Source organism: Microcaecilia unicolor, chromosome 3 (assembly GCF_901765095.1).
Source record: "Microcaecilia unicolor chromosome 3, aMicUni1.1, whole genome shotgun sequence".
NCBI classification, from domain to species: Eukaryota; Metazoa; Chordata; class Amphibia; order Gymnophiona; family Siphonopidae; genus Microcaecilia; species Microcaecilia unicolor.
The window spans coordinates 40,512,529-40,656,707 of NC_044033.1; positions in this window are offsets into that span (position 1 = coordinate 40,512,529).

Sequence of the window (144,179 nt, forward strand, 5' to 3'; positions counted from 1 at the left end):
AAAAATTAAGGACACAATCAAAGTTGACCTGTCTGTAGTTTCATCCACTGATTGCTCTAATATAGCTGAGATGTTTTCAAGATCTAGGTTAGCGTGTTGCACATCTTGTTTTTTCCCAATTTCTCCTTTAGAAGTTGAAATATAATATAATTTATTAACAGGCGGCATTGCTTGCAGAGGCATTTTCAAAACTTCATTTAAATATCTTTTGAATAGATCATGTGGGTTAATCCCTGGGAGTTTGGGAAAGTTCAATAGACGTAAATTCAATCTTCTGTTAAAAATTTTCGATTTGTTCCACTCTCCTTCGAATATCAACATTATCTTTCATCACGCTACTCTTAAATTCTTGAAAGGAATCTACTTTCTTCTGAGGAACAGTTACTTTTTCAGCTATCTCCCCCTTTATCAGGTCTACCTTTGAATTCAATTCTTGAAATTTTGTATCAAAAGTACTAACTTCTCCTGAAGTTTGTTGTAAAGTCACATCCATTTTATTCAACATAGTCCATATCATTGCTAGATTTACCTCCTTCCATTTTTCTGAGGAGCCAGCCTCTGCTCTCGGCGTCTTCTCTAATGCTTCCCGACCCTCACTGGGAGTCTCACCCACTACACCTTCGGTAGGGCGCCACTCCTTTTCAGGATTCGTCATTGACGCCGGGCACGGAGGAATCGTAATTGATGGTGGAGAAAGAGATATTTCCTCTCCCAGCGGGGCCTCCGCTTCCCCAGAGAGCCCCGCTAGGGGATCCGTATCTCGAATTGTATGGGAAGCCAGCGCAAAGACCCGCTTGGATCGACGAGGGAGTCGAGGTAGGTGGGGGAACTATCCGCATCACCCCCTTTCTTTTGGTATGAGGCATTCTTTCATAAGAAAATTCTTTTTCCAAATCGGGTTTCAGAGTTGCCTTCCGTGCAACCTGTTACGCCGCCATCTTGAATCGCCCCCCCCATCTACATGCATAATTATAAAATAATCATGCTCCATGCGTAAATGTAGGTACAGCCATTTACACCATGTTTTCATTGGTGTAAATGGTCATGCCTAAATTTCCACCTGACTTTCTGCTTAAGTGTGAATTCTATAAAGCACGCTGAATTTTAGGCACGGCTTATAGAATACCGCTTAAGTGGTAGTGGTGGTGGTGGTGGTGGGGGGGGGGGTTTGGCACCTATTTTTCTAGTCACCATTTATAAAATTTACCCTAAAATGTGTTTCCTAAGACTTCCTCTGAGCTTTTATTATCCAGTTTTTATCAAGTAAACATTTGTCATTTGTTAATGGAAAATTTTACCTTCTTCTTCTTAATTGCATGATATTTCATTTTTTTCTGTCATAACTCCCTTTCTACATTGATTACATCATTTTGAATAAAACCAAAAGATTATTCCCCCCCCCCCCCCCACCCTTACATGAGATTCCGGTTTGGCAGACAAGTAGTGTCAACGATCTTAGCCATAGGTTGTTAGCAAATATTATGTAGAGAAAGTGTTAACCCTTACTGACACTCCTTTAATGCACCATTTCACCAGAAAAATAACTGCTTTGTCCTTTAGAAAGCAGAACTTTAAAGCCTTTATCTGCAAATGTTTGAGCTGTGTAAATGGCAGAATGCCTGGCAATGTTCAGCTTGCAGTATGTGTCTTCAGGCTGAAAAGATGACATTCAGGTTGACTTGGGAGGTATTTAGCTCTGTTTTACAGAGATGTTTCATACTTCTAAATTCTGTAGGAGCTTAGAGAGCAAATAATACAGTCACACACAGAAAAATGCCCTCTCTCCTTGATGTGGACTACAGTAACTATTGTATCCTTTGCTTATTGCTTGTAATATTACATACGTTTCTTTAATTGTACTTTGACAATTGAGTAATAAAGTGCAAAAGAAAAACGCACTGCCATACTTAAAGTAAAATATAATATTGATAGAATTAAAATTGCATAGATACAATGGCCTTTTTAAAATGTATTTCTGTTTATGTTTATTAAAATGTGTGAATATACCAAAGACCAAAGTGGTTTATAATAAATAAAAACAACAAAAATCCATATTAGAAAGGGAACAAGATAGTAAAAGTATATCCAGTCACCCAAGAATTTGCTTTCACGTAAAAGTAAAAACATTATCCAAGGTGCAGTATATCAAAATATTAGCCTGCAATCATATCAGGTCAAATCAAAACACCTCAATGTGACAGATTAAAAACCATTTCACAAAATATGATTTTAATTGTCTTTTAAATGGTTTAAAGCTCCCACATCTCCAGGTATTCTACCATTTCCACACTTTCATAATTTCTATACAAATGTTCTAAGGGGTACATTTACTAAGGTGTGCTAATAGATTTAGCGCATGCTTAGGGGTCCTTTTACTAAGGCATGCTAAAAGGTGGCCTGTGCTACCTTTAGTGCATGGCTTTTACCACGTGCTGCAGCCATCTTTAGCACGCCAGTAAAATGGCCTGTTTTAATTTTTTTCTAATGGCCATGCACTAATTTCTCCATTAGCACATGACCATTACCATGGGAGCCTTTACCGCCACCTATTTAGGAGGTGGTAAGGGCTCCCACTCCACTCCTGCGCTAATCAGGTAGCACGCGGTAATGTGCCTGCCCTACCTGATTAGCACAGGCTTGTCTACTCTCTGTCCATGGGCATGCCTCCCATGCTGGAAAACAAAACTTTTTTCCAGCTTGGGATTAGCATGCTTTGAACGGGAAACTACCGCGGGATGCCTCAGTACGTCCCACTGTAGTGCCCTTTTACAGCACGTTAGACCCAAGTTAAGGCTACCTCACCTTAGTTATAGGGCTCCTAAATGATAAGACGCCCATTATGTTCCTAATGGCATCTTAGAATTTAGCGTGCACTAATCGTTAGAGCTCAGTGCCAAAATTTGAGTGCCATTTACTGAATCAAGTCCTTAATGTCTGTTGCAAGTAAATAAAATGGGACATGTGATAAATGTGTTAGTGCATGGTAATATTGTGGCACCTTCTAGTAAATCTAGCCCTTAACAATATATAAGTACACTCACGCAGATAGACAACTCATAACTTTTGGTATATATTCAATAGCTGAAGACCACCTTATTAAGCCTCATAGTCTAATCATCATACTCACTAAGAAGATAATACTTTGTGTTCCACATTAATATAAGCACTATCTCCAATGCAAAATTTGTTACTTTTGGCAGTACTGTCTCCAGGGGAATTAATGTAGGCATTGCCTATAGAGTGATTCATGGATTTTGCCATCGTCAATTTCCCTGGAAACAGTGCTTGTGAGTCAATAATTGTTTTTCCACTGAAGATTCAGTCTGTGAATGTTTCATAATCTTACATGTTAAGTATTTGTTTATATTTTAACTTTTTGTCCTGACTCATAGAGGTAAAAGCAGCTGAAATGTTTGACGGTTTAAAAGAATGCTGAAGATGTTACACAAATACCCAGGGAGTGTGATAATTAGACATTATAAATAGGGCTTCTATTCTTAGGCATTTAAAAGTTTAAAATGTACCTTCCAATAAGCACACAAAATACAGCGACGATGACTTAAAGAAATATAAAATGACGATATAGCAGTAATCCACAGCTTTATTAATTAACATCCGAGACTCAATATGAGTCATGTTTTGGACAACCTGGCCTGCCTCAGAAGTCTATAAATTCAAACATGTAAAATGACACATAAATTAGTAAATACAGTCAAAGCAGTAAACACTTTTGAATAAATTAAATTAAAAACTCATTTGAAAACAATGATTCAAAAACATGTCAGTTATGACTATGCTATATAGAGGGTCAAATAGAAAGAACTCATCCCACATAATATAAAATCAATAAGTAAAACTCAACAGATGTACAGAGAAAAAAATAGCTACATTGATATTCAGTTGTAAAAAATATGCAGCCATTGACTGTCAGTGCATTTTAAACACTGGCCTCTGGGGGCTTTTTACACCTGGATATCCGGGTGCTAGTATGGACACAGCCTGGTGCTGAAAATTAGGGTGTAGGTAGGTGATTGCTACTTATCCAGGCACCAGCCATATTCAGACCGACAACTGGATTGGTAATTGGATAAAGTTAGGATAGCCTTTTCTCTGGCCTAACTTTGACCAGACTGTTACCCAGTTAGGAAACTGAATATCTCCACTAATACCCTGAAACTAAAAACGCTGACTAAAGGTCTATGTGCAAGTCAGCACGTGCAGCCAATTTGTGCACAGCAGGGGTGTAGCTACTATGGGGCCACGGGGGCCTGGGCCCCCGTAGATTTGGCCCTGGACCCCCCTGCTGACGACCCTCTCAACCCCCCCTCCCGCCATCAACCTGCTGTCGCTGTCTGCTACCTTTGCTGGCGGGGAACCCCAACCCCACCAGCCAAAGTCTTCTTCCCTTCGTTTTGTTTCTGAGTCTGACGTCCTGCACGTACAACGTGCAGGATGTCAGACTCAGAAACAGAACGAAGAAAGAAGAGGACCTTGGCTGGCGGGGGTTGGGGTCCCCCGCCAGCAAAGGTAGGCGATGGCAGGGGGGGAGTTGAAAGGTTCGTCGGCAGGGGTGGATCAAAGTTGTTGGTGGTGCTGCTGGTGGCGGCGGGGGGTGTCGGCAATGGCGGGGGGGGGGAATGTTGGCAATGGCAGCAGGGGGGGGGGGTCGGCGGTGCCGGGGGGGGACTAAAATGTGCCCCCTCACCTCGGGCTCTGGACCCCCCTCCCGCTGAAGTATGGCTACGCCCCTGGCACAGAACTTAATTGTTTAACAAGCCAATCAACGCCGATAATTGGATGTTAGTAAGCAATTATCGGTACTAATTGGCACTAATTAGGATTTACATCCACGTGTGTAAATCGGACCATGTGGATCTCAAAATGGGGTGTGCCAATGGTAAGGGCATGGGCAGGCCATGGGCATTCTGAAAACTTATGCGCACTGTTACAGAATATGCCTGATCCATGACTAAATAAAACATTTGTATTTACTCTAGATTTTAGTTGATGTAAATGCCTGCACCTACATTTTAATCATGGGATGGCTTCTATGCACAGTCTAAAAACCACACCTAATGTTAGGCAAAGTTTATAGAATGGTGCTAAGCATTTCTTTTTTAGGCACCATCCCCCGGATTCTATGTAGCGCAACCAAACTTGCGCATGCAGATCCACTCATATTCTGAATTTGCACACACTAATTTAACAAGCCAATCAGTGGCAATAATTGCCACTTAACAAGCAATTATTAACACTAATTGGCATTAATTAGAATTTACACGCACAACTTGCTAAGCATATTCTATAAAGTGGTGCACGTAAATTCTAATGTGCGCTAACAAAAAGGGGACGTAGCCATGGGTATGGAATGAGTGGGTCACGGGCATTTCAAAAATGTACATGCAGGATTATACAATACACCTGTTCTGTGCCTAATTTAGGTGTCGGTATTTACACCAAGTTTTACTTGGTGCAAATGGACGCGTCTAGAGTTAGTCGTGGGCAAGGCCACAAGGTGCATTCTATAAACCGCACCTAAATCTAGGTCCGGTTTATGGAATACACCTATGCAGAATTTTTTTGATGCTGATTTTTCAGGCGCCATATATAGAATCTAGTCCCATATATAGAATCTAGCCCTAACTGAGTAATTCCTGGCTGTAACCAAGCTCCACCACTGAACTACCCCTCCACTACCTGGATACTGTCAGGGAAATCTGAATAAATATTAGTGGCATTATTCAGGTAATGCTGCTGCAGTGGGACTTAACCATGTAGGAGCCAGTACTATGTTGTCACACAGCCTTACTAAGGGGTCATTTTACTAAGGTGCGTTGAGAAATGGCCTGTGGTATTGTAGGCACAGGCTTTGGCTGCGCGCAGGATCATTTTTTAGCGCATCTGTAAAAAAATGTCATTTTGGGGGGGGGGGGGGGGGTCCAAAAATGTATGTGCTGCAAAATGAAAATTGGTACACGTTCATTTTGGGTCTGAGACATTACGGCCAACCATTGACAGTGGTAAAGTCTCACACATTAACCGGGAGGTAACGGTCAATGCGCGTCAAAATGCAGATTACCACCCACGCGCTAGAAAATAAAAATATTTTCTGATGCACCTATCGGATGCGTGTCAAAAATGAAATTACCACCAGGGTCACGCGGTAGCCAGGCAGTATCTCAGAATTGACGTGTGTTGGGCGTGTAAGTGCTTATGTGGCTTAGTAAAAGGACCCCCAAATGAAAATTATTTGCCCATAATAGTGCGCACTCTGAAAACACTGGACTAGATTCTATATATGGTGCCTGAAAATTCTGCACAGAAAAAAATATGCCTAGGCGTATTTTGTAAAGTATGCCTAAATTATATAGATGAGACTTAATTTTCCACGCAACATATAGAATAACGCCGAACACCTTTCCACGAGACCAAATGTAGACATGGCCATTTATGCCATGTTTTACTTGGCATAAATCCCAATGCCTAAATTAGGCACAGAGGGAGGATTCTATATATTGCGCCTAAAAATCAGCGCGGAAAACATTTCTGCCTAAGCATATTCTATAAGCGGCACCTAGATTTAGGTGTGGTATTTTCAATATGCTTAATTGATACCTCAGTGCCTAAAACTACATGCATCCATTTATATCAACGAAAACATGGCATAAATCTTGGTGAGTCCATTTTGAAACACCCACGAAGTGCCTATTTCTCTGCCCATAACCATGCCCCTTTTTATCTGCGCACATTAGAAGTTAGGTGCACTGTATTACAGAATATACTTAGCGAGTTGTGTGTGTAAATTCTAATTATTTCCAATTACTTCTCGTCAGCACTGCGTACGTCTAGTAGCGCTATAGAAATGATAAGTAGTAGTTATGGATTGTTAAGTGCTGTTATCAGCGCTAATTAGTTTGATAAACCAATTAAGTTACGCACATTGCTTATGAGCAAACTACTGCACATGGTTTGTGCATGGATGCATGGTCTATTGGGAAAACAGTGTGCCCTCTTTCTGAATTAGTTCACACTCTTCCTACATAGCAACCATTATTATCAGAAACTGACAAGACAATACAAATGGCAGAAAAACCTGAACAAAATGAAAATTCCCACAAATGATAAGGGAAAAAATTAGAAAACAAACATTTTGGCTGCTTATCCCATAGAAGAGGCAGAAAAGCTGACTGTAGAACACAAGACAAGATGCTTATATAGGTTCTGGCTAAATATTGGCCGGGACCCGCATAAATGCATCTGACATTTTTCCCCTCCCTATGACAATTCAGATCCCCCAAACCGCCCCGAGACCCCCTCCCCAGAACAGACCCTCCTGAGACTGCCCCCCTTGGCCTACTCCAATCCCTGGTGGTCCAGTGGAGGTGTACTGGGCAGGTATCCAGTTTACAGTGGGTGTTGGCGAACCTGTGGCTTGCTTGTGTAACTGATTCAGTGGTGCGGGGGATAAATGTTATCCAGGTTCGGTCAGCTGGGCATCCATCAGAGGTTTGGTCCAGATCATTAATGACGTTTTCAATGTCGGTGTTGTGCTGAGGAAGTGAACGACGTAATTTTGTTATTTTTTCATTAAAGTAATTAGCAAGTTTGTCTGCGGGTGGGATGTCTGAGTTGGTTTTGGTGATTGGATTGGTGTCTAATAGCTTCTTTACGAGTTGAAATAGTTTCTTCGTGTCTTTGTAATCCAGTCCTATTTTAGTTTTGTAGTAATACCTTTTGGTTTGTCTTATTGCATAATTGTATTTTCTATGTATTTGTTCCCATGCGTTGAGTATATGTTCATCTTTCCTCAAAGTAGACAGCTTTTAAATTACCCTCTTGGCTCCTTTTCCCCCTCATATATTTCTATGGTGTTGAACTGTGTGTTTTATTTTTAGGTTTCAAAGATTTTGTTGTATATACCAGATTAAACAGGTAAAGCATACCAATCAAATGTCCAGTGTGAAGGAGACACTAAAATATGTGAGCAGAACAGAACTCTACGTTTTCATACTCTGAGAGCACCTGCAGGGGAGTTTGGATGTTGATTGATTGAATGGTGATGTGAGTAGTGTAGAAAACCAGGCCCAGAAACAGAAATGGAGGTTAGGAGAGAGACAGAAAGGTCTCAGGGGTATTGGAAGTTGGAAGATTGAGAGCTGCATCTCTCAGGAAGAGAATCAAGATAAAAGGAAAGCTTTCTGAGAGATTGAATGGAAATGGGAATATATATCCCTATCTATCTATTGAGATTTTTAACTAGATATACTTAGACATATTGTGACAAGCCATTGTCAGAACCCATTTTATTGCAACTGATGCTAGAAAAAAGATGAGTTTCTCTTTAAGACGGGGGAACAACAAGTTCCATAAAGCAATAGGTTGTGAGGACAGCAAAGCTCATTGATCCTGTAGCTAGCACCTGTATTATTATTTAAAAAATTGTGTTATTGAAAAAGAAAAGAAGAAAATAATATGCACAAAACAAAGCACAAAACACATGTGAACAGTAACCCCACATAACACACCCACCCCTCCCCCAAAGGCCCCAAAGCATCTAACTATAAAGAATAACACAACAGCTTGAGGTCTGGAATCTTATGACCTCAACCCACATTAGGCTAGTCTACCTGCCCCTCCCCATACACTCCCAACCTAACCTAGCCCAGAATCCCCTCCCCCTATTCATCATGGCTATGCAGGTAACCTAGTCCTATCTCGAAATCTATTGAGAACCTAGCTACGAGCAGTGGACAAAATTGAAGCTAAGTAAGGGTCCCAAATAAGCAGAAATGTGCTTTAGATGAGTATCAGCCCCATAGGACTCTCAAATCATCAAGGCATAGAATTTATTCCTCCAACACCAAATCATTAGAGGAGAGTCCTGCAGCCAATAATTTAATATGCATTTCTTACCTAAAATGTATGTGTTTCCTAAAAGTGTTAATTCACTTCTGGTCCAAGACCTGAAAAAAGAGGTTTTAAGAAAGAAAATGTCCTCCAGTGATAAAACTAAAGAGAATCGCAAAAGATGTTGCAGATAGGTATGAAGGGCTATCCAGAAGGCCTTGACCTTCCTATAGGCCCAGAGACCTTGAAAGCATGTATTATCCTGCTCCCTACATTTTATACAACAAGGGGTGTCCACACAACCCATGCAAAAGCCACGATATTGAGAAAGGTAAGCGCGATGCAGCACTTTTTATTGACATTCCTGCAATTCGGCATGATGAACCAATTCTGGAATTTGTGTAAACAAAGCACCCAAAACATGCACCTCAACAGGCAACATATCTCCCTATGTCAAGCATCCTGTACAGCTATGTAAGTGGGAGCACATTGCTGCTTGCGTAACAGTTTATAAAACCAAGAGATGGAAACTTGACCCAATGCATCACCTTTGAAAAATTCTCGCAAATGCGCACCAAAAGAAAGGAGCATACGTCCAGCTGGCTGAGCCTGAAAATAACTAGTAAATTGCAAACAGGCAAAAATAATTTGCTTGCAGGAAACAAAATCTATGTTTCAAATCAGCAAAAGACCATTATGAGTCGTCTTCATGTAACAAATGTTTGACTTCCAGACTTTACAGCCGCCAGCGCTAAAAAACTACATGACTTGACCAGGCTGAAAATCCACATTCCCTATCAAGGATAAAAAAAACCATACTGTGGGGATCTTGATCCCACACCGAAAGCAAGTCTCTCCACAAGTGCCAAAGTGGCTGAAGTGCAAGACAACATTTAAGCCATGGGGGAAGCTTAGCTAGCACCTACATTAAGTAGTAAAGCTCTGACTTGCCGCAGTAATTAGATGCTATGTGACTGTCAGAAAGAAGTTTGAAAGAAACATTCTCTTAAGGTAAGGAGAGAACGAGAACTGAAAAGGGGGGTCCTCAAGAAGCTAGGACTTCCACACTCCTGCTAGCAATAGGAGAGGGATCAGAGCAGCCTAAGGGCAAGACAGAACCTCACATATTGCAAGGTGTACAGATTCATGTAGTAGAGAAGGGAAGCTTGGAGAGGTGTTAGGACCAAAGGTAATTGGAAGCTGGACCAAGGTGAGCTACAGAGTAGTGGGTCTACAGCATATACTCGGTTGAGTGCAGGAGGAGCCATGGTTACAGGTGGAAGAGGTTAATGGGGATCTCTGGTCTGAAATGTGCTTAGGACAAACGAGGAGCCAAGTTTGGCACAGGTGGTACTAAGAACCAAGTAAAGTTACTGAAGGCCAATTAGCAAGGCTGGTCTGGAATATGGTTTAGGGCAGATCAGTACCTTAGTATGGCTGGTAAAGTAAAAGCTACTAGGACAAGAGAATTAAAGAAAGTCTAAAACAGAGAAGACTAGCTGGGAAACATGGTCGGGGGGATTGTTTAAAGCAGGCCAGAACCTCAGTCATACCTGGTTAATAAAAGCTACTGGAGCAGGAAGGCAAGGAAAGCCTAATTGCAAAAGGATGAAAGGAACTTAGTTTATTATTGAGTTGGACATGAGGGAAGCCACTACTTGCATAGAATGTTGCTACTAATTGGGTTTCTGCCAGGTACGTGTGACCTCGATTGGCCACTGTTGGAAACAGGATTCTGGGTTAGCTGGGCTATTCTTATGTTCTTATAAACTTTTGAGATAGTGTTTAAGGATTAATGGAAGAAACCCAAACTGTATAAAGAGGGGAGGTCCTTTTGTTATACTCCTTAAAAGGCTTTGAAACTAAAATTGGCTAAAGAGAGGGCAAAATTTGGTAGAAATCTCTTTGTACATAAATGTGTGCATGTGATCTGGACATAATGTCTAAGTCTCTGGGGTCTTGGCTAAGACTCTTGAAAAGAGGTGAAGTAAGGAGTCTTGGAAAAAACAGTGCCCAATTGCCAGTGAGAAGTGCTCCAAGGTTGTGGCGATATCACAATATATAAATAGATATAGATGTGCTGTTCTAGGCTAGTTGAGGTGAAAAAGCTTCATCAGCAAGCAAAAACATTCCTAAGTAAAAATGTTGCCAGTATACTCTCAATTATTAATCTAACTCTTTCTTAACGTAGCAATCGTAGCAAACCAAAAAATCAACTTACAGTTCCAATTGCTTGAACAGAATGGCTGCTCTCTGCACATAGAGTCCATATCTAGCCACCTCCGAGGCAAGGAGATAGCCAGAACCTCAGCCCAGCTCTACCCTCTTCTCCCCACCATGGCTTGACTCTGAGGCTGGAGTTCCTGTAGAAGCAGGCCTACTCTTGTCAGGATTTAAGGCGCTGACATACTGGCCACTATTGCACTCCATACATTTGATGGCTACTTTACAATCTTTGGCCATGTGCTTGAATGAAGAGCAACATTTGCAACAGATTCTGTACTTTTTCAACAAATCTTTACATTCTCTTAAGGGCTTCTCCCTAAACCCTCCACATTTTTTGAGAGGATGAGGTTTCTTATGTATAGGACATTGTCTGGATCCTCTACTTTCTCTGTAGTAGGAGGACAATCAGTTAGTGATGTTGCTGTGGGCAACACATCTGTCATATGTACAGCTGTAGGTTCCATGGTATTGCTGTACTTCTTGACTGGCTTTTCTTTTAGGAAATAGCCTGTCTTGTCCTCTTCAAGCACATCAAACATGAAGCTGGGATCATTTCTCCTCTTTGCCAAATCTCGGATAAAGTTCACAAACACTAGGAAGGGAGGAAACCTTTCTCGGTTGTTTTCTTTATATTTGGGGCCTACTGCCAATCATTTTTCTCTTATGTCATACGGCAGCTTTGATATAATTTCATTCATGCCCCAAGCTGTATCCAGGTAGTACAGGCCGGGAAGGTGTGTGTTTCCAGTTCCTGGAGGAGATCTCCTAATTCTTGTAACTTGTCATTATCTCTATTTGTCACCTTTGGGTAACTCAGAGATTTTCAACCTTTTTTGTCTCATAGCATACTTACTCAGCACTAAAATTGTCAAGGCACACCCCCACACATGGTACCAGCATTTCACCTTCTCCCCCCCCCCTACACACACACATATGGTCCAGCATTTTGCCTTCTTCCCCCCTCATCCCCACACCTACACATGATCCAGCATTTTGCCTTCTTCCCCTACCGCACCCGAACCCCCTCACATATTCCAGCATTTTACCTTCTCTTCCCCCCTATCCTCACAAAGGGTCCAACATTTACCTTCCCTCTCCCCCACCACAAATAGTCCAGCATTTACCTTCTCTTTCCCCTGCACCCATAAAAATAGTCCAACATCTCTCCCTCCTCCCTCCTGTCCCCTGTCTAGCCAGTGACCAGGCATCTCCCCTTGTCTCTCTGTACCTTTTAAAATATTTCTTGCCTCTAGTGGTCAGCAGAAGCGATTCATACAGCCTGCTCACTCCAACTCTGGAGCCTTCTCTCTGATGCTTCCCACCTATGTGGAAGCAGGAAGTTACATCAGAAAGAAGGCTTCAAGTTTCGTTATTTACTTGTTATACCACCCATCAGAACTGTCTGAGCAGTTCACATAATGAAAAAAAAAATAAATCTACATAATAAATATTGAAGAGAATTCCATAGGAAAGATGAGCAAAAAGTAGAAAACATTCCACATAGAGACATTCAGGTTATTCAGGCCATTCTGCAATGCTGACAGTACCAACCCATTCCCTTCCTAGCTAAAAAGGAAAAGGTCAAGAGAAGGCAGCTTCAAACAAAACAAGCTCTTCCATTTGGCCAGGGAATCCTGTTGACAAATAAATTAAAGGGAGATTATTCCAAAGACTGGAGGCCATCACAGAAAAAAATATTTTCCGAATGACATCATATCGAATGTATTTAACTCAGGGGTGTAGTCAGACTTTGGGGGATCCAGAGCCCGAGGTGAGGGGGCAACCCCCCGCCACTTTTAAACCCCCCCCCCCGGCGCCACTGCCACCACCTTTGACCCTCCCCCCGGAGCTGCTGCCCTTCCCCTTTTGACCACCCTTCCTGCCACCAACCCTCCCCTGCCACCGCCGTCAGGTACCTGTGCTGGCGGGGGTCCCAATCCCCACCAGCCGAAGTCCTCTTTAGCGCCAGTCACCAGGCCGGCACATTGCTGCAGCTGATCTGGAAGGATTCGAAAGGGTCGGCGGCGGGGGGGGGGGGCAGGGTCAAATCTGGGGGGGACCCATGCCCCCGTGGCCCCACGTAGCTATGCCCCCGATTTAACTGTAGGTACAGTTAGAAGATGCTGATATTGGGACCAGAGAAAGGGAGTTAACCTCACAGCAGATAAGAAAGTAACTGTTGTCCTGCCCCCGGATAGTCCCGTTCTGGCAGGAAGCTATGAAAGCATTAGTAATTATGTTGGGAACATCTTTACTGTGTAGTCCCTCAGTTTGCCTCTTGGGTTTACATAATGAGAGGGACTCTTAGGAAAAGAGTAAACTGATGGGTTAGGGGTTGGCAGCGGCTAAGTGTCTTATATTGCTGCACTGGAAGAAAATGGATCCCCCGATTCTGGGAGATTGGAAGTGCAAGCTGGGACAGTTGATACAGATGCAACACCTTACAGCATATCGCAGGGAAGGGCTCTGAGGACACAAAAGGGAGTGGGATAGATTTCAACAATGTTTAGCATGTATCTGATAAGGGGGGAAAAGTAAAGAAGTGAGACATAAGCTCTGTTGGGGTGAGAGGGGGAGGGGGAGACTGTCTTGAAGAAACCACGGGGCATTCTCATGACGCAGTGGAGCATGAAGTGGATGGGGTGGGGGGTGGAGGGGGATAATAAATAACATAAAAGTTTGTTTGGTTGTACGTGAATAAGTTTTGAGGAACAAGGATAGCAGGATTAAGGCTGGGGCGAATGTACAGGTGGTAAGTATTTCATGGTTTTGTAACTCAGATAACATTTGTCCCTGCGACTGTAGCAGTGGGAAATTTGTGTTTATTTTGTGTATGCTGGAAGTTAAAAGTACAATAAAAATTTAAAGAGAGAAAAAAAAAAATAAAGCAACTTTTGTGAGTGTTTCCCACATTTTCAAAGTGAAGCTCCATGAACTTTGATGCAGGTAAACAGTATACAGATTAACAAATGCACAGGTATTTCAAAGTAAATTCCTAGCACATGCTTCCTCTCATTCAGCCTAACCCCATTCATTTTCCTCTGTAAGTAAAAGTATGTGTGCTATGCATGAGTGCATGTACATTTATTTTCACTAACGCAATTTTCCATGGCTAAACACAACTTTACCCGTACAAAACCTTTGAAAGTTGCTCTTTCTCAGGAGTGGAGTAGCCTAATGGTTAGTAAGATCAGCTGAGACCAGGGGAAGAGGGTTTGATTGCTACTTCAGCTCCTCATGACTCTGGGCAAATCACTTAACCCTCCACTGCCCTGATATAAAACAAGTACCTGCATATAATATGTAAACAGCTTGGATTGTAATCACAGAAAGGTGGTATATCAAATCTCATCCCTTTTCCATGGTTGTTTTAAATTGTCTTCTAATAAAACAGTTCCCTGATGCTATCTGGATGGGCTACATTTGTAAAAAGAAGGTACAGTACAGTTGAAATTATGTTTTGTCACTTTTGTACGGGCACCACAGCAGCTGCTCCGTGTGGATAAATTGTGGAGCAATTACTCAAACAATTTAGTGCCTGCAATTGACCACACCATTAATCACTGTACTCATGGCCACAAGGCATTTTATCTTATAGTATTTCAGAGGGATTGACATTTTTATGCATTTTTTTCTATAAATTCTTTACTCGCAGTCAGACACCCTTGATCATGGAACTGTTCGCTCATTCTTTCCTGGATCCTCATTTTCTGTAAAGCACAGAAGGAGACCATTAACCTTGTACTCAGGTTATGAAACAGTACCACAGCTTCTTAAAATTCAGAATGATGTGGATTAAAGGAAGCTGTTGAACATCTCTGTTTCAAATAAAGACACACTAAGTACAGCTGGCGCACAGGAAGCATGTTGAATTACAATTAAAGGTTAAAGGTGACAAAAAACCAGGAACTAGGAAAACAGTGAACAGTGAGATATAGCAATGTGCCACTAGGTGACACTGGTATAAATTAACATCTGTCACATCTTATGGACAGATGTTAATTTGTCCTATAGTTCAAGTCCCTGAGGTAACTTTGAGCATTGGTCACTGCATATGCAGTTGCTGATCTCTGTCTGGTATTGGTGGACTGTTATCCAACTTGGTGCCATGCTTCTGACAGGTGTGCCCACTGACTCTGGATTTTCATTGCTGTTGTCTGCAGCTCCTTTACTCTCCTTGCTTGGAGATGTACTGGAACAGGAGGGAAATGCTTAGACCTTTGGTTCTTCTGAAGCTGACTGCTCAGCCACTCACGATTGCAGTGATAAGAGAATTCTATAACACTGGGTCTAAATATTTGGAATGAATCTAATCCACCCATGACGCTCCCATGTCCACACCCCCTTTTGGGTTGCACATGAGACTCTTGGGGTGTGCAGTATTATAGAATAGCTTGCTTAGGGGCCCTTTCACTAAGCCGCGTAGGCACCTATGCGTACCCAATGCACGCCAATTCGGAAGTACTGCCTGGCTATCGCGTGGCCTAGGCGGTAATTTCATGTTTTAAGTGTGTCCACTATGCACGCTGGAAAATATATTTTATTTTCCAGTGTGCGACGCTAACCGGGAAGTAATCGACATTGTACACGCATAGACAATTACCACTCGGTTAACACGTGAGACCTCACTGCTAAGTCAATGGGCGGTGGTAAGGTCTCAGGCCCAAAATGGATGCGTGCCAATTTTTATTTTGCAACACATCCATTTTAGGCCCCCCCCCCCCCCCCCAAAAGACCTATTTTGCAGGTGCACTGAAAAATGGACCTGTGCGCGGCCAATACACACATATACAACAGCGCAGGTCATTTTTTAGTGCACCTTATTAAAAGAACCCCTTACTACATAAATTGCTACATGGGGATAATTCTAAATGACTAGTTCATTATCTTGAATTTTGATCTCATTATGTACAGCTCAGAAAAAACACCATTTAACAATCCATCGGTTAAAAAGATAGAGAAAAAAATCCTACAAGGAATCCTCTTTTTTTGTACCAGGGTGTAAGAGTCTGGAATAGCTTACCTTTAAGGATTGAAAAAAATTCAGACATATTTATTATTCCAGAAATCCTTAAAAACCTTAGTTATTTTTAGATAAGATGTTAATGGGTCAAAGAATATTGATTTAATTTCTCCTGAAATGCAGGATCTCTTTCCCTGTAATCTATTTAGAATCTCAACAGAACTTAGTGGACTATAAAAAAAGTAATAGAATAGCATAGCATAGCACATAAATTCAAATTAGTGACAATTAAGAAGCAATTAACATCAATAATGGTTGTTATCATTCAATCGACTAATTAGTTTCCAATTGCATTTGGCCTTCGTGTGCAAATTTGGGCAACCTATATGAAAGGAGCTCTCTCCAACGGTTGGGTACCACAGTGTGGGGTGTCCCAGATCTCCCTGCTCTTGCCCATTTTGTTTAATGTTTATATGATATAATTGGATTATGGTTTTGCTGCCTTAGACATAAAATATCTGTGCGGTAAACATTTCAGCCTAAGTATATTCTATAAGTGGTGCCTAGATTTAGGCACGGTATATATAATTTGCTTAGTTGATATCCTAATGCCTAAAACTACAGTCATCCATTTACACCAACAAGAGCGTGGCATAAATCCTGGTATGTAGATTTATGCACACTGGGAAATATTCTATAACTATCCACAAATTTTAGAACACCCACAAAATGCCCATTTTCCCACCCATAACCATGCCCCTTTTTGCCTGCATGATTTAGAAGTTAGGTGCACTTAGAGGGGCATAATTGAAAGGGGCCGCCCATCTCTAAGGGCAGCCATCTCCGTGGACGGATCCGAGAAGGGGCGGTCCCGACCGTATTATCGAAAAAGATGGGCAGCCATCTTTTGTTTCGATAATACGGTTGGGCCCGGCCAAATGTCAGAGATGGGCGGGTTTGAGATGGTCGGCATCGTTTTTCAGCGATAATGGAAACCGAAGATGGCCATCTCAAAAAACGAACAATTCCAAGGCATTTGGTCGTGGGAGGGGCCAGGATTCGTAGTGCATGGTCCCCCTCACATGCCAGGACACCAACCGGGCACCCTAGGGGGCACTTTTAAAAATTAAAAAAAAACCCATTAAAATACCTCACAGGTCCATAGCTCCCTTACCTTGGGTGCTGAGCCCCCCAAATCCCCCCAAAACCCACTCCCCACAACTCTACACAATTACCATAGCCCTTATGGGTGAAGGGGGACACCTACATATGGGTGCAGTGGGTTTTGGGGGGGTTTGGAGGGCTCACATTTACCACCACAAGTGTAACAGGTAGGGGGGGATGGGCCTGGGTCCACCTGCCTGAAGTGCACTGCACCCACTAAAAACTGCTCCAGGGACCTGCATACTGCTGTCATGGAGCTGGGTATGACATTTGAGGCTGGCTTAAAGGCTGGAAAAAAAGTTTTTAAAGTACTTTTTTTTTGGTGGGAGTGGGTTAGTGACCACTGGGGAGAGTCAGGGGAGGTCATCCCTTATTCCATCCGGTGGTCATCTGAGCAGTTCGGGCAACTTTTTGGGACTTGGACTTTTAAAAAAAGGTCCAAAAAAAGCGGCCTAAATTCTCGCCACGGCCGCCCTTCCTTTTTCCATTATGGCCTGAAGTCGGGCATCTGTTAACCGCTCCCATGCCCGCCCCTGTCCCACCTTCACTACTGTACCAACACACCCCCATGAACTTTGTTTATCTCCGCGATGGAGTGCAGTTGAAAGCACCCAAAATCGGCTTTTGATTATACCAATTTGGGCGCCCTCGGCCCTCTGACAGTCTACGCTTCTTTTCTGACAGCACTAGCGATCATCTCATTTTGTGAGAACCTTTTTGGAGGAATATCCATTTGTCAATTTGAAGACCCCTGAAGAAGGCCTTTTTGGCCGAAACACGGACCATGTAGGGTCCCAATAAATCTATTTGGTGTTTTTAACATCTATGACTTCAGTCTGGTCTTTCTGGATACCTTCCGCTCATTTTGTTGCTTTCTTATGTTTTTTTGCGGGAGTTTTGGACTCTCCTTGTTTTTCTATGTCATTGTTAAAACAGGTCTAGCTCAAAATGTCTTAGTTTTAGTTCTGGATATTTTTGTTTTGTTCCATTATGGCTGAAAAATGTCCAAGTCTTAGGAATGCTCAAATCCTACCTTTAACACGCCCCTGACATGCCCTCTTGAGATTTGGATGCTCTGCATATGAACAGCATAGAAAAACACCTGGAAAATGGGCTTCAAAAATTTTTGTGAGAAAAACGTCCAAATGTTGGTTTATGCCACTTTTTTATAGCTTTTCTCTTTAGAAAATGAGTCCAATAGTCTACTAAATTAAATTGCATTTAAAATAGTTAATCTTGAGGTAGCTAGGGTCTTGCCTTTTTGAGTTTTAAGTTAGAGAGGTAGTGTATTCCTAGCATACGGTTCAGTAGAGAGGACAACACATCGCTGGACTTGCTGCACATGCTGTAGGGCCCCAATTGTTCAAGCAAAGGTAAAAGTTCAGCCAAGAAAGAAGAAGTTGCCACTGCAGAGCTAAGTAAACACAGGGACTCTTGCTTGGACACTAAAAAGGGTGGGGGAAAGTACAATAAATTTTGGAATTAAACACTTAACCTGAGTATCCAGAAGTTCTCTAGAATCTGGGTACCTACAAAACAAGAATTATACAAAGAATCAATTCTTTGGGACGGGCAGAGTAAGGAAAGAAACATGGATGTTGGTGGTTGGGAGACGAGGATAGTGGAGGGCAGACTTATACCGTCTGTGCCAGAGCCGGTGATGGGAGGCGGGACTGGTGGTTGGGAGGCGGGAAGTACTGCTGGGCAGACTTGTACGGTCTGTGCCCTGAATAAGGCAGGTACAAATCAAGGTAAGGTTTACACATATGTTTGTCTTGCTGGGCAGACTGGATGGACCGTGCAGGTCTTTTTCTGCCGTCATCTACTATGTTACTATAAGAAAGAAACAAAGGATATACAAGTACTTATCTAATTTTGTTTCCTTGGTTATGGTTGTTGAAACTAATTTCCTGTGGTTTTGTTGAATGGTTGATGCTGTTAATCTGAAGGTTAAACACATATTTGATTGAAATTGGAAATAATTCAGCTGAATTACTTTAGAAATTGCGACAAAATTTGGGGAAACCACTGCTGTTCAGAATCAAAACGTGTTGTGCACAATCACATCCGAATTTCCAAATAAAATTGTTGTTATTCTTACATGTGACTTGGTCCTTCAACAAAAAATCCTGAAATTTAGCTTTATTTCCTCCACTTAATCCAGGATTCTGTGGACAGGTTTAGTGATTTGTACTGCTCTGCTCAGGGTCAGAGTTAGGCTACTGAGATGGCCACGACTACAACCACCTTTTTCCTCAAGGTCTGCACCCTACGCCTGGAATAAACTTCCTGAGCCCCTACGTCTTGCCCCATCCTTGGCCACCTTTAAATCTAGACTGAAAGCCCACCTCTTTAACATTGCTTTTGACTCGTAACCACTTGTAACCACTCGCCTCCACCTACCCTCCTCTCTTCCTTCCCGTTCACATTAATTGATTTGATTTGCTTACTTTATTTTTTGTCTATTAGATTGTAAGCTCTTTGAGCAGGGACTGTCTTTCTTCTATGTTTGTGCAGCGCTGCGTATGCCTTGTAGCGCTATAGAAATGTTAATAGTAGTAGTAGTAGTAGTAATGGTCTAAATTCACCTGACCCAGAGTAGGCTACAATCACCTAGTGGTTAGGGTGGTGGAGTTTGGTCCTGGGGAACTGAGTTCAATTCCCACTTCAGGCACAGGCAGCTCCTTGTGACTCCGGGCAAATCACTTAACCCTCCATTGCCCCATGTAAGCTGCATTGAACCCGCCATGAGTGGGAAAGCATGGGGTACAAATGTAACAAAAAAAAAATTACCCCAGCTCTGTAGTCGGTGTATGTGCTCATAACTAAATTATATATATGCATTTTACCTGTTACACTAATATTCTATAAAATAAATTAGGTGCCTATGTTCCTGTATTGAAGAGGCTCCATATAGACAGGCTCTGGACACCTAAATATAGATGCCCCTTTATAGAATAACTCTCTTTATTTACATTCCACATTAATGAGCTGCTGTATTACACATGCATATGATGCAGATCATTAATGTAAAATTTTGCAAAAACTGGAGCTCAAGGTTTTCACACAATGCAGCATCATTTTAAAGGAGCTGCTGGTCTTACGTGAGAGGCCCCCCTCTAAGAGAGACTGCAATCCCTTGGTGGATCAGTGCCCCCCCCCCTCCTGTTCCATTTGAAAGAGCTACTCTCCCAGGGAGAGGGAATCAAATACCTAGTGGCCTAGAAGTTATAGCACCCCATCCCCAATGGTTTAGGATCCAGTGATGAAAAATCTTGACCTGGTCACCAAGCCCTACCAGTTTGGTGGGTTCCAGCTCTCAGGCCCATTCCCCCCAAGCCATGACTCATCCAAAATAGGCAGATTTAGGAGTGATCCCCATACAATCCAGCCCTATGCTCAGTGGCGTTCCTAGGGGGGGAACAGTGGGGCGGTCCGCCCCTGGTGCACGCCGCTGGGGGGGGGGGTGCCGCGCGCGCCTGTCTGTCGTTCATGTGATGCTCCCTCTGCCCCGGAACAGGTTACTTCCTGTTCTGGGGCAGAAGGAGCATGGAACGAACGATGGACAGGCACGCGCGCCCCCCCCCCCCGGGCAGGGGTTCCTTCATGGGGGGGGTGTCCTTTCGCCGGGGGGGGGGTCGTGCTGCATCCGGGGGGGTGCTGTACCCGGGGGGCGGGGCACATCGGTGATCTGCCCCGGGTGTCAGCCCCCCTAGGAAAGCCACTGCCTATGCTCCCATTTTTACCAAAAGACAGTGCCTTCCATTTAGAGGTTCATCTGACTGTACTGCAGATTAAAGTAGTGTTTTCACAGTCATGTTACATTTTTATGATGTGGATATAAATCCCTTTTATTGGCATAGTTAGAACAATGCTAAATGCTGAGTTGATTGGAGTAAGAATGAGTCCTCTTGCCTGCTTGACTGGAGGAATCCTTAGGGTTAATGTGGGGTATTAGATGGGGATATAGGTGGACTCGGAATGTGTTATGGATGGGAACTGTAGAAATAGGGGTGGAAGGAGGAGGGATTGTTACTGTCATGGAGGTTCTGCAGTTAATTTTTTTTTTTTTTTTTAATTTATGCTATGCTGGGAGAAAGAAATTGTGCTGATAATTGTCTATGATTGGGGTTAAAAAAAGAACGGCCCTTCCTGTTCCCCTTTGTTTTATTCCATGAATACTTACTGAAACTATTGAGATGAACATTAGCATTCATATCAACCTGTAGAGAATTTCAGAGAATACATGATTTATTAAAATTAAATGCAAGGACACTGCCAAAATAATCCTCCGGTACAAGTCAATGTTTAAAATTAGTAATTCATACCTTAAGTGGCGTGGGTTGCAAACACAGTACATATGGAATGGAACAGCTACTAAAAGCTAGCTCTTATGACCTTCTAAAAGATAAAAATGAAACTTAACTTAGGATATTCTTGAAGATGCCAATTGCTTCATATGTGGTACTGTATATTAATGGGAAAAAAACTGAAATCCATTCATTGCAACATGTACACTAATAGGTTGATTCAAAAACAGTTGATGTCAGATACATGCATGTTTTTCTTTTTCTTTTCTTTTACAAATTTTCTAGCTCTCTGTACTAGAGGTATAGCTGCAGTTTGACCCGGGTAGGCAGTGAGCCATACACGTTTGAATCAGCCCCCTGCCATCAAGGGCAGAAGCACAGGCCAATGAATAAAGAGCTATAGGTGTTATCAACATCTACACTGCTTGTGCCCATTCATCTTAGCTTTGGGTCCTACCCAAACATCAGCCCTTATTAAGCCACTGGACTGCACATTAAAATATTAAATATAAAAGTTTCTATACAACCATAATTTAAACTTCAGGTAATAAAGGGGTCAGGGCATACTTGGAACAAAAGAAAATAAAATACAGAGTGGTCCTTTTACAAAGGCGTACTGAAAAATGGCTTGTGGTAGTTTAGACGCGGGTTTAGGATGTGCACCGATCCATTTTTTAGCGTACCTGTAAAAAGCCTCTTTTTTATTTTTACGAAAATGGATGTGCGGCAAAATCAAAATTGCCACATGTCCATTTTGGGTCTGAGACCTTACCACCAGCCATAGACCTAGCAGTAAAGAATCTGGGTTGATAAACCAGTACCAAGAGGTGGTGGGTTCAGTTCTCATAGAAGGGGGAGGGGGTTGGTGACTACTGGGAGAGTAAGGGGAGGTCATCCCCGATTCCCTTTGGTGGTCAGTTGGGGTGCCTTTTTGAAGCTTGGTCGTGAAAAAAAGGGACCAAGTAAAGCCGGCGAAATGCTCGCCAAGCCTGGCTTTTTTTTTCCATTATCGGGCAAAGCCGGCCATCTCGTGAGTAGGCCCCGTCCCGCCCCCCGTCCTGCCTTCACTACCCTATCGACACGTTCCCTTGATGTTTCGCCGGCTCTGCGATGGAAAGCAGTTGACGCCGACCAAAATCGGCTTTCGATTATACCGATTTGGCTGGGTTCAGGAGATCGCCGGCCATCTCCTGATTTGTGTCGGAAGATGGCCGGTGATCACTTTCGAAAATGAGCTGGATTGTAAATGATGGCAGATAAAGATCTACATGGTCCATCCCAATAAGATAAACTCATAGCATGTGTTGCAATAGAACATATAAGTTCTTGATCTTGATCTGTCCTTGCCATTTTTAGGGCACTCAACACAGAAGTCTGCCCAGTATTCCCCAACTACTGGAGTTGCCATTGAGGCCCCATTCCCAGGACACAGACCATAGAAGTTATGACCTGTACTGGCCTTATTTACCAATTACTGGAGTTACGTCTAAGCACTGCTAAGTTCTGTTTTGCTTTCATTCTCTTTTTACATAGGAATCCTTTGTGTTTACCCCATGCATTTTTTTTAAAATTCTGTTACTGTTTTCATCTCCAATGAGTTCCACAACTTGGAACCACGAAAGGTCTTTGCCAAGTGCTATGCAAATTAATATAGGCAGGAATAACAATCAATACTTGATGAGAAGACGGAAGCAGCCTAGAGGGCATGAACTTGTAAAAGATTTTCCAAAAACTTGGCTTATTGATTGCATTGCTCAAAAAACCCTGCACACCACTTTAAAGGTCATTTGCTTCTTAACCAATAACCAGTGAAGTGATCTCAATAGAGGACAGATATGATCACAAAAATGATTGCTTGTAAGCAATCCATCAGCAGTGCTTTGTATCAGTTGAAGACACTTCATAGTTGATACTCAATGAGAGATAACTGGTTAAGAGAGTCTCTTGTCTAGTTAACTCATGCTGACTGGGTCCCAGGTAAATATTCAATGACACTTACCTGGATAGAGCTGCCGAATATCCCTTCTAAGCACAAATTCCAAAACAGGCTATTGTGTGGGTGATTCGGGGTGGAGTCAGGGTGAAGTTGGCATTTAGCTGGATAAATGTCGATATTCAGTCCTATAACAGTTAAGTTAACCTGCCAAATAGAACCACATAAATAGCAGTCTTAACTTTGCCCAGTTTAACATATCTGGTTGAGGGCTGAACAGGGGGCAGCCCAAGGGAATCTGCTGCCCGAGGAAGGGATGAGATGCCGCTCCTGCCCCTGCCACCGCCCACGTCTCCGCCCCTCCCGGTCTGGCATCCCCCCTTCCCTCCTCAACTTTCTTCCCCACATTTACTTTATTTTATTCTTTTCTAAAAGGTGGCAGTGGCAGCGATTCCCATAGGCTCCCCTGCTGTGGTGCCGCTGACACCAGCTCTACTGCATCCTGCCTCTGAGAAAACAGGAAGTTACATCAAGAGGTGGGCCCAGTAGGGAGAAGAGGCTGGTGTCAGTGGCACAGCAGTCTATGGGAATTGCTGCTGCTGCCACCACCGCCATTTGGAAAAGAAGAAAATAAGGTAAACATGAGGAAGAGGGTTGAGGAGGGAAGAGGAGAATGACGTTCTCTGGAGATTGCAGCCTGAGGACCCCGCCTCAGTTGGCCTAATGATAGGGCCACCACGGGGGCTGAATATTGCATTTATCCTGTTAAATGTCGACTGGTCACATATACCCTTACATTTAATACCAGTACCTGGACATGGGCCAGCATTGAATATCCAGGCACAATTTCAGTGGTGAAAAAAACCACTAACTACTGCCAGCTCAATATTACACCTTTCATTTTCTTCTTTGGAAGTTCTTCATACAAGCTATTATAATAGCTCAATTGAGATGTAAGAGCAACCGAATCAAAGAAGCTAAATCATTTTGCTAAAAATAAATAAATAAATAATTAAAAAAAAAGCCTAAGGGATCCTTCTACTAAGCTCCGGTAAGCATTAACGTGTGCTTACCACAGCTTAAAATGCCTTATCATGGGGCATGTAGGGCGCTTTGGAAATGGGCATTAGGAACTGCAATGCTACTCAAAATAGCCTTTTGGAGCTCACACATGATGCGCATTGACCTGTAACAAATGATGTAAACACTTCTTTCACCTAAATTCAGGTGTAAAATGGTAAAGTTTGAATCCTTCTGATCATGTTCTATTTGTTCATTACTAATCTCTTATAATTTTTATTGGTCTAAAGTGGGACATTTTCATATGCATTTACCAGATAAAAAGATATTTAGCTATGTAGAAAGGTCTGATGAAAACTGCATATCTCTAATCGGACTTGTTCAAATTTTTTATTAAGTTTCATATATGCAGAAAGAAACATACAACAATAAATAACAAATAAACAAGGTTAATTCTGGTACATGTAACTTGAAGAAAACAACATTCAGAAACTTCACGAATAAAGATAGACTTCAACATGACCATAAAAAGATTACCATTGAAGAGGTCTTTGGTAACTAATACCACAACTGAATGGCATAAATAAATGCTACAAATATCAACTCTTCTTCAATAGGTCAACAAAAGGCTGCCATGTTCTCTCCATGGACTACAAGTGGTTGAGCCTGCAATCCACAGTTCTTTTAAACCAATAAATCAATTGTATATTATTCCACCAAACAATTGTTATTGTTACCCTCAGAATTCTTCCATTTAGTCATAAGTTTCACTAATGGCACAGAAATTGGTATGTCCAACAGCTGCCCCTCTCAAGGCAAAAATTGTAGGGACCTATATGAAGAGCTAAAAAGAATAACTGCAGGAAAGGAGAGACAAGAGATGGGGGAAAGCTTCTTAACTGCCACCCACATAGTCTGTCTGAAGGGACAGATTTTCAGACAGTTATATAACATATGAATCTTTGATCCTCTTGCTGATCCACAATGCCAGCAGTCAGCTGTTGTCAGTCTGAAACTTACTTAAATTATATCCGGGTTCCATAACAAGTGTAATTTAAGCAAAAGGAAGAAAGGACATTCCTATTGGTATGTAGCTTGGGGAGCCAGTATGCATATATTCAGTTAAAAAAAATGTTACTCACCTTGTCTATGAGCAAAGTATGGGCAGTTATCCAGAGCATGTATACTTTTACCTGTAGAGGTTAGAAGGCATTCCTAAGGTAGGGTTAGGTTGGGAAAGGGAGGCAGTTACATAGTTTTGAATTATCAAAACTACACACTTACCCCTATATATAGAAGCTGAGCATCTAAATTTGGGCACAGATGCCAGATGTGCATGTGAATTAGATGTGCATGTAAATTACAATCTACAGCAAACCCCTGCTTGATCACCTGAACTGTATCTTGTTTTACAGACCACCAGGTAATTGGAACGAAAGACAGCCAACCTTCATGGACTTCATTTCAAACACCTGTGCAACCAACTCAAACATACAGATACTGGAGATATCAACCTTCACTTAGAAGACCCAAAATCTGCAAACGCACGAGAATGCAAGGAATTCCTCCAACTATGGGATCTTAAATGACCACATATGCAAGCAACCCACATCAAAGGACACACACTCGACCTCATCTCACATAAATTGTCCACAGACCAAAACTTATTGATAACTGATATTAAATGGACAGAAACACCATGGACTGACCACTACAAGCTAAATATATCCATAAACTGGCAGAAGAAAGGCTCACTCCACATACAAGAACACACAACCTACAGCACAAGAGGCCAAATAGACCCGAAAACATTCTGGCAACAAATATACAACAGTGAATGGTCAACACAAACGGACTCTATACACTACCTCTCCAACTGGGACAAAAGATGCAGAAGCATATTAGACGAAATAGCACCCTTACAAACAAGAACATCACGGAGACATATCTCGATACCATGGTTCAATGACAAACTGAAAAAACTAAAAACACAATCCAGGAAACTTGAAAGAGTTTGGAAAAAACTAAAAGACGAACACACGCTCAACGCTTGGAAACAACTACAAAGAAAATACAAATACGCAACAAGACAGGCCAAAAGGTCATATTAGCGAACCAAAATAGGACCAGACTACAAAGACACTAAGAAACTATACTAACTCATAAACAAACTACTAGACACCACCCTGGTCACCACAACCAATACAGACATCCCATCTGCAGACTAACTCGCTGAATACTTCAACGAAAAAATTGTAAATCTACGCAACACACTCCCTCTCGACAATACTGATATCGAAAATTTCAGTTACGGTCTGGACCCAAGCCCCAGAGAATACCCAGCGGACCGAATCTGGACAAACTTCGCTCTCTTCACCACCGAAAGTTACCCAAGCGATCCATAAGTTCTCCAACACTCACTGCAAACTGGATACGTGCCCCAACTACCTATTAAAATCCACCCCCGACCGCTTCATAGCAGACCTTACATCCCAACTAAACTACTTACTCAGACAAGGTCTCTTCCCTAAGGAAAATGGCAACATCCCACTCACCCCTATTCCCAAAGACACAAAGAAAAAGACAAGTGAACACACCAACTACTGCCCAGTAGCATCTATCCCACTAGCAGTCAAACTGTTCACTTTGTATTTGTTTCATCACCGGAGTTGGCTAACATTGAGCCTGCAAATAGGTGGGAAAATGTGGAATACAAATGTAACAAATAAATAAAGCATGGTAACCAAACAACTCAGTGATTACATAAACAAATTCTCAATCTTACATGAATCACAATCAGGTTTTCGCCCACTCCATAGCACTGAAACAGTACTCATTACACTCCTGGCCAAATTCAAGCAGGAAATAGCAACAGGCAAAAAACATACTCCTCCTTCAATTCGACATGTCTAGCACATTCGACATGGTAAATCATAATATACTACTAAGGCTCCTAGATTACTTCGGTATTGGTGGAAACATACTTAGTTGGATCAAGGGCTTCCTAACCACTAGGACATACCAAGTGAAATCAAATTCAAATATATCATCACCGTGGAAAGCCGACTGCGGAGTACCTCAAGGGTCACCACTATCACCGACCCTCTTCAACCTCATGATGACACCACTAGCCAAGTCCCTATCCAAACAAGGCCTTAACCCATTCATCTATGCAGATGACATCACAATATACATACCTTACAAACATGACCTGACAGAAATCCCCAAAGAAATCAAACTCAGCTTAAACATCATGAACTCATGGGCAAATGCGTTCCGACTAAAACTCAATACAGATAAAACACACAGTCTCATCCTCTCATCCCAATACAATATGAACAAACCCACTAGTATAAACACCCCAAATTATACCCTCCCTATCTCAGACAGCCTGAAAATCCTTGGCGTTACTATCGACCGTAACCTTACACTTGAGATTCAAGTTAACTCTACAACTAAGAAAATGTTCCACGCAATGTGGAAACTCAAATGAGTGAAACCATTCTTCAATTTTGATTTTACTGCACATCCATTTTCATCAAAAATTTTAAAAAAGGCCTTTTTTACAGGCGCACTGAAAAATTGTTTGGCACATGCCCAAAACCCATGCCTACACTACCGCAAGCCATTTTTCTGTGCACCTTGGTGAAAGGACCACTTGGTTTTGCTTTATCTTTAGAAAGAGCACAGGAAAAACCTACTACAGGGGTCCCAGTTATCAATGGTGGTTTGCTTATTTACACCATAGTTTACAATTATACAAGCTATTTAAGTATCATCCCAACTGCTGGAACAAGGGCCAAGCATTCCAACAGCTGGAACAAGGTTTATTCTCTGGGAACTACAGCTTTGAAACTATTTTTATGACCATATCTTAAACAGTTTAAAGGTAACTTGGAGTGGAGGAGTAGCCTGGTGGTTAGTGCAGTGGGCTTTGATCCTAGGGAACTGAGTTCAATTCCCACTGCAGCTCCTTGTGACTTTGGGCAAGTCACTTAACCCTCCATTGCCCCTGGTACAAAATAAGTACCTGAATATATGTAAACTGCTTTGAATGTAGTTGCAAAAACCTAAGAAAGGCAGTATATCAAGTCCCATTTCCCTTTCCCCTTTCCCGAGGGAAACATTCTGCAGCTTGATACAATCAATGGTATTAACTGCAACGGAATCTACGTGGGATGCAAAGAACAACTCATAAAGAAACTTCAGACTGTTTAAAACACAGCAGCCAGGCTTATATTTGGAAAAACGCGATTCGAAAGTGCCAAACACCTGCAAGAAAAACTGCACTAGCTACCAATCAAAGAACGTATTGCTTTCAAAAAATCTGCACCATGGTCCATAAAATTATTTACGGCGAAGCCCCGGCATACATGACAGACCTCATAGACCTACCAACAAGAAACACAATCGGATCATCATGAACATACCCTGAATCTCCACTACCCAAGCTGCAAAGGACTCAAATACATATCAACCTATGCATCCAGTTTCTCCTACATAAACACAGCTGTGGAACGCACTACCAAAAGCCATGAAAACAATGTACGACCACCTAAACTTCCAGAAATCACTAAAAACCAACCTGTTCAAAAAGGCATACCCCATCAACCCAATGATACCAAAGCTTGTAATAGACTATATATAACTTTTCATCTCTATGATTCCCAATGTGTCTTTAACACATGATCCTTATCTGGATCATTAACTCCATGTATTTGTTTCTCTACTGGAGATGGCGAATGCATCTTCGGTACAATGTAAGCCACATTGAGGCCCAGATGCATTAAAGACATTGGTAATTCCCGTTCCCTACCGATTCCATAGCGAATCGGTAGGGAACGGGAATGCATCAACGATAGGGAATGCAAATGAGCTACTCGTTGTAGCTCACTTGCATTCTCTAGTCCTTCGGTACCTGAGTCGGAGAATTGGGACGTCCCTTTAGATTAGGCTCCTCTTCCTGGTCTCTTCAGCCAATCAAAGCAGGCTTAGCTGGCTATTGTCAGCGAAACGCGCTCTGATTGGCTGAAGAGACCAGGAAGAGGAGCCTAATCTAAAGGGACGTCCCGATTCTCCGGCAACCAGGAAAACATAAAAGTTTTGCTGTGGAGGGGCGGCAAAGACAAAATAGAAGGGGGGAAAAAACACCAGCGCTGGCAGAGCAAAAAAAAAAATGCGAAAAAAAGACGTCTCTCAGAAGCGCAGGGAGAGTACGTCCTTAAAGGACGCCCCTCACATGCGCTCCCTGCTTTTTTTTTTCTTTTTTACCTTTTTTGGGGGCCCTTTTCCTTTCCGATTCCCTCACAGGAGCCCTTACAAGAGGTCAGACATCTCGTTAGGGTTCCTACGGTAAGGGAATCGGAAAAACGGTAGTGCATCTCATTATAATGGGCTGCAACGGTAGTGCAGCTCATTATAATAGCTTTTCAATCATTTGCATTCCGTTTTCGTTGCCTGCTACCGTGGCAGGGAAAATGCCCTTAGTGCATGCCCAGGGTGAACTACTTGCGTTTTAAACTGGCTGGAACCAGTTTAAACGCAAGTTGTGGGCTCATTAGGTTTTGTGCATCTGGGCCAGAGCCTGCAAATAGGTGGGAAAATGTGGGATACAAATGAAACAATTGAATAAATAAATCAATTAGGTGCTAGCAACCAATTATTGGAATCAATGTAAGTTGATTGGCACTTAATTGGCAGTAATTAGCAGTTATGTATTGTGAAGAGTAAGAGGCTGTCCTGTCCTGGGTAGGCCACTAGGTGGTGTTGTTCCCATATAAATGGGGGAAAATGTCCAGTATGAGTCACTAGAGGGAGCCAGTAGGGAAAGGTCCAGGTGGAGGTTGCTAGGACCAAGGAGAGTCCTGGGCTGGAAACAGGTGTAGGTGGCTTTGGGCTGGGTCCTGCCTGGAATTAGGGGGAAGAGACTAAAGGGGTAGAGAAGCTAATTAACCACGGTTCGATCATAGGGCTGAAAAACTTCATTTCTTATAGTGAGCTTTTAAATATCTAGCTTCATACTATATAAATTTAAGAAAATATTTTTTCAAAATACAATCTTTTTCTTTTTTTCACGCTATGAATGATCGTTTGAATAATTGATCATTTAGCTTTTTTTAAACAGTTAAATCACTTAGCTTTGGATTTTGTTTCAAATTCAGAGCGCTTTCATTATGATGATCACAGCCTTGAGCTTAATGAATGTTGTACTCTCCAGTGTCCGTTCTACGGGAACCCGTTTCGCCTAGAAACGTGGCTTCATCAGGAACATGATACTTGGAGATGTTCAAAAGAACACAATCGTGATTCAAAAATGGCGCCATTTGAAACAATTATTCAAACGATCATTCATAGCGTGAAAAAAAGAAAAAGATTGTATTTTGAAAAAATTTTTCTTAAATTTATATAGTATGAAGCTAGATATTTAAAAGCTCACTATAAGAAATGAAGTTTTTCAGCCCTATGATCGAACCGTGATACGTGTCATTCATATTTATATGACCGTACACAAAACCTAGGGTATTTTACCCGCGGTTTCTGAGGGCTTTTCTTCATTCATTAAATAAGCACAATATTTGTTACTGGAATTTCGTTCGAGTATTAGGTTACCATTTTTTTCCAGTATTATTGCTACGTTCTATTCTTTAGTTTCACAAGCTAATTAACCACCCTATACCTGCCTGTGTGGTGAAAGAGAGAGGAGAAGCTGGAGACCTGACAGCTGGAGGAAGAAGATCCCCTTGAAGGTACTGGCTGAACTCTGTGGACTTTTGAAGCTCTCTGCTGAAAAGGTGACAGCTGCACTACTCTCTGAGAAAGAAGAGTAAATGCCTTTTGCTTGGCTGTTTGAACTGTGAAAGTTTGAGGAACTGCTTTAAATGTTTGAATTGAAGAATGTTTAAGTTAAAGAAGGAATAAACCATGAAGATTAGGTTAAATGGCAACTAATAAAACCTTTAGTTATAAGAAGCCTGGTGTTGGTGAACATTTGTGGAATGTGAAGAGGAGGCAGAGAACTCCCCTGTGTTTGAGGCAGAGTCCTGGTGAACTACTGATAAGTATAGAGCCCAACCGTGACTGTGTGTGAAGGAAGCTAAGCAGGGTCAGCCCTGGCCAGAGCCTGGAACAGTGATCAGCTCACAGTATGCATCTGCCCTATACCCTATTCTTTAACATGTTCACCTAAATTTCATAGTGTGTATCTCAAGAGGAGGTGTAGCCAGGGGAGGGGCATTCTCAGAAATTAGGAGTGATGTTATAGAATGCTTGGATTTATGCACCAGTTGGAAGCAAGGATTTATACAACGTTTTCAACAGGCATAAGTCCTCATGCCTAAAGAGTAAGGGAATCCATGCATCACACTATTCTATAAAGGTTGCCTAGCGTTAAGAAATCTTTATAGAATTGGTGCTTAGTGCGGATCTTAATGGTGTTCAACTTTGGGTGCCATTTTCTGAATCTGGTCTACTGTTGTCTTGTAAGAGTCTCTGTATGAAAAGTAGGTACAGATTTATGTGAATTCTCTTTTGGCTTAGCGACCCTTTTACTAAGCCGCGTAAGCGTCTACACATGCCCAACATGCACCAAAATGGAATTACCACTCGGTTACCAAGTGGCTCTTGAAGTAATTGCATTTTTGGCGCATGTCCGATACGCGCGGTCAAAAAATAATTTTTATTTTCAGATGCGCGTATTGGACGCACACTAAGTGACATTTGACTTATGTAGGTCATTACCGCCCGGTTACTGCATGAGACTTTACCGCTAGGTCAATGGCTAGTAGTAAGGTCGCAGACCCAAAATGAATGTGCAGCAATTTTGATTTTACCGCACATCCATTTTTATCAAAAATTTTTAAAAAGGCCTTTTTTACAGGTGCACTAAAAAATGGATTGGAGCATACCCAAAACCCATGCCTACAGTACCGCAAGCCATTTTTCTGTGCACCTTGGTGAAAGGACCCTTTGGTTTTACTTTGATTATCTTGAGAAAGAGCACAGGTAAAACCTACCACAGGGGTCCCAGTTATCAATGGTGGTTTGCTTATTTACACCATAGTTTACAATTATACAAGCTATTTAAGTATCATCCCAACTGCTGGAACAAGGTTTATTCTCTGGGAACTACAGCTTTGAAACTATTTTTATGACCATATCTTAAACAGTTTAAAGATAACTTGGTCTTGCTTGTATATAGTGAACTAATAAATCTGACTGAGGAAACTCATAGAAATTAGCTGGAAAGAATATTTATTGTTCAACCGACCCTCTGTGGAAATTTTAATTAGATGTATTTGTCAAGATCATTTGACGTGCTGATCCCTCTATTAAACAGGACACCAATACAGAGAATAAAGATCTGTCTTTATAAAACATGCTGATCTGAACTGTGAAGGTTAATTGCTATGCAAAGCTTCTATGCAGAATGCATTGATTTATCCATAGATATGAACCTCTAAAGCAGGCTTATCCAAGTTCAGTCCTTGAGGGCTGCAAGGAGACTAATTAATATGCAGGCGAGAAATCTGTATACAATGGTAGAGGGTATGCAAATCTCTCTCATATATATTCATTAGGGAAATCCTGAAAATCATGTCTTTTTGTGGCCCTCAAGGGCTAAATTTGTAGAAGCCAACTTTTGAAGTATAACATTAATCAATGCAGAAAAAAATGACCTAGATAACATATAAAAAAAGGGGTAATAAACAGTGATATAGGTAAAACAATGTATATTTCTTAACTGAATTTGAATGTATGTTAAAGATCATTCTGATTAAGAAGTCAATATTCAAAGGCATTTATGACCATCTCTGGGAAAAGGTGATTAACTCCCCTGTTGACAAAGCTGGGCTGTGTTGGCATTTGGGATTCTGCTGGACAGTAAACTATCTTTAGAGCCTCAGATTAATAACTTAACTCAAAGAGCATTTATCCTGTTGCAGAATTTGTGATGAGTTTGTAAATATGTTATTAGTGCACGGCAGCCGCTAGCATGGCTTTGTAAACAGGGAGGTAAAAAAGCAGATCCAAAATTTTGAGAACGTCTGATTTTTCATGTCATGGGTCCGTAAGCAGTCTGCAAAAAGTTGAGCTTCTGTAACTTTTTAAATTTTTTTCTCAAAAAAGAATGGGGGTTTGGACTATTGTGTTACAAACTGTTTGCTCTAATAGAATTTGTCATCAAAACCTCATTTTTTTATTTTTTTATTATTTTTTTATTACTGGTGCCTTTAGTCACATTTTCCAGAGATGATCACATTTATCTGATTAAATTGTATTGGGGGGGGGGGGGGGTTATCAACATGAACTACCATTAAGATGGGTTATTTTACAACTAACTAGTGCTATTTTAGCACAGGTCCCATTTTATGAATTGAGTCTTAGTTGCTAATAACCTTTATTAACAGTAAAATAGCCCATCTGAACAGTAGCCCATGTTGATAACTACCCGAGGGCCCCTTTTACTGCTCTCTAAGTATAAAGTACCACCGAGCTGCTGCAGCAGCCAGTGGTACTTCCCACCCCTAGAACAGTGTCATATCTGAGTGTATCTGTCAGTAATCGGGCAGTGCTGCTCGCTGGCAGGTTAGCACCAGGTTAGCATAGGAGCCCTTACAGCCAGCTCAGTGGTTGGCAGTAAGGGATCCCCCCTGAAGTAGCCGCACGGCAAGTGCTTTACTTGCTGCACAGCCATTTCCTGAGGGAAAGAGAGACTTCCCTTTTACCCGCTGTGGTAAAAGGGGGCCTCAGCGCATGTGAAAAACACACACCGATGCCAGTGCAGGCCCTCTTTTGCCACAGCTTAGTAAAAAGCGCCCCTAGTGTCTTAATTTTAAACCTCCTCTTCTCTGCTGCCAAAAAAAAAAAAAGAAAGGAATATAGTGGGAAGGCCTTGGGACTCTCATCTTCTCTCTTGCCCCCAAACAGAAGACTTGCCAGTGTCTAATTCCCCAGCCCTCTAGCTAGTCAGTTGAATTCTGTTGAATATTATCCTAAATTAACTATTATATAAATATGCCCGATTGCAGATCGACTTACTATTAAACAGAACAAAACAATAAGATCTGCTGTCAAAAAAAATGACTACTTATAGCCAAATATTACAACACAGTGGCGGAAAAAGCCTCAAAAAGCTTCTGGGTCTTGAATTGACCTAAAGAAGCTATGTCGGGTCAAAAGACCTTACTTTCATCACAGGCATAAAAAAAAACGCTACTGTAATTTTACTTAATTTTATATAAAATATAGATGATTATAAGTTGAGGTGTTTATATAAAATATAGATGATCATAAGTTGAGTACAATAAATAAAATTAAGTAAAATTACAGTAGCGGTTTTTTATGCCTGTGATGAAAGTAAGGTCTTTTGACCCGACATAGCTTCTTTAGGTCAATTCAAGACCCAGAAGCTTTTTGAGGCTTTTTCCGCCACTGTGTTGTAATATTTGGCTATAAGTAGTTATTTTTTTTGACAGCAGATCTTATTGTTTTGTTCTGTTTATTATCCTAAATTATACTTGTCAAAATGAGCCAATTACCTTATTCTTTCAGATGGGTCTTTGGATATTGACCTCCAAGTTAAAAATGTTTTGTAAGGTAAAACGTTCCTGTGAGTAGCCATCCTTCTATTTATGACAGGAGGACTGTAGAAAACGTCCTTTCTTCCTGAACTCTAGATCTGTAAAGAAATTATCAGAAAATCTTTACTGAGCCTTTTCCTCTCTTATTAATTCCTTCAGAAGGCGGTTGCATTACTGCACTGGGAGTACATAAAGGATCATAATCAGCATGACTGAAGGCAACCCTCACCCTCTGCATATTCATGTAAAAGAATAGAATCCATCATGCTATATGATTAATATTGTCGCCCACATTGATTATCATTTAGTTAACAATTTATCTAATTTACAATATATTGTATTCATTGCAAAACGGTAACTCATTTTTTAATGCTATGTAGCAAGTACTAAAAGCTAACAGTAAAATATAAAATGCCATGTCTCGGTGAAAGCGCTGATGAAAAGTTATGAATTGTATTAAAGTGAAAATCAATGCTGATTTAGGGTAAATGCATAAGATGAATGAAATGAAAATATAACTAGAGAAAAGAGAATTTATGACAGGCTTGGCACCATGTGACTGTTTACTGTATGTGCACATCTAAAGTAGGTTAATGATTAACTACAAAGGATTTGTACTTTGCATAATGGTGTGTGATAGCGCCAAACTGAATACACTTGCTTACTTCTTTAAAAGAAATTCATGTAGCTATTAAATTGATATTTTTAAAAGCAAAATTTCCATAAATACCTTATTTGGTAATATACATAATGTAAAACATGTTGATTGGATGTAACACTTCAGCTTTCCTGTACTGGTTGAACAGATGGTGGCCTAGCACTGCTGCGAGCCTGATTACATCATTGACTTTTGATAATTTAATATGATGTACAGCACAGTGAAAGTAAGTTACGGTTCCAGCAGGAGAATGTATTTGGTGTTTAAAGGTAAACTGAGCAGAGAACACAATAGCAATGAAAATACATTTTGTTACTTTCTTTTTGGGTTTTTTTCCCCTGATGATGTTTATTGAGATTTTGTAATAACAATCAAAACTTTATTGAAATTAGAGAACATTGCATACAAAAATATATGTTAACAATTGGAATGAACAAATCAAAGGAATGCAGCTGAATACATGAGCGATGTGAAAAATTAACATTATTCATTGAGGGGTCCTTTTACAAAGCTGCAGTAAAAAGTGACCTGCGGTAGTGTGGGAGCATCTTGTAGGCGTGCACTGGACCGTTTTTTACCACCTCTGGGAAAAAAGTAAATTTTTAATGGGCCGGGAAATAGGCCTGCATTAATATTAAAACTAGTGCATGCCTATTTATGGCCTAAGCCTTTATCGCTACCCATTGACCTATGTGGTAATCATGCAGCATGCACCAACATGGACACGTTGCCGGTTACTGCCGGGAATGGTCCCCGTGCTAGAAAATAAAAAATATATTTTCGACCTCGGGATTCAGCGTGTGCCAAGATCGGAATTACCACCAGGCGCACATGCTACACCAGCAGTAGTGCCGATTGGGCATATGCTATCCATACATTAGCCCTCCTACACCTTTGAAAAAGAGCCCCTTGGTAACAAAGTAAATGACGGCAGATAAAGACCTGAACAGTCCATCCAGTCTGCCAACAGTCACACTCATTATCAAAGTTATGATTAAACCAACAATGAATGTAATATAAAATACTTGATCATTGTCTCTCTTTGGCAATTCTGGGACATAGATAGCCCATTCCAACCTACTCAAATCTGTCATTTGTGAGACACAGTCCGTACAAGCTTGCCCAGCACCGGCCTTAGTTCTTCACAGTCGGAGTAGCCATCTAAGCACCACTTGACATGCAAACACACATGCAACCATTTAAGGGGCCCTTTTACAAAGGTGTGTTAAGCGCTATATGCGTGTAGCACATGCCAAAATGAGACTACGCCAGGCTACTACGCCCCCTGGTGGTAATATCAGATTTGGCACTCCTATACCGCCTGGATGATTTATTCATTTCCTCCCACATGTGCAGTTTCCGGCAGTAATCAGCACTTGGCACACGCTGACCAGTCACCACACATGTAGCACGTGAGCCCTTACTGCTCGATCAATGGGTGGCATTAAGAGATCAGGCCATTTTGGGGGGCACGCTGGTTTCAGTTTTACTGCAGACCCTTTTCCCGTCCCATTTTTAAAAAGCCCTTTTTTGTAGATGGCAGTAAAAACTGGCCTGGCGTGTGCCCAATACACACGCCTACACTACCACAGGCCACTTTTTACCATGGCTTAGTAAAAGGACCCCTAAGGGTTTTTTTATACCATTCATTTTCTAATTAGAGGTCATCTGTGTTCATCCCACACCTTTTTGAAATCCATCACCTCTTTTTTTCTTCACCACCTCCATCGGTGAAGTTCAATAACTGGATTGAATCTTGATGTTAAGTAAAAGGTTTTAGATACATTGAAGGATGGGACAGTAAGTGGAAAAATAGAAGGCTGTACTGTAACGATGGACTACATCTTTCTGTGACAGGAAAAAGGATCCCTGGGGAGAAATTCAGACAGTATGTTTCTAGACATTTCAACTAGAGGGAGGGGGTGACAAATGGAAGCAAAGGAATTCAGAAAGTCACCCCAAGGATTAACATGGCGGCAGTGGTGAAGGTAGTGTTAATATAGAAAACCATCTAAACTCACTTAATAACACATGGACTTGCAAGACTGAATGGTGTTGATAATAGCTATGTGGAGCGTGATGATGATAAAGCAAATGTGCTAAAAAAATACTTCTCTTCAGTGTTCACAGAAGAACATTCTGGAGAAGGACCATGGTCAGCTGCCGAGGATTATCTGGGAATGGAGTGGATATACCTACACCCTGCAACACAGCAAAAACAAAGCTCGTAATGGACACTATAACCTTTCCTCTCCTCGATCCCCATTGTACCTGAAACACATGTATCATTATTCAACCACTATATCACCTTGTATTTGTTTCTCTACCGGTCTTGGCAAATGCCTACAGTACTATGCAAGCCATATTGAGCCTGCAAATAGGTGGGAAAATGTGGGATACAAATGTAACAAATAAATACACAAATAAATATTGCACCATTCACAGAAGACACCAATTATAAACAACTTGAAAATCTGAAAGTGGGCAAAGCTATGGGGCTGGATGGGATACATCCCAGGATACTGAGAGAGCTCATAGAAATCCCTGTGGGACCTCTTAAGGATTTATTTAATAGATCTTTAGAGATTAGAGAGGTTCTGTAGGATTGGAAACGAGCAGATGTGATCCCTTTTCACAAAAGCAGGAACATAGAAGAAGTTGAAAATTACAGGCTGGTAAGCCTCACGTCAGTGGTAGGAAAAATAATGGAGTCACTGCTGAAGGAAAAGAGAGTTAACTTTCTGGAATCCAACAGGTTGCAGGATCTATGGGAAGTAACCTGTTCCGGGGCAGAGGGAGCATGGAAACGAACGAAGCTGACCGGCACGCGGCACCTCCCCCCAGCGGCGTGCACCCAAGGGGGGGGGGTTTCTTTCACCGGGGGGGGGGGGGTCGTTCTGCACCGGGGGGGCGGGGGTTGCTGCACCCGGGGGGCGGGGCACATCGGCGATCCGCCCCTGGTGTCAGCCCCCCTAGGAACGCCACTGCCAAGGATAGATCTTAAGGACTATGAATTAATACCAATAGTATTAGGCATTGCAATATTTGATGTGGCTGATTACCAATGTATGAATCAATTAATAAGGTCCTTCAAAATAAGCAATGGTCTAATTCATCAAATCTTCCAAATAGCCAAAAATGAATTCTTTATCACTGCTTTAATTTGCCTATTAACATACAATTGGGAAACCAGGCAAATGGAAGCACATATGGCCTATTTTTAGCAAGAACTCTATTTGTATTTTTTATTATTCATTTGTTTTTAATTTTCACCAAGCATTGTACACTGAAACCTGTCCCTTACATGGTAAAATTCTTTTTTTGGTCAGACCAAGCAACAGTCTATAAAGAAACAGCCAAAATAGTACTTGATAACAGAGCAACAGAAATTATATCCAAATACGGTGTTGTGTATAACCTTTCAAGACCACATGTTCTACTCACAAAAAATCCACTTTTCAATGAGTAATTTTCTAACATGCTATCTAACTTGTGAAGTCTGTATGCATATAAATTACAGCTATTTTTGAAGGAACAGTATGCACATATGGTCCCTTCGAAAATTATCCCACAGAAAGTGCCAGTAACACATTTACACCTGCTATTTGGTATGCAAAAAATGTTCTCTAAAATAAATGCCCATGAAAATCCAGAAAAAAAGATATGCAGATCCAAACCTGGCCCCAAGTCTATCCCTGAAATGCTTCTGCTTGTCCTGGTACAAAGTATGTGCAGAAAGGCATGTACCCAAATATAATCCACATAATTTGTGTTAAAAATCTGTTTCACGCTTATCAAATTATCCCATATATCTATTAGAGCTTGTCTTTATGATGCCATAGCACATTTTGATGCTGACTTAAAATTTCACTTTGCTTATGCTGCAGATTTTACTCCCATAATTTATTACCTTTGCCCTGGCAAACTTCCCAAGGGGAGTCAAATATTAATTAAAGCAGTGGGCCATGAGTGTTGACATTTCAAGGTCTGTATGGCTGGTTGTCATAGACTGAGCACTTTGTTAAGATGGGTCATATTATTTATTGCAAAACATACAACAATTAAACATAAAGCTGAGTCTAAACTGTTATGATGAGACTATCAGGCTTGTTTTCAAAAGAGAAGGGCACCCATCTTTCGACACACATCGGGAGATGAACGTCCTTCTCACAGGGTCGCCCACATTGGCATAATCGAAAGCCGATTTTGGGCGTCCTCAACTGCTTCACGTCGCGGGGATGACCAAAGTTCTCGGGGCATGTCGGAGGCGTAGCGAAGGTGGGGCTGGGGCGTGCCTAACAGATGGGTGTCCTTGAGCGATAATGTAAAAAAGAAGGGCGTCCCTGATGACCACTTGGTCAACTTTACTTGGTCCATTTTTTTTCTTACGACCAAGCCTCAAAGAGGTGCCTGAACTGACCAGATGACCACTGGAGGGAATCAGGGATGACCTCCCCTGACTCCCCCAGTGGTGACTAACCCCCTCCCACCCTGAAAAAAAGAACTTTAAAAACTTTTTATGCCAGCCTCAAATATCATACTCAGGTCCATCGCAGCAGTATGCAGGTCCCCAGGGGAGGAAGTCTGTGTGTGTCAGCGGAGGCATAGCGAACAGGGGCGTAGCCAGACACCCAATTTTGGGTGGGCCTGGGCTCAAGATGGGTGGGCAGAAGAACTCCGCTCTGTCCCACAAGTGATTTGGTCAGTTCCTCTCTCGCCTGCATGCCATATGGTTTCTCAAAAATCCCTCTCCCCCGCATACCTTTTAAATAGCAGATTTTCACTGTCAGTGAGCAGCAACTAATACACTGCTCATGTTGGCCCCACAGCCTTCCCTCTGATGCAACTTCCTGTTTCTGCAGAGGGAAACATCACAGGGAAGGTGCGAACAGTATATATCAGATGCTACTCGCTGAAGGCGAAGCTCTGCTATTTACAACGTATGCAGGAGGGACAGTTGTTGGGAGTTTTCTGGTGAGGCTTGGGGATCAGTGCCAGTCACATCATAGGTGTGCTGCTATTGGGTGGGTCTGAGCCCAAAGTGGGTGGGCCTGGGCCCACCTGGGCTCACTTGGGCCCACCCTTGGCTACGCCACTGATAGCGAAGGCATGGACGTCCTTCTTTCAAACATTTTGGACGTCCTGAACTGCCCCCCCTCCCCCACAGGGACGTCCAAATTTCAAGGGAGTGGAGTGAGGGAGTGGCCTAGTGGTTAGAGCACTGCTTTTGCAATCCAGAGGTGGCTGGTTCAAATCCCACTGCTACTACTTGTGATCCAAAATCCAAATAAATAAAGAAGGTGTCAGAGGCATAGCAAAGGCATGGACATTCTTCTCACAAAAACATCCACATTTGGACATCCTCAACTGCCCATCACAGGGACGGAGGCATAGCAAAGGCGGCTAACACCCATAAAAAAAAGACATCCATGGCAAGCACTTGGACATTTTCACCTGCACTTGTGCTTTTTTAAGGTTGTAGTCGGCCATTATACACACAGCTCGTCTGCGTGTATGAAGCCATCTTTGGCATGCGCAGAGCAGCCACACATAACATTTGGCTGCTCTGCACTGGTTTCCCCTCCTTAGGAAGTAATTCGTGTGCAAATGAACTAACAGCGAGCAGGTCATTTGCATGTGATTTCCTTCATGCATGCCAATTCCTTTCCGAACCGCTAAGGGATCGGTAAGGGAAGGGCTGTTTCCATTCAGTTAGCGCATCAGTTAGTCCACTGCAGTGCCCCCTAGGGTGCCCGGTTGGTGTCCTGGCATATCAGGGGGACCAGTGCACTACAAATGCTGGCTCCTCCCATGACCAAATGAGTTGGATTTGGTCGTTTTTAAGATGGGCGTCCTCATTTTCCATTATCGCCGAAAACCAGGGATGACCATCTCTAAGGTCGACCATCTCAACATTTAGGTGGACAATAAAAAGGATAAGGGGGGAAGGTGGTAGAGGTAGGGAGCGGGAAGAGGGTGTAAATTGGGATAATATTCGCTTATCTCTTGTCTGTCCTGTTTGTCCTAATTAAATTGTAAGCTCTGTCAAGCAGGGACTGTCTCTTCATGTTCAAGTGTGCAGCGCTGCATACGTCTAGTAGCGCTATAGAAATGATAAGTAGTAGTAGTAATTATGGCACTAGTGAAATCAATAGGAGTGATACACAGACAGACCTGGATGGACAGAGAATCAGGCTCACAGACTCTCAAATCAGCTGTACTCCAGTCAGCACCAATGTAAGAAATCACAGTGTTAATGTGGTGGCATTTATTTGTGCTTTATTAGTACTGTAAGTCTCTCAACATTTTTGTTACTTTCCATGCACATTGGTGTGCCAGTTGGAATTGCTGATACATATCGGGGATGACACATTGTCATTAACCCACCCCCAAAAATGCCCCTAACATGCCTTTTCCAACATTTTTGCCACATAGACGTTTTGTGCCCTCCCGCGGGAAGTGGTGGAAATGAAAACGGTAACAGAATTCAAACACGCGTGGGATAAACATAAAGAAATCCTGTTCAGAAGGAATGGATCCTAAGGAGCTTAGCCGAGATTGGGTGGCAGAGCCGGTGGCAGGAGGTGGGGATAGTGCTGGGCAGACTTATACAGTCTGTGCCAGAGCCGGTGGTGGGAGGCGGGGCTGGTGGTTGGGAGGCGGGGATAGTGCTGGGCAGACTTACACGGTCTGTGCCCTGAAAAGGACAAGTACAAATCAAGGTAAGGTATACACAAAAAGTAGCACATATGAGTTTATCTTGTAGGGCAGACTGGATGGACCATGCAGGTCCTTTTCTGCCGTCATTTACTATGTTACTATGTATGTTACTATGTGTTGAAGAATAGTGGGCTACACGGTTTAGACATTTAGGTGTGGATATATCGTGACATCTACGTCTCAAACACAAGTATTGCTACTAAAGTGACCACCATAATAATTAATACCCCTTGAGTGCAACAATGTTACCAGTGCAATGAAACGGAGCACTGAGGCACCCAAAAGAAATAAATTGCCATGAGAAATTATAGTGTCTTTTGCTTTAACACTATCATGTATTTCACCACCATGTAACCCAAAACCCTCTGTAAAACCAAATGTATATTCTCTTCAATTTCCAGTATCCATGATGAACTGTAAGCCACAATGAGCCTGCAAAAAGGTGGGATAATGTGGGATACAAATGCAATAAATAAAATAAAACTTAGAATTGACACAGACTGTTGTATGTGCATTTATTTCAGATGTTTTAAAAATTTCTCATTATATCAATAGTTTACTAATGTGTATGGCTCAGACAAACATTAATGCAGTAATATTCTCTTTCTTATGCGATGATGAAGTAACAATAGAGAATAATGAAAGTTGTTAAATTGCATTGTTTCTCACAGTATTGTACCCAGTAGTATAGTATCTGGTGCACGCAGAGAACAAAATTGGTCTTTGCATTTGAAATCTTTCTGGCATGACCATGCTTTTTGTATTTTACAAGTTCATTAAGCAAATTACAGTATTTTGTCAATTGTATCTTACCTGATGAAAAATTACCAAGCATGTAAAGGCACTTCACAGTACAGCATGGAGCACATAGATGTAGGTGAAGTAGTCAGTGGCGTTCCTAGGGGCGCTGACACATGGGGCATCCCCCCTGGAACAGCGTGACCCCCCCCCGGGGAAATAACCCCCCGGGTGCAGCACGACCCCCGGTGAAAGACCCCCCCCCCCCCGGGTGCATGCCGCTGGGGGGGGGGGGGGTGCTGCACGCCTGTCGGCTCTTCATTTCCATGCTCCCTCTGCCCCGTAACAGAAAGTAACCTGTTCTGGGGCAGAGGGAGCATGAAAATGAAGAGCCAACAGGTGCGCGGCACCCCCCCAGCAGCTTGCACCTGGGGCGGATCGCCCCCACTGCCCCCCCCTTGGTACGCCACTGGAAGTAGTTACTAAAATGCACTATACCGCATGCTATTTGCCCCCTAGATTCCATATATCACACCTAAAAAAAATCTGCATCAAAATGAAATTCGCCTAAGCATATTCTGTAAAGTACGCCTAAATTAAGGTGTACTTTATAGAATAAGCTTAAATTTCTGTGAGGTGAACAGAATGTGCTGAGTGCCAGTCCGCACAACTAAATGTAGTCATGGGCAGTTATGCCAAGTAACTCTTGGTGTAAATCCCGACGCCTTAATTATGCGTGAGCCGGGTGTATTCTATCACGCACATAGATTTTAGAAATGCCCACAACCCACCCACTCCATGCCCACTTTTCAACTGTACGACATAGAATTTACGTGCAGCATATTACAGAATGTGCTTAGACAGTTCCGTGCGTAAAATCCAATTAATACCAATTAGTGTCAATAATAGCATGTTAATCAGCGCTGACTGGCTTGTTAACTAATTAAGTTGCGAAGGGGAATGTGTGTGTTAAATGGCAATAGTTATGTGTTATATTACCATAACACACATCAGTTTAGGTTATCACATGCAATATAATAATGATATGCAAAGCTTACAAATGCGTATAAAACACCTCATTATTATGTAACTTGAATAATTTTAAGCCCATTGCCTTAACCACAGAGCCACTGGGGTAATTCAAATAATGCCAGTTCAAAATTGTCATTATTCTTCCTGCCCAGAAGCATCAAGTCATTAACCAGCAGCCCAATTGTCCCAGACAGCATCTTAAAAGAGACCGTGCCTGATTCTTGCTTCCCCCTCCTGTTGAAGACACTACCTGTGGATCCCTCCAAACCAACCCTTCCATGTAGAGTCCACTGAAGTCCCCCCCCCCCCACACACACACACTCTCCTGTAATCCCCCAGGCCTACCTCATCCAAATCCCTAGTGATCTAGGAGGTTGCAGGACAGAAGCAGGGTCGCCGAGAGGGGGGAGAACAGGGGGACAAAATTCCCCAGGCCTGGCCCTCCAAGGAGGGCCCGGCGCTGCAGTCCCCGGTCTCACCCGCCCGCCCTCGGCTCTGTCGACAGCCCCCCCTCCATCCGCCATTGGGCCCCCTGCATTCAAATCACAGCGCCTCACCTCAGTGTGAAAGTACAGTGGCAGATTGCCTCCCTTTGGGCCTTCCCTCCCTGTGTCCTTCCCTTGTCTGATGTACCTTCCTGTTTCCGCAAGGGCGGGACAAAGAAAGGGAGGAAAGCCCGAAAGGAGGCAACCTGCCGCTGCACTTTCACACGGAGGTGAGGCACTGTGATTTGAATGCAAGGGGCCTGGTGGCAGACGGAGGGGGGCTGTCGATGTGGCTGGGGGTGGGTGGTTGGAGACTGGGGACTGCGGTGGGGGGAGGGGCGGCGGCCGCGGTAGCAGGTGGGGGGCTCGGCCCAGTCTCTCAGCGGCCCTGGATAAAACCAATTCCAAATTACTCCTATCCTGCTGATGTCAGGTTGAAAAAGGTGCCAAAAACCTTTAGAAGCAGTCTCATAGTACTACTGCTAGAGGATCAATTTACCTTATAAGAACAATATGAGGCTTACAAAGTTGCAGTATTCATATATAGTATTCTGGTACTGAGGTATTGGAGATTAATGGCTCTCGCAGTAAACCAAGGTGTGGTAAAAGGCCATCGTTTGCCAGAATATAATAACTACCCTCCTTAGAAACATTGCCACGGATCAAGCCTTAGAACAAATGAACAATAAACCTGACAAGTGCCATGAATAAATTATTGGAATAACTTCTCTGTAAACAGGCTGTTATTAAATATTCCACTCTAGCTTCTTGAAAATAAGGTGGTGTTTCTTTCTTCAAAGTTGAATACTGTGTACCAATTTTCTAAATAAAATACAATGTTGTGATGTCAATGATTGAAATGAGCAATTAAATGAGCCTGACATTGGTGCCAAGGCAAAATGGTAGCGACTTTTATAAAACAAAGTTACAGAGCATATACATAAGCATGGATTTAGTCAAGGGAAATCTTGCCTCACCAATCTACTACATTTTTTTGAAGGAGTGAATAAACATGTGGATAAAGGTGAGCCGGTCAAGATTGTGTATCTGGAGTTTGAAAAGGCATTAGACAAAGTACCTCATGAAAGACTCCTGAGGAAATCAGAAAGTCATGAGATAGGAGGTAATGTCCTATTGTGGATTAAAAACAGATGAAAAGATAGAAAACAGAGTAGGGTTAAATGGTCAGTATTCTCAATGGAGAAGGGTGGATAGTGGGGTTGCCCAGGGGTCTGTGCTGAGACTGCTGCTTTTTAACATATTTATAAATGATCTGGAGCAGTGGCGTAGCCACAGGTGGGCCTGAGTGGGCCGGGGCCCACCCACTTAGGGCTCAGGCCCACCCAACTGTAGCAGACATTTAGCAGTAGCTGGTGGAGATCCTAAGCTCCGCCAGCTGAAGATTTCCCCCTGATGGTAAGAAAAACGTTACTCTCCACAATTCTGGCACCTGTGCATGCTTAGCTTTCAGCGTATGCCTGCTGCAGACTGCCAAGGTAGAAAGAAGCATTTTCCCGCCAGCTGAGATTTTTTTGGGTTGGGGGGGGTGGAGAACACTTGGTGCCCACCCATTTCTTGCCTAGGCCCACCCAAAATCTGTTGTCTGGCTACACCCCTGATTCTGGAGAAGGAAATAACTAGTGAGATAATCAAATTTGATGATGACACAAAGTTATTCAAAGTTGTAAAATTGCAAGAGATTTAATCCACATATTAACAAAGATGGAAAGAAGGTGTGATTCAGGAAATTACAGACTAATAAGCCTGACTTCAGTGCTGGGGAAAATAGTGGAAACTATTATAAAGAATAAAATTATGGAACATGTAGACAAACATGGTTTATTTAATGGGACAGAGTCAGCATGGTTTCTGCCAAGGGAAGTCTTGCCTCACCAATTTGCTTCATTTCTTTCAAGGCGTAAATAAACATGTCGATACAGGTGAGCTGGTTGATGTACTATATCTAGATTTTAAGAAAGCTTTTGACAAAGTTCCTCAAGAGAGACTCCTGAGAAAATTTAAAATTCATGTGATAGGAGACAATCCAGCTTATAATCGAAAGACAAAAACGCCTATATTGCGACCTAAATCGGGAGATAGGCGTTTATCTCCCAAAAACGAATAACGCGGTATAATCGAAAGCCGAACTTGGACGTTTTCAACTGCACTCCATTGCGGAAGCGTACAAAGTTGATGGGGGCGTGTCGGAGGTGTGGTGAAGGCGGGACTGGGGCGTGGTTATCACCCGAACAGAGATGGGCGCCTTTCGCCGATAATGGAAAAAAGTATGCGTTTGTAGCTAGAATTTAGGGCACTTTTCCTGGACCCTGTTTTTTCACGAATAAGGCCCCAAAATGTGCCCTAAATGACCAGATTACCACCAGAGGGAATTGGGGATGACTTCCCCTGACTCCCCCAGTGGTCACTAACCCCCTCCCACCACAAAACATGATGTTTCACAACTTTTTATTTTCACCCTCAAATGTCATACCCACCTCCCTGGCAACAGTATGCAGGTCCCTGGAGCAGTTGTTAGGGGGTGCAGTGGACTTCAGGCAGGTGGACCCAGGCCCATCCCCCCCTACCTGTTACAATTGTGCTGCTTCATGCTTAGTTGTCCAACCCCCCCAAACCCACTGTACCCACATGTAGGTGCCCCCCTTCACCCCTTAGGGCTATAGTAATGGTGTAGACTTGTGGGCAGTGGGTTTTGAGGGGGATTTGGGGGGGATTTGGGGGGCTCAACACACAAGGGAAGGGTGCTATGCACCTGGGAGCTCTTTTACCTTTTGTTTTGTTTTTGTAAAAGTGCCCCCTAGGGTGCCCGGTTGGTGTCCTGGCATTTGAGGGGGACCAGTGCACTACGAATCCTGGCCCCTCCCACGAACAAATGCCTTGGATTTATTCGTTTTTGAGCTGGGCGCTTTCATTTTCCATTATCACTGAAAAACAAAAACGCCCAGCTCACAAATTGTCGAATAAAACATGGACGTCTATTTTTTTCGACAATACGGTTTGGTCCGCCCCTTCACGGACCCGTTCTCGGAGATAAACGCCCATGGAGATAGACGTTTTCGTTCGATTATGCCCCTCAATGTCCTTCTGTGGATTAGGAATTGGTTAGTGGACACAAAACAGAGGATAGGTTTAAATTGCCATTTTTCTCAATGGAGAAGGGTGAATAGTGGAGTATTGCAGGGACCTGTACTGGGATTGGTGCTATTTAACATATTTATAAATGATCTGGAAAACGGAACGACAAGTGAGGTGATGTGAGTGTTTACAAAGGTGCGCTATAGCCGCGTTAACGTTTTTAACGTGTGTTAATGTTTGACATGTGTTAAACGCTAACATGCCTATAGAAATGTATTGGCGCACTAGCGTTTAATGTGCCTTAACATTAAAGGTGCATTAAAAATGCTAATGCACCTTAGTAAACATACCCCTAATGACACAAAACTATTCATAGTTGTCAAAACACATGTGGTTTGTGAAAGATTTCAGGAATACCTTAGGAAACAGGAAGACTGGGCATCCAAATGGCAGATGAAATTTAATGTGAGCAAATGCAAAGTGATGCACTTTGGGAAGAATAATCCAAACCATAGTTACCTGATGCTAGGGTCCACCTTAGGATTCAGCATTAAAGAAAAAAGATTTAGGTGTCATTGTAGACAATATGCTGAAATCTCCTGCCCACTGTGTGGCAGCAGCCAAAAAAAGCAAACAGGTTACAAGGAATTATTAGGAAAGGGATGCACAATAAGCCCAAGAATATTATAATGCCTCTGTATCCCTCCATTGTGCAATTTCACCTTGAGTATTGCATTCAGTTCTGGAAAGGCTTGGAAAAGAAACACCTGAGGTAGGATATGATTGAGGTCTACCAAATCCTGAGAGGTGTAGAACATGTAGAAGTGATTAAATATTTCACTCTTTTAAAAAGTACAGAGACCAGGGGACACTCAATGAAATTACATGGACATACTTTTAAAACAAATAGGAAGAAATATTTTTTTCATTCAAAAAAATAGTTAAGCTCTAGAACTTGCTGCCGGAGGATGTGGTCATGGCATTTAGAGTATCTGGGTTTTAAAAAGGTTTGGACAAGTTCCTGGAGGAAAAGTCCATAGTCTGTTATTGAGGTAGACATGGGGGAAGCCACTGCTTACCCTGGGAGTGGTAGCATGGAATGTTGCTTCTAATTGGATTTCTGCCAGGTACTTGTGACCTGGATTGGCCACTGTTCGAGGCAGGATACTGGGCTAGATGAACCATTGGTCTGACCTAGTATGGCTATTCTTATGTTAAGAGGATTTTGCATAATTGCTTGAGGACCTTACGAGAGGTAGATGACTTTATGAACAAGTGCAAAGTGGTGTATGTGCAAAGAGGAACCCAAACTATAACCACATGATACAGGTTCCATATTAGGAATCACCACCCAGGAAAGGGATCTAGGTGTCATCGTTGATGATACTTTGAAACCCTCTGCTCAGTGTGCAGCAGTGGCTAAGAAAGCAAATAGAATGTTAGGAATTATTAGGAAATAAATGAAAACAAAAAATGAGAATGTTATAATGCCTTTGTACCTCGAATACTGTGTGCAATTCTGGTCACCACTTCTCAAAAAAAGGTATAGCGGAATTAGAAAAGGTACAGAAAAGGGTGTTCTAAAATGAGGAAAGGTTAAAGAGGCTAGGCCTGTACTGCTCTGAGAAGAGACAGCTGGGGGAGATATGATAGAGGTCTATAAAATACTGAGTGGAGTGGAACGGGTAGAGGTAAATCAATTATTTACTCTATCCAAAAATACTAGGACTAAGAAGCACACAATGAAGCTATTAAGTAGTAAATTTAAAACAAATGGAGAAATTCTTTTCACTCAATGTGTAATTAAACTCTGGAATTCACTGCCAGAGAATATGGTAAAAGCAGTTGATTTAGTAGGGTTTAAAAGTGGTTTAGTAATTTCCTAAAAGAAAAGTCTATAAGCTATTATTAAGATGGACTTGGGAAAATCCACTGCTTATATTTTAGGAAAACAAGATAAATGGCAGAACTTTGTCCGTAGACACTTTGTATAGCTACACAACAATCTTTAGACAAAGTGATTATATTGCAATAGGGCCCTTGTTGACTGCAGAGGTTATCTCATAACTTGCCAAAAGTCCGTATGTGCCAATTGTAGTTGTGGCTCAAGGGACTGAGTATATTTGTAATCATTGATTGCCTCCAGCCAACCAGTAGTACCGAATAGTGCTCACGTATAAAAACAAACTCGGGTGCCTCATTAATTAACATCAATTGAATGCAAACCCAAATATATGGGCACTATAAATCTTTATATGTACTACTGCTCGAATAATTCAAAAATTAAACATTATTGCAATAAAAAAGCAAATAATGCACCAAGACTACTTAGCTTGCGAGCTCCAAACTATATCATGTTTATCTTCTAAAGTTGGAGCTTCTCGGGTTTCACCATACCAATGTGGAACCTTACTGGCAACTCCGATACCGTTGTACGCCCGACAGGACCCTGTTTCGCGGTCTCTTGCTTTGTCAAGGGCATAAATCTCTAAAAAATGGAAACGAAATTGTAAGTATTAAAAACAGCTTAGTTAACATTTATTTTCTGAGCGCACCTGGCTTCTGGACTCACAGTGTCGACAGTTGTAGTCAGAGTATCGCCACTACAAAAATGGCGCTAGCGTTGTTAGTTATAGCCATCGAGGCTCCACCCCTTAAAGCTACGTCATAGGCAGCTGATCGTATGTGTGAATGAAATTAAATGAAATTTTAGGAAAGCAGCATAAAATCTGTTTTAACTCTTCTGGGATATTGCCAGGTACTTGTCACCTGGATTGGCCACTGTTGGAAACAGGATACTGGGCTTGATTGACCTTCAGTCTGTCCCAGGATGGCAACGCTTATGTTCTTATTCATACAACATAAATTTCAATAGTGTATTCCACACACTTACCAGATTATTGTGCCCAAGACATCCACTGTTTCCAAGCCATCCAGGACAAGTCCCTTTATAGTTGGAGAGTCAGTCTTATATCCTTCCTGACATGGCCAGTGTTCTGAAAATAAATCTGCTTTATTTTATGCACATATGAGAAGGGAAAAGTTTTTTTTCAAAGCTTATTTCTGCCCATAAAACGCTGTTTTGTCCATGGAAATTTGTTCTAAACTTACCCCCATTTGTTACAAAGTCAAATGTAATTCAATTACAACTAGGCATGGAGTAAAGAACATAAAAGAAACAATATTATACAGCTGCGGGCATGAGGCAAAGCCTGAATCACCATTGTTTTATTTAAAAAAAAGCTAAAGCTGAAGCAATAATGCCAAACCTTCTTCACTAAAGGGCCCCTTTACAAAGGCAAAGTAGGATTTATGCGCATGCAGCGGGTGATAAAATGAGACTACCGCCAGGCTAGCGCCCCCTCCTGGTAGTAATTTCAGATTTAGTGTGCGCTCATACTGCCAGGCCAAATTATTATTTTTTATTTTCTACCGCGCTCGGCATTTCCGGTGTTAATCAACAGTTGGCGTGTGCCGACCAGTCACCGCTCGTTATCACTAGATCAATGGGTGGCATTAAGGGCTCAGGCTATGAATACGCACACGTTGGTTTCAATTTTACCACAGGCCCTTTTCCCAGCCCATTGGAAAAAAAAGCCCTTTTCCCAGAAACGGTAGAAACTGTCCTAGTGCATGCCAAAAACATGCACCCACACTACCACAGCCCACTTTTACTACTACTACTACTACTACTATTTAGCATTTCTATAGCGCTACAAGGATACGCAGCGCTGCACAAACATAGAAGAAAGACAGTCCCTGCTCAAAGAGCTTACAATCTAATAGACAAAAAATAAATAAAGTAAGCAAATCAAATCAATTAATGTGAACGGGAAGGAAGAGAGGAGGGTAGGTGGAGGCGAGTGGTTACGAGTCAAAAGCAATGTTAAAGAGGTGGGCTTTCAGTCTAGATTTAAAGGTGGCCAAGGATGGGGCAAGACGTAGGGGCTCAGGAAGTTTATTCCAGGCGTAGGGTGCAGCGAGACAGAAGGCGCGAAGTCTGGAGTTGGCAGTAGTGGAGAAGGGAACAGATAAGAAGGATTTATCCATGGAGCGGAGTGCACGGGAAGGGGTGTAGGGAAGGACGAGTGTGGAGAGATACTGGGGAGCAGCAGAGTGAATACATTTATAGGTTAGTAGAAGAAGTTTGAACAGGATGTGAAAACGGATAGGGAGCCAGTGAAGGGTCTTGAGGAGAGAGGTAGTATGAGTAAAGCGACCCTGGCGGAAGATGAGACGGGCAGCAGAGTTTTGAACCGACTGGAGAGGGGAGAGGTGACTAAGTGGGAGGCCAGCAAGAAGCAGATTGCAGTAGTCTAAACGAGAGGTGACAAGGGTGTGGATGAGGGTTTTGGTAGAGTGCTCGGAAAGAAAGGGGCGGATTTTACGGATGTTGTAAAGAAAGAAACGACAGGTTTTGGCGGTCTGCTGGATATGAGCAGAGAAGGAGAGAGAAGAGTCAAAGATGACTCCAAGGTTTCGAGCTGAGGAGACAGGGAGAATGAGAGAGCCATCAACAGAAATAGAAAACGGGGGAGCGGGGAGGTGGGTTTGGGGGGGAAAATGAGAAGCTCGGTTTTGGTCATATTTAATTTCAGGTGGCGTTGAGACATCCAGGCAGCAATGTCAGACAAGCACGCTGAAACTTTGGTTTGGATGCAAGGTGAGATATCAGGGGTAGAAAGGTAGATTTGGGAGTCATCAGCATAGAGATGGTAGGAAAAGCCATGGGATGAGATTAATGAACCAAGGGAAGAAGTGTAGACAGAAAAGAGGAGGGGACCAAGAACAGAACCCTGAGGTACGCCGACAGGCAGAGGGATAGAAGTAGAAGAGGATCCACCAGAGTGAACACTAAAGGTGCGGAGGGAGAGGTAGGAAGAGAACCAGGAAAGGACAGAGCCCTGGAATCCAAGTGAGGACAGGGTATCGAGAAGTATGCTGTGATCGACAGTGTCAAAAGCAGCGGAAAGATCAAGAAGAATGAGGATGGAATATTGATCTCTGCTTAGTAAAAGGACCCCTAAGCTCTTTTCTAGCACTAAACTTACCTAATGAACACCGAAGAAGCAACGACAACAACATTGACCCAGACTACATTGACTACATTGACTACAGACTACATTGACCCAGAATTGCGACCGCACCTTGAGTATTGTGTTCAATTCTGGTCGCCGCATCTCAAGAAAGATATAGTAGAATTGGAAAAGGTGCAGCGAAGGGCAACTAAAATGATAGCGGGGATGGGACGACTTCCCTATGAAGAAAGACTAAGGAGGCTAGGGCTATTCAGCTTGGAGAAGAGACGGCTGAGGGGAGACATGATAGAGGTATATAAAATAATGAGTGGAGTGGAACAGGTGGATGTGAAGCGTCTGTTCACGCTTTCCAAAAATACTAGGACTAGGGGGCATGCGATTAAACTACAGTGTAGTAAATTTAAAACAAATCGGAGAAAATTTTTCTTCACTCAACGTGTAATTAAACTCTGGAATTCATTGCCGGAAAATGTGGTGAAGGCAGTTAGCTTAGCAGAGTTTAAAAGGGGTTGGACAGTTTCCTAAAGGACAAGTCCATAAACCGCTACTAAACGGACTTGGAAAAATCCAAAATCCCAGGAATAACATATATAGAATGTTTGTAAGTTTGGGAAGCTTGCCAGGTGCCTTAGCCCGGATTGGCCGCTGTCGTGGACAAGATGCTGGGCTCGATGGACCCTTGGTCTTTTCCCAGTATGGCATTACTTATGTACCTATCTCCCACATCACCTCCCACGTCACCTATCCCTACCAACCCATCCATTCTTCCACTTATCCATCCAATCACTACCGACCCATCCAAGCTATTTAATTTTCCTACCTAACAAAATTCTGTATAACCTAATACTATGTAAGCCACATTGAACCAGCTTTTAGTGGGAAAGCGCGGGATACAAATGTATTAAATAAATAAATAAATAAACAGTGAAGTCATTGCTGGTATATATTTTCTTCCTATCATTTTAACTGTTCTCCTCCTTCTTTGTTACAATAAGAAAATCCTGCAGCAGGTGTGGGAAACCACGGTCCTTGAGGTCTACAACCCAGTTGGCTTTTCAAGATTTTCACAATGAATTTGTACGAGATCTATGTTCATATGATGGAAGCAGCATGATGTTTAATTAAAAATACATTTTTAAACACCTCAGTAGGGGATCTTGATATAACAGCATCTCTTTAACCATCAAGTGGTATCCTCCCAAATCCTCACCAGTCTGTCTTTTTAGAATTTGATTTTAAATGTGCAGTTCTTGAAAGAAAAAAACTTCAAAGTTTGTGAAAATTATACCATTCTAAATACTTAAAAAAGCTCAATCACTTATCTGATAGTGTTGGTCACGGGGGTCACTTAGTTCAACATGCATGTATAATTGCACTAAGATTGAGCTTTTTAGGGGGTTGTTCCTTGATACAGCTTTCTTGCAAAACATGTATGTCAGACTAAGTGACCCCCAAGGCCGACACTATCAGATAAATGTTTGACCTTTTTTTGAGTATTTAGAATGATGTAAGCTTCACAAACTTTGAAGTTTTTTTCTTTCAAGAATTGCACATTTAAAATTTCTAAAAAGATAGACAGATGAGGATTTGGAAGGATACCACTTGATGCTTAAAGAGAAGCTGTTTCATTAAGTGGCTCCCACTTAAGGAACGTATCACGTTTAAGATATGTACGATTGTTCACAAAATCATCCACGCAGATGCCCCAACCTACATGCTAAACCTCGTGGACCTGCCTCCCAGATACGCTAAAAGATCATCCCGCAAATGTCTCAATCTGCACTTCCCCGGCTGCAAAGGACTAAAATACAAACTGACACATGCCACTACCTTCGCTTACATGAGCACGCAGTTGTGGAATGCATTACCTACTGACTTGAAATCTATTGACGAAGTAACCAACTTTCGTAAATCCCTGAAGACATATCTCTTCAACAAGGCCTACAAAGAAAACCCATAGCCTTACTAAACTACCTCGCCAACCCAACCAGTCAAGTGAATCTACCTGCTATACCTACACACCCAACTCTCTTCTTTTTCCCCTTACTTAATCTTTATATATCACTAATTGTACCTGCTATCCTGGAATGACAATGCCATAACAGAACTCTGTAAGCCACATTGAGCCTGCTAATAGGTGGGAAAATGTGGGACACAAATACAATAAATAAATAAATAAAGATCCCCTGCTGAGTTCCTTAAAAGTGTATTTATAATTAAACATCTTGCTAAGCTTGATATTGTAAAGGGGGAGGGAGTCCGCTTCCTCCTCTTGGGTGGAGCTAGTATGCCTGCGGGGCTCCCAGGGTTCCAGGGCAGAATGCTGCTGATTCTGAGACTCAGGGCCAAAGTATTTTATTATCAAGGCAATTTTGTACCAAAAATCATAATATATTCTTCAAAACAAAAGGTACAGCCCTCTTAATATAGTCTTCAAAAGAAAAGGTACAGTTCTCATAAGATAATCTTCAAAAGGAAAAAAAGGTACAGTGCAGGTCCCAAAATCCCTCAGCCTCAGCTCCTCAAGACCTCAGGTCTTCTATTAGGGCATTAGCTTTCCCTTCCCCCCTCCTTCAGAAGGGTTTAGTAAGAGTTCAGCACACTTCCAATATAGCACAACAGTTCAGAACAAATCTTCAGGGACAGTCTTTGCACATCAAACCAATATCACAAATCACCTGCCTTTTCACAGCACAGAGGGAACCCTGTAAGGAGCAGGGTTGGCAGTTTCTCCCACCTCTCAGCACCACGCCCAGTGTGGCCTCCTCCACTGCCTTTAAATGCTGGGCATGGCAACCTTTGAATTCTCCCACTCCATGGTAGCTGGCTCCTCTCCCTTTGGCAGCTCTAATGGCAGGCTACTTCCTTCCTCTACATACTCCATGGAATCTCTCTCTCAATTCGTCTCCTCTCTGCCCTGGTGACTGAGAGCCTCCAGGAAATCTGCTCTCCCCTTCTCACAGCTGGGGGGGGAATTATATACTGATGGTGAAGCCAGGGAAACTGAGCTTCATCCTTCCCTCGCCCTCTATCGGGGAAGGGAGTAACAGGCTCACCCTGCCTTGAGCCATTGCTTCCCCTGCCATTCCATCCTTTTAGAACTATTCTCCACACTCATCCTTGCAAGGACTTCTGGGACATGTAGTTCTGGGCTCAACTGCTTCACTGGGGAGTCTCTGGGGCTTGCCTTATCACAATATACATCATAGGTTTGAGTGATGCTCATACCAAGCTTCAATTAAAATTTTGCATTTGACTTAAAAAAATAGAATATATCTTTGCTTTTGCCATTGGATTGAACAATTCCTAACCTCCCCCCCCCCCCTTTTTTTTTACAAAGCCGCTCTGGTGGCTGCCGGTGCGCTAATGCTGACACAGCCTGTGGTAGTGTCGCACAATGAGACACTGGGGATTAGTGGTTATTAAAATGATTTTTCATTATTACAATTGCCTTGAGAAAGATTGTCTGCTATCTCTGCTTCCATTCACTTTATCTGATCCTTCTTTAATATAACTTAGTTACTGTGCAATTCTTGACGTAGTATGATCATTTCAGGCCAATATGCATTTTATCTTTCTGTTGGACAGAGTGACTTGGATGAAAATCAACAGATATGGAAATATGGGGCCCTTTTACTAAAATGCAGTAAAAATGAGCAATTACTGTGTGCTAGTTGCAAAAGTTAATATGTGATAACTGCAAAGCCTCTGTGGTAAATGTTGGGAGCATGTCTAGTATCTGCAAAAAAATTGTTGTGCAGATAACACAGCTGCACTTGAGCAGGTGGCATTAAGTTCTGTTATGTTATGTTATGTTGCCAAACATTTATTCAGTTTGAGGCAGACTGTTACTCGCTAAGAATCACTGAAGTTGCTCTCAAGTGTATTATTGAAATTAGAGCCAGTGTTTCTGACCCATCATTGCAATTTTAAATGAGGCATTACCCCTGACACAGGCAATCCCACTCAGCCTCAAATCAGTTAACCAGGAGTGCATAAACTTGCCCCCTCCTAACAGAGACAGATGGGACTCTTCTAACCCAATAACAGAGGAGATCCTTGACAAAATCCTAAGAGACCTTCGACCAACTATCTGCTCCCTCGATCCCTGCCCATCAAAGATGGTGCAGCAGGCAAGTATGGGCCTCATAGAAGGTTCCACTAAAACTGTAAACTTCTCTCTTTCTAATGGGTGACTACCAACAGCATTGAAAAGAGTAGTGGTTCACCCTTTGCTAAAGAAAAACAACCTTGACCAGGACAAACTTGAAAGTTACCGGCCAGTATCCAACATCCCATTTCTAGGGACACTTATGGAACAAACTTATGGAACAAACAATGTGATAATAATGGGTGACTTCAATTATCCAAATATAGACTGGGTAAATGTAACATCGGGACACGCTACAGAAATACAATTCCTTGATGAAATCAAGGACAGTTTTATGAAGCAACTGGTGCAGGAGCCGACGAGAGAAGGAAAATTTCTAGACTTGGTCCTTAGTGGAGCGCATGATCTGGTGAGGGACGTTATGGTACTGGGGCCGCTTGATAACAGTGACCATAATATGATCAGTTTTGATATCGACCTTGAAGTAACTGTACACAGAAAGTCAAATACGTTAGCGTTTAACTTTATAAAAAGGAGACTATGATAAAATGAAAGGACGGTAAAAAAAAACTTAGGTGGGCTACTGAGAGAGTAAAAACTGTACAACAGGCGTGGACGCTGTTCAAAAATACCATCCTGGAGGCCCAGGCCATACATATTCCGCGAATTAGAAAAGAAAGACGGAACTCCAAAAGACAGCCGGCCTGGTTGAAAAGTGAGGTGAAGGAAGCTATTAGGGCTAAAAGAAACACCTTCAGAAAATGGAAGAAGGAACCGTCTGAAAATAACAAGAAGCAGCATAAGAGTGTCAAAGCAAATGCAAGGCGCAGATAAAGAAGGCCAAGAGGGATTATGAAAAAAAGATAGCATTAGAGGCAAAAACACATAGTAAAAATGTTTTTCGGTATATTAAAAGCAGGAAGCCGGCAAAAGAATCGGTTGGGCTGTTGGATGACCGAGGGGTAAAAGGGGCTATCAAGGAAGACAAAGACGTAGCAGAGAGACTGAATGAATTCTTTGCTTCGGTCTTCACCGAGGAAGATTTGGGTGGGATACCAGTATCGGAAATGGTATTTCAAGCGGACGAATCGGAGAAACTTACTGACTTCACGGTAAACCTGGAGGACGTAATGGGGCAGTTCGGCAAACTGAAGAGTAGCAAATCTCCTGGACTGGATGGTATTCATCCTAGCGTACTGATAGAACTGAAAAATGAGTTTGCGGAGCTACTACTAGTGATATGCAACTTATCCTTAAAATCGAACGTGGTACCGGAAGATTGGAGGGTGGCCAATGTAACGCCCATTTTTAAAAAAGGCTCCAGGGGAGATCCGGGAAATTATAGACCGGTGAGTCTGACGTCGGTGCCGGGGAAAATGGTAGAGGCTATTATTAAAAACAAAATTACAGAGCACATCCGAGGACATGGATTACTGAGACCGAGTCAGCACGGCTTTTGTGTGGGGAAATCTTGCCTGACCAATTTACTTCAATTCTTTGAAGGAGTAAACAAACATGTGGACAAAGGGGAGCCGGTTGATATTGTGTATCTGGATTTTCAAAAGGCGTTTGACAAGGTACCTCATGAAAGGCTACAGAGGAAATTGGAGGGTCATGGGATAGGAGGAATGTCCTATTGTGGATTAAAAACTGGTTGAAGGATAGGAAACAGGGAGTGGGGTTAAATGGGCAGTATTCACAATGGAGAAGGGTAGTTAGTGGGGTTCCTTAGGGGTCTGTGCTAGGACCGCTGCTTTTTAATATATTTATCAATGATTTAGAGATGGGAGTAACTAGCGAGGTAATTAAATTTGCTGATGACACAAAGTTATTCAAAGTCGTTAACTCGCGACAGGATTGTGAAAAATTACAAGAGGACCTTACGAGACTGGGAGACTGGGCGGCTAAATGGCAGATGACGTTTAATGTGAGCAAGTGCAATGTGATGCATGTGGGAAAAAAGAACCCGAATTATAGCTACGTCATGCAAGGTTCCACGTTAGGAGTTACGGACCAAGAAAGGGATCTGTGTGTCGTCGTCGATAACACACTGAAACCTTCTGCTCAGTGTGCTACTGCGGCTAGGAAAGCGAATAGAATGTTGGGTATTATTAGGAAAGGTATGGAAAACAGGTGTGAGGATGTTATAATGCCGTTGTATCGCTCCATGGTGCGACCGCACCTTGAGTATTGTGTTCAATTCTGGTCGCCGCATCTCAAGAAAGATATAGTAGAATTGGAAAAGGTGCAGCGAAGGGCGACTAAAATGATAGCGGGGATGGGACGACTTCCCTATGAATAAAGACTAAGGAGGCTAGGGCTATTCAGCTTGGAGAAGAGACGGCTGAGGGGAGACATGATAGAGGTATATAAAATAATGAGTGGAGTGGAACAGGTGGATGTGAAGCGTCTGTTCATGCTTTCCAAAAATACTAGGAGTAGGGGGCATGCGATTAAACTACAGTGTAGTAAATTTAAAACAAATTGGAGAAAATTTTTCTTCACCCAACGTGTAATTAAACTCTGGAATTCAGATAGACTTCCGGTGACGTCATGACCGCGAGGGGTTGAAGGAAAAAGATCTCTCCGGCTTCAATCCCCCCTCCGCATGACCAGCTCACAAACCACGATCTAAAAACGAAATTCGCCGCAGCCTGAAACGGTAGAGAGGCCGGCAACGTACATTTTAAATTAATTGGCGGCGTAATGGCAGCGAAAAATGTACATAAAGATAAGCTCCGTGGTAGAGGAGCAGAAGACAAGATGGCGCCGCCCGCAAGTCCGCCGGGCCCGACAGTGTCATCGGCCTGGATCGCCGAAATAACTTCAGAAATGTCCTCAGTGTTAGAAGATATGTTGGATCGCCGGCTCTCCCCCATAAATACTAACCTGGAAAAGGTAAAAGAACAGCTCACAGATCTTTCTCGGGATTGTGCAGGCTTTCAAGCGCGTGTGAGTGAAATTGAGGATAGAGTAACGGAGGTGGAGACAATACAAGATATAACTCAAAAAAAGCTGCAGGCGATGGAGGAAAAGATTGAGGACTTAGAAAACAGGTCCAGGAGAAATAATATCCGAGTGGTGGGCCTGCCAGAAGCGTTACCCGAACGGGGCTTGGAGGTTTTTTTGGCACGCTGGTTTGCCAGTGAACTACAATTCCCAGAAGCCTCGGGGCCAATACAGATAGAACGGGCTCACCGCATCGGGATGAAAATGACTGGCACCAATAAGCCAAGAGTGGTAATTCTAAAATTTTTGAACTATGCGCAAAAACAAGAAGTGATGAAGTTGCTGAGAGCTGGAAAAGCATTGGAGTATGAAGGAATCCCAGTAAGATGTTTCCAAGATTATTCAGCAGGGGTAGCAACACGGAGGAGACAGTTTTCGGAGGTTTGCTCAACGCTATTCCAAAAGAAAATAAGATTTGCACTACAATACCCTGCCAAACTGCGGGTCACGCATAATGGTATTACTAAGACATATGAGACGGCAGGGGCGGCTAAAGAATTTCTACAACAGCTGGGAACATTATCTTCAGATGCAAGTTGAACAGCATAGAAAGAGAACACTCTGAGAACACTGAGTAATGTCATACGGAGAGGTCAGCAGAGACCTGACTGGTCAATATATGACACTACAGTAATCTCCCAGCCAAGAACAAAGATGGACCACTTATAGTAGCAGAAAGCTTGGCAAGATGGCTGCAGTTGGAAAGTTAAGGTTCTATGGTTTGTGAGTTAGACTTGAGTGTTGAATTTTTTTTTTTTTTTTCTTTTTATCTTTTGCTGTTAATTAAGACACTATATGGCAGACATGGCCAGTGGGTGAACCGGTTTGAACCCCTGGTAAGAGGGGGGAGACCCTGTAAGTGTCTGCTCAGCTTGACAAGAAAGTTATGTTTAATGTAACATTGTATAATGCGGAGGGGGGAGGGAGAGACGTAAGGAAGTCAAGGTCCTAATTGGTGGACCTGAGAATAAGGGATACAGGGTTTGGGGGGGGGGGAGGGGGTGGGGGGAGGGAAGAGGGATGCAAGCAGGGCACAAGTCTTAACTAGAAAGGATGTAGAACATAACAATGAAGCTGACATACTGGAGGTGCAAGTGGGGGGGGGGGCAGAGGCTGGGATGTCCCCCTCGAGTACAACAGTGGACATCTATGGATATAGGCACACACTTTCAAATCCAAGAATAGTAAGAATACTAACGTGGAATGTAGGCGGAGTTAATTTGCCAATCAAACGTTCTAAGATTTTACAACAATTAAATAGGCAAAGGGCAGACATAGCACTCTTGCAGGAGACGCATCTGAACCAGATTGAACATGCCAAGCTCAGCACCTGGTGGGTTGGGGATTGTATAGCAGCAAATGCACAAGGTAAAAAGGGAGGAGTAGCGATACTAATTAGAAAAGGCATAGCCTCTGTAATTAATCCACTTCTGATTGATACTGAAGGCCGCTATGTTATATTGGAAGTGGTAGTTGGGAGACAGAAACTGCTAATCTGTAATGTTTATGCTCCAAATAGATACGATCGGAAGTTTTATCAAACTTTGATTAATTTTTTGCTTAGGCAACCGCACGCAGCTATAGTGCTGGGGGGTGATTTAAATGCAACTTGGGACCCCTCTCTGGACAGATCAGCCCCGGAGACGGCCTCTTCATGTTATAATAATAGAGGCCTCTTACAGTTGAGCCAGATGTTGGGCCTGGTTGATGTGTGGCGGGTGCTGCACCCAGGTGAGAAAGACTATACACACCTGTCGCGGGCCCACTCCACTCAGTCGAGAATTGACTATATTCTGGCATCACGTCAGATGTTTGGGGAAGTGACAACAGCGGAGATAGGACCGTACATGGTGTCGGACCATGCCTGGGTTAAGATAGAATGGATACCAAGCGGTACAACCCCACAGGAATATAAATGGCAATTTCCCCTGGAGTTCAGCTCAGATCCAATGCTTAAAGGCAGATTACAAGCTCGCTGGGCGGAATATAGTACTCATAATCAAGAACACATAGAAGACCCAGTTTTGTTTTGGGAAGCGGCTAAGGCGGTTCTTAGAGGCGAAGTGATAAGTCACACGCACTTTGTGAGGAAGACACGAGATAGAAAGATCTTGCGTTTGAGTAACCAACTTTGTAAGACACAGAAGAGATATGGGGAAACACACACGATAGGTGATAAACAACAAGTGTTGGAGCTTCAGACCGCCTTAAATGTACTTTTGCAAGAAAGGGCACACAAGTCACAGCTATACTATAGATATATGCTTTACAAACATGGTAATAAAACAGGCAAGTTGATGTCAAAAATAATTAACCCCCGGGAAGGGACTAAGAACATTTTGGCACTGAGACAAAGGGGGGGAGGGCTCCACACATCAGACAAAGCAATATGTGAAACTTTTCGGGCCTTTTATCATGAGCTGTACGCTTCCCCAGAGGAAGACGGTCTGCTAAATCAGATGTATTTAGGAAATCTGGCTTTACCAAAGCTTACAATACAAGAGTTGGATAGTCTCAATCAATTAATTACTGAGGATGAAGTCAGTCTAGTTATTGCCCGCAGCCCGCGACTAAAAGCCCCGGGACCTGATGGTTTAAGGGGAGAATTCTATAAATTAATGGAAGGAAGGGTTATACCTGCAATTACTAGATTTTTGAACCAAGTGATAGAGAGACAGAGGTTACCCCCAGACTTGAATAGGGCTCAAATAATAGTTTTGTTGAAACCGGGGAGGGACCCTCTAGAGCCGACATCGTACCGGCCTATCTCCCTATTAAATTATGATACCAAGTTGTTGGCAAAAATCTTGGCTAATAGATTGGCGAGGCTGCTCCCAAGGTTGATTCATGAAAGTCAAGTAGGATTTGTGGGAGGTAGAGCAGTGAGTAAAAACTTGAGAGCAATATTGACATCACTAGAACACAGCTCGCAGGCGAAGGTAGCATCATTGCTGATCAGCTTTGATGCGGAAAAGGCCTTTGATAAGGTTCACTGGAAGTTTCTTTTTGATACGCTGGAACATTATGGATTTTCAGGGAGATTTGTTGAGGCAATTCATGCTTTATATGCCAACCCATGTGCCACTCTGAGAGTAAACGGGATAGAATCGGAAAGTTTCTGTATTAGGAGGGGCACGAGGCAGGGGTGCCCATTGTCCCCTCTTCTCTTTGTTTTGGTTTTAGATCCCCTTATCAGAGACATTATGGCAAACCCTTTGATCCGGGGAGTTGGCTTAGGGACACACATGTTTAAGATTGCAGCATTTGCGGATGACATTTTGGTACATCTCACAAACCCAAGGGAATCCTTAGATACGTTATTGGAAACCTTTCGTGAATATGGCGACTACTCAGGTTTCCGTATTAATCTAGACAAGTCAGAAGCTCTGGCTTCGCCAGAGGTGAACCAGAGGGACTGGGCTCCTGAATTTCCGTTGAGATGGGCCAGAGAGTCTTTTAAATATTTAGGAATCCGACTCACAATGAATACATTAGATTTATATCAGTTGAATGTTAAAATCTTACTGGAATATACTAAAACTAAATTGGACTCTTGGATGAGTCTGCCACTGTCATTAATGGGATGGATACATGTAGTACAAATGGTGTTGTTTCCGCGCTGGTTGTACGTTCTTCAAACCTTACCCATACGTCTAACGCGGTCTGATTTGAAGCGGATGATGCGCCTTTTCAGTAGATTTTGTTGGCCAGGCAAAAAGCCTAAAGTTAGCCAAAACCAGTTAATAGGGAGCTGGAGACAGGGGGGAATGGGTATCCCGGATGTGTTCCTATATAATCAGGCGTGTTTGCTGCGCCACTTAGTAGATGTGGTGAATGCCACGCAGTATTACACACCTATGGGCTTGGAGGAAGCTTTTTTTGCCCCCTTTGATATATTAGCATTGCTCCATTTACCTCGTAGTCAGCTCCCTTCTAAATTTAAAAAAAGTATAATACTACAGCCCCTTCGGGAGGCGTGGCAGTGGTGGATGCGGCAAATGGGGGGCCAACCACATGTTACAGATCAAATCCCAATCGTAGGCAATCCTGTTTTTGAAGCAGGGACAGATAACCCGACATTTGGCAGATGGCAAGGGCTGGATATCACAAGATTGGAACACCTATTGTTGGACAATGGGGAAATGATAACATTTGACGCTCTCCAAGATAAAGTGGGATCAGCTTGGGGTAATAGATTTGCCTATGCACAGGTCCGACACTATGTGGAGTCCCTGAGCCAAATACCCCTGAGAGGGCGGATGGGGGAGCTGCTAAGGGTTTTCTTTGAGGAGTTGCAGATAGAGAAACAATCTGTATCAGCACTGTATGGGGCACTGGCTAGGCGTAGGTCCCAGAGGCAATATGTTGATCTTAAGCGAAAATGGGAACAAGATTTGGGGATCTCCCTGGCAACATGGGATGTGTCAGCTACCTTGAAGGGCATACGGGCGTTGGTAACAGATGAGAGGTTGAGGGAGTGTGGTTATAGAGTGGTCCTACGGGGGTATATGTCTAGAACACAACTGGCTCATATGTTGGGGCCGGACAACTCGGGGTGTTCTAAATGCGGAGGGGGTCCCAGCTCGTTATATCATGCATTGTGGCAATGCCCCAAGGTGCGCATGTTTTGGCAGAGGGTAAGAGGGTTTTTGATTCGATTGGGGAACAGAGTACAAGGAACGAAGCGGCAGTTTCTGTTGGATCAACCAAGAGCATTTGCCCCATTAGGCGCCCCCGCTATAATGTTATGCAGGAAGCTGAGCTTGGTAGCGCGGAAATGCATTATGCAATACTGGGTCTCATCGGAAGGGCCAGCCTACTGGCATTGGCGCAATCAGGTGCATCTCCTGGCCTCTTGGGAGGCTAGGGATTCAAAACAATCGCCTAAACGTAGAGTGCGCTTTCTGCAGATTTGGACACCATACCTGCAAATGCTTAGTCCAAGGGGACGTAGTCTGCTTGTTAATGCCTGATAAATAGTAGAATAATGGAAAGTATGGATAGCCTGGAGTAGTCAATTTAGTCTAAAGTGGAAATCTGCTTGCAAGGGGGGGAGGTATTGGGTGGGGGGCTGGAGGGGTTGAGTGAGATGTAAATGGCTAAGCTTGGCAGTGATCTAGAGCTTTGATGTTTAGTTACTGATATTTTGTGATAAGCACTATTTTACCTAATGAAGTACTCAAGTGTATGATATTAGGAACAAGAGTCACTTAAAACCTAATGTTAGCATGGGCCAAGGAATTGTTAAGAGGGGAGGGGGGAGAAAAATGGGGACGAAAAGTGTTTGGCGAAGTTGAATATGTTGTAAGAATGCTGTTTTGTATATCAAGCAATGCTATAAGCATATTCTACATTACCTTGTATTGTGAGAATTGTTAATAAAACAGTTTAAACATAAACTCTGGAATTCATTGCCAGAAAATGTGGTGAAGGCGGTTAGCTTAGCAGAGTTTAAAAAGGGGTTGGACGGTTTCCTAAAGGACAAGTCCATAAACCGCTACTAAACGGACTTGGAAAAATCCAAAATCCCAGGAATAACATGTATAGAATGTTTGTACGTTTGGGAAGCTTGCCAGGTGCCCTTGGCCTGGATTGGCCGCTGTCGTGGACAAGATGCTGGGCTCGATAGACCCTTGGTCTTTTCCCAGTATGGCATTACTTATGTACTTATGTACTTATGTAAACAGTCTGAGTTCAATTCAATGATTGGCTTGAAGAGAGAAACTGGCTAGATCCATGTCAATCTGGATTCAGACCCAGTTATGGAACACAAATGGTCCTCGTATCTCTACTAGATGATCTTCACAGAAACCAAGGCAGGGAATTTGCTTCTGTGTTAGTACTGCTAGATTTCTCAGCAGAGTTTGACACTTTGGATCATGATATCATGCTGGCATGACTGACAGAAACAGGTATCAATGGAACAGTACTTGTGTGGTTCAGATCCTGTCTATCAGACAAGCAACAATCCATAATGTGTGGTAGCACCTCATCGCCACCATGGACACTGACTTGTGAGGTACCACAAGGATCAATATTGCCACCTATTCTGTTCAATATCTACCTCAAGCCACTAGCCGAGCTAATTAGGTCAACAGCGTCTAGAAGTGATATCCCTCGCGACACCTCACAATGGTCTTTATAAAGACCACAACGTTCTACTTTTCAAAGATTCTATTCTGGAAACAAAGATTACCAGACACATTTAACCAAGACTCCCAAAGAAGACACTTTAGGTACCAAAACATGGTACTGTATTGAGTCATCTTTTATTAAATTTGTGATTCACATTCAGTGTTCTTGGTCTGTTTTTGAAGAGCCTGAGTCTTCTACCACTCTGCATCTTCTCTTGGACTCCTCGTGGGATATTGGTGTTCATTCTACTTTTTTTTTCTGCATTCATAGCTATACTAACCTAATTGATTTAGCAATATAATAAATATGTAGTAACGTTTTAAAAGAGTAATTCATTTTATGTGCAAATTTTATACTAATGCTTATTGTGATCTATTATGCATTTGTATTGTTATTAAAGATTGTTTTATTTTATTTTTCCTTGTAGTATATTAGATTTTGTAATACTGTTATTGTGATACTCGCACAGGACGCTTGACCTTGTTTTAACAACATTCTGGTATTTATGTTTAGTCTTCCATTTTCCAGTTCATTATACTATAAATGTGTTTGTTTACCCTGTATATATTTGGCATGAGCGAGGAAGTTGGAAACATGTTTCTAACCGCCGATGCTGGTCCTCCCCAAACATTCTCAGTTTATGTGCGAATTAAGTATGCTAGGGATTGCTGGCAATGATAGCTGAAGGAATGCCTCCAACTTTCTCACTGCTGAGGTAGCATGAAGTGCAAGGGAGTGACTCAGGCAGGGGATATCTTCAGCAGGCAGGGCTCCAGAATACCACCAGCAAAAATATGGTATTTAATGTGATAGGGGTAACGAAAGGAAATATGTTGCCCCCCCTAATACCCTCTGAATCCCCCCCCCAAAAAAAAGCATGCTGCTGACCATAAAGAAACAGACAAAAAAGCCTCTAACAAACCAACATGTTCAAACAAATTGTCCCGTTATCCTCAGAAATTATTTGCTTTTGAATTTTTCGCTCTGATGACTGGATACATTTTATATGGACAACTCAATATCTGGCAAAAATTCATCCAGTTACATAGGGGAAGAGATGGAGGCATGATGGGGCAGGTTAAAGCTTTAGGTTGAATATAACCCAAAGTTTAAATATAACCAGATGAGTCTGGTTGGACTGAGTAGTTGTCGTAAAATCAGCCAGATAACTTCAACTGGGTTAATTTTAATAATGAATATTTAAAAAACTGGTAACTTCACCTTATCTTTTAAAATATTCTATTTACATTAACCTGGTAAGTTTTTCAGTTAACTTTAACTAATTATGCTCTATTTGAATGCTGGCTCCATAGGTCCTTTTATAACAAACATAAACATGCCTGAAAAAGTACTTCAAAAATACAAATGAATTGTTAGTAAGCTGTTCTTCCTTTTACTGGGGTCTTTTGCTACTTTTTCTTGTCACTTTGGCCTAGTAAAGGGCTATTTCTTTTTTTTATTTTATGACGGCTGATCCATAATGGCTCTTGTGAGGAGAAATGTGCATAAATTTTGTGTTTGCTGCCAGTTTAGTGCTATTTCCTGAACACCGCAATTGCAGATTTACTGCCTCTTCTTGTAAATGGTTTGTTTCTACTTTTGATGGGACTGATATTAAAAAAAAGTACACAAGCATTTGAGGCTTATGACTAAAGAACGGATAGGTGGTCTCAGAGCTCATTGTGCCAGTACACTTATTTTGTGCTGGATCAATAAATCTACATAGAATGCAAGTTTCTCCCGGACTAATACAGCTACTAGGATGTGACACAGGGGATCTACAAAGTTATTAGGTATCCCTGAACAAACTAATGCAATAAATATCTTTAAAAACAATTTTTACATGCTTGTTGTCCTTATTGTTGCAAAGCATGAGGTTATGAGCTATTAAAAACCCATATTGTATAGACAGTCTGGGTACGAAAAGGGACATCCAAGTTGAGACAGTCACAGTTTGCAGAATGCTTTACAAAAGGATTATTAAATGTGAAGCATGAAGAGTGATTCTAAAAGCTTATTTGCATGTTAGACCTCTAGTAGGAATGACCATAACTCACAGTATTCTGTAAGATATGCACTTAAGTAGCAGCTCCACCCATGCCTCATCCATGCTCTCCCATAAATACGCCTCCTTGTATTTACGTGCTATGTAAGTTATGCATGCCTTTGTTTCTTTAGGGTCCGTTTAGTAAAAGGGTGTTAAGCTCTTACTCCTGGATTCTATATAGATTATCCAAATTTGGGTGCCCAAATTGGAGCATGCAAGGCAGATGCACGTGCAAAGTAATTAGTTAACAAGTTGATAATAGCCAATTGTTGACACTAATTTAGACTTAGGTGCAAATCTGCCTACATGCTAGTCTGTATTGTTGTAGTCCAAAGTGTCTTACGCAGAACCAAAAAGGGAGCGTAGCCATGGGAGTAGCACGGGTCACTCAGGGGTATTCAAAATCTTTAGGCACAGAATTTTAGAATACTAAGGATGCCCACATAAGAAGATATGAATAACCATACTGGGTCAGACCAATGGTCCATGTAGCCCGGTATTATGCTTCCTACAGTGGCCAATTCAGGTCACAAGTACCTGGCAGAAATCTAAATAGTAGCAACATTTCATGCTACCAATCCCGGAGCATACAGTGGCTTCCTCCTTGTCTCTCTCAATAACAGACTATGATCTTTTCCTCCAGGAACTAGACAAAACCTTTTTTTTAAACCCAGATACGCTAACTGCTGTTACCACATCCTCCGGCAATCAGTTCCAGATTCTTTGAGTAAAAAAAAATATTTTCTCCTATTTGTTTTAAAAGTATTTCATGTAATTTCATTGAGTGTCCCCAGGTCTGTGTACTTTTTGAAAGAGTGAAAAATCAATTCATTTTTACCCGTTCTACAGCACGCAGGATTTTGTAGAGTTCTATCATATCCCCCCTCAATTGTCTCTTTTCCAAGATGAGGAGCCCTAACTTCTAAAGCCTGGCCTCATATGAGAGGAGTCCCATTCCCTTTATCATTTTGGTTGCTCTTATTTGAACCTTTTCTAATTTCACTTTATCTTTTTTGAGATACAGCAACCAGAATTGAACACAATACTTGAGGTGAGTTCACACCAAGGAGCGATACAGAGGCATTATAATATTCTTGGTCTTATTTACCATCCCTTTCTTAACAATTCCTAGCATCCTGTTTGCTTTTTTGGCCACTGCCTCACACTGGGAAAACATTTCATGGTATTGTCTACAATGGCACCTAGATCTTTGTCTTGAGTGCTACCATTTGGATGCCCAGACTGGTAAGCCAGACTTCAGTGCTGGGCCCTTTTTCTCGCAGCTTGGTAAAAGCAGTGGCGTTCCTAGGGGGGGCTGACACCCGGGGTGGATTTCCGATGTGCCCCGCCCCCTGGGTGCAGCGCCCCCCCCGGATGCAGCGCGACTCCCCCCCCCCGGCAAAAGGACACCCCCCTGCGAAAGAACCCCGCCCGGGTGCATGCTGCTGGGGGGGTGCCGCGCGCGCCTGTCCGTCGTTCGTTCCATGCTCCCTCTGCCCCGGAACGACGGACAGGCACACACGACATCCCCCCCCCCCCCCAGCGTCGTGCACCCGGGGCGGACCGCCCCCACCGCCCCCCCCTAGGAACGCCACTGGGTAAAAGGACCCTTCAATTACCTCACTAGTTACTCCCATCTCTAGATCATTTATAAATAAGTTAAAAAGCTGCAGTCCCAGCACAGACCCCTGGGGAACCTCCTCCATTGATAATACTGACCATTTAACCCTACTCTCTGTTTTCTATCTTTTAACCAGTTTTTAATCCACGATAGAACACTACCTCCTATCCCATGAATCTCCAATTTCCTCTGGAGTCTTTCTTGAGGTACTTTGTTAAATGCTTTTTGAAAATCCAAATACACAATATCGACTGGCTCACCTTTATCAACGTTTGATCACTCCTTCAAAGAAATGTAAAAGATTGGTGAGGCAAGATTTCCCTTCACTAAATCCATGTTGGTTTTGTCTCATTAATCCATGCTTTTGAATATGCTCTGTAATTTTGTTCTTTATAATAGTCTCTACCGTTGTGCCCGGTGCTACAACAGGGGTGTCCAAACTCAGTCCTCGCCAGTCAGGTTTTCAGGATTTCCACTATGAATATGCATGATATCAATTTGCATATAATGGAGGCAGTGCGTGCGAGTAAATCTCATGCATATTCATTGAGGAAATCCTGAAAATCTGACTGGAATGTGGCCCTTGAGGTTGGACACCCCCGTCCTACAGATTTATGCTCCTGTCTGTTCACTGAGATGTGCTAGATTGCGACTATTGATTTTGCCTTCACTTGTGAAAATCCATTATTCTGATACTTGGGATAGTGCCTTGTCTTTGGTTGGAACTTTAGTGTGGAACAAGCTGCCAGGCATTTAATGCTTGTTATCATCTGTTTCTCAGTTTAAGAAGGATTTGAAAACATATTTATTTGAACAAGCATAGTGTTGCTGAGAAAGCTGCTCAACGAGCAAGGATTCAGTACAGAATGTTTATCTTGAATGCTTTTGCTTGTTGATATTATTATGAATGTTTTATTGGTACCTACTTAGGTAATATGTGGGCTAAAAAAAAAAAAAAAATAAATGCCATTTTATAATACTAGTTTATGTGGGCATCAATGTGTGACAAAAAGACTTTGGGAGCAACTCTGCTCAATTGTGTGTAATAACAACTGAAAAAATAGCAGATGAACACAATAAATTGTGAGATATAGATATTAATCAAAGAGGGGGAGAGGACCTCAGACTTGTGACCGCTTCTGATCAATAAGATCATATCAATATAGTCACCTCAATATAATCACTGGTCCTCTACCAACCTCCTCCTTGAACGTTTCACTCATGCGTTTCTAATATCTAAAATCCATAATTGCCATACATAACAGCCAAACGACAGAAACCACAGCTACTTAGCTTGTTGCTGCTTAATTAAGGGCCTCCCCAACGGTCCCGTTTCGCCAACTGGGGCTTCATCAGGGAAAGAGGATCCATGATATGTGTACATTTAAGCGTTAATATTTACACCAGATCTGGGACTGGCATAAGTGTAAGCACCTATGTGTGATAATTATATAGGTAATTTACAGAACACCTCCTAATATGCCCCACCCATGTCCCTCCACCTTGAACGTCCCCTTGCAAATGTATACTAAGGGCTAGCTAGATTCAGTACATGGTGCTCAAAATTTGGTGCAAAAAAAAAAAATCAGCGCTGAACGGTATTCTATAACAGGTGTTCTAGGATTTGTGTTGCGATCCATGCTCAGATATGAGTGTGAGGAGTTACACCAACTGAAACCAGGTGTAAATCTTGGTACACAAGTTGGGTGCAGATCTACATTATTCTATAACACTGTGTGCATTCTAAGGGTATGCCTCAGGCCCATCCTTGTCCGTCTCATGGCTACAGCCCTTTTGCAGACCTGTGCAGGTACACTTTGACGCTATTCAATAAATGAGTGTGTAAGTGTGTTTTTGTGCAGATCTGCCATTTCTGTCCCACTTCAGCATCTTGCATCAATTAGAATGATTTTCCATGCTGAAAATTTGATGCGGAAGTACCACCTAACATTCAGTACCATAAATAGAATTCCACCGTTAGCTCTGTTAGCACATAATTACACAACAGTGGTTTAGCACAAATCTGTCATTTACACGTTTGCACTTAGATGTGTAAATGGCAGTATTCTGTTTAAGTGTGCAAATGGCATTTAAATTTAGCTGATCTGTTAGGGAATGAGAGGGATAGAAGCAATATTCACTTTGCTAAGGCAGCCTTTGTCCTACCCTGACTGAAACCAGGAGGGGGGGAGCAGCGGTGATGACCTCAGGGGGGGCGATGGGGGCGGGGCACGGGAGAGCAGAGGATGGCAGGAGCTGTTTTTTTCTAAAAAAGGAGAAAGAGAGGGAGGGAGGGGGGCTGGGGCTGCCTAAAAAAGTTACGATTTTAATGCAGGGGGAGCAGCAGCGACCTCGGGCGGGGCGGGGGGGCAAGGCCGTCCATAACAGATGTGTTTGTTTTGTTTTTTTTTAAGTTTTTGGTATGCGCAGAGCAGCCAGCATAATGCTTGGCTGCTCTGCATATGCTTTACGGGCCGATTATTGACGGTTTTAACGAAGGGTTAGAAAATGCAAGTGAGCTGCAACGAGCAGCTCATTTGCATTCCCTTTCCTTCGTGCATAGCCGTTCCGTATCGATTTGTTATGGAATTCGGTACGGAACGGCTCTAACGAGGACTTTTGTGCATCTTGGCCTTACTCTCTTCGGTAATCCCAATTTAACAGGGGGTTTACATGTGTAAATTAATTGGTTAACAAACTCAACCATCAATAATTGGGTGCTAACAAACAACTACTCTTGTTAATTGGCACTTATTAAATTAGGTGTGCATCTGTCTGCACGCTATTCTATAAGACAAGGCACCTAACTCCAGCAGCACTTATCCCTAAAAGGGGTGTGGCCATGGGAGGGGCTTGGGCACGTCAGGGTCATTCTGAAAAGTTATGTGCATCATTCGCTCAACTTGGGCACTAGCGTTTACACCAGGTTTCAGCAGGCACATGCCCCTTAAAGAATAGCAGTTAGCACTGATTTTTTTCTGTGCCCATTTTTCAGCACTATTGATAGAATTCCACCTAAGTGTGTGAATTAGCACACAGTCATTGATATCACACAGCCATGGCAACCATTGCCATGACAATTCATGCAATATTGGACTGCGGAGCAGTTTATGAGCAGAGAATGGACATGTATTCCATATTTATTTTTGCGCATGGTACTTCAGCATGCGCTAACTGTCATTGGTACAGATAGTGTGGATACACTTACCACCTCCTAAATAGGAGACTTGCTGCAAGTTAAAGTATATTTCTATGTAATAACAGTAGGGGAACAAGCTGGGAATGCTCCCAACAGTTAGTGCACAGACTTCACTGTAATTTTGGATGTAGCATACATTTAATGCAAACTTGCACTGTACTTTAGTAAAAGGACTCCATAGTTTAACATGCATTATTTTCTATGGTGGTATAGGATCCTGTTTGCATCTTTTTATCCCCTGCTATGCTCTGAAATCCACTTCTATTTTGCCCATTTCACCACTTGCAATTGTAACTGTCTCTGAGAGTTATTATTTCAAGAAGACAGCAATATTACTTTAAGGTTTCCTGATTTTTGGCTTCTTCCATAGAGAGCTGATTTCCCTCACATCTATCTGACAGCAAGCTCTCATTCCCCTCCCTCCCTCCCCCAACTACTCATTATTAATCATGTACATTAGAATACCGGTAGTCAGTCTTGACACCACTTGAAATCTTGACAGTAGCCTGATATAAAATTTAAATGAATTTGTGGTTCCTCACTGCCCCCCCCCCAAAAAAAAAAAAAAAAAAAAAAAAAAAAAATATATATATATATATATATATATATATATATATATTAATTTAAAATCACTCAGAAATTAGATTTCCTGGCAAGTTTTCAGTAAATGTGGGTTTTTTTTGTTTTGTTTTTTTTACAACCTTTTCAAGAAGGCATACCTCACAGCAGTGGCGTAGGAAGGGGGGGTGGTGGGGCAGTCCGCCCCGGGTGCACGCCGCTGGGGGGTGTCGGCTCCGCTGGTTCCCTGCTCTCTCTGCCCCAGAACAGGTTACTTCCTGTTCCGGGGCAGAGAGAGCAGGGAACCAGCGGAGCCGACGCAGCTTCCAGCGACGTGCACTCGGGGCGCCCACCCCCTTTCCTACTCTAGTGGTAAGAATGCATGCCGAGAGGGGGTGTGCTGTGCTGCACCCGGGGGGGGGGGGTGTGCGCAGCGGCCAACCGCCCCGGGTTTCAGCCGCCCTCGCTACGGCACTGCTTCACAGTATCTGACATAAATACCGAATAATAAAATATGGCATTTTAATCAGGAAACGGACAGTTTTCAACCCCGGCGAATCACATCCTAACATTTTGTCTGAATCACCCCAACCTATTTACCAATACTTCTTTATTGTACTTGTCACTGTAATAGTACCCCTATACTATATTTGTTCACACCAGAGTCTGTAGCCACCTCTCCGGAACTATGTAAGCCACTTTGAACTACTAATAAGTGGGAAAAGGTGGGATACAAATGTAACCAATAAATAAAATAAACAAATAAGATATTTCTTATTGATTTCTATGGTTAGAGTTTATAGACATTTTGAAATAGTTGTTTCCCTAAACTGTGCAGTAGGCAAAAAGTATTACATTCAGAAGGATTACATTATTTCAGTCACGTATAAAGGAATTATAATAAAAGTGCACCATCCACGCTGAAAAACTAAAATTCTTTCACTTAAATATCCAAGAGAAAGCCAAATGTTTTGAAGTGTGTCTAGGGACTGCACGTTCTGCTCAACATGTGCAGAAATGCACAGCATGAAGGATCTAAACAGACAGCTCATACTGACCAAACCGATTCCAACTGGGAAGATGAAGAAAGCATATTGACAAGGCCAACCATCCATGTCACGAGAAGCTCTGACCACTTCAAAATATCACGTTTCCAAAATAAACCATTCAAAATGGGGAGCAATTGGGGATGAACAAGCTTCAGGATGTTTTTTATGTAAATATTTGCATGGCCATTAGATGCATGTTTTTAAACAAAAACAAATACCCATACCATTGATGTCAAAATCTGTTAGAACTCCTAAAATGCTTTGATTTGATCCATGGTAAGAAAAAGTCACAAAAATATTCCAGACAGTCTAGCAGAAGAAAAGATGAATTATCTTAGGGAATAGTACACTTTGGTGCTCATTTTCAAATCACATACACTTAATAAAGTTACGTGGAGGCGTGTTTTCAAAGCACTTAGACTTAGAAAGTTCCACAGTAACCTGTGTAACTTTGTAAGTCTATGTACTTTGAAAATGAGCCTCAATACTGTTGCTCTAGATGGTTGTTAATATATGACAAGCATCCCTATTTTTTTTTTAACTAGAGACAACTTAACATAGCCAAGCCACTCCGAAACTCAGCGAGTTAGAAAATATGGGGATGGGAGAAATGGGGGAAGGGAGATAAAGAAAATTGTTTACTGAGCTGAATTGAGGATAAGAATCTGTTGCTAGGGAGGAAAGTGTGCAGCAAGCAGATTTGGTTAGATATGATTAGTGCTGAATAGTTAGTGATTAGCACCATCTGAAGTAAGGCAGGGAATAGTGTTTGAGCGGGAACTGGGGCAAGCTAGTTTTGTGAAGAAGTTTGGGCAAATGGGGGACCATCGACTTGCTCACTCTCCCTGTGGCAGGAGTGATTGGAGTGTGGTTTCCATTCTGAATAATCTGCAAGGCCTGGAACTGCATTGCTGTTATCCTATACAATAAAACGCACCTCCAACATTCTGAAGCTGAATGCATGGCTGAGGCATTCCTGCTCTGTGTATCCTTCTCCTGAATTGACATCACGTACTTCCGGGTTCGTCACAAGCAGAAGTGACCAACCACACAAGGTTTCTCGGCTTTGGAATGTTGGAGATGCATTCTATTAAATAAGATTGGTCAGTTCCTTGAAGCACAGCCAGAGCTCAGCGTCCTGCACAGTAACGCTCAGACACCAGAGAGAGAGGGGGGGCTGACACCAGAGAGGGAGGGGGAGGTATCTCTGTCACACACACACACTCTCACAGTCAATGTCTTTCTCTCACTCTCACAGACAGTCACTCACACACTCTCTTGGTCTCATACACTCAGTCTCACAGAGAGTCTGTGTCTCACACACACTCTCTCTCGCACACACTGTATCTGTGTGAATCACACTCACTCAGACTGTCTCACTTATGCACTTGCACACACTCATTCTCACACACACACTCTCTCTCACACAGACACACTCGCACACACACACACACACACACACACACACACACAAACACACTCACACATTCACCCTCTCTCTCACATACAGTCACTCTCACATACAATCTCTCAAACATACACACTCTGAGGAAAACCTTGCTAGCGCCCGTTTCATTTGTGTCAGAAATGGGCCTTTTTTACTAGTATCCAAATAAAATGAATTGCAATAATCAATGTTTGTCACACTCTGCACCGCCATTTAAAAATCAGAAACAGGCAATATTGTTTTCAGGTTACTTAAAATCCAAAGCTGGAAAAAAGATGTTGACACAATGTGCTGTACTTGATTTTGCATCAATAAATTTGAATTTAACAGTACACAAACTCCTAATTTTAACAACAAGATCCATAGTCTGATATGTTATAACACAACTTCTTTAACAGAATTTGACCATCAATCATATCAAAAGTTGAGGTGATGTCTAATGTCACAACCCAAAAAGAATAGTGTTGATCCATACATCTTCTGATTTCATCCACCATTGATAGCAACAAAATCTCTAAATTGTAATCTTTCCTGAAACCCAACTGATGTTTGTCCAACATGTGATATCTTCATATACACCATAAGTTGCCTTAACACTTCTTTTTCAATTACTTTATTTAGCAATGGCAAAACCAAAATTGGTCTGTAACTAGCAACCACAGAAACATCTAAAGAGGTGTTCTTCAGCAAAGGCTTCACTGTAGCTTGCTTTAATTTTTTAGGAAGCATACCATCTTGAAGGGACTTATTAACAACTACTTTTAGAAAGGATGCAGCCAAGTCAGCTAGCGATTGAAGTAATGCAGAAGAGCAGGGATCATCAATTGTCCTTGTTGGAGCCAGGCTCTTAACCAAACCATTTGCATCACTCTCAGTCACAATCTGAAAATCTTATCACAAAACGTCTGGCACTATAACCTCAGAGGCACTATAACCTCAGATGCGATGCTGAGATATCCAAAAATGGTACTTCAGATAACTGATCAAGAACACTTAGCACTCAAACATTCACCATAATCCTGAGCACTTGGTCTCATATAAATCAATTTACCATTATTGACATGAACTAAAAAATGCATGTACAAAATAATTCCTTAGATTAATTCCCTGCCTCCCTGATTTTTTTTGATAATATGTACTCCTGATATCTTCATAAACAATTCTATATCAATCTCAATGTGCAAGAGTCATAATCATCAATATCACTAGATTTTCTCCATACCCATTCTGCTTGCAGCAATTCCCATCTCAATGTCTTTAGCTGCGCAGTTTGCCAGGAACTAAACTCTGTATTATTCCATACCAAAACAGTTTGCTGAAGATCCAAGGATTCAGACAAAGAGTTAGTCCACATATCAACCAAATCATCCAAACTACTACTACTACTATCTGAAGAAACAAGCCTCTATTCCCATTCTTTCATAAAATCACCAATTTCAAATGTTGGCCTAATTAAAACTAATGAACATCATTGCATCTAATCACCCCCCCCCCCCCCAAACTAGACAGTTGAAACTCAAAGGTAATCAAAAAGTGATCTGACCATCCAATATCATAGTCTAATGGTGTATGTGTATAAGTCAATGCTCTAAAATGTTTGTCTGATACAAATATTAATTCTAACACATGACCCACCTGGTGAATTGCAATCATCACAAGTTGCCTAACTGAGTAAGCCTTCAGTACATCAAACCACACTTACTCTAGCTTCCAAAGTAAATTATAGGAAGTATCAAATGGCACATTAAAATCACCTTAGTTCCAAGGAAGGCGAGAAGTGATTCAAGAGTCCCTGGTAGACAATACATAGAACAAAAAACAATTTCCTTATTAGCAATAGGAACCTCAGCAAAATCTGATAATTTAGAATACATTTTTTAAAACTCAAACCTTGTCTATAAAAAAAATAACCAACCTTTTCCCCTTTTATATGTCCCACATGGCCACTCCCAAAAAGCAGCCAATTAGGCAACATTGCATAATATAAGAACATAAATGTTGCCATACTGGGATACAGCAAAGTCTATAAAGTCCAGTATCCTATTTCCAACAGATGTCAATTCAGGTCAGAAGTACCTGGAAAGACCCCAAAAGGGTAAAACAGATTTTATACTGCTTATCCCAGAAATAAGCAGTGGATTTTCCCAAGTCCATCTTAATAATGGCTTATGGACTTTTCTTTTAGGAAATAATCCAAACTTTTTTTAAACCCTGAGAAGCTAACTGCTTTTACCACATTCTCTGGTAATGAATTCCACAGTTTAATTACATGTTGAGTGCAGAAAGATTTTCTCCGGTTTGGTTTAATTTACTACATAGAGGGGCATAATTGAACAAAAATGTCTATCTCCATGGGCGTTTATCTCCGAGAACGGGTCCGTGAAGGGACGGACCGAACCGTATTTTCGAAAAAAAATAGACGTCCATGTTTTATTCGACAATTTGTGAGCTGGGCGTTTTTTTTTTTCAGTGATAATGGAAAATGAAAGCACCCAGCTCAAAAACGAATAAATCCAAGGCATTTGTTCATGGGAGGGGCCAGGATTCGTAGTGCACTGGTCCCTCTCACATGCCAGGACACCAACCGGGCACCTAGGGGGCACTTTTACAAAAACAAAAAAAAAGGTAAAAGAGCTCCCAGGTGCATAGCACCCTTCCCTTGGGTGTTGAGCCCCCCAAATCCCCCTCAAAACCCACCGCCCACAAGTCTACACCATTACTATAGCCCTAAGGGGTGAAGGGGGGCACCTACATGTGGGTACAGTGGGTTTGGGGGGTGGTTTGGAGGGCTCCCATTTACCAGCACAAGTGTAACAGGTGGGGGGAATGGGCCTGGGTCTACCTGCCTGAAGTCCACTGCACCCCCTAATAACTGCTCCAGTGACCTGCATATTGCTGCCAGGGAGGTGGGTATGACATTTGAGGGTGAACATAAAAAGTTGTGACAGGCATATTTTTGTGGTGGGAGGGGGTTTGTGACCACTGGGGGAGTCAGGGGAGGTCATCCCTGACTCCCTCCAGTGGTCATCTGGTCACTTAGGGCACTTTTTGGGGCCTTATTCGTGGAAAAAACAGGGTCCAGGAAAAGTGCCCTAAATTCTCGCTAAAAACGCATATTTTTTTTCAATTATCAGCGAAAGGTGCCTATCTCTGATCGGCCGATAACCACGCCCCAGTTCCGCCTTCACCACGCCTTCGACACTCCCCCATCAACTTTGTCCGCATCCGCGACGGAGTGCAGTTGAAAACGTCCAAATTCGGCTTTCGATTATACCGCTTTATTCATTTTTGTGAGATAAACGTCTATCTCCCGATTTGGGTCACAATATAGGCGTTTTACTATTTCGATTATAAGCTGGTTAGTAGATTTGTTGCGTGCCCCCTAGTCCTTGTATTCTTGGAAAAAGTAATCAAGCAATTCATGTCTACCTGTAATTTATAGACCTCTATCATATCTCCCTTCAGCCATCTCTTCTCCAAGCTGAAGAACCCTAGGCTTTTTAGCTTTTCCTCAGAGGGAGGTCATCCCATATCCTTCATAATTTTTGTCGCCTTTCTCTGTACCTTTCTTAATTCTGCTATATCTTTTTTTGAGATGCAACGACTAGAATTGCACATAGTCTTCAAGGTGTGGTCACAAAGGCATTATAATATTCTCATTTTTGTTTTCCACTCCTTTCCTAATCATTCCTAACATTCTATTTGCATTCATAGCCGCCGCTGCACACTGAGCAGAGGGTTTCAATGTATCCTTAACAATGACACCTAGATCCTTTTCCCGTGCAGTGACTTCCGATGTGGAACCTTGCATCATGCAGCTATAATTTAGGTTTGTCTTTCCTACATGCATCACTCTGCACTTGCTCACATTAAATGTGATCTGCCATTTGGATGCCCAGACTCCCAGTCTCATAAGGTCCCCTTGCAATTTTTCACAGTCCTCTTGCCATTTAACAATTTTGAATAACTTTGTGTCATCAGCAAATTTAATTACCACACTAGTTATTCCTATCTTTAGATTGTCAGCATTACCTGTGCAAGACCCTATGAGTTAGCCTAACAGAGGCTTCAGGGCCTACTTGGTATCAGCATAAGACCTCTGGGAGAGTAGCTCTGACATTCCCTTCTCCCCTCATAGTCTGATCCCCTGGGAATGTCAGTGAAAGACAGGATGTCTACTAACACCTGTGCTTCCCAGCAATAAAACAGACCAGAATCTGCAAGGGAAAACAATAGAAATATACCACTGTGCTAGTTCATAGGAATTCACACTTTCTTGGTAAATCAGAAGATATAGGCTGGTGTGGGGAAAAATAATTCAGCATTTAAACCCTCAGAGAGACACTCACACACCAGGGGTGTATCTGCGTGGAGCCACAGGGGCCTGGGCCCCCGCAGATTTCGTCCTGGCCCCCCTCCCGCCGCCAGCCCTCCCCCGCTGCCATTTCTTACTTTTGCGTCCGCTTCCTCCTGCGCCTTTAAAAATATTTCTTCAGCTGGCGGGGGACCCCAACCCCCGCCAGCCAACCCGAGATGACAACTTGCAGGATCTTCCTCCACCTTGGCCAACATGCTGGAGTTGAAAGCGTCTGAATCCAGTTCGGAGTCTGACGTCGCAGCATGTTGTACGTGCTGCGACGTCAGACTCCGAACTGGATTCTTTCAGATGCTCAACTCCAGCATGTTGGCCACGGCAGAGGAAGAACCTGCAAGTTGTCACCTCGGGTTGGCTGGCGGGGGTTGGGGGTCCCCCGCCAGCTGAAGAAATATTTTTAAAGGCGCAGGAGGAAGCGGACGCAAAAGTAAGAAACGGCAGCGGGGGAGGGCTGGCGGCGGGAGGGGGGGTGGAGAGAGTCGTTGTTGGTGGTGGGGGGGTCCGGTAATGGTGGAGGGGGGGGGGGTCGGTGGCGGCAGGGGGGTAAAATGTGCCCCCTCCCTCTGGCTCTGGCCCCCCCTACCACCGGAGGCCAGATATGCCCCTGTCACACACACAGACACACACCTCCTCTCCCACCTGCATCCATTCCACACCCACATGGACTCTCATTCACTGAAAGGCATCAGGCAGATGCTGAGACACACAGAAGCACTGCTGTATTATCTTTATACCCTAAGCACTGTAAGCTTCTAGATAAACTACCTTTTCTCAAGTCACACTTGTGTTATATACTGTATTATTGTGCTACAAACCTTCCTGCTCCTACGAATCCGGGATCAAGGAAAGGAACTCAGAACCAGACAAAGCCATAGGCTGACATCTGACCTCTGGGGGACATCTTACACCTCTTACATAGATCATTTATAAATATGATAAAAAGCAGTGGTCCCAGCACAGACCCCTGGGGAACCCCAATATCTACCCTTTTCTATTAAGAATACTGACCTTTTAACCTTACTCTCTGTCTGACACTCACCAAATCTGATTGTAACATCCAGGATTCAGTAACACAGAAAACACCCCACCTTTCCCAAAGAAGCAAATCATAAATTAACATGTATTTATATTTTGCTCACACCTTTTTCAGTAGTAGCTCAAGGTGAGTTACATTCAGGTACACTGGATATTTTTCTGTCCCAGAAGGGCTCACAATCTAAGTCTGTACCTGAGGCAATGGAGGGTTAAGTGACTTGCCCAAGATCACAAGGAGCAGCAGTGGGATTTGAACTGGCCCCATCTGGATTGCAAGACTGGTGCTCTAACCACTAGAGGCCACTCCTCTATGCCATGGTTTTGTTTTTTACTGAACAAACATTTAGCAAACCAACTTTCTACCTTCCCAAATCTAACTATCTTTTTGAACAAAGAATTATTCTTTTTAATACTTCAGTAACCCCTGGTAAAACCTGCCTACATCCTCGCAATAAAGACAAAGTCCTATACCTCTCCTGCCTCACTACAACATAAATAGTTGTCATTTCTTCCAGCTTCCTATCATGTTATCCTGGAGATGTTAACCTACAATAAACCTACAAACTCCCTCACCCAAAATTTGCCCAAAGGAGCTCCTTAATCACACCCCATCTGCACAACAAAGTCAGTGCACACGTCCTCCGGTGCATTGCTCCTTTGGTGTGAGCCCCGTGATTATGAACGTCTTACCCCTATGATGTCAGCAACAGGGGCGGAGCCAAGTGATGTCCCAGCAGGGCTCAGTAACCAAGCAGGAAGGCAGGCGGAATAGCCAGACACCAGTCAGAAGGCCAGATGGAAACAGGCAATACTTGTCAGCAAGGCACAAACTCAAACTCTCCAGAGTGAGCCCCTATAAGCATGTCTTTCCTATAGGGCAGAGCCAAGTAATGTTCTAGCAGGGCTCAGCAAACAAGCACAAAGGCAGGTGGAATAGCCAGACACCAGTCAGGTCAGATGTAAACAGGCAATACTTGCCAGCAAGGCACAAATTCAAGCTCTCTGGTGTCAGTCCCGTGATTAGGAGTGTTTCACTCCTATGACATCAGCAACAAGGGTGGGGGTCAAGCGATGTCCTGGCAGGGCTCAGCAAAGAAGCACAGAGGCAGGCAGGCAGATGGAATAGCCAGACATCAGTCAGAAGGCCAGACAAAAATAGTCAATACTTGTCAGCAAGGCACAAACTCCTGGGCATATAAATATAAGGCATGCTGATGCCGGGTTATACTAGTACTCTGTAATGAAATCTGGGTGTGCAGATGCCATTACAGAATAGGATCCATCCCCGCATCCTTGGGGTACCTAACTGAAGGTTCCTAGTTGTAGGATTGTCCCATAGTGACTGCCACTATAGTGATAAATGTTCTTCAATGTTGATCTAGTTGTTGTTTTCGTCTCTCTTTTTTTTTTCTTTTTGTGCAGGATCTTTAGCTGATTTAAATAAAATGCACCCGAAGCTATGACTAAGTTTCTTCAGTCTCATTTTAATGTATTAATTTCTTTTGAATTTCATTCTCCTGGGGATGGGCCAGTCAATGTGCCCGGCAAATGGCCTTAATCCCCATGTTCACATTCGGCTACTATGCTCCCAAACTGACAGGCTATTAGACATTCCACCTCTGTCCTGGGCCTGGTCAGCACGCGCACAGAATTGTCTTTATTTTGATCCCACGCTGGTAGAATTCTTTGCCATGTCATCTTTATCTGAAAAGTTAGTATCATAGATTAAGGTTGGATTGAAAATATTGTATTATTACTGAGACTTTTGGTTCTGGAAGACTCTGCGGGTGGGGGGTTGAAGCTGGTTGAACACTCTGCTTTCTATCTGTTCTTTGGAAATTTACTGTATTCGTTAATTGCTCTGCTGTGGGAATGAAGGGTGGTAAATCAAGTCCAAAACAAGCATAACCATAAACATTGTTTTAGTAGATGTCATGGGATTTAAGCTTCTTCACGATCGTGCTAGGGGAAGGTTTCTATTTCAATTTCTTTTGTCAGCAGCCATATCGTATGGTGATAGAGGGTCCTCTGTAGATATTTTGATTCAATGTGCCACTGTAAAGTTGGTTCTATTTTGCCTGATTTAGTAATGACTGTGATAGTTATCTCTTATGATAAGTGGGTAAGACAACAATTCTCTTTGTCGAGTTTATTATGTTTAGTTTTTCTTTCAAAAAGAAAAAAAGAACGTATGCTTTATACCTAGGTTGTGTCTGCACATTTGCCTGCGATCCCCTTACTGCAAAGAAAGAGCAAGATGGATTTAACCAAAATTTGGTGGGTGATGTGTGTGAAGCAGCAGCACCTCATCTATAGCTGATAAGCTGATCCATGAATTAGCTGTCAGAATATCACTGGAGCATACTGGTGACAGCTTCCTACTGATAACGGGCAGAAGACTGGTGTCAGTAAGGAACGGAGGATAAGTATCTGTGTTTATGTTTTATGTTTATTAGATTATTGATATAGGGCTAGATTCTATTTATGGCGCCAAAAATATTGGCACTGGAAAAAACCCTATTCTATAAGTCGAGCTTAAAATTAGTTGCAGTGTATAGAATAGCACTTACACCCGGGAATTGCACCTAACTTTAGGTATGCTATTTCCACCAACTGAAATGTGGTGTAAATGTACACGCCTTCATTAGGTGTGTATCCCTGTTATTCTTTAATAACATGCGTTAATTTTACAACCATGACCCTCTCATTTCTACACACCCCTCCTTTTCAGATAACTTGTAAATTTTAGGCACAGATCTGGTGCTAAATTTACGCATGTAAAGCCAATTAAATCTAATTAGTGCCAACAATTGCTTGTTAAAAACAATTATTGGTGCTAATTAGTTCATTATTCAATTAAATTGCACATGCAAATAAGGCATGTGCCCAAAGTTGTGCACACAATTTTTGGTGACTTTTATAGAATTAGGGAAATACTCTCTTTTTTTGGTACAACCAAAGTGGTTTACATATTACATAAAGGTACTTTCTCTGTCCCTACGGGGCTCACAATTTAAGGTGAAAATGCAAGTAAGGCATGCGGGCAGAGTCCAGAAAGGAGGGGTAAGCAGAAAGGCAAAGGTAAAGTTTACTTACAAAACCTGGGCAAGTAAGTATTGCCATTGCCATACTGGGACAGACCGAAGGTCCATCAAGCCCAGCATCCTCTTTCCAACAATAGCCAATCCAGGTCACAAGTACCTGGCAAGATCCCAAAACAAATTTACTACTTGGAGAAGGATACGCAGTGGTCTACCAAAGGCAGGGCAGGAGGAACAGTCCATACTGTAGAGAATTTAAAAACAATAATAAAACCAATGAAAACGCAAGTCTGCTTTTTCTTATCATAATGCACTACCAATTCTAAATAATGTTATTATTATTATTCATTTTATTTTTTAATTATTTATTTATTTGTTACATTTGTATCCCACATTTTCCCACATTTTGCAGGCTCAATGTGGCTTACATAATACCATGAAGGCATTCGCCAAATCCGGTACGGGATAGGTACAAAATGTTGTATTGGGATAGGGAAGATATGTTGTATTGGGATAGGGAAGATAAGATTCAATCAAGTTGGGTTGAGGTAAAAGAGTTCATTAATGTCCAATACAAACTTTAATATTTTTTTATTTTTGTTACATTTGTACCCCATGCTTTCCCACTCATGGCAGGCTCAATGCGGCAGGCAATGGAGGGTTAAGTAACTTGCCCAGAGTCACAAGGAGCTGCCTGTGCCGGGAATCGAACTCAGTTCCTCAGGACCAAAGTCCACCACCCTAACCACTAGGGTTGAGTCATTTAAGTTGGGTCATTCGGATATCCATATTGCTCCATGTTGTGACCTCACCTTGAGTATTCTGTTCAGTTCTGGTTGCCATATCTCTAAAAAGATATAGCGGAATTAGAAAAGGTTCAAAGAAGAGCAACCAAAAAGATAAAGGTGATGGAACTCCTCTTGTATGAGGAAAGGCTAAAGAGGTTAGGACACCTCAGCTTGGAAAAGACATGGCTAAGGGGGAGATATGATTGAGGCTTACAAACTCCTGAGTGGTGTAGAACAAGTAGAAGTGAATCGATTTTTTTACTCTTTCAAAAAGTACAGACTAGGGGACACTCAATGAAGTTACATGGAAATACTTTAAAAATAAATAGGAGGAAATATTTTTTCACTCAACAAATAGTTTAGCCCTGGAGCTCATTGCCAGAGGATGTGGTAACAGTGGTTTGCTTATCTGGGTTTAAAAAAAGCTTTGGACAAGTTCCTGGAGGAAAAGTCTATAATCTGCTGTTGGGACAGATATGGGGAAGTCACTGCTTGCTCCTGGACTGGCAACATGGAACCTTGCTATTATTTGGATTTCTGTCAGGCACTTGTGTCCTGTATTGGCCACTGTTGGAAGCAGGATACTAGGCCACCTGGACTATTGGCCTGACCCAGTATGGCTATTCTTATGTTCTTATGTGCTTAATTTTCTATATAATTGGGTGTTCTTCTACCCATTCAAGTTTATTATTATTATTTATTTATTGCATTTGTATCCCACATTTTCCCACCTATTTGCAGGCTCAATGTGGCTTACGTGGTGATGTGCAAAGATTAAGTAAGGGAAGAAAGAAGGAAGTGATTAGGGGGTAAGTATAGAAGGTGGACTTTCATAACTGGGTGGGTTGGTGAAGTGGATTAGTGAGGCTATAGGTACTCTTTGTAGGCCTTGTTGAAGAAATATGTCTTCAGAGATTTGCGAAAGTTAGTTATTTCGTCAATTGTTTTCAGGTCTGTAGGTAGTGCATTCCATAACTGCGTGCTCATGTAAGAGAAGGTAGTGGCATGCATCAGCTTGTAGTTTAGTCCTTTACAGCTGGGGAAGTGCAGATTGAGAAATTTGCGGGATGATCTTGTGGCGTTTCTGGGAGGTAGGTCGACGAGGTTTAGCATGTAGATTGGGGCGTTTGCGTGAATGATTTTGTGTACAATCGTGCAAATCTTGAACGCAATGCATTCCTTAAGTGGGAGCCAGTGAAGTTTCTCTCTTAGGGGTTTTGCACTTTCATACTTAGTTTTTCCAAATATGAGTCTGGCGGCAGTATTCTGGGCTGTTTGGAGTTTTTTGATAGTCTGTTCTTTGCAACCAGCGCACAGGGCGTTGCAGTAGTCCAGGGTACGGAAGATGTATCTCGGGAAGAAGGGTTTTACTCGTTTGAGTTTCCACATGGCGTGGAACATCTTTTTTGTCATGTTCTTCACATGGGCATCGAGAGTGAGGTTTCGATCAATGGTAACTCCAAGAATTTTCAAGTTTTGTGAGACAGGAAGAGAGCAGTATGGTGTGATTATGGTGTAGAAGTTTTGTGTTATGTTGTGAGGTGAGTACAAGACATTGTGTTTTTTCTGAGTTAAGTTTTAGTTTGAATGCATCCGCTCAGGTGTGCACGATTTGGAGGCTTTGGTTGATCTCGTTGGTGATTTCATTCAGATCATGATTGAACGGGATGTAAATTGTGACATCGTCTGCATATATGTAGGGGTTGAGGTTTTGATTGGCTAGAAGTTTGGTTAAAGGTATCATCATTAGGTTAAATAAGGTTGGCGAGAGGGGGGATCCTTGGGGAACTCCACATTCAGGTATCCTTGGGGGTGATTTGTCCGCGTTCATTGTTACTTGGTATGATCTTGTGGTCAGGAATCCTTTGAACCATTTGAGAACTGTGCCTTCTACTCTGAAGTATTCTAGTATATATAATAGTATTCCATGATTAACCATGTCGAAGGCACTGGACATATCGAATTGTAGGAGGAGTAAGTTGTTAACAGTTGCAATTGCTTGTTTGAATGAGTTCATTGCGGACACTAGGACCGTTTCGGTGCTGTGGTTTGACCGAAATCCTGATTGAGACTCGTGCAGAATTGAGTGTTTATTTAGGTATTCAGTAAGTTGTTTCGTTACTATGCCTTCCATGAGTTTGGTTATTAGTGGGATAGATGCTACTGGGCGATAGTTGGTTAGGTCCATTGTGCTTTTCTTAGCATCTTTTGGCAGCGGAGTAAGTAGGATGTTTTCTTTATCCGTGGGAAAGAGCCCATTTTGAAGCCTGTAGTTTACGTGGTTTGTGAGGTCTGTTTTGAATTGTTTGGGGTGTAGATCTTATTAGATTATTAGAGCAAATGTCTAATTTGCATTGCAATTTGGCGTATTTTCCGAGCCAGTGTGAGATTTCATTTGATGAGAGTGTGTCAAAGTTGGTCCATGATCGATCTGCTGGGCATTCCCCGGGTTTTGGGTCTAGACATTCAAGGATGTTTGTGTAATCCGTTATATTGGTAGGTATCATGAGTCGGAGCGTTGTGATGTTTTCATTGAAGTAATTCACAAGATTGGTTGCTGACGGGGTGTCTGTGTTATTGGTGGTAACCGTTGTAGTATTTAGGAGATGGTTTACGGGTGAAAAGAGTTTGTGTGTATCCTTGTAATTTGGTCCTATTTTGGTTTTTTAATACATCCTTTTAGTTTGTCTAATAGTGTATTTGTATTTTCTTTGCAGTTGTTTCCAGTCTTTGAGTGTGTGTTCGTATTTTTTCTTGCTCCATGCTCTTTCTAATCTTCTAACCTGTGTTTTTAGTTCTTTCAATTCTTCATTAAACCATGGTATTGAGTTTTTTCTATGTGAGGTTCTGGTTTGAAGTGGTGCTATATTGTCTAGTATTGTTCTGCATCTGTTGTCCTATTCTTGGAAATATTGGGGTGAGTCTGTAGGTGTAGAATTGTTGCCAGAATATTAGTGGGTCTGTTTTGCCTCTCGTAGTATAGGTTTGTTGTGTCTTTTTTTTTTGTTCTCCAGTGGAGGGAAAGGTAGTGATCAGACCATGGTGTGACTGTCCATTTTATGTCTATTAGTGTGAGATTTGGTTCTGATGAGAATTTCTGGGAAATGATATCTAGTGTATGTCCTTTGTTATGGGTGGGTTGTATGTTTGGCCAGTGGAGCTCCCATAGTTGGAAGAAGTCCTTGCATTCGCATACACTGCTTGAGTTAGTATCTTCAAGATGAAGATTGTTGTCTCCTGCTATGAGAAGGTTCTGGGTGGAAACACAAGTATTCGATATGAAGTCCAGAAAGTGCGATTGTGAATCTTGCCAGTTGCCCAGGGGTCTGTAAAATAAGATTAGGTTTATGTGATCACGTAGGTTGGAGTGGTTGATTCTGACTGAGGCTATTTCGAGTTGGGGAAGAATAGATTCTGCTGTTGTTGTGACTGTGAATTGGGATTTATAGATTATTGCTATGCCTCCTCCTCTTTTTTCTATTCTTGTCCAGTGGGTAATTTTGTATCCTGGAGGACAGAGCTGTAAAATTATTGGATCTTTGGAGTCATGGATCCAAGTTTCGCTAATAAGTAGGAAGTCGAGATGGTCAGCTGTAATCCAGTCGGTTAGTATTGTGGTTTTATTAACTGCCGATCTGGCATTGATGTATCCTATTTGTATTTGTTGGTGGTGTTCAGTTGGGTTTGAGGTAGTGATAATTTTTATCAGCTGTCTGTCTTCTTGATGTGTAAGTTTGTTATGTCCTTTCGTTCCTTTCTGTTGATGGTGACCGTGGTTAGTAGGTTTTTCGTGCCATTGTTTAATTGTTTGGATAGGCATGTTGTGTATGGGTTGTGTATGTGGTTTGTAAATTATGGGAGTAGTATTGTATATATTTATATTTGGATGTAAGTCACATTGAACTCGAGCTTGCTTGGGATAATGTGGGACATAAATGTCATACAAATAAAAAAAATAGTGGGTAAAGATCTGTAAATACCATTCTTAGGCATAAGCTGTAGTATACAGAATAAAACTTTCTTCATATATCTTCATATACCTATGTATCTGCTCTTGCCCCCTTCACTACACAGTAAGTTGTACTGTAGAAAGGCATTAGTATCATATTCATGTTATCTGAATGTTTTTCCATGCTGTTTCTTAGGGTATTGTTTGTATTGTAATGACAATTATCATTAATCTGTTAATTATCATATTTCTGCAGTACTGTTAAATGTGTATATATTTGACACTTTCATTTTAGTCCTATTATTAGGTTTCAATTTGCTGTTTCCAAGTTTACCTAATTGTATTTATATTTATATTTGGTCATTTTACTATTGTTATGCTGTTAACAAAATTGTAAGTTTTATTTTAAACTGTACCTGCTGTACACCACCTTGGGTGAATCTCTTCATAAAGGTGGTAAATAAATCCCAAGAAATAAAATCCAAATATCATCTGTGTGTAAAAAAAAACAACTAAACAAACACACAGGTATAAAACTTGTAATGTAACTCCTTGTAAGACCATTTGTTACCACAGCTTAGTAAAAGGATCCCTTAGCAACTCTAGCTGAAAATCTCAGCTTTCTCCTCTCTTTTTAGCACCCTATTTTACTTTACCTCCAGCAAGCTGCTCCATCCCTCTAATTGCCTTGGTCTTTTTTTTTTTTTTCATCCTTGCTTTCTCATCAGTCTAACCTGTTTACACATTGACAGCTAAAACTACTGTAGCTGTCACTTTAGAAAAAAAAAAAAAGGCTCCATGTTCTCCTCCTTGCCAGTTGCTTTTCAGTCTCACAGTGTGGTTACTTCACTCCCAGGCCTTCACAATCCCTGTCTTTCAAGGCAAATCTAATTAGCGGCCTGAGAGCTCATAGGGAAACCTGGACCTGTCTAAACAACATTGCTGGCCTTGTTTTTTTGATGCACAGCTGAAAGTCCTTCCAAAGAATTATAACTCACTGGGGCCCTGCACAATGTAAAGGTCATAACTCTGCTATTCAGAAGCTCTCTCCTGCCTTTAATTTACTATTCTTTGTTGAGGCTACTGTGAAGATGGTACACTGGAGAAACATTAAGAAGCTTTATAAAACATATTGAGGCACTTACAGCTAGAAGAAAAGTACAGAAAGGATAATATCTATAGCAGGTATGTGAAAATATCTTTCATTTTGTTTTTCTACTAGTTTCATGGGCATACAAGTATTTTTCAAATGTGTGTTTCCAAATAGGTTATTTCAGCAGGGCTTTAAAACACTTTTATTGAATTTAAGAGGATTTATGTAGAGCAATAGCATGTTTTATTAAATTTGTTAAAGAAACTTTCTAGGTAAACCAGCTTCATCCATAATTAATCCAAAAGGCCCAATTCTCACTATTAGATTTCTTTGAATATCATAAGTGCCTTGACCCATCTCAGTGCGGTTTTTGAAAGCAAAATACACAGCAATATTTTTGATTTCGTCTTTGGATCATATTAGATTGGGGTTTGATCAAGATCAGAGTTTTATATTCATTTTACTTGATATTGCCGCGACTTTTAATACATTAAATTGTGAGATTATACTGTCCTAATTAGCAGCTGCTCTTAATTGGTTTTCATCTTTTTCATTAGAACCCAGAAGTTTTTGTGAGAGATCTCTTTACCAAGGGAGTGGAGCAGTTTCCTAACGGTTAGAATAGTGAGCTGGGAGCCAGAAGGCATAGGCTCAATTCCCACAGCAGCTCCTTATGGCTTTGGGCAAGTCACTTAGAGCCAAATTCAGTAAACGGTACTCATATTTAGGCACTAGGAAAAATCCGTTCTAAGCGCTATTATAAAAAAAGGTGTTCAGGGCTGAGTGTCCTTTAGAGAATAGCGCTTAGAACGGATTCCCACACCCAGCTGTGGGCATGAGGTCTTACGCAGATGAAACCTGGCATAAACCCTGATCTAGATTGTATACTGATGACATACAGTTCTTTCCTGTTAATGAAACCCAGCTGATACTCTGGATTTTTGTGGGGTAGTTTGCAAGCAATTTTTAAAACAGTGATTCAATCACTTATTACACCTAACATTGACTACTGCAATTCTCTGTGTTTAGGTAACCCCTTTTGTGCACTGATGACCTTACAGATAGCTCAGAAAGAAGGGCATGGGTTTTGTCTTGTCTGTCCCAATCAATTCATATCTCTCCAGTTTTGAAAAGTTTATCCTGATAGCCTGTTAAATGTAGAATTCAGTTTAACATTTTGTTTCAGTTTAACATTTTGATTCTTATCTTCAAAACATTGCATGATGAGGTTCGAACATTGCTAGCTTCTCCATTGCAAGCTTATCAACCCACAAGCATTTTGAGGTCTGCAGAGAAATTGTTGTTAGCTGTACCACCACTCCACAAGATTAGCCAGAATGAATATAGATCTTCAATCTTTTCTGTTGCTGGTCCTCTTTTATGGAATGCTTTACCTTAGGACTTACATAGTGTGACCTCTTTTTTTTTTTTGCTGATATTAATTTCATGTTATTGTCTGTTGTGCTTTATCTGATTGTGTATGTTACTTTGTAAGCCACCTAGAATTGCTTAGATAGAGTGGGTTATAAATAATTTCATCATTTTATTTTAGCTAAGTTACACATGTAACTGACCTTATTCTATAACTTGCTCACATAAATTTGTACACTAGTCACCAATTTGGGCACTCAATGTTCTAGAATTAGGTGAGTAGTGCCAAAAGACGGTTTGCAATAAAAGGTAAAAGAGAAGAAAAGAAAACAGAAGACAAAAAGTTGCAATATCAATTGAGAAGAAGAGGAATGGAGAGTGAGGGGAAGGTGTAGCAAGTGGGAATGGCGAAACAGTGTATGACAAAGGGAACCGACCTGGGGCGGGTAGGAAGAGACAAGCTTTGAGAGGGCAAGGCTGTAAGAGAGTTATTGCTTGTCTAGTGATCATTTATCATATGTTAATTGGTCCCCACCCAGAACTGAATGTGGGCTGAATATTGACCCAAATGTGTGTTTTGCAACTCTGCCTAGGCTTTGCTCAAACGTTGGCCCCTAAAAGGCCTACACACAGGTCTTGTAAAAGTGTGCTACTTTTTATCATTGTGTTTACTGCTACATGTGGGGTTATTTCAAACATTTACACATGAAAATTATTCCCATTGGGCTCTATATTTAGATTGCTGGCGTTAGCCAGACTGACTCCTCTGCTTGGTGCTGATCCCAGATATTCAATGTCAGACTATTTCTGGTGACTGGTGTTGAATATCCAGGTGTTTTTTGGCTGGATTCAACTTAACCAATCAAGCCGATATTCAGCACTGGTTGGTTAAGTTAAATCTGGGCAAAGATAGGCCTGCTATTTCTGCAGCTGAACTTGGCTACAAAACTTAGCTGGCGACCCACTGAATATTAGCGGATAGCTGGTTATATCATGCAATATATCCAGTCATCCGTTAACCCCCGGATTCTTTGTAGCGTAACTTAAGTTGCACACACAAATCTAGTCATATTCTGGATTTGCATGCTCAATTAAACAAGCCAATCAGCGCTGATAATTGCCACTTAATCAATTATTGACACTAATTGGCATTAATTAGAATTTACGTGTAGAACTGTCTATAATGTGATGCATGTAAATTCTAAGTCACATAGTTGAAAAGGGCATGGCCATGGGCATAGAATAGACAGGTCATGGGCATTTCTAAAATCTATGAGTGGGGGTGTGTGACCAAGATGGCGCCGACACGCTGAGAGGAGTGAGGCTGTTTAGGACGGTTTGCTGAAGATCCCTGGATTGATTACCTCTGCCGCTATGCTCCATACCAAAAGAAAGGGGATTGTAAGGACCTTACTGTTACCAGCCCTTACGTCCTCTCCGAAGCAGCAAACCCTCGACAGCTCCACACTCCAGTGCCCATGGATAACAACTGGGTGAAGTTCTGCTTCGTGTGCCGAGGGAGGAACCTCGACACTCCTGGACCATGAAACAACATTATCCCCCCTGGAAGCCGAGATACCACCATGTCCCGCTGAGTCGTGGGTGGAGATGAGGGTTCACAAGAACGCGGAAGGCGCTGGAACTGGGCCCCGTGGTAATGGCTTCTCATCAGAGTGACCAGCTGCGGTAGCTGAGATCTTGGATAAGAAGGGTGTATTGAACCCTCCCGTGGTGGTAACTCTTGATGCCCTCTGGCAGGCAATTGAGAGACTAAACTCTTCTGTTACAAAATCAACACAGGAAACAACAATACTGGTCTCAACGGTGGAGCAGCTTTCCAAATCGATGGATGAATTAAAGCAGGACTTCAATGATCAGGTACAAAATTATCAAACTGATGTTGTTACTATTAAGGACAATGTTTCAGCAGTTATAAAAGACAATTTGCTTATACGTCAAAAAACAGAACAAATCGAAAACTATAACAGATGTCTAAATATGAGGATATTAAATTTCCCAAGGCCTGTTGGAATCCTTCCTTTAGAACTATTTAAAAAATACCTTACTGAAAATTTGAAAACTCCAGCTCAAAATATTCCTCCTATAAATAAGATATTCTTTCTTCCGGAGAAGAAGAGACAAGCAGGTTCTTATGAAGAAATGGAACAGGTTCAGGAAGAGGAGAAATTGGATGATTTAAGAAATATTTCTTTGATTTTGAAGGACTCATTAACAGAAGTAAAAAAAAGGGCCACATTATTGGTATCATTCATATTTGAACAAGACTTTAATGCCATTCTGAAGTTATATTTTAAGAATGTTAACCAAAACTTTTGTGGTCAAAAATTATGGATATTCCCAGACGTCACTAGATCTACCCAAGATAAACGGAAAAGTTTCTTAGATATGAGAGAAGAAACAAAATCGTTGGGGGCTACTTTCTTTTTAGCTTACCCTTATAAATGCATAGTGAAATATTTGGGAATTAAATATGTTTTTTTTTGTACCGGACCAGCTTAGGGCTTTCATAGACCTGAAGAGGGTATCAGGAGAATTAACAACTGTTAAATAGGCTGTATAGAATTTAGTGGTGGGTAGGCTGAGCCTTTTTTGTTTATTGTATACTATTTTGATTTCCTTGAGAGAATTGGTCACTCCCCAAGTTAGTGGTCTAAGGAAGGGTTAAATACGAAACAAAAATGATGTCAAATTTTTTTTTTTTTTCCTTTGTATGTGAGGACATATTGAATTTGTATTATTTCCCTGTGTTGCATGTAACAAGTTACTACTTGTGTAATATAAGTAAAGAAATAAATAAAAATAAAAAAATAAAAAATAAAATAAAATCTATGAGTGTGGTTATAAAATACACCTGGTATGCACATGATGTAGGCGTCGGCATCTTGGCGAACCTGCCTATAACAAAATTTAGTCTTGTGGATGGGTGCTCAGCGTATTCTATAAACCATGTGGAAATTTAGGCATATTCTATACAGTACGCCTAAATTTAGTCATTCTTTATAGAATACACCTAGGAGTTTTTTATTTTGGTGCTAATTTTTAGACGTCATATATAGAATCTAGTCCTAAGCACTAACTAAGCACATAAGCACCGCCATACTGGGAAAAGACCAAGGGTCCATCAAGCCCAGCATCCTGTCTCTGACAGCGGCCAATCCAGGCTTCAAGAACTCGGCAAAACTGGCAATATTCAGCAGGAGATAACCAGCAGTCTCCCACTGAATGTTGCTGGATAGCCAGTTAAGTGCCATTTAACCAGCCAGGATCCGTTCCTGGCCAGTTAAATGGTTTTAAATATTGGCCAGATTGTGTCCCTTTTCTGTGGTAAACGTCCCTAACCCAGTGCCTATAATGTTCGAATAAAGAACTATTTGAGGATCCTCCTTTCTTTATCACTGATCACCCTATGGTGTGCTATGGAAACCCAGTACGTAGGCGTCAACTTGCACTGTGATATTTTCCAAAATTTAGTAAAAATCCTAGAGAGCAAAGTCCTGATCCAAAGAAAATTGCCTTCTGCCATAAACTGTAGAAACATGGGAAAATTACTATAATCTTGACAAAAGTATGAGCAAGCAGAATAGAAGGTCAAATTCTTCAGTAGGTGAATAAAGATCAAGCAGGGTTGTAGATAAAATGGGGTGGTGGAGAGAAATTACACAGTAACATACATAATTAAATAGTAAATGATGGTTGATAAAGACCAGGGGGAACAAGAAAGGTGGAAAAAATCCAAATCCTCATGGACATGTAGACACCAAACACAGAAGTTAGGTGAATACAATGAGAAATTTCAATATACATGGACCTTTATTGTAGTCACAGTAGCAACACATAGAACACCCAACACAGCTGTGTTTCGGTGTGTGAGCCTGCCTCAGGGGTCATCAAACCTGTGAGCATATATTGATAGTGTCTTGTATTGATAAAATGGACATTTAATGGACTAATCACAGTGCCCATGTGTGAATCAGTTGCTTCTACTCTGCACATACGTCAGACTCACAGAAACAGAAGCCTTGCAGATCAGCAATGTGGCCGTGCCGGAGAAGAGGATTTTGGCTGGTGGGGATTGGGGACCCCTGCCAGCAAAGGTACCCGACGGTGACGGCGGAGGTGAGGAAGGGTTGATGGTGGGAGAGGGGTCAAAGGGGTTGGTGGCGGGGGGCCAGGGCCAAATCTACAGGGGCCCATGCCCCTGTGGCCCCACGTAGCTACACCCCTGATCTAGCCATAGGATTGACTTGTTAATTTTTTTTCTCCCAAGTCTGTTTCAAATGTATGATACTCATATGCCTCCCAGAACAGGAAATGTTGGTTGTTTAATAACTATAGATTTTTTGTTGATTTTTAAAGTCATGTGAACATAGATGTTACAATGTAAAGGAGGAGTGGCCTAGTGGTTAGGGTGGTGGACTTTGGTCCTGAGGAACTGAGTTCAATTCCCACTTCAGGCACAGGCAGCTCCTTGTGACTTTGGGCAAGTCACTTAACCCTCCATTGCCCCATGTAAGCCGCATTGACCTGCCATGAGTGGGAAAGCGCAGGGTACAAATGTAACAAAAATAAAATAGATACTATTGGAGATTCTACATGGAATGTTGCTACTATTGGAGATTCTACATGGAATGTTGCTATTCCACTAGCAACATTGCATGTGGAAGGCTGCGCAGGCTTCTGTTTCTGTGAGTCTGACATCCTGCACGTACGTGCAGGACGTCAGACTCACAGAAGCAGAAGCCTGCGCGGCCACATTGGTGATCTGCAAGAGCCGACTTCTACATGGAATGTCGCTAGTGGAATAGCAACATTCCATGTAGAATCTCAAATAGTAGCAACAGTGGAGGAGTGGCCTAGTGGTTAGAGTGGTGGACTTTGGTCCTGAGGAACTGAGTTCAATTCCCACTTCAGGCACAGGCAGCTCCTTGTGACTGTGGGCAAGTCACTTAACCCTCCATTGCCCCATGTAAGCCGCATTGAGCCTGCCATGAGTGGGAAAGTGCGGGGTACAAATGTAACAAAAAATAAAGGTACCCGACGGCGGCAGCGGGGGAGGTTTGGTGGCGGCGGGAAGGGGGGTTGAAAGGGTTGACATCAGAGTAGTCAAAGGTGGTGGTGGTGGCGGCGGCGGGGGCAAATTGGGGGGAGAGGCTAAAATGTGCCCCCTCACCTCGGACTCTGGACCCCCCTCCCGCCGAAGTCTGGCTACGCCCCTGGGCTAGATCAATAACATTCTGTATTACCGCAATTCAGTTTTTACACAGTTTGCATCCATAACTATATCCCTGACAGAATCAAGACTACAGAGGTCAGAGAAGTTTGATTAATGATCCTGTAGAGAGATGTGTGTTATTTGCATAACAATAAAAGCCGTTGCTATGAAAATGAAATTATTTCTGCAAGATTTACAATGTAGAAGGAGAACAGCGCCATGCACTGAGGTAGCCTGCTTAAAAGTTTAATAGCACTGGAGTGATGATATTCCATCACAATAGAAAGAAAAAAAAAGATAGTTTTACTAAATAATGACTGAAAGATGATATGATAAACAATGCTAATAAGCACTAGACTTTGTTGGTCCTAATCAGATTGTAATTTTCTTGGTATTAGGCAATTCAAATAAGTTTTGGCCTTCGTTATACTAGTTAAGTTTTGTCAAATAAGTAATGCAAACCAATATTCTTGAAACATTTTATGCAAGAAAGGTATTTCTTATCATCTATAAAAGTAATTTTGTGCATGTAGGATAGATCACTTGTATGATATACATACCTTTTATTAATCTCTGGTAGCTTCACATCTGAACCCATAGGAGGCTTATTTCCTAAAGTGTGGTAAGGATTTGCAGTTTTTGCAGGTTAATGGCCAAATTTAATCATGGTAACTGCAAAATCTGTGAATTTAACTGGTGGGATGTTCCCAACATTTTGCCATTCAGTTAATACAGAAAAAAATTCTCTCTTCTGTATTAGCTAAATAGCACATAATGGGCTCCTATTACTAAGCTGTGGTAAGCATTAGCATGTGCTTACCGCAGCTTAAAAGGGTGTAACACAAGATGTGCTGAGGCATCCCACAGTAAGCTCCAAAAGTGTGCATGCAAACCACGCACTAAAAAATGTTTTATTTTGGGTTTTTTAAAAAAATTTCTAGGAGGGAGTGTGTCTGAGGGGCAGTGAGTGGGCATTTCTGCACTAACTAGTATTCCATGTTTCAGGCCCCCTTCCATTCTCCCTAGTGCCTTTTATAGGTCTAGTAATAGCCCACCACACCCCTTCTGGGCCCCTCCTCCTAGTTCTGGAATGGTCCAGAACCTTCTCCTGGGTGCTTTCTTCTTAAAGGGGAATCCTCTGCTAGGGCCCTCCCCGACCCCTATGTTACTGGTCCTTGCTGGCGCTCCCTCTAGTGACACTTTTACAGCATTTTACAGGCTTTTCACTGTGAAAGCGCCCTCTGATGGCCTCTTCAGGGTAGGGCATTTCCTGGGTTTACCACAAAAGTTAAATGCCAATGTATTGGAATTCTTGTATGTACTTACTCCAAATATTATATTATATCTGATCATGCTATGATCACTTTTCTCAACTGGCCCCAGCACCATTGCCTCCTGCACGATCATGGGCTTCACTAAGGACTAGGTCTAGAATTATTCTCCCTCTTGTTGGTTCCTGAACCAGCTGCTCCATAAAGCAGTCATTGATGTCATCAATGAATTTTACCTCCCTAGCATGCCCTGATGTTACATTTACCCAGTCAATATTGGGGTAATTGAAATCATCCATTCTTATTGTGTTTCTCAGTTTGTTAGCCTCCCTATTTTCTGATAACATTTCTACATCTGTCTGTTCATCCTGGTACACTCCTATCTCTATACTTTTCCCCTTTACACATGGAATTTCTATCCATAAGTATTCCAAGCTGTGTTTTGTATCCTGCAGAATGTCAACACCAGAACTTAACTTGTGGTGTGCACTAGGTGTATCCCACAAGTCATGTGATGGCCATCAAATGATGGTAAAATAACCCTAGACAAAAGCTGGTATTATTTTAATGGGACAGAAGCAACAGACCTTAAACTGTGACCCAATACTCTTGGGACAGAGACTAAAGGGGCTGGTCTCATGCTCCCTTATCAACCCCCCCTCCACCTCCCCGATCAAATCCTCCCACCCACAAAAAGCCCCCACCATCATCATGGGCCTACCAGCCCTGTACCTGATGGTCCAGTGGTCTTAGGGTAGGCGTGATCCCTAGTTGCTCCTGCCCTGGTGGCGCCATCTCCAAAACAGCACCCCTAGTGATAGTTACGTTGATAATTCCCTCCTTATTCTTTAGTGATTCAGGGCTCCTTTTACCAAGCTGCGGTAAAAGGGGGCCTGGCTCTGGTATCGGTGTGTGTTTGTGATGCACATCAAGGACCCTTTTACTGTAGTGGATAAAGAAATGGGCACTCGGCAAGTGACATTTCAGGGGGAGCACTCACCACTAACCCATTAAGGTGACGGTAGGGGCTGGCGGTAACCGGGCAGCACATAGCACTGCCTAATTACTGCCGGGTACACACCAGCACTACAAAATACGGATATGGATATGATGGCGCGCTAGGGATAGGAACTACGACTGTGCTACTGCAGTAGCCCAACGGTACTTCCTTTTTAGTGAGCAGTAAGCCTACATTGGGCTTACTGCCGTTTTGTAAAAGGGACCCTCAAAGGATATGTTATTTTCTCTATGCTTTTGGCAATTTTATTGTAATGTAGGTTTCATGGAATTAGTTTTGTTATATAAAAACCTTTTATGAATTTTTGGAGGTTCCACCCCCATTGAGGCAGCCACTGTCAGAAGTCCACTATTATTTGCCATGATACTCCTGCAGCAAAATGTGGGGTGCATCAGACTGTAGTTTTAATATAACAGCATGATTTGGGTTCATATATTCAACTGTGGTTTTAAGCATTCAGGAGGTATATTAAGATGCACAATAAAATATGGTTTTTACCTTGTATGTTACCTTGGCATTTCTCTAGAAGAATTATTTTCAGATCTCTTATAATGCAATGCCAGTTGTAGAGGTTAAAATATCTGTGACAAAGCTTATTAGTCTTGCAACTTAAAGACTAGATTTTGTATTCTGTACTTGAATTGTGTGTACTCATTCACCTATATGACCTGTCCATCTGTTTGAATAATGTAATCTATTCATTCAGGCACAAACACTGAATTAACTGTGAAACTGTAGAAGCATGACATTACATCTATTATTCTGATGAAAAAAAAAAATCTTCACTTCCAGAGTTTCACAACTGACTCTGTATTCTTCACCTCTTTGAAATTGGTGCTATTATTAAAGGTTGACAATTAGAAAGCAATAATGCAAAATTTAAACTCCCAACCAACCAGAACCCATTGAAAACAAGATATGAAGCATAATTTTTTTCCCTTTTCTTTGCAAAAGTTGTAAGTTTGAACTTTTCTCTGAATTAGGTTTTTGTTATCAACCAATGAGAGAAAATCTGTGGTATCCTTATATAACATGGCTTATATAAAATTCTATGAAAGTAAAACAAACAGAACCTATTTATTATAACAGCCTTTAAGCAAGCCAATATTCTCACAAAATAGTATACTCTCATTTCTTGTGTATGCATTTGTGAGTACCGAGTCCAAAGGCAAAGAAAGAATATAGTATTGCCAATTTCCTTTTTTTTTTTTTCATGACAAGCTTTCTACTAGTGGCACTAGAGGTGGGACTGGTGGTTGGGAGGTGGGGATAGTGCTGGGCAGACTTATACGATCTGTGCCCTGAAGAGGACAGGTACAAATCAAGGAATACACAAAAAGCAGCACATTACTACTACTACTACTACTATTTAGCATTTCTATAGCGCTACAAGGCATACGCAGCGCTGCACAAACATAGTTTATCTTGTTGGGCAGACTGGATGGACCGTGCAGGTCTTTTTCTGCCGTCACAAAATTCTGCATTTTTGGAGGTAGAAAAGGGAAAGGGAATGGTACTTACTAAGTACTTACTTAGTACTTACTAAGCTATAAAATATTCTTTCTAATTTGCACTCACTAGATGGTCAACCATCTATAGAAAAGTATTATGAGGCCCTTTTACACAGCAGCGGGAAGCCCCACATGGGCATATCGCTCGCTCTTTCGGGACTACCGCCAGCTCAATGCGGCCACCGGTGAAAGTCCCACCCTAAGCGCATGCCATTTCCAGGGGAAAAAGAAAACCCTCAGAAATGGCAAGCGCAGCGGTAACCCATTGGTAATCGGGCATTGCCGCTCGCTGCCCGATTACCGCTAGGTTAGCGTAGGAGCACTTATCGTCACCTCAATGGGTGGCAGTAAGGGCTCCCTGCCACATGGTCATGTGGTGAGAGTTATCTCACCCTCTGGCCTTTTTTGGGGGGTTTACTGGCTGCGGGAAAAAGGGGCCTGGTGCGCGGGAAAAATGGCCCCCGCTACCAGTGAAGGGCCCTTTTTCCTGCAGTTTAGTAAAATGACCCCTATGAGCCAGAAAGAGCTTGAAGTACAGAGCAGCTGTAAGCCTAACGTGGGCTTACCGCTCGCTTTTTCAGGACTACCGCCAGTCCACCACGGCTGCCGGCAGTAATCCCACCCTAAGCGCACACCATTTCTGGGAGAAAAAGAAAATCCCCAGAAATGGCTAGTGCAGTGCTAAGCCGGAATTAATCGGGCATCACCGCACACTGCCCAGTTACTGTCGGGTTAGCGCCTGAGCCTTTATCACCACCTCAGTGGGTGGCGGTAAGGGCTGTCTGCCGCATGGCCATGCAGTGAGAGTTATCTCACCACGTGGCCATTTTTATTCAGGTTTTACTAGCTGCAGGAAAAAGGGTCCTGGAGGACGGGGAAAACAGCTCCCACTGCCAGCGCAGGGCCCTTTTTCCCACAGCTTAGTAAAAGGACCCCTAAGTGAGTATAACGTGGTACTCACACAATTTACAAAGCATAGAGATAAATCCAGAAAGGGATAGCAGTGAAGGACAGTAAAATAAATGATAGTCACTCAGAGGTCCTTTTTCAAACTGTAGTAAAAATTGGCCTTAGTGAACCCTTACATGGTTCTTTTATGCGCACTAAGGCATACATAGTAACATAGTAACATAGTAAATGACGGCAGAAAAAGACCTGCTTGGTCCATCCAGTGTGCCCTACAAAATAAACTCATGTGCGCTACTTTTTGTGTGTACCTTACCTTGATTTGTACCTGTCCTTTTCAGGGCACAGACCGTGTAAGTCTGCCCAGCACTATCCCCGCCTCCCAACCACCACCAGCCCTGCCTCCCACCACCGGCTCTGGCACAGACCGTATAAGTCTGCCCAGCACTATCCCCGCCTCCCGCCACTGGCTCTGCCACCCAATCTCGGCTAAGCTCCTTAGGATCCATTCCTTCTGAACAGGATTCCTTTATGTTTGACACACGCGTGTTTGAATTCTGTTACCGTTTTGATTTCCACCACCTCCCGCGGGAGGTCATTCCAAGCATCCACTACTCTCTCTGTGAAAAAATACTTCCTGACATTTATCTTGAGTCTGCCCCCCTTCAATCTCATTTCATGTCCTCTCGTTCCACCGCCTTCGCACCTCCGGAAAAGGTTCATTTGCGGATTAATACTTTTCAAATATTTGAACGTCTGTATCATAGCACCCCTGTTTCTCCTTTCTTCCAGAGTATAAGAAAGGAGAAACAGGGGTATTTTAGCTATTTTATTCCAGCTATAACAACTTCAGTTTTCAATTTTTTTTCATTAATGGTCATATGCTAAAAAGCATGCAGCCATTTTTAAAAATGACTGCAGGACTTACCGCTTAAATTGCTTCCTGACACCTAACCAGGGATATTCAGTGACACTTAACAAACAAAAGTTGGGCAGTTCATGGATGGCACTGGGGGCGCAGCACCAGGTTATGTGGGTAATAGCAATTTTCAGTGCCGGCACCCACATAGCTAAGTAGTTTAATTTAGGACATCTTAAGAGCTGTCCTAAATAAAGCCACTTATCTATGCAGGTGCCAGCTCTGAATATTGGGCTGGCACCCACATAACTTTTTGTTTTCTTTAAAAAAAAAAAGCAGCCCCGAGCTCTGTCTCGCCCCCCTGTGCCAATGTTCCCAATTTCTCTCCTCCCAACCTGCATCAAGAAAAGCCCCCTGCCCCCCCCCCCCAACTGTGAAGGTAAGCCCTCGGGATTACCTACATCCATGGTGATCCAGCAGGGTCATTGGGGGCAGGAGCACAGCCCCCTCACGGCACCTCTGTAAAATGTCTGCCACAACTTTCATGGCAGCTCATGGTACTATACGAAGTACCGTGAGCTTCTGCGAGAGATTTTGGCAGCCATTTTACAGAGGCGCCGTAAGAGGCATGAGTGAGGGGGCTATGCTCCTGCCCCCAACGATCCTGCTGGACCACTAGGGATGTAGGGAAGGAGGGGACATTTGTGCAGGGGAGGGGCAAGACAGGGCTCGGGGGCTGCTTTTTTTTTTTAAACAAAACAAAGTTATGCATGTCCTGGTCCTATATTCAGCCGGGGCTGCATAACTCTTTTGCGGCCCCGGCTGAATATCGGCCAGACCTGCATAAGCTCCGGGTGGCCAGGCCACCCAAAATTATATCCGATATTCAGTACTGGTGCCTGGACATTGCCCAGCACTGAATTAATTTAGTTGGTGACGACCAGCATTTTTTAAAACGCTGACCGCTGCTGGCTGAATATGGGGGGGTGAGGGTGGGGGTCATGTATAGCAATGTATGTGTTAACCACTGAGGCATGAAAGTGTGATCTTATAAACTCTCTGGGGACAAGAAAATACCTACTGTAGCTGAATGTAACTTGCTTGAGCTATAGCTGGAAAAGGCATGATCGAAATCCAAAATCCCTTCCTTATGTGAATGGGTAAAATGCCATGTTCCTGTGGAAAGGATTTTTGCTATTGGCCACTAGATGATTTATGGATAGGTAGATGCAGAACACTTGCAATCCCTACTTCTTTTTACATCTCTTGAGGAGAATTATTTTTCTTATTCTTCTTGAGTATACTTGATTGACATACATGAGAGGTTTTCACTTTCTAGGTCATCAGAAATAATGCTTAAATACATGACCCCCCCCCCCTAAAGAACGGAGGTTTTCAGAAACAGAAGGAAAAGAAGAAATCTCTGCTCATAAGGGATTTTGAATGGCAGAGTTATTCTCTTTGGCTGAGGTGAATTGTCTAAGGGGTCCTTTTACTAAATTGTCTGCCCTGTTGGACGTGAGCAGGTCCATTTTTCACTGCGCCTGGAAAAAAAAGGCCTTTTTTGGGGGCCAAAATGGACATGGGACAAAATGAAAAAAGGCACATCCATTTTGGGTCTGAGACCTTACTGCCACCCATTGACTTAGCGGTAAGGTCTCATGCAGTAACCGGGCGGTGATCGTCAGCGCACGTACAATGCCGATTACTGCCCTGTTAGCGCAGCATGCTGGAAAATAAAATATTTTACAGCGCGCGTATTGGACGTGCGTAAAAAATGAAATTACCACCCGGATCATGCAGTAGTTCCGAATTGGCTAATGTTGGGCGCACATAGGTGCCTACATGGCTTAGTAAAAGGGCTCCTAAGAGAGAAGGGGAAGCATTTGAACTGACATATTTTGCTCAAGCAGCAGTCCCTGTGAGTGAAATGTATCCATTTGAGAATTGTTAAATCATCAAGCTAAGGGTGGAGGTGAGCAAGCACAGTGATTGAGCGTGCAGATTTCTCACCGTAAGAAAAGTTGACAAATTATCAACATTTACACACTTTGGGGATGATTATTACAGATGATAAATAAAATTGGGGTTAATAATGCACACACACTGAGTAAGAGTAACTTAAGCTGTTTTTGGAGGGTCATAGAAACTCCACACCAGAATATGAGTGTGGTGGATTACCTGTGACCTTCCCTGGGTTTCAGGCTCGAATTGATGTTATAGGCCGCTCAGAATACAAAAAAACTGCTAGGATAACTCCAATCGATGTATCTAAACAAGAAATGAGAAGTATCTATGAATATAAATAGAGATTTGGAGGTCTGTAAAAATAATATAATATTTTGTTTGGAAAACTCAATGTCCAAACCTCCATCCAAATAGGAAGGGAATGGTTGTCACAAAGATATAGCTAATGCTAGAGGCACCCATATGGGTGTCTCTAATGTTTAGCACGTGCAAATTTTAGTGCACACTAAAAATCAACTATGGAGGAGCCTCCATCGTGGAACAGACAGAGGCGCCTCCAGATTTGGTTGTGGAATTTTTAACATACAGGGGTGAAAGAAAAGAAGGAGGTTCCTGAGGAAAGATTTATTTCCGAAACAGGGCCGTGTAGAACCACAGAACCACCATGCAGAAGAAGTAAATCCTGGTGATTCAACAATTCAGGTTAGTGAACTATTGACTATCACTACCTTTACGTAATAATATCTTAAGACTGTTACAACTAGAGATTGATTTTGAATTTTGGAAGCTATTATTGTCTGATATAATTAGTGAGTAGACTATCAGAAGATTGAATTTTTGAGATTTTTTTTTTGGAGGACATAGTTATCACACATATATTAGAGATCTCACAATTTGATTTTGAACACATTATTTGTGTTGTGATTGCGTAGCACATTGGAGACTCAATGATGGTGCAGATGTACACATGGGTATACTTAACCTTTGGAGAACTGCGTTAAAATATATGTTCCCAGGGGTTATTGTTAGTGCTATATCTTTGTGACAACCATTCTTTTCCTATTTGGATGATGGACTTGACACTGAGGGCTCCAAACAAAATATTATGTTACATTATATTCTATTATTTTTAGAGACCTCCAAATCTCTATTTATATTTGTGAATTTCTCTTTTCTTGTTTGGATCTGTTTAAGACCTCTGGTTCTTGGCCTTTTGACTGAGAGGGAGGTTTCCCTCTATTGGGAAAGTTCTAGAACTGTAGGCCACAGGCTCTTAGAGCTAGAAGCTATGGACCTGACAGGGAAAGGGATCCTTGGAATTTCCTCCTGAAGACAGCAATGGAGCAGCCCTTGGGAACATGAGGGCATAATTGGTATCTGGGGACAAGAAACTGAGCAGCCCTTGGGAGCCAGTACAGAGCAGGGAGCCCCTTAGAAGCATGCTCAGGGTGAGGCTGAAGGCTTCTGGGGCACAGTCAGTGTCCAAGGCCCAGTGTCAGAGTGGCACTTAGGAACCAACTCAGAAGGCCTTCCACAGTCAGTATCCAAGGCCCAGTGGCATAGGGGCTCTTGGGAGAGCAATCGGTGCTTGCAACCCTTGCGGAGGCTCCTGGGAGTACAATTGGCACTTGGAGCTCAGAAGTGACAGAGGCAATTGACACTCGTAGTGCAGAAGAGGTGGAGGCTCTTGGGAGTGCAATCAGCACCCGGGGTCCAGAGGAGGCAGAAGATCCTGGGAAAGCAATCAGCACTCAGAGCAAAGATTGGCCAAGCCAGACTGATTCAGCCTCATTGGATGTCCAGCAGCCACTGGGCCAGAGTGCTCCAGCCAGAGGGTGAGATCTAGAAGGGGCCTGGTGGGGGTGGATAAAGAGAAACAGAATAAGGGGGCATAGGTAATACTGCCACTCCAATAAAAGGACTTAATAAAGGACCAGGGAGATGTGTTTAAAACTGCCACATTGGCAAGGAAACTAAATGGATTCAGGAGTACCATTTAAAAGTTGTTTAGTAATCTGCTTATTAAGCACCATCAGGGCCAGTATTAGCAATTGTGGGGCCCTGTGCTGACCAGTTTGGTGGACCCCCCTCCCACCTAGCTCTGCACCACCTAGCCATGCCCCTTGTTGATAAGATGTGTTTTAAACATTTTTTTTATTTCAAATAAAGACAAATCAGCCAAAACTTGTGCAGAAAAACTAATTCAAATATGCACAATGCTATCATAGGAAACCTTTGGGTTTACACTTTGGGTTTAAAAAGCAAAGCCATATGCATGTAAGGCCTGCATAAATGAATTAAAACAAATCCCTTTAATATATAATACTTGGTAGCAATAATGAAACAGCGATTGAATATTCACATAGCAAGCAGCCAACAGATTTATTTTCCACTGAACATAATTAACTTTGTATAAACTTGGCTGTTAATAGTATTCTGAACTGGACAATGTTGGCACATTTAGACTAACTCTGGACAGTTCTGCATGAAGGAAACCCTTCCCTCATTAATCAATGCCTTCTCTGTGAAATAGAAACAATAAAAAAAAAAGGCAAGTGCATTTTTATAGCATACCACTACATTCCACAAAGCGAAAGGAGCAATTTCCCACATGCCATCTTTTTTTCATTTGATGTAGGCACATGAAAAAAAAATTTTTTAAGTGCTCCCAGATTTCAATCTAATTCATGTTTAATGTGGGATAAAATGCCATAAATAAGTAGATAGATAGATAGATAGATAGATATATAGATAGATAGATAGATAGATAGATAGATAGATAGATAGATAGATAGATAGATCTTAATGTTGAGTGTCTGATTCTCATGCTGTCTGTTTAGTGGCCCTTTAAAAGGAGAAAAAAACATCTTTGTACGAATATAATAGTACTAGAGTGTCCCTTTAACCAGCCCCTCAAATGACACCGATATTTTCTTGTTTTTTTTTTAATAGTATCCTCCCATTCCTGTCCTTTTAACTAGTCCCTCCAAATGGCACAGATATTACCTTGATTTTTTTTTTTTTACAGTATCCCCCCCTCTCCTCTCCTCTCCTCCCTCTCTCCCTTCCTCTCCCACCCACCCACCTATTCCAGACCTCCTCCCTGCTCCCCTGAGCTGCAGGGTGCCCTCCTAGCACATACCTGAAGCCACCCCACTGGTGAATACCAGTGTGTTTTTTCTAGCGGAAAAGGTGCCAGTACTCAAATGCCAGGCCACCCTTCAGGGGTGGGGTGATCACTGAGGGACCCACCCCACAATAGCCAGGCCCCCTGCAACCAGTCACAGAATCTATGGTAGAATTGGTGTGTAGAGCCTGAGCACTTTCATTAAAACTTGGGGTCCCATGGGTCAATTTTAGCAGACAATGGAAAAGGTGCTGGTACTCAGTACCTCCAAGTACCCTCTCAAAAAAGCCCTGGTGAATACAATAACCTTCTTCAACGTTGCATGGTGGTCACTGTTTGAGGAAGGATGAATTTTGTTACTACAAACTATAAGCTAGTTTTGCCAAGATTGAGGTTTGCAATCCACAGGCCCTCCATTAACATTCCAATTGTCATTTAAGCATTCTGTGGAGATAAAGGCTTGGTATGATTGTTAAAGATTAAATTCCCTGTCTTTTTACATGGCTATATGTGTGTGGGGGGAAGGGGGAGGTTGAACAGCATAAGGACAGAACTTATTTTGTTTCTGTTATTTGCCTCTTTCTACTTTTTTATTTATTTATATCTCTTGCTTCCTTTATGCATATCTTACTTGTTATTAAATTGTATGTTCATTCATACATATCTTATGCATCTGGACAGGAATTTGGTGCCAATAATTCAATGCTAGCTTTAAATGAGCCCAGATGGAAAACAATCTGATAGCTGCTCACTGACTGATGTGAATGAACCAAAATGCAATAGCTTTGAAACCTCATTAGAGAAAGAGATTCACGGAACCATTGGTTAATAATTCAGGTAGCCATTAAAAAGCAAACAAGTCCATTTAGTACACATTAACCCACTGCAATAAATTGTGATTGGATGCTCACACTGAAATATAGAAAGGAATAACTAATTAAAACTAAATGCAATGGAACATGTCAAGTCACAATAGGGTTTAGAGACTGCATGGCCTACTTTAGCTTGTAAATCATGTAGTAAGACAGGAATGGATGACCAAGTTGGGAATAAACTGAATGTTGCCCCTGAGCAATAGAAAAAAGAGCTCTATAACATTTATCAGGATCATTGTTGGGGTATACAAATAAGGAATACTGGTTGTTCTGCACCTGAATGTCTGTGCACCATAAAATCTTACACAATAATTTAGGGACTCTTACATCATAACTTAGGGACTCTTCAACTGCAAGCAACCAACACACAGATCCATCTTGCCAATAATATTCCGATACTTCAAAAGTAGTGGCAAAAACAGGTCCTAGCTTTCTTACTTTACAAAACTAATATTAATTCATATCATAACTTGTGTATCTTACTCAAATTAACTTCAGTCCTCATCCTAGCATTATATCGTAGCCTACCTGTGATGTCACAAGGTGACTGCGTAATAATGTTTTATAACCCACAATCCTTCTAGATGAATCCCCATCGACTACACTGGGATGTCATCCACACTTCTCTTAGATGTGACCAGACAATACTTGCTGTAAAGTATGGAATATGTCAAAAATCTTTGTGTCAACTGCCAAAAGCGAGGACTGCTACTAGAATGTCCCCAGCTCCCCATGACATCACTGGGCCCGAAAAACTTTGCTACTACCTTCTAACACATCCTGAATTGTAAGTCTTGACAAATATCAGATACTTAGTGATGTGGAAAAAGTATTTACTCCCCTCCTGATTGCACCTATAATTGCATACATGTTGCACCAAATTGTTCTTGATCTTTAAACAAAATATATTAACGCAAGTAAGGAGTGGCCTAGTGGCTAGAGCACCGGTCTTGCAATCGAGAGGTGGCCAGTTCAAATTCCACTGCTGCTTCTTGTGATCTTGGGCAAGTCACTTAACCCTCCATTGCCTCAGGTTTAAACTTAGATTGTGAGCCCTCCTGGGACAGAGAAATATCCAGTGTACTTGAATGTAACTCACCTTGAGCTACTACCGAAAAAGGTGTGAGCAAAATGGAAAAATAAATTACTTCATTTATTAAGGGAACAGAGTTATCCAGCACCAATCTCATTCTTGTGAAAAAGTAATGGCCCCTTAAACCTGATAACTGGTTGCATTAATTTTAGCAGCAATAATTGCCAGCAAACATGTCCTATAATTTGATATCCAGTGTGGAAGAGTGGCCTAATGGTTAGTGTAATGGGTTGCAGATCTCAGGAACTGGGTTTGATTTCTGCTGATGCCTGATGGTTGGCAGTGGATTGAGATCCTGGGGAACCAGGTTCAAATTCCTCTGCAGCTGCATGTGATCCTTGGTCAAGTCACTTAACCCTCTATTGCACCAGGTACAACAGTAGTACAATGTACTACTTACATTGTGAGACCACTAGGGACAGACCCAGTACCTGTAAAATGAAACTGTAAACTGGTTAGGTCTAAGCAATATATAAATACTGAACTGAATAAAGGAATATCAGTCTCTCACATTGCTGTTAAGGAATCTTAGCCCATTCCTTTTTTCAGAATGGCTTAAATTCAGACATATTTGTAAGTTTTAATGCAACAAAGCTATGGGTAGCGGGTCTTTGCTGTATTGACAAATTATAGCAGAGTGTTCCCTTTTGTTGCATTTGATACTTAAGTTTAAATGCTCAAATTCATTATTTCAGGTCCTTCCACGGCATCTCTGTTGGGTCAGGACTTTGACTAGGCCAGTCCAAAACTTTAATTTTGTTTTTCTTCAGGCATTCTGATGTAGGCTTGTTTTTGTGTTTTGGATCATTGTCTTGCTGCATAACCAAATATTCTTCAGCTTCAGCTCACAGACAGATGACCATTCTCCTTAAGAATTTTCTGGTACAATGGAGAAGGAATAGTTCTTTCAATAATGGCAAGTCTTCCAGGTCCTGAAACGGCAAAGCATCCCCACACCATTTTAGTACCACCACCATGTTTGACTATTGGTATGATATTCTTGCTGTTTTTGCATTATGTCAACTTGTGTCTTAGAATACCAAAGTCCTTTTTTCATGGAGGAAAAAGCCTCAACAGACTCCTTTGACTAGCTCTAAGGCTTTTAATTAGTTGGAGTTCTCACTGTCATCATAGGCAAAAAACCTCCGTTAGTTATTTGGCATGAACAACAATACTATGACATAGAGAACCAGCACTTAACTTAAAGCTGCGTTCCTGTCCGTTCGTCGCTTAACCTTTGCACTCCACGGCCGACAATGGCCAAGGTTTCGGTACTTCTTTCCTGCTTCACGGTCCGTGGTGTTAGCGACTTTCTCTGCTACCGAGTTTTACTCTCCGGAAGTAAAACTCGGTAGAAGAGATTGTACTTGACGTAAGTTGATCCTATGAACGCGTGCATAAAGAGAATAGCTGTTTGCTTTATGTCAGACATAAAGGGACCTCTGTAGTGCAAAGAGTTCACTTTTGACTAATCTGCAATAAAACATTATCCCGAAAGGCTTGGGGATCATACAGGCATGTTTTTGTAAATATGAACTAAGCACTGATGTTACTCTTGGATAGTAGTTGTTTCCGCTTTGCTGCTCTCCTATGAATCCCATTTTTGTCCAGTTTCTTTCTTATTCTGGAGTCATGAGCACTGACCTTAGCTGAGGCTAGAGAGGCCTGCAGTTCTTTGGATTACTTTCTGGCTGTTTTATGACATCCTGGATGAGTCATTTCTTCACGCTTGGAGGAATTGTGGCACTTCGCTACTCCTGTGAAGATTCACCACGTACCAAGTCTTCTGTACTTAGAGAAAATAGTTGTCATTGTGGTTCAGGAGAGTTCCAGAATTTTAGAAGTGACTTTGTAACTCTTTCCAGACTGATATATTTCAACAACTTTTTATCTCAATTCTTCTGGAATTTCCTTTAATCATCGCATACCATTCTTGTGAAAATTTTGTGGTGTTTTCTTCACTCTCATGGTAAGGTTTAATATATAGCGAGGTTTAGATTCAACAGGGCTGGCTGCAATCAAACCAAGCAGTGTTCAATCAAATGATCAAATAATTGATTGATTGAGTAAACATGAGGGCAGTTATTTATTCACATGGGTGATATGGGCATTGGATAACTTTAGGACCCTTTTACTAAAGGGCGTTGACCAAAATGCATGGTTAGTGGGCACCAACTGGCTACTGTGGAAATGAAATTAAAGCTTTTTCTGGTATTTTGTCTCTTTGCACATGCTTACCTGCACGTTATGGATCTTTTAAAAGTATTTTTGAGAGGGGGCATACCATGGGTGGAAAGTGGGTGTGGAAGTGTTAGCCATTAAGCACATTATACTTATCAAGTGTTAACTGCCAAGTGTTAGCGATGGAGCACTTAGAACCTCCTAGATAGACTACTATTACTACTGCTTATCATTCCTATAGTTCTACTAGATGTACGCAGGGGTGGTAAGTGCTCCCATGTTAAATCTAGGCAGATACTGTGCACTAATTACATCACTAGCATGTGACCAGCAATAAAATATATTTTAAAAATCCCCCAATAGTGCTGTGTTAAATCTACGATTAGCGTGCAGCAAATCCCTATGTTAAGATTTGTTAAACCCAGATTCTAGTGGACTTTATTAAATGGGTTCCTTTGCTTTCTGAAGGGATCCTTTTACTAAGCTGTGGTAAAATGGAGCCTGCTCTAGCATCAGCATGTGCTTTTGATGTGCTCTGAAGCCCCACCGCCACCCATTGAGGAGGCGGTAAGGTCTCCCATGCTAACCCAGTGGTAGTCGGGCAGTGTGTGGCGCTGCATGATTACAGTCAGGTAACTACCAGTGCTACAAAAATAGAAAATATTTTTGTAGTGCTGGAAATGGTACGTACTGGGGGTGGGAATTACAGATGGGTTCCGCCGTAGCCTGACGTTAGTTCTGGATTGGCATATGTCAAGGCCATTGCTGCACACCAACCCTTTAGTAAAAGGTCTACTAAACAAATGAAGTTATAGTTTTAAAAATGTGTTATGTGTTTACTCAGCTTTCCTTTGTCTAATCTTACATTTAGTTTAAAGTTCAGAAACTGTTCAGTGTGATATTTATACAATAATATGGGAAATAAGAAAGGGTAAATACTTTTTCATGTCACTGTAAATACACCCAATCTGGATGATATAGACCAGTACAATCCCCAGAAATCAACCCATGAACAATAACCAACTCACATAAAATCACCACAAATGTAACCACCTCAACATTAACCCTCCTCCTTATCTTTTCCACTGTTTTGGTCTGATCACATCCCATCATACTCTAGAAGACTAAATCCGAGATTATATAATTAAAGCTTTAAAAAAATAATAAATTATCATGAAATCACATTTTATAATTCATTTCAAATCTAACCTCTTCATGTAACAAAGATCATTGCCACCCAAAATCAAAATGCATGGAGAAGTTGATGATGAATGAACTTCAAAAATTAATGGTACTAACTGACTGCAATGCATGCCACGTAATCCCATCCTGTGTAGATGTACTCCCAATGCAGCAAGGCCTGAATTGAATCCCCATTTGGATTCTACAACTTTCTTCCAGGCCTAGAATATAAATGAATAGCCATATATCCAAACTAAAAACTCAACAGGAACTGCAATTTCAGAAGAAACTGTAAAAAAATATAAAAATCATAGGGCCTGATATTCAGATCAAGGGAGGTAACCATGTTGCCTCCCTCGGTCGATGCCGAGTCTAGATTTTCAATTTCCGGTGACCAGCACTGAATATCCAGGTTTATGTTTGGCCAGTTTGGATGTAACCAACCAAATATTCAGTACTGTCCGGTTAAGTTGGAACCAGCCAAAGATATTCCACCTATTGACTCGGCCATATGTGGCCACCAAACATAGACAGCCAGATGCTGAATATCGGCACTGACCGGCTGTGTCAGGCAACATAGCTGGTCATCCGGCTAGCCGCTAAGCTCTAATGTTCAGCCAAGATAGCCCGCTATCTTGCTCTGAATATTATTGCTTAGCCAGCTAAGTACCATTTAACCAGCCAGGTGCAGTTCCTGGCTGATTAAATAGTTTTGAATATCGAGGGGATAATATTTAATGACTAGGTCCAAGTTTATTCAGAATTTATTATACCCCCATCCCCATTAGAGAACTTTCTGAGCGGTGTCAAATTATAACTAAGAGACAAAAATAGAAAAGAAATTACATTCCAAAAAGTGTAGTAGAGAGGAGAGTCTATAACAGATCCAGTGGTTATATTTCCATGACCAGTTCTCCCGAGGACCAGCTTTATAGGGGTCTTTAAAAATTCTGAACATTGTCAAGTGAATGCATTCTCAAACAAGAGTTTTCAAACCTGATTTGAACTTCAGTAATAGTATACCAGCCATAAGTGAAGGGCCTGTTATGCTAAATATAAGGAACTTTAAAGCAATTTTGTTGAGATAATCTAAGCATCCTAGCAGAGACATAGAGGATTAGTTATTGTGATGGGTAGAGTGGTTGTCCTGAATAATGTATGTTAAGGATGGGCAGAAGAACTTTAAATGTAAGTCAATGTGCCATAGGCAGCCAGTACGCTACAATGGTGAAACATAGTCAATCTTTTTAGAACCTGTTAAAAGTTTCACTGCCATATTTTGAATTAGTTGTAATCTTCAGATATCTGAGACTCTGAGACCATTTAAAAGTGACTTACAATAATCAAAATGCCCTATGACAAGTGAATAAATCAGAACACTAAGGTCCTCCTTGGTGATCAAATTTCTTATAGAATATGGCAGCCGGGACTTACAAAAGCAAAGCTTCATTATGTATGAAATATGCTGTTGAAAATTCAGATGTTTATCTAACAACAGTCCCAAAATTCTTACAGACTGAACTATGGGGAAGATCGAACCCACTAGTTCAAAGGGAACAACTGGTATGGGAGAGCCTTTCCTAAAGAATACCTACCACCCACTGATATTCAGCCAGTGACAGGTAGCGTGGTTAGATGCCGCCACTGGCACTAACTCCAGTTATTCAATGTCAGGCTATATCCAGCGATCGTCATTGAATATACGGTTTCAGTTTATCTGTTGCAACTTTACTGGTTAACCCAATATTTAGCACTAAGGGGTGAAATATATATATGGCGCTAAAAAAATAGTCACCAAAAATGCGCTATTCTATAAGCCACACTTAAAGTTAGATGCAGTTTATAGATTAGTGATTACGTCCGGGACTCATGCCTAACTTTAGGTACACACCTAAACAGGGCCGCTGAGGGGGGGGGGCAGGGGGGACAAAATTCTCCGGCCCGGCGCCGGGGTCAAGCCGCCAGCGCTGCAGTCCCCAGTCTCACCTGCCTCCCTCCTCAGTTCCGGGCCCCCTGCATTCAAAGCTGCAGTCGCAGATCGCCTCCCTTCGGGCCTTCCCTCCCTGTGTCCCGCCCTCGCGGAAACCAGAAGTTACATCAGACTAGAGGCGGGACACAGGAAGAGAAGGCCAGAAGAGAGGCGATCTGTGACTGCTGCTTTGAATGCAGTGGGCCCGGAGCCGTGGATGCAGGCAGGTGAGACCGGGGACTGCAGCGGCGGGGGGCGGCAGCGGTGGGGGGGCAGAGGCGGGGCGGCCTTGCCCCGGGCCTGCCCTAGTCCTGCTCCTAAACTGGGTGCACAGGCGGTCGGGGGCCCAACTGTTTGGGGAGGCTAAAGGGGGCGGTGTTAGTGGTGGGGCCAGGGGTGGAGCTTAAATCCATAATTGTCTGATAACACACAGAAAAAAATAAATAAAAATAAAAGTCACAATTAATACCTTTTATTAAATTTAGATATTAGATATGTATCATATGTCAAAGAATAAAGTGGTTGCTCAAAGCATATACTAACCACAATCGCTCAACTGCAAAACACTATGCACAACTTTGTGCAAAAACACACTCAGAACCTTACTGTACCATAAATATTACACTGGGCAGAACCTAATACACCAATATACCACCCATACGGAAAATGCAGACCGTCAACAATATGAAACAAGGGATCATAATATCACAATTCTCATGTAGAGCCACAAAACACCCTAATTCATGTTTAATGTGGGATAAAATGCCATAAATATGTAAATAAATATAAAATTTTAATGTTGAGCACCTGATTCTCAAAGTGGACATATTCCAAACGCTATAATGAAAATAAAATGATCTTTTCTACCTTTGTTGTCTGGTGACTTTGTTTTTCTGATCACGCTGGCCCAGTATCCGATTCTGCTGCTATCTGTCCTCTTAACTCCGTTTCCAGGGCTTCCGTTCCATTTATTTCTTTACTTTCCGCCTTTCTTCTTCATTTCTTGCCTTACATCCATAAGTAAAAGCTGAGTCCTCTGCAGACTTGACTGTCCAGTGGATCCAGCTTCTGCCTATTTTCTCCATCGATGTGCAAGTTTTCTCCCTTTTCCCTCATCTCATCTCCTTCCTCTCTCTTCCGTCCCCTCCATGTCAAGCATTTCTTCTCTCTCCCTTCCCCTCCATCCATGTGCATCTCCTTCCTCTGTCTTCCCTCCCCTCCATGCATGTCCAGAATTTCTCCCCTTCATCCATGTGTGTGTCCTTCCTGTCTTCCCTTCCCTCCCCTCCATCCATGTCCAACAATTCTCCTCTCTCCCTGCCCTCACCTCCATCCATGTCCAGCAACCCTTTCTCCCCTGCCCTCCATCCATCCATGTCCAGCAACCCTCTTCTCTCCCCTGCCCTCCATCCACCCATGTCCAGCAACCCTCCTCTCCCCTCTAGCCACCCACGCATGTCCAGCAACTCTACTCTCCCCTCCATCCACCTATGTCCAGTCCCTCCATCCATGTCCAGCAACCCTCCTCTCTCCCCTGCCCTGCCCTCTATCCACCCATGTTCAGCAACCCGCCTCTCTCCCCTGCCATCCCCTCTATCCCCCCATGTCCAGCAACCCTCCTCTCCCCTGCCCTCCATTCTGTACCCTGCCCCCCTCCATCCATACCCAGCGCGATTCTCCTCTCCCCTGCCTCCATCCATCTGGGCGAGCGGCGCCATGAGTCTCCCCTTCCCTCCCCTTCCTTACTATCTGCCCCGCGCCGCCCTTGGGGTTTTTAATCTTTAATGTACCTCCGTCCTAGCGCTGGCCATGTCATTTTGAAGCCTGCCCTGCACGTCTCTATTCTTCTCTCCCTTTGTGACGTGACGTGAGTTCGTTCCGCAGAGTCCCGTCCTCGAGGAAATGATGTCAGAAGGCGGGACTCTGCGGAATGAACTCACGTCACGAAGGGAGAGAAGAATAGAGACGTACAGGGCGGGCTTCGAAATGACATGGCCGGCGCTAGGACGGAGGTACATTAAAGATTAAAAATCCCAAGGGTGGCGCGGGGCAGATAGTAAGGAAGGGGAGGGAAGGGGAGACTCACGGCGCCGCTTGCCCGCCCGCCCAGAAATGCGGACAAACAGGCGGGCGGCCGGCCAAACCTCCCCCCTCGGACGCCTAACCCTTTCCTGCTGCAGCTGGGGAGGCTTAGCCTCCCCAAGCCTCTTATACCGGGCGCCTATGACTGGGTGCATATCTCCCATGTTCTATAACAATTTGACAATAAGAGATACTCAGATTATACGTTTTCATTCACCAAATTCTGTTTGGTCAAGCCTCATCATGTATGAATAATCTTATTGAATCACCCCCTCGTAATGCTGTTTCATCATCTGGAGATTATTTTGCCTTACATTTCCCTATCCGTAAGAACATGATATATAAACCAATTCACTCTGCTAATTTTACCCACAACCTTTTTTTAATCTTGTTTCCTATCTAGTCCTGTCTAATTATGCTCTCACCTATCCACCCTTAATTATTTGTTTGTCTTGAGATAGTCTAAATCCCTGGTTACTTACTGTACATGTATTAATTTGCTTCTTGAACTTATTGTAATTTGTGTTATATTCTGTAAAATATTATGTTTTATTCATTTTATTGTTTGTAGGCCACATTGAACGTGAGTCTATTTCGGGCTAATGTAGGGTATAAATGGCATAAATAAATAAATAAGTACTAGGAATGCTACCATTCTGCCCATGACCTTCCCATTTCCGCAACCTTTTTTCATTTACGCACACATAAATTCCAATTTAGTCTAATTAATGTAAATTATTGCTTGGTACAAAAGCCAATTATTGGCACTAATTAGCTCATTATTCAAATGTGCGCATAAATTTTGGTGACTGTTATAGAATTAGGGGCTAACCGGTTAAGTGCTTAGTAGTTAAAGATAGGCCTGGTATTTATGGGGCCTATCTTAACCACTAAACTTAGTCGGTTAGTGCTGAATATTCATGCTTAACCGGCTAAGTCGCATGTCACAGCCAGCTAGAGGCTAGCCGTTAAGCGCTAATATTCAGCACAGATCTTGCGCAGAATACATTTCTATGGCTCCTTAACCCTCTCCTATTCCGATGACATCATCAGCATCATTGAAATGCATACAAAATGGTCACCTAGAACACATACTTTTTTTACTTTTATTTTAGCATTTGTTAGCATTTTTGCAGTGTTTTCACATCAAAAATAGCGATTCCAGGCGGGGAGAGTTTGGTCTACCCAAATTTGTGATCATTTTTGTGCTTTTAACATTTTCACGGATCGATTCATTTTTATAATTAGCGTTTCGAGAATGGCGTAATTATTGCCTTTTTGAGCTAGAGGCCATCTTTGTGAAGATTTTAATGCACATTTATTACATTTTTAGAAAGTTTTAGGGCTTTTTTTGAAGCTATTTTAGGTACTTTAATGTGATGCACCTTTGTCTTCAAGCATGCAACCTATAAACTTGATTGTTCATCGGTGTGACTGTTTTCTGTTAATCATGGAGGATGAGTTCTCCTTGACAGAGATTTTGCTATTACCTGTGAGTAACTGCCTTTTAATATTTGGACTTTAATTTTTTAAAATTACTGTCTTCATGCTCATTTTTAATACTGTTGCTGTTTTTCGGCTTTGTAGAGACACTGCTGCTGTTTGTGTGTAGCTGCATTTTAATCAATCCATTTGTCTGTTCTTAGAAGCCACACTGGTTTTCGAATCACATTTTACTGAAGGTTTTTTTTTGTAATTTTTATTTATTTATTTTATTTATATCCCACCTTATCCTAATAGATCAGGTTCAATGTGCCTAACAACTTGTTGTAATTAACAGTACAAAAAGTCATGTGGGATAGTATCCATTAAGTAGTAATAACAACGTAAATGAGGACTGAGTATACAATATGTAATATGGAAATGAATGCTAGATGCAAAAAGGTAACAATTTATAGTCATCCATGTAATTGTACAATTATTCCAATTTCTCAATTCCACTCTAACAATTAGAGTGGAATTGAGAAATTGGAATAAATGTATAATTATGGGTTTAAATTAATTATGATTATCCATGAGAAATTGCTTAAATGGAGAGAGGTCCTTTTACCCAGCTGCAGGGAAAAAGGCCCATGTGCTAATCTTTAGTAAAATATCACCTCAGTCTACTAAACTCTTCCCCACAAATAGGCCTACACTCCATTCACGTAAAAATAGGTTTAAACATTCTGTTTGCCTGCCAACTTTATACAGGTGCAACCCCTGGAGTAATTGTATTAAAGCTCTTTTATATAAGTCAAACAGGATTTATCTATGAGAAAAAAAAGTTTATAAAACTACCCCTTACTTTAATATTTCTTATAGCCTGGTCCATGTGAATAATTTCTCATCTGTTAATAGATATGAGGCAAGTCAAGGGGGTCCACACCTTCCACAAAAACAGCAAAGATCAACACACAAGTGTGGAAGTGAACAGATTGCAAAAGACCAGCCAAACAAAGAGTAAGAGCATCAAAGTAAGTTTATTGAGACCCAACATGGTCCGTGTTTCAGCATACAAGCCTTCCTCAGGGGTCTAAAAACCTTAAACCATAAAAACATAACAACGTAAATGCATAAACATAAAACGAATGAAATATAAAATATGAAATGTAAAATATAAAATGGAGAACACAGTAGCCAAAAAAAGGGGGCTATGTATAAAATAAAATAAATGTCAATCACATTGTAATAAATGTGTTAAAGGAAGCAACCATGTATAAAAGTGGAACCCCATTATTAGAAAGCAAAAACCATGATTTACTGATGTGCGTCAACCAAGAGATAAAGAGTTATGGAAGTTGCATAACTGAAGGTACAAACACAATCATGGCCACAATAGAAATAGAGCAGAACTGTACTTGTTTGGTTCCAATAAACTTACTTTGATGCTCCTACGCTTTGTTTGGCTGGTCTCTTGGAATCTGTTCACGTCCACCCTTGTGTGTTGATCAATAGATATGAGGCCACATTCCATGTGGTACCTATAGAGTTAAAACCAGGATTAGTCAGTATTTCACCCCAGCAAGATAGTTCACAAAAACATCAAAGAGTTGGAATCAGTAAAACTTACTTCACAGATCCCTGAAGGGAGGTAGGAACATGCTGGAAAGAATGGTAATGTTTTATTAAGAAATTGTCAGGAGTTTGAGGAGCTGGGGAGAACTGCTGAGCACCATTAAAGATGGCAGCCTAGATTGAAATCTCCAGTGGAATCCAGATACTTATTAATGATTTTCACCTATTTGGAATCTTGGTAACACGGCAGAAGACTCACAAACAGGTGGCCAACCATGTCTGCTGAGGCAAGCAAACAGGAGTCAGTTGCATGGTGTTCTCTTTAGGAATGAAGAAGCACAAAGTTGAACGGCCCACTCTAAATAAATCCACAGAGCACAAGGTAGAAGAGGTATCCCTCTCAGCCATTATGGAGCTCTGCTTAATGAAAGACCTGATTATGGAGACTAAAGAGGATACTGGAGACATCAAATCAAAATAATGAGATGGCAAGTTTTCAAGAGTGAATGAAAACATTGGAAACGTGTATCACTGGTGCAGAAGAGACTGTTAAAGGCCTTCAATGGCCAGCAAAGGCAATTACACAGCTGGAAAGGGAGCTGGAGGATATGAATAACTGAGCACGCAGAAGCAAGCTTAGAATTTTGGGCATACCCAGGGCGATAGGACCTAATAACTATGGTCTTTTGTCTTTGGGAAAGATGGGGGGAAAAAAGATGTAGACTTTATAGTAGACCGTGGAATTTACAGGCTGTGTTTGGAATGGGGCAGCCCCCACCAGCCACAGACTGCTTGGCCTGCTATCCAGAGGCCTACTCAAGACTGTTACTAAACCAAAGAAACTGTTGTATCTGAGGTTCCTGGCCTGTGAGGTAACAGGTCCCGGGGTTCAGATGAATAAAACATTTATTTTCACTTTTATACACTTTGTTTGACTGAGTTATTCCCAGGGCTACCTCATAGCCCTCGACCAGGGTCTCACACTGCAAAACACTTTGAGGTAAGTGTTTTCATGCACCATAAGCATGAATTAGACCACTTGTTAGACATACTCCATAGATGCCTATGTGTGACAAAATGTTAGGGGTAAACTGGCAAAAATCATGGCAAAGTTGTAGTTACAGATATTTATGGCAGCTCAAGAGCTGGTGTGACTGCATGCATGTATTATCTGTATTACTGCACACGTTTTATATAGAATGTATGTGTTTTGGAACAAAGAAAGCAGCAGGCAAACATTTTGCAAGATCTAATACGGGTAGTCAAAAAAGAGCAAACCATATATAATTGCAGACTTTGTTCACTAGTTTTGCTCCCAGGTTCTGTACATGCACACCTGACATGGCCATGTTTTCCTAAAGGGGCTATTTAAGGAGTGCATAAATACTGTGTGTGTGTATAGATAGATAGATAGATAGATAGATAGATAGATAGATAGATAGATAGAATATGAATGAATGTTAGGTATAATAAGAATATACAGTAACACATCATACTGTACACTGCCTTGAGTGAATTCCTTCAAAAAGATGGTAAATAAATCCTAATAAATAAATATTAAAATTATATTCAAATCATGTTAAAGATCAAATGTTTAAAAGCAGTGAAACAAAAACCATTTACATTAAAACATAATTTAAATAATAAAAATATTATAAGAACCTCCAAAAAAAGATAAAAATCCTGCAGTAGACATAGACATAAGTGTGCTTATCCAGTAGGTATGATTTTTATGGTTGACTTAAGTGTGAGCGCCTAAATACTAGGCACTTAGTTGTCAATGTTAAAAGTGATTTAACCAATCAAAAAAAAGTTCCATCCTAACTGATTAAATTGCTTGTTTGGGGATAACCAATCATATTAACCGCCCTTATATGTATATTTTTAATAACTTGCCTGACTGATACAAGAATAGACAGTGAAAATATTTCCAGTCACAATCGTAGAACTAACCCCCCCCCCCCCCCCCCCGCCTAAGGGGGTCTTTTACAATGGCTGTGTGCCAATGCCTTTGCTTAGAGCATGTCTTGTAAGCCGACTACATAAAACAGATTTATTTTCGGAGGAAAAAGCCTCAAGAAGCACCTTTTCCGCTATGTAGGCAGAGAAAGGGCTAGGACTGCTTCATCACTGGCATAAAACCTCCTGGTATCAAAACGATTGTCTTTTAGTAGTGATATTGATGAACCACAAAATCATGAACTTTAACCTCAAACCCCGTGCTAATCCTTCAGTACATTTTCACGGAAGTACTTATCTTAAGTCTGGGGTCTTTTGATGTTCATCTAAGTCAGACCGTGGTTAACGGTGGCCTCCGTTTATGCCACTGCTGAATCAGAACCACTGATCGATTGTTAGTCCGTTCAGTGCGTCGACTAAGAAGTGATCCTTGCAGTAGAGACTTGTACCCTAACGTATATACTATAGTTTGCTTAGAGCATGGCCATTTTCTTCCTCTTCAAAGAAAAAAATTATTTTACCCCCAGGGGTGAAATGTGGCCTAGGTGTGCCCCGATTCCACCACAGTGCCCCTTTTACCACCACTTAGTAAAAGGAGCCCCCACCCCAAGTCTCATTTTTATTTAACTGTTGCTTGAGAAGCCTCAGTCTATTGCAATAAACAATACTATTTTAACTGATTAGAATTTGCAGTTGAATGCTAGAGAGGTGTGGTAGCCGTGTTAGTCCACTCTTAAGGTTATCAATAGAAATCAAACAAAATAAAACATGGAAAAGAAAATAAGATGATACCTTTTTATTGGATATAACTTAATACTTTCTTGATTAGCTTTCGAAGGTTGCCCTTCTTCGTCAGATCGTAAATAAACAAATGTGGTAGCAGGTAGTATATATAAGTGAGACATCCAAGCATTACTTTGACAGCCTGACAGGGTGGGAAGGTGGGGTGGGTAGGAGGTATGCTGGAAGCATTTAAATGTACCTGTATTTCTTCTGAAGCCAAATGTTGCATTGAATTATCTTCTTTGGTTGTTTCATATTTATTATTCACCATAATCCTATAACCATTTTCCAGACTGCCACAATTGTACACTTTCATGACACAGCCCTCCCTCTCCTGAACAGCATGACTGCAAGACATTTAATATACAGTAGGCTTAAAGGAAGGTGATAAAAATGACTTTTTCTGTCCAGCATCCACTCATGTAATTAATGATGTCTCTACTACCACTTGCTATTTGCAAGTGAGAAATAAGATTACTGACACAGCTGCAGGGATAAAATATTAAGGAAATCGTCCTTTGAAAAATATATGAAGCCAAATGCAAGCATTTGCTGAGTATGTATCTCCTACATAAAGAGGCAATACACATCAGACATAATCAAATCATCCTAGCTGCAAGACAATTGTATTATCAACATGTCCTTACAGAATAAGATTATATAACATTTTGGGGTTAATTTTAGAACAGTCCATGTTATCTGTTTGCACATTTAAAAGTCCTTGGAAGTTCTTTTTGATCAAGCACCAAAAATTCCCCCCCTTTCCCCCTATGGTAGGTAAAGGTATGTCAACAATACAGGATAGAGATGGGGAGGCCAAAGGAGACTGGGGAGGAAATATACATATGGGGGCTTTCATTTTAAAACTCCTGCATATTGCTTTACCACATATGTTTGCTTCTACTTGTGAAGAAAAGGCAGCGACATTCTGTAATCGGTTCAGTTTTCAAACTGCCCAGGTACTCTCAGAATTAGCTCATATAACACTTTGACTTTGTAGTCATGGTCGAAGATTCCAGATTGTTCTCCCCTCAAACATTTTCAGAATACAATGACAATTCATAGTAACATATTTGGAAGTCAATGTCTGTTTTGATAGACTCCTTAGGTTGGCAGGATACCACTGTGTTCCATCATAAATATATTTAGTTTCACCTTGTGCCTGACCCATTACTACATAAAATCTATTCTTTTTGTTCAGCAATTTATCTTGGTAGTCAATCTGACTAGTAGCTGTCCAACTTTTCACCTTTCATGTTTTCCATCTGCACAGTCTGTTGGGTTTCATTATGTGTCAAAGAGAACCATTTGCACATCGGTACAGGCTGTCGGTCACAGCATAAAATCCTATAAACTGTGTGAAAAATGTTATTGTTCACTTGGTAACCTGACAGATCAGCTAACCTTTTCTCCTCCTTCCCCTCCTCCCAGAAAGACAACCAAGGAAGCAGAAGTTGTTTCTGAGCAGTCATATTTTACCAGTGAACTCGCTAAGAGTTGCTGCTATGTTTTTCAAATCAGAACTCGAGCGCTCATTGATTCCACAGGAAATATTTGTGCTGGGATATTCACATATTCTCTGTTTTATTATTTTAATTCTGTGATGAGTGTATTTTATTTCCATACTAGCCGTTAAGCCCGTTAAAACGGGCAAAATTTCCAGCTACACTCCTCGCCGCCGCTCCCTCCCCCCTCCAGCACCACAAAAAAAGGTCTTATGCCCCACTCACAAACGCTCACCTTGGTTTTCTCCAGAACTTCGGATCCTTAAACGCGAAGGACAAAAACTGGAAAGGAGATGGCGCAAATCTCACCTGGATGTAGACAGGCTAAACTGCAGGAAGCACATGGCAAAGTACCGCCAAGCCTTACAGCAACCAAAAAACAGTATTTCTCTCAATGCATTGCACAGGCTGCCAATTCAACCAAGCAGCTGTTCAGTATAGTAAACAGCCTACTGCAACCCCCCACAACAAAACCAGCTTCCCCAGTCTAAACTGAACTGCAATGATTTTGCTGCATTCTTTGTCAACAAAATTAAAAGTCTCCACCAGGATTTACAGGCAACCCCACCCAGTGCCCAACCAGCCAACCAGGGGTGCACAAACTCGCCCCCTCCTAACAGAGACAGATGGAACACTTTTAACCTAATAACAGAGGAGGGCCTTGACAAACTCCTAAGAGACCTTCGACCAACTACCTGCTCCCTCGATCCCTGCCCATCAAAGATAGTGCAGCAGGCAAGTATGGGCCTTATAGAAGGCGCCACAAAAATTGTGAACACCTCTGTAACAGGCAACTACCAACAGCATTAAAAAGGGCAGTGGTTCGCCCTCTGCTGAAGAAAAACAACCAGGACAAATTTGAAAGTTACAAGCCAGCATCCAACATCCCGTTTCTAGGGAAACTCATAGAACAAGCAGTCTGTGTTCAACTTAATGAATGGCTAGAAAAGAGTAACTGGCTAGATCTTTGTCAATCTGGAATCAGACCCAGTTATGGAACAGAAACTGTCCTCGTATCCCTGCTAGATGACCTTCACAGAAACCGAGACAAGGGATTCATCTCAATGTTAGTACTGCTAGATTTCTCAGCAGCTTTTGACACTGTGGATCATGATATCTTGCTAGCACGACTGACAGAAACAGGTATCAATGGTACAGTATTTGCCTGGTTCAGATCCTATCTCTCAGACAGGCAACAATCCATAATGTTTTCAGCAACTCATCACCACCATGGACACTGACCTGCGGGGTACCACAAGGATCGATACTGTCACCTATTCTGTTCAATATCAACCTCATGCCACTAGCTGAGCTGATTCGGTCAATGGACACTCAGTTCTACATCTATGCGGATGATGTGCAGCTACTCATACACATTGAACCTGACTTACCTACAGCCTTGAATAAACTGATTACTTGTCTAACATCAATTCAAGAATGGGCTAAACACAACAAACGTTCCCTAAACCCAAGTAAAACTGAGCTTCTCTGGGTCCCTAACACAAGTGGATACATACCTGACATCAAAATCCCTGTTTGGAAGTATGAACTCCCCCTCAAATCACAAGTCAGGAACCTTGGAATACAGTTAGATTCAACACTTACTCTGATTCCCCAAATCCAAGCAACCTTCAAGAGCTGCTTCTACTATTTGTGACAGCTACGCTGCCTCTCTCCTTACATTGAGAAGGTAAATCTTATCCCAGTTGTGCATGCCACAGTAACATCAAGACTGGATTACTGCAATGTACTATACAAAATTATTTACTACCACCGTTAGGTCCTGGCACGCCTTCCAGATGATATTCAATGTAACCTCCACGGGAGCCAAAAACTCCAAGCTGATAGCTCTTACGGGTTTAGGAGTGGCACCGCCGGCACGGGTTCAGCTGTAAACGACTTCTGTTTCAGCATACACTCCTAACTCACTCCTCCACTCCTTTGGGCATGGTGGTTAAATGATTTGAGAGCGATGAAGTTGTTTCCAGGTCCAAGAGCATCAACGCTCCTTCGCCGGTGCTAATCAAAGGACTCATCAACCCAGTCATCTGTGGGCTGCTCGTCGCGCAGCGGTCCCACACTTGCTGTACAGGGGACAAAACGCTGGCCATCGGCGGCTGACCCTCCCATTGTCCCCTTCCTCTCAGTTAAAGCAACTGCAAATGCAAAGAGGAAACTTCAAGTAAACAAAGACAGAACTTCAGAGGACAGCTGGGCCGTTGAGCGTACGAGTCTCAGGTCACCATCTTTCCACTTTCCCTAGTTTGAGACACTCTTTGTCTGGTTTCTTCTCAGAGGCCTGTCTGATATGGGTAACACTTCAGCATAGCCCCCTGAGTCATTGAAACACGGAAGCCCCTCCACCACTACAAGGTGGTGTCCCTTTGGAGGGGTGAAATGTATATATTTATAATGTATACTATTACTTTGTTTCATTATCATCATGCTGACCAAGATCCTGCAATACTAACTGTTTATTTACTAACATTTTTCCACTACTAATGATGTATTGTAAGCCACTTTGAGCCTGCAAAGAGGTGGGATAAGGTGGGGTACAAATGCAACAAATAAATAAATATAAAAAAAAGAAAACTTCTGCAAATGCATTCATATTCTTTTGTTTTAAAAAAAAACCCTACCGGGTTTCTGTCCCTGCCCCTTTCCCCTCTAGGGACAGAGATAGTACCTGCTTATATTGCAAGATTGTTCTCCACCTTGACTTGATGGTTAAGCAGATTATAAATGCCAACATTAAATTAAATTAAAATTCTCCATGCAGGCCGACAGTGCTGAGGCTTTGAGAGAAACGGGGGCAATTTGGCACTTGTAAGGAGTTGTGCAGCATGGAGAGTGTTGTTAGCAGCCAGTGAGGGATGTGGAAGGATCCAGGGGAACTCTGACAAGGTATGGGGATCATTTAAGGGATTTCTTTTTTTTTGCTGTAATGTGAAGGCAAATGCGGACATACCAAGGCAAATGCAGTCATACCATTTAGCGTGTGACACATGCAATCGGGCCCCTTCTCCAGCTCACACGTTTAAGGGGGGACCCAGTCTCACGCACTGACGTCCTTCCCCGCCACCTGTAATCCAGTACCTCTCCTCTTCAGTTCTTTTTGCCGCAATCTGCTCTGTGCCGGCACTCTTCCTTTTAATCCACAAATTAAGTATTTCATGTGTAGGAGTATGTTCACTTCTGGCCCTGACCCCGCCTACTTAAGGTTCTGCCCCACCCACTTCTAGTCCTGGTACTTCCCCCATCTCCCCCCCCCCAGTTCCACTTCTTTTTGTCTACAAATTAATAAGCCCTTATTATAGTGATAGTCTGTGTGAAATTCCAGTTATTTATTTCTTAATAGTGACTTTCTTGTTTATAACTTCAGATCTGTTGTACAGTCCTAAATCATAATGATGCTCCTGTACAGGAGAGTGTGTTTTCATGCTGTCAGTAAAACTGGATTTATAAACTGAACATGCAAAGAAAGTAAGGCAAGACTATAAACAGAAGGGGTAGCTATCTATGCATAGTCTAAATAATTTCAAACAACTTATTCCTTTTCTATCTATGATATATTTTGTGTCAGGTATTTTTCTGTTTATTGAATGGCTCTACTCTAACCATATATTTTCTCTTTTTCTAATGAAATCCCAAGAAAGGAAACTGAGAAAGTCGGATTAATTTATCATGTGTCTCTTGGAGCATATTGACAACTGTATGATCAATGGCAACTCTGTAGTATAAAGCAGAACCTGACAAGCAAAACTGACTTGGACAGTAAGTCTACTGAATGAAGAAAAGGATGAGGGTTTGGAAGGAAACCAGGATGGAAAGGTTTTAAATCTTTGATAATGTCATTGGGCCACATTCTCTGTAATACTGCTTCTGTTCTATCTGAAACCAAATAATGGGCCATTTTACAAAGCTGTGGTAAGCACTAATGCATGCTTACTGCAGGTTAAAAAAAAAACATTACTGCAGGGCACGCTCAGGCATCCTGTAGTAGTTTCAGGATCAGTATGCACTTTCCACTTGCTAAAAAAATAGACTTTGGGGTCCTTTACTAGGGTGTGCTGAAAAATGGGCTGTGCTAGTGTAAGTGCGTGTTTTGGGCACACGCAGATCCATTTTTCAGCGTGTCTGTAAAAAAAGACCTTTTTTTAATTTTTGCCAAAAAAGGACGTGCAGCAAAATAAAAATTGTTGTGTGGCCATTTTGCGTCTGTGACCTTACCGCCAGCCATTGACTTAGCGGTAAGGTCTCATGTGGCTCCCGTGCGGTAACCATCTACGCATGAAGAATAATAATTATCGCGCAGTTTCCACCGCGTGCAGGAAAATAAAAATTATTCTTCAGTATACATAGTGGATGTGCGTAAAAAATGAAATTACCACCAAGGACTCACGGTAGCTGGGCGATAACTCCAAAATGACACACGTTGGGCACACATGGGTGCCTACGTGGCTTAGTAAAAGGGCCCCTTTATTTTTTAGTGTTGGGGGTGTGTTAGGGGGAGTGGACAGTAGGTGTGTATTGTGCTAATTGGTTAGCACAGTTAGTTCACCATCAGGCTTATTTTCGAAAGAGAAGGCCGCCCATCTTTCAACACAAATCGGAAGATGGGTGTCCTTCTCCCAGGGTTGCCCAAATTGGCACAATCGAAAGCAGATTTTGGGTGTCCCCAACTGCTTTCCATCGCGGGGATGACCAAAGTTCCCAGGCGTGTCGGAAGTGTAGCGAAGGCGGGACTGGGGCGTGCTTAACACATGGGCGTTCTCGGCCTATAATGGCAAAAAAAGGGCATCCCTGGTGAACACTTGGCTGCAGGGCCGTGCCAATGCGGTAAGCCAGGTAAGCAATGCAGGGGGGCGCCTGCCTTCGAGGGGCGCTGCTGCCCTGCGGTCCCTGCCTTCCACTTACTTGCAAAATCTTTTAGCTGAAGTTGCGATCGCCCCTGCCCTAAAACCGGAAGTGAAAGCAACAGCATTATTCACTGAGGCAGGCAGGCTCTTCAAGTTATTTTAAAGAATGCAACCAAATTGCTATATATGCTGTGGTTTGTGGCTAATTCCTCACTCAGGGTGAGCTTCAGAGCTTGAACCGCATTCAAATTAAAGACAACCTGAAATTTTAAAAGTGCTAAAAATAAGTTTTAAAAGTATTTGTATTAAATCTAATTGCAGAATTCAGGTGCTGGGACTCTGTACTTGGTTGTCATGTGCTCAGATTTGTTTAAATCGTATGCAAATTAGTCCGTTTTTGGGAGGTTCTCATTTGCATATTTATGAATAAAAAATGATGGAAGTGTTTACAGCCTTAATGTTAGGGCATGGCTCTGATCAAAAGTGTGAAGTTTGGTCCAAAAACGAAGGGTTTATCTAGTGTTTTTCACTAAAAATTCCCATTACAGTGTCTGTATGTTAATCTGCATTCAAATAGAGCTCTCTGATTGGATGATCAGCTTTTGTTAGAAATCTGCCCGGAAGGGAACAGAGTGAGACAGCAACTGACTGTCGGTTTGGCCAAGAGAGACATGCAGCTGTGAGTTCCTGTGTGTGTTGACTGAAATTATAAAAGACTGCCAGATTATGTGGTAAATGAGAAAATATGAATGAAAAGAGGTTGGTGGAGATTGAAGTTTGAGATTTCTCTAGTGAAAAAGGATCTGAATATTTCAGGATTACTTGAAGTTTATGAAGAATAGAAAAGGGTGAATTTCAGTTTAAGAGTGTTTAAATCCTATAAGCTATATAAAGGCTAGGTAGATTTAAGTGACTGTAAGCAAGGAAACCTTAATATTTAATCTGAAATAAATATTTGATCTGAGATAGTTGATCAGAGACAAATGTTTGATCTGAATTATATCCTTTGGTGCAAAGGAGATTAGAAAAAGAATCTTTGGAAACTAAGAGGACTTTGCTCACATTTTGAATTAGCATTCCTATTTTGAGTTGGAAATCTTTGAAGTGTTATGAAAATACATTTTGCTTTAATGAAATTGCTAAACTTTAGAGTCAGAGCCTTATCAATGAGGGATACATACAGTGCTATTTTTTTCCTGAGGTCCAGCTTACTTGCCTGCTCCCTTCTGTTCCTGCTTTGCTAGACGGAGGGGGTGGGGGCGCCAACTGATAGTCTGCAGGGGGGCACCAGAGACCCTAGGCACGGCCCTGCTTGGCTGACTTTACTTGGTACATTTTTTCTTGCGACCAAGTCTCAAAAAGGTGCCTAAACTGACCAGATGACCACCGGAGGGAATCGGGGATGACCTCCCCTTACTACCCCAGTGGTCACTAACCCCCTCCCACCCTAAAAAAGAACTTTAAAAATATGTGCCAGCCTCAAATGTCATACCCATCTCCATCACAGCAGTATGCAGGTCTCTGGAGCAGACTCCTGATTTGTATGCCCACCTACAACCTGTACACTATCGTATTTATCTGCCGTTATAAAATAATGCGTATGAACAAAAAGAAGTAGGGGTGGACCAGAAACTTCCAGGAGCTAATTATAGTTGTAAAATATTTATTAAACAAAGCACGTCACATAAAAGGACCCAAAACAAGACTGTGATTTGGTGGGAAAACCCGTGCTTCAAGGGTCACATGCACTGTGGAACACAATTGGATATATTGGAACAAGATTCTGAATAAACAGCAGTCAAATGCAATAAATAGGCCTTTGGCAAAAAATGACGGGAAACCTCCAGGTCGCAATTCAGCCGTCACAGTGAAGACCCATTATTGCATTTGATTGCAGTTTATTCAGCACCTCATTCCAATATATCCTATTGTGTTTCATAGTGTATGTGGCCCCTGAAGCAGGTATTTTCCCGCCAAAACACGGTTCAGTGTTGGGTCCTTTTATGTAAGGTGTTCTGTTTAATAGATATTCAACACCTATAGTTGGATCCTGGAAATTTCTGGTCCACCCCTACTTCTTTGTGTTCATTGGATTTGTACGTAGGGGTTCTTGTCTCTGTTTTCTTTATTGGATACAGAATTGTGCATAGCCAGAATATTGGCATTTACATGTGCAAGTATATATATATATATATATATATATATATATATATAGAGAGAGAGAGAGAGAGAGAGAGAGAGAGAGAGAGACGTTAATAGTAAAAGGCAATATTCTGGCTTCACACTTCTTTAACATGACGCCTCAATGCAATGGAGTGTAGGTTACAGGTAGATGTATACTGGTAGAGTCTTGAGAGAGAGAGAGCAAGAGAATTACATTTTGCTTGTTGATTGACTATTAAGGCTCAGGACTGTTCGTCGGAGATTATAGTCACTTGCTCTCTAAGATACTAGCTTGAAATACAATGCTACTAAGGCTACAGAAGATTATGTGAAAATCATGTCCTTTGCAGACTGTGGGTTATTGTTTTGATGTAAAGGATTCCACCATGCAGTGTTATCATACCTTGATATTCATACTTGTGTCATTATCAACAATATGATTAAATATGCTAGAGTTATTCCTTTATTTTTATGGTGTCTTGCTAATTTTCTGTAAGCCACTGCTGATCCTGAAACAAATGTGTTGTGATCAGCTAAGGATTGAAGTCTTGAAATCCATTAGCATATGTATCAGCTGCTGAAGGTGACTGTCTTGTTGCAAATTAGTGCTTGCAGTCCTTCTCTGCCTCCTCTCCTAATTTCTCTTCAGGGTCCTCTACTCACTCTAAATTGAGCATTATTGTTTCTGTGATGTGGAATGTTAGGAATATAGTTTGCATTTGTGTTGCGGAATTTAATCTAATCACCAACAATAAGGGAACTAGTTTGGATTTAAATGGCACCTTTCAGATATTTTCAGGTGTGGTTGAATCATTCAGAATGTGATTCACAATACACCTGTGTTCCCATGAAACATCCCCCTGAAATCTAAACCCTGATTTTGATTAAATGAGAACAAGAGCGGTGTGTGTGTTTTGTAAAATCACTGTTAGAGCAATATTCTAAGCAAATTCAGTTGGTAAAATGTGTTTGTACTTGTGTAATTCTGCTGTCTGAAAAATGATCCAAGTTGTCTGTAGGTGAAAGCACCCATGTAGATATATTCATATTTTGGGGAAACACAACCAAGGGATAGTAAGAGGCCAATCCCTTAAGGAGAGGCCGATCACAACTGAGCTGAAGGCAAGCGAGGGTTAATGCAGGAGGAAGGAGAAGGGAGGGTGAAGTAGGAGGGGAGGTTTGGGAGCAAGGAAAGGTAAAGGGGGAGGGGAGGAATAGGGGAATATAAGGGTGGGAGGGGCGCAAGCAAGGTCCGTCATTTGCCAGAGAAGATAGGTTTGTGAGTGGAGCTGACCCGCCCGCCCACCCGCTGGAGGCCGTTGTCGCAGCTGGACCGGTTAGTACTGATGATTATTCTGCGAATATGGTGGGTACACAGCAAGTGAGTGCATAAGAGTGGTACATGATTGATGTATAATTGCCCAAATGTTAACTGCAATACAAAGTTAAATGTTATGCCTGAATGTGGGCAGGTTACGTTATTTCATTGAGAATGTGGCTTGTCTCCTGGCTTGGACGGCCAGGAGGCCATGAACTTACCGGGGTATATCCTTAGACGGGATACACCCTAGTCATCGGGTGCTAGAAGAGAAGCACATATAGGCGGGGGTATGCTTGTACGGCACCCTCGGAAGTGTATTTGGGCGTAATGTGAAGTAAGCTGTGTACCTCATGAGTTGGAGTTGATAAGTTGTAAGAAGTTATTTACTAATGAAACATGTTATTATCTTTAATAGACTGTTAAGTGCCTGGCTGCGGCCTTAATAAATTCCAAATTTAGTGAAGAACTGGCTTCTGGCGTTATTGTGGTGCATGGGGATATTGGGAGTGAATGCCGAATGCTCGAGTTGATACCCAGGTTACAACAATGAGGTATAGCAACAACAACAATATCAAAACAACTGGGAGAGCAATCGGCCAGAAAAATGGCAGATATTAAAAACAAGAAATTAAAATACTCTTTAATAAAGAAACAAATCATCTACTGCTTCAGGCAGTTTTGCTGAAATATGTTGAGAACTCTACAAGGTTTAACAGCAATGATGAACAATTAATGGGTATTTATTATGGGGCCGTTTTACTAAGCCACGTAAGCGTCTATGCGCGCCCAACGCATGCCAAAATCGAGTTACCGTTCACTTGTCTATTAGATTGTAAGCTCTTTGAGCAGGGACTGTCTCTCTTTGTTAAATTGTACAGCGCTGCGTAACCCTAGTAGCGCTCTAGAAATGTTAAGTAGTAGTAGTAATTTCATTTTTGGTGCGCGTCCGATATGCGCGGCTGAAAAATAATTTTTATTTTCAGATGCGCGTATCAGACATGTGCCAAGTGGCATTTGACGTGCTTAGGTCATTACCGCCTGGTTACCGCGTGAAACTTTATCACTAGGTCAATGGCTGGCGGTAAGGTTGCAGACCCAAAATGGTCACGTGGCAATTTTGATTTTGATGCACGTCCATTGTTGGCAAAAATTTTAAAAAGACCTTTTTTACAGGTGCACTGAAAAATGGATCGTCGCGCGCCCTAATTCCGCGCCTACACTACCGTAAGCCATTTTTCAGCGCATCTTAGTAAAAGGACCCCTATATGATTTGACGATGATACTGAACTTATAACAACATACCATTTGTTATGTTTTTTGATGATTTCTTTGTTTATTAGGATCTGATGTTCTTATGGCTGTCTGATTGCTGTTCCAGGTTTATGTTTTCATTTTTGTTTTGTTTTATTTTGTTGTTTTGCTGTTTATACATCCATATTTGTAAGGGAATTCCCATGGCAGTATAAAACAGAAATTGTAACATGAGTACTTTTGCATTTTAAAAAGTGCATGTATTTTAATTGGAAAAAGTATCCAAACCAAAATGAGATACAAGAGAGTGTCAGTACATTTCCTTAGGCAGTTCAAAGTGAAAGTACACACATACTTTGATAATTAGTGCAAAGTACATGATAAAAAAAAGCACCTGCAAAGTTTGAAGGCTATGAGGCAGGGTCTTCACTAATTTTTGTTTTTCTTTTTGTAAGGTGGGGCCATTTTGGATCCAAATGAGTTGAAGGATAACCACCAAATATCTTCCCACATGGGGCCACAACACTGCTGACCAGTGATATTCAACCCCACCAGCCTGCCTTCAAACTTTTAATTGGGGAGGGGGGGGGATCCTCGAGGAGGTGAGAATTCCAAATATATTATCTTTGTCCATTAGGAAATGCCTTATCCTTCAAGCATGTGGCTCCTCTACCCATCCACGTCCCCCTTTCTGTTTGTGAGCTTGGGTAGAGATGCAGAGAGTAACAGAAAAAAAAGCACAGAAAGATGATAGAGGCCACCCTATAGTTCTCCAGGGGGCATTGTTGGTTCCTGGGCCTTGTATTGAAGAACACTGCTATAATGGGATGCCCCCTGTGTCAGAACAGTGTGTTTTAAGCCTGTAAAACAGCCTTAATTCCTGAAGCGTATTTCTTCTAGTGGCCAGCGGTGGTGCATGTTTTATGTTAAAGCTGTTATAGAAAAGTGAATGCTTCTTCTTTTAGTTTCACTCAGTGAAGAAGTGATCTACAGTACTTTAAGCAGTATATTTTTACATCTTATTGTCTGGGCTCTGATTGGCCCAGGGGCTCTTTTCATTTGGATTGTACGGTTTTTTTTCCTCAGACTTAGCCAGGGAGAAAAGAGAGACAGATCTCTTTTATGAGGCTCAGTGAATTATATCTCCTGATCTTCCCAGGTACTGTTTAGACAGTATACAAATGTTTAGTTAGTTTTCTAATCGATCCATTTTTCCAGTTACCTGTTATTGTTTGCTGATTGCACATTTTTGTTCACATTTTTTTCAGACAGTAAACATTTTCTTTTAGTTTATTGCCTCTGCCTGTCTGGACTGATAAAGAATCCTAGTGGTTTGTGAGTTGGGTCTGTGAGTACTTTCTGGGAACTGTGGGACCACTGGGAGTGTGGCTCAACTAACCTAGAAATCACTGGAGATCATTTGACAGCAGAAGATTCACCCAGAGGCGGTTGTGATCCAGTCGGTAGGAGGAGGGTGCTAGTGTAGAGCACAAGCAGCAGGTTCAGGCGGACCTGAGCTGTGCTGGGGATAGACCCTGTAAGTGGCCAAGGGTAGTCACAGATTAGAGGTATGGCTGGGTTATGAGAAAGCTTTAAGGGTAATTCTATAAACTAGGTGCTTTCATTTACACACACTTTATCTCCCAAATTCTATAAAGGGCGCCTTAAATTGTTCACGCTAGCTTGGCTGCCCAAATTGCGCACATAACTTCATTGATTAACAAGCCAATCAGTGCTGATAATTGGTACTTAACAACCAATTAGCAACACTAATTGGCTTTAATTAGAATTTATGAGCACAACTTTCTACATGTACTCTACAACGTGGTGCATGTAAATTCTAATATGCACAGCTGAAAAGGGGGCATGGCAATGGGTGTGGAATGGGCGGGTTGTGGACATTTCAAAAAACTATGTGTACTATTATGGAATACACCCGATCTGCACCTAAGTTAGGCGCAGGTATTTAGTCCTAGTTTTAGGTGGCCTAAATAGGTGCACCTAAATTTTAGTTGCAAGAATGGCACATGAGCATATTCTATAAACTACGCCTAACTTTAGATGTAGTTTATAGAATTGCGCAAAGAGCATGGTGTTTAGGAGCTGATATTTAAGGCCCTATTTATAGAATTTGGCCATATGCATATAAAAGTTTAGAATAATGATATAAGTGCCAACATTCTGCCTAAGTGCTATTCTGAAAATACCCACTTAATTTGCATAACTTGTATTTGCAAGGGGACATACATAGGGGCAGAGCATCGGCAGGAACTAAGCAGAGCTCCCACTTACATGCATAACTTACTGATTACTGTAAGTTACATGAATTGCTGCTGCATTTAGACTCTCACACTTACACCAGCTTTATGGCTGGCATAATTGCAGGTGCCTAGATGTTAGGCATGATAATAGTATATTCTATAATGGTTAGGAGTGATGATAGTATTCTCTAATGGAACCCAGGCACCTAAGTTCTGTTCTAGAATACAGGAACTAGTATTCTATAATGGAACCCAGCACCAAGGTTCTGTTCTAGAAGTATTCTATAGTGGAATCCAGGCACCTAGGTTCTGTTCTAGAATAGAGAAACCAGTATTCTATAATGGAACCCAGACACCCATGTTGAGTTCTAGAATAGAGGAACTAGTATTCTATAATTTTATTTTTTTGTTACATTTGTACCCCGTGTTTTCCCACTCATGGCAGGCTCAATGCGGCAGGCAATGGAGGGTTAAGTGACTTGCCCAAAGTCACAAGGAGCTGCCTGTGCTGGGAATCAAACTCAGTTCCTCAGTTCCCCAGGACCAAAGTCCACCACCCTAACCACTAGGCCACTCCTGGCACTGAAAAAAAAGCACTGTTATTCTATAAATGGTGCTCAAAGTTAGGTGCTGTTTATAGAACGTACTTAGCATCAGGAACCACAACTACATTTAGGCATGACCATTTATACCAATTAAACCTTGGTGTGAATCCCCATACCTATTCCCCACACCGATCCCCCATATTCTACAAAAATGCGCCTAAATTGCAGAAATGTCTCTGATCCGCTCATAACCCTCCCATGGCTGTGCCCCCATTTTTGATCTGTGTGTAAAAGTTACATGCAGATCCAGGCATGTACATGTACACACACAGACTTTAATGAATGCCAATTGGCTCTTAGTTAAATTGCATGGGCAAACTGGACACACGTCTAAATTTGCACACACAATTTAAAGCACCACTTATAGAATTTGTGAGGTAGTGCCCATATCTGAGTAGCACGTGGCACTGAGTATCCAGATGGGATGATGGGTGCCTCTGTTAAACATACAGCTGTGATATTTGAACTTCTAGCCAATGTTATACTCAATCCCTCATCTTCTTCCCTCCATCCTTTACCATTTCCCTCCCATTCTCCTTCCCTTTCGCCTATCATATCCTTGTCTACCTTCCCTATTCTAGTTCATTACGTTCTTTTCACATGTCCTTTGTAATGCCTTTCATAATGTAAGTAGTTATGATCATCACAATTTATAATACTGTTCCTACATTTCCTTGTTTTTACTGTATTCTTTACCATGTAAGATGCTTTCTTTTACTATGTAAGCCGCACTGGATCTGCTGTATGTGGGAAAGAACGGGGTACAAATGTAATAAATAAATATAATTAGCTGCCCCGGAACTAGATGAAAATGAACTCTCAGCACGAGATCTAACTTCCGCTACCACTCATAAAGCAACACAATTCACACTACCACTTTAGCTTTCATGCCGGAACGAACTGTCTCGCTCATGCCGGAAATGAACTCTCTATATCTGATTATTTAATTTATTTTATAACTCATTAAGCAATGTCAATGCAATACCTCTTTGTATTTTATTGCACTATTCTTCTGCTTTACCACCTGTAACTCTCTACCCGGAAATGGCGATCGCCATCACGGCATAATGTAAGCCACATTGAGCCTGCAAATTGGTGGGAAAATGTGTGATACAAATGCAACAAATAAATAAAAAACAGTCTGGATAAAGTTAGGACAGCAAATTTTCAGTCTTAAATTTATCAGGGTAGTTATCCGAATAACAGTCCAAATATCCCAGCTCTCTAGATAAAGGGGTAAAGAGAGTCATGGATTTGATCTACCACTTTTCTGTGGTACAACCAAAACAATTTAACTGGAAGCTTTGTTCTTACTTTACCCACACACCACCCTGGTTCTATCTGGGTCTTGCTGAGGTGGTCTGTAAGGATTTTCAGCCAGGTTATCCAGATGCTGCTGCAAATATCCACAGCCAGTGCAGTCTTTGCCATTTTTACAGATGAATGTGACAGTTTTTCAGATAGCTTTGAGTATTAACCTGTATATTTTCAATGGTTGAAAATCAGCAGCTGAACATATAAGTTATGGGCCCGATATTCAAAAAAGCTGAGTTCCTAAATTTATGCTCCTAAGTTAGGATCATAAATTTGTGCTCTATTTTCAGCCAAATATCTGAGCCTAACTTTTCAGCTGAAATAAGTCATCTTAATTTAGGAGCATACAAGTTATGCTTATAAATTTAGGCCTGCCATTCATGTGCCTAAATGTATGAGCCTAGTACTGAAAATCAATGAATATTAGGCTCTGTAGGCCAGATTCTATAAATGGCGCTCAAAAAGATTGGTGCGAAGAATGATTTTTATAAAGGATACACACCCTTCATAGAATCACGCTAAGCACTGATTCCCATGCCCTAACTTTGGGCGCCAGACTTACGCCAGCTGAAACCTAGTATAAATGCTTGTGCCCAAGTTGGGCATGTTGATCCATTATTCTGTAACAATGTATGCACATTTTCGGGATGCCCCTGACCTGCTCATGCCCTTCCCATGGCTTTGCCCCCTTTTGAATTGCATGCTAAGGGATTTGGGTGTCAAGTGTTATAAAATATTGTGCATCCAGATGAGCAATGAAATCCTAATTGGTGCCAATTAATATAAATAATTGGTTGTTAGCAGTCAATTATCGCTCTTGTTAACCAATTAACCTGTGCATGCATCTCGGGATCATGCCCAAATTTAGGCACCATATATAGAATCCAGAGGTATATATATGAAGGGCAGTTCTATAAGGGGTGATTAAATTTAGATGCCATTTTATGTGCACTGATTTATAGAATAATTGCACCTATCTGTGCTAATGATATCACTAATTGGCATTTACATGCATAGGCAGGCACAGTTCTATAAACAGTGCGCCTATGTTGCATAGTGCATAACTTCAAGGGGACATCAACATGGGGGGCGCATGGGCATACCAATGCATGGAAGTTATTATATACTATGTTGACATGGCATAAATGATTGTACATACCATTAGGTGCAACAAAGTGGATTTACTCTACTATTCTATAATAAACTAGGTATGCACAAATTTAATTATAGAATTGATATTAAGAGGCATATTTTCAAAGCACTTTGGGAGGCTAAGTTCCATTGGTTTCTATGGAACTTTGGGAGGCTAAGTGCTTTGAAAATGAGCCTGTTTGTGTCCCCCTTTGTGGTGCTTAACATTAAGCAACACTAATGGCTCCTAGTCAGTTAAATAGCGTAAAAATGCCTAATCATGGATATTCAGCTGGAGATAACCGATTATCTCCTGCTGAATATCCCAGTTAGCGGCTAGTTGCTAACCGGTTATATTGCTTAACGTAACTGGTTAGGAGCAGATATTCAGCATCAAACTGTCTATGTTGAACGGTCAAAATAGGCTGCTTAAATAGCAGGCCTATCTTTAACTCAGAGGCGTATCAGAACTTCGGCAGTAGGGGGGCCCAGAGCCAGAGTGAGGGGGCGCATTATAGCCCCCCTCGCCGCCACCGCCGGCATTGCTGACCCCTCCAGCCACTGACCCCCCCTGCCTCCGTCACCTACCTTTGCTGGCGGGGGACCCCAACCCCCGACAGCCAAGGTTCGCTTCCTCCTGCTGCTGCCTTTAAAAATATTCCTTCAGCTGGTGGGGGACCCCAACCCCCGCCAGCCGAGCCGAGGTCTTTTAAGTTCTTCTTCATCCTCCGTGCTGTTCAAATCCAGTTTCAGAGTCTGATGTCAGGACGTCAGACTCACAGAAACAGAGTCTGTGAGTCTGACGTCCTGCACGTACAACATGCAGCGACGTCAGACTCCGAAACTGGATTCAGCAGCTTTGAACAGCACGGACGGAGGATGAAGAAGAACTTAAAAGACCTCGGCTCGGCTGGCGGGGGTTGAGGTCCTCCGCCAGCTGAAGGAATATTTTTAAAGGCAGCAGCAGGAGGAAGCAGACCTTGGCTGGCGGGGGTTGGGGTCCCCCGCCAGCAAAGGTAGCCCACGGCGACGGCGGGAGGGGGGTCCAGGGCGAAATCTGCGGGGGCCTGCCCCACGCACATATGCCCCTGCTTTAACTGCTAAAAATGTTAACCGGTTATTGTTGAATATTGGCATAGCTAGTTAACTTTTCAGCAGCCAAAATAAAACCAAATATTCAATGCCAGTCGCTGGATATGTCCTGGCGTTGAATATCCAGGTTTGCTCCCGGTGGCGGACAGCAAACCTGCTGCCTGCCGCCAGCTGAATATCGGGCCCATATCTTATACAAATAAAGTTATCTGCATGTATATATGTATTTGGATCCAGCTCACACCTTTTTCAGTAGTAGCTCAAGGTGAGTTACATTCACGTACACTGGATATTTCCCTAACCCTGGAGGGCTCACAATCTAAGCTTGTACCTGAGGTAATGGAGGTTTTAAGTGACGTGTCCAAGATCACATGAATTTATATGATGAATATTAGCCTTAATATGCCATCTCTATTTTATTGTCTATTATGCTGTTTATATGAGCATAAAAGATCTCATATTTTAAACAACACCTCAATTCTGACCACCCCCATCCCCTTCACTCCATATGTTCTGTAAAACTTTGCAGCCCTGTTCTTGCCTGAGCACTTATTTATAGGGCTGGCCCAAGGCAAGATGCGGGCCCCCCCCCCCCCCCCCCCCCCCCGGGCTGAGATGCCATTCCCCCGGGCATCCAAGCATTTTACCTCATCACGATGACGTTCCAAGCCCGGCAGTGGCAGCGATTCCCATACACTGCCCTGCTGCTGCTGGCACCTGCCTCTTCCCTTTGCTGCAGCTGCCTGAGCAAAACAGGCCACAGTAAAGGGAAGAGGCGGGTGCCAGAGGCAGCAAGGCAGTGTATGGAAATTGCTGCCCGGTTTGGAACATCACAGTGACGAGGTAAAATGCCGCAAAGCCACCCCCCCCCCCCCCCCCGAGATGCTGCTCCTGAAGAGTCCTGCCTGAGGCCCCCACCTCAGGTGGCTTAATGGTCGGGCCACCCATGCTTATTTAGTTCAGAGTGTGCTTTGAATAGTCTACTATGACTGTTCATGTTGGTTTTTTTTTTTTAATTAGGTCTAGGAATTCCTTGTTGCTATGCTATGTGTAAAGCTACGTATGACCATAATAAGTTTGTGTTCACAGTGCCGCATGTTGGTACATAAAGTTTGATTATCAAATCAAATTTTACCTACATGTGTATTGTCAATGAAGCATGAGTAAGGCTGCACTGCAATTTCAATTAAAACCTCAAATCTCAACCACCCAAGAGGGTGCTCAATTGTTCCTTAATCCCCAAAATAGGCTACTATCACTGGTTTTCTAATAACTGGAAAAAAGAAGTGGTAAGAAACAACTACAATTATGGGGGGGGGGGGAAATTACTCTTTCAAAAAAACTCGGTATTAAACTAAAGTGCTAGCCCCATCACAACCCACTGAACCCAAGAGTATTCTTCAAATAACAAAAAGGCATTAACAAAGCAAAAAGTCCAATGTGAGTTCAAAAATACTGTGCACAGCTTAGAAAATAAGTCCCAAAAAACTTAGCTGTTGCTTGTATTAAAGAGTCCATAGAAACACGAAGAGTGTCTTTTATCCCTTCAGTAACATCAATTTCACTAAGCTGAAGCACGAACGGATCTCAATCTCGATCTCAACAAGGAATTCCGGGCCCCTTTTACCAAGCTGCGGCAAAAGGGGGCTGGCGCTGGCATTGGCACATGTCTTACACACATGCCGCCCGTTTTACCGCAGCTGGTAAAAGGGAAGTCTCTCTTTCAGACAGGAAATGGCCATGTAGCAAGTAAAGCACTTGCCACACGGCCATTTCGGGAGGAGCCCTTACCGCCACCCATTAAGGTGGCGGTAAAGGCTCCCGCAATAACATGGCAGCAACCGGGCTGCATGCAGCACGGCCCGATTACCGCCAGGTACACTCCGGCGCTACAAAAATTAATACATTTTTGTAGCACTGGAAATGACAGCACGCTAGGGATGGGAAGTACTGCTGAGCTGCTGCGGTAGCCCAGAGGTACTTCCTGTATAGCGAGTGGTAAGCACGTGTTGAGTTTACCGCTACTTAGTAATTCAGTACTAGGTAGGTGAAAGTGGCAGACTGTACAGAGCTGTGTACCACGTAAAATCTGATCAAGCAGTTTTTAAAAGGCACATGTCATAATTTCTCGAGGAGAGAGCAGCATTCCTTTTAAAAAGTGATTTTTACCAAGATGACGAATAGTTAGTGGTTTTTGTTTTTTTACTATAAAGAGCTGAAGATTTATTTCACATGTCCCTCTCAGACATGTGAGAAAGTAAAACAGCATGGGCCATTTAATTTAGGCTTTCTGTTTTTGCCATGAGGCAAGAAGAAAATAAGTGTTAAAATTGCTCCTATGGACCAATAATAGAAGCTAACCCACCAGGATGAGGTTGGAAGGTCCTGAGAGGCAAACAAAATCTGTTTGTATTGATAAATGACAACCCCCCCTTGTGGACTGGTTCATAGACAAGCCAGAAGACACTAATGTAGCATCTATGCTGTCTTTTATTTTATTTTTTTTGGAGCTCCAGCAAATATCTTTTCGAACCCCATGAATTTCTCCTGAGTCCAAAAATATTCTGAAAAATTAACATAATAGTCCTCAATTCTCTACATTAACAGCAACCAGTGCAGGATTTTAAACATGGGCTGGATATAATCATATACAGGAGCATTTTTGAAAAAACAACCAAGTCAGAATTGAAACTTTTAGCTCATTACATTCAAAAAACACGTCCATCTTAGAGTCATTTTCAAACAGGAAAAACATCTGGGTTTCACTTTCAATGGGTTTCACTGAAATGCTTTGATGTTTCACTCATATATACTGTCATCTACCAACATTTGCTTATTTCCGATCTGACGAAGAAGGGCAACCTTCGAAAGCTAATCAAGAAATGTACTAAGTTATGTCCAATAAAAATGGTATCATCTTTTCTTTTCCATGTTTTATTTTGTTTTATTTCTATTGATTACCTTTAAAAGTGGACTAACACGGCTACCACACCTCTCTACTTTCAAACATGACTCTAAGATGGAAGTATTTTCAAAGAAGACATCTACAAAGGAAAGCCATTTTCCAAAGTGACACATCCAAAATATAAACGCAAAAAAAAAAAACCCCAAACAAATAAAAAACAGGCACTAGAACGTTTGTCTGGCATGAGAAAAATGGCCACACAGATGTCTCTGCAGATCAGAGAGGCAGTGTAATAGTCATTGCAGTGAATTTTACAAAATTGTGCCCAGGTGTAATTCCCACCATAACTCCTCTATTTTGTATTCTGGGCCCTCCAGGAGCAGAATGAAACCTACTGTACCTAACGGCACATCGTTATAATTGCCTTCCACGCTGTGTCTTTGATATTTAGGTACAGTAGATAATTTGGTGGTTTGGGAGGGCTCACAATTTCCACCACAAATGTACCAAGGGGAGTGGGATATGGACCTGAATCCCCTTGTTCACAGTCCACTGCAGGGGCGTAGCCAGACAACAGATTCTGGGTGGGCCTAGGCAAGACGTGGGTGGGCACCAAGTGTTCTTCACCACCACCACCACCAAAAAAATATCTCAGCTGGCGAGAAAATGCTTCTTTCCAACTTGGCTTACCATCAAAGGGAAGTCTTCAGCTGATAGAGCTTGGGATCTCCACCAGCTACCACTAAACTTATGCTGCTGTTGGGTGGGCCTGAACCCTAAGTGGGTGGGCCCTGGCCCACCCAGGCCCACCTGTGGCTACACCACTGGTCCACTGCACTGACCACTAGGCTAATCCTGGGAGCTGCTTGCCCATAATATCTGAAACTGTTATAGTGCTTGGCATCCCCTTTCAGTTTTAGTTCCTAGGGTGGGGGGTGGAAGGGGGCAGCATCAAGTGAGGGATTAAGGAGGGGTCAAGTCTTAATCCATCAAGTGGTCAGCTGGTCATTCAGAGCATCATTTTAAAACTTGGATGTGATTGAAACAGGTCTAGATAACAAAAAGTATTTCTTTTTAGACTTGGACATGTCTTCCTGTTCCATTATTACTGAAAGAGGTCTT